The following is a 105923-nucleotide window of genomic DNA, read 5'->3' as shown; positions in this document are numbered from 1 at the left end:
AAAAAGTCTGAAGGGGCGTGCTATCCACACATCCCTTTTTACTTTTTCCACACCCCTTGTTAATTTTTGTCCTTTGATATTCTTCAATTCATCTGATCTAATGGCCGAAAATTAAAAGGGTGTGAGAGACGTAAAAGGGGGTGTGTGGATATCACTAGGCCTGTCATTTTGGACCCAACCCGTTAACCCGACCCGACCCAACCTATTAATATTTGTATTTGGGTGGATGCTTAACGGGTCGGGTCATTAACGGGTGAACCCGTTAACAACCCGTTAAATAACGGGTCACTTTGGATCAACCCGTTAGACCCGTTAGGACCCGTTAACACCCGTTAGGACCCGTTAACGGGTCGGGTCATTAACGGGTGAACCCGTTAACAACCCGTTAAATAACGGGTCACTTTGGATCAACCCGTTAGACCCGTTAGGACCCGTTAACACCCGTTAGCATCCATTAGTTAAGGATATTTTAGAAATTTTAGTAAAGTCTTAATAACAAAAAATAAACTTTATGCAAAAATAATAATAATAATAATTGTTAACGGGTGTTAACGGGTGAAACGGGTGACCCGTTAGCTTAACGGGTTGGGTTCGGATGACCCGTTAACTTAATGGGTCGGGTTGAACCCGACCCAAACCCAATAAACCCGATCCATTTACAGGTCTAGATATCACATCCCAAGTCTGAACTCTTAATATAGAGACGACCGTTGAGTTTCTTTGAACACAAGTGGGCACAATGTGAGCCGACCTCTGAGTTTCAATTACCGATGTGGATCTCTACGTGTGAACCATTAAATGAGATTACATGTGAGAGGGAGTGTTAAAGTCCCACATCGGTGAGTTCAAAGAAATCCAATGGGTTTAAATAAGATTACCCTACTCTAACTAATACTGAGGTCTTTTGTGATAAAACCCCACATCTGATGGATTAGGCATGTTGTAAAGTTGGGAACAATATCAGTGTCGTTAGAGTGAGGCGAGCCCGGTGATCCAAAAATCCAACAAGCTTTGCTACATGAATGTGAATAAAAGAAAGTACAGTGTTTGGGAGTTTTATCAAGCAGTGGTTTGTTGGAGAAGTTGGTTAACAACTTCTTTTGTGGGCAGTGCAGGAATAACTCCTTCTTTTTAGCACTGTGAGAGCACCACAGCCATTGGCAAACAAGAGAGCTTCTCTCAGCTTTTGTTCATCTTGGTTAGGTAAAAGAATTCAAACTTTCAGTTCCATATAAGGTGACATGTGTTCAAAAATTGAATGAAAAAGGATTGGGCTCGTTTGAATACGGCATAGCTCAACAAGTTTATAGAGAGTCCGGTACAACTTTTGATTACAAAATGGGCTATCGTGTCATGGTAAGCATGACACTGAAGCCCAATTTGTTGTGCCAGCTCGCTCAGCCCATCTATATTGTTTAGGGGTAAAAAAAAAGGAAAACTAATAAAAAAAGCTTGAAAACTTTGAGTTTTAATGATAAGGACAAAATAAAGGGTAAAGTGAATAGTACCAGGTTTAACTTTTTAGTGTAAAAATGTGGTTTTTCGTTAAAGTCAACAGTACCGTGGACTTTTCGTTAAAACTCCCTAAAGAAAAACTTGCAAATGCATACTTTGTACAGATTGATTTCTGAACCCAAGCTGTTGAGCATATAGCAGCAACAAAAGAATCACCAGCACCACTATCAACAACATCGGCTTTGATACCTGCAACCTTACCCTTAAATTCCTGCACTCCACAGTAAAAAGAGGGATCAACAAAACCAAATTAACTGCAGATAAAAATCCAATCTGCTATTTACATCAAGATGGATGTTAACCTTTGTGTAGTATCTACAGCCTGCTGACCCTTCAGTTACAAGCAGAAGCTTCAAATTCGGATGGTAAAGTGATAAGGGAATTTTATATTATATATTTAACCTTATTTTTAGTATATTTTGGTTCATATGTTGGAAGAATTTTGATACTTTGAATTGTATTTTCAATATAGGACTTTCGACTTCTTCTGGAGCAAAACGTGGTCAAATGGACGAATTTTGGAGTAATTCTAGTTGGAAGACGTTCGTGAGTCACTTAGCTTGATCATATCAAATTTTGGGATTTTTCCACTAAGTGGTTATTTTCTGGCGATAAAATAAAGGAGGGTTGCACGGTGCTGGAAAATGACGTTTCTGGACTTAAATTGCGTTTTCAGAGCCCAAGATGACATCGGATGGTTTCGTGGCCTTCTGGATATGTGTTCGGAACGTCCTGATCTTAAAAACAATCTATCTTGGGCCAGATTTGGAGGAGATCTGAGACTAAAACGTGGCTGGACAAGTACTTGGTAGATTCTCCTAGTTTAATTAGGGTTTTATTTTCTAAGATATTTTATTATTTTTCTTAGTTTCCTAATTGGAATAAGAGACCTATGTTTTAGGGTTTGTGATGGCTTAGCAAATATATTGCTTTGCCGTCTACAGTTTTTCGGGGGACGCTTATTATTATTCAACTTCAGAGACAAAGAACTTGGCTAGGGTTCTTGGGGATTTTCTGCTTTAAGGTGCCTTCATTCCTTTTATTTTCAATAATATTTTCTATGATTTCAACTATGAATATGCATAACTAATTCTTGTTGCTAGGGTGAAGCCTTGAGTCTTAGCATGAAAATGTAATTTTTATTTAATTGCTTATGATTGATTGCATGCACACTTTGAATTATTGATCACTGTTTCAAACTATCTAATTATCTTGATGACTGGCCACCATTAGGATGTTTAGACAAGTAATTGGATGCAATTTGGTCGGAATATCACCGGAGAATTGAGTATTGCTTCTTGTGATTGATGATTGTAATTTCATCTAAGGCGAATATCACGCTCTTAGGGGTTGCATGGTTCTTCAAAAGGTTTTCATAGAACTTAATAAATCTTGCATGTTCATATTTGATCTGAATATCACAGACGAATTGCATGTTAGATATATGTTCTTGCTTGAATATCACGAGGAGAATATATATTAGGAAAACCTAACATTCAAAGTGGCATGTGTAAGTCATGAGTAATTGGTAGAAATTCGTAGGATTGCTAGGTGATGGTGGAACCCTAGTGCTATTATAAATTGGTATTTAAAACTATTTTCTTTTGTCATATTAGTTTTTAATTAAAATTCGTTTTTAATATTACCCAATTTAAGAATCTCTTTTCTCAAGTTTTAATTCTAAGTAGTTGATTAGGAATTGTTTCTACGTAAATTATTAAAATAGTCCTTGAGGAGAACGACCTTGCATGAACATCTGTACTACAACATCCTCATATTCTTGCAAGTATTTCATGTGATTTTGCACCTGTTTGCATAGATAGTAAAAATCTTATCATAAAGCTTTTTCAAGACCACCCCATCATCATAAGGATCATCACCTCTGGTCAAGAATTCAATTTTGTCCTCGCTTATCTGCAATTTTGTGAATACATTATAACACGTGAATTGGTAACACCAGGTAACTCTGTATGGCCGTTATACCAAACAGCATAATGCAACTTAATAATGTCAGCTTGGTTCCATATAATAATAATACCTTTTTCGAGCAGCCTCTGTAGATGGCCATAGTGGCAATCTTAGATTCGGGTCGTATGATAGGATACAACAAGCGTCCATTGCGGCAAGATGAGCTGATCTGCATGGTTCCTCAATCAAACTAATTGATCCATAGTGAAATATGCCAACCTGCATCAGTAAAAATTGTCACGAACTGAAGGAAAAAAATGACTATTTCAGGTTTATAGTGTTAATGTTTCACCTTTTTGATTAAATTTACATCAAGTTATTTTTCATGAGGAAGCATATCAGCACTAGGGGTGTGATAGAACATGAATTCGCACTCCCTGTCACTTCTGAGTGTAACAAACGCCAGTGCAGTCCTTGCATGCGGATCAAAGCGCACGCCAGAATTGTCCACATTGTTTTCTTTCAGAATGTCAGCCAATATGTATCCAAATTCATCCTTACCAACCTGGGATGCAATTGCTAGACTTTACACTCTGTTTGGATACGGTAAAATAAAACAAATTTCATTTTAAAATACAAAATTTGGGATGGGAAAGCAGTTTTCCCTCGTTTGGGAACTTGTAGCGTGAGAATAGCCAATTTCTATGGGAAAAAAAGGGCGAAATTGGGGATGAAAATTACCGAGTTTAATTTCTGTGTAAATAGGAGGAATTTCAACCAGGAGAATCCTAAATCCATCGGCTGGAAATCATGCACCCGCCAAATTTCATGATTAGGGCGCCAAACGGGGATGATTAGCGCCAAAGTTCACAATAAAAAGGGCTTCACTCAGTTAGCTCTCCAATCTTTGAAGAGATTCTCGCGCTTCATCTTCTTCCTTCGTTCTAGGTCAGCCTCTTCTCTCTTCTTTTTTGAATTATTTTAAGCTTTTTTGGTATACTCTTTATATCAATTGTGAATTTTGTTGATAGTCATATGCTTGGTGTGCTTATTAATTTTTTTTTTATCCGATTGAATTGTGTTGTCTGTAACCTCATCTGGGAAACAATTCAAATTAAGAATCAGAGTATAATTGTCTTTTTAATTAGTGAACGCTAATTCAATCAAATTTATCCAATTGAATTGTGATATCAAACGATAAGGAATCAACTCACAATGGGCATCATATAATCGTCTTGACGGTTAACATCTAACTAATCGAGAAAATCTGATTAGCAGACCAAAGTTCTTTAATTATGATGTATGACAAGCAGAAGCAGCGACAAGAAAAAACGCTAATTTCTTTAAAGTAAGTAATCAAAGGAACAATTAGCAGGTAGCTCGTAACACTCTTTTTGGGTCTGTAACCTTGTATGGGAAAAATGGAAGGTTTTTGGTGGTGGTGGGTAGGGGGGATACATACTATTGGCTCTTCCCTTGAATTGTTTCCTTCACTGGAAGAAAAGAAAACTTAGATTAGCAGTCCTCCATTTTTAGTTTTTGATTGGCTTTGGTGTTAGTTTAGAAAGTTCCTTTTTACAGATGTTCTTTTGAAGGTTAACAATAGCTAAGATTGAAAATGATAATTTTGTTAAGCCACTAGAGCAGTAATTGAAAGAAGGAATTACTCTCATGATACTAATGCTAGATTGTTCTATCTTTACGAATCCACTGTTGATTTGAATGTGACTTGTATGGCTACTCATTTTTTTTTGGTTCACTTTTGCCTCATTTGTTTTTTGGTTGCATAGCCTCACTCTTAATTTCTTGTCTCAAAAACCTTATGCATCTACTACATGTATATCTACAACTTTTGGTTAAAACAAAAAGTTGCATATCCCATAACTGTTGTTGTATGTCACAATATATCTTTGTTCATATATTCAAATAGGTATGGAAAATACTGACGTTGTAGACATGCTAACGAGGTTAAAGCGAAAGTGTGCTATAAATGAAGAGGAAAATAGGAAAAAGTGGAAAATTATTGTCGGTACAATTATATATGTTATTGTCATTGTCATGCATTTGTATAATAAAAGTGTTCTTCTCAAAGAACCTTCAAATGATTGGGATCAAGAAAGACAATCTTTCCTCGGTCGATTGTTTAATGGAAAAGATTCAACTTGCATTGAACAATTACGAGTTAGCAAGAGTGCATTTAAACGGTTATGTGAAATTTTACAACGGATTGGTGGATTAGTTCGCACTAGACATGTGTCCATTGAAGAATCTGTTACAATTTTTTTTGTATATACTTGCCCACAAATTGAAGTTTAGAGTCATCGGTTTACACTATTATCATTCCAAGGAAACAATTAGTCGGCAATTTCACAATGTATTGCATGCAATGATGAAAATAAGTCAAGAATATGTGAAATATCAACCATGCGTTATTAGTAATTTTGAAAGAGAGAAGTGGCGGTGGTTTGAGGTAATCAATCAACACCTAAACCAAAAAAATTATGTATTTGTTTGATATCTTCACTAGCTTTTTAGACTTTAATCTTTTTTTTTCATTGCATGACATTTTTATTTAGAATTGTCTTGGAGCACTTGATGGAACTCTCATTCTAGTAACAATAACGACTGAGGAAAGACCAAGATATCGAGATAGAAAGGGTGATATATCCACTAATATGTTAGGAGTTTGTGGTCCAGATTTAAGATTTTTTTATGTGTTACCTGGATGGGAAGGTTCTGCATCTGATGCTTGTGTTTTGCATGATGCTTTACAAATGAGTAACCGGTTTCATGTTCCAAATGGTAATGTGTGATACCAATAAGTTTTATGTTAGAAAAACAAAACTTTAAAATATATCTAAATTTGTTCTCTAAATTTTTATTGTAGATAAGTATTATCTTGTGGACGTTGGCTATACTAATGGACCGGGATTTTTAGCACCTTACCATGGAACTAGATATCACTTGAAAGAGTGGGTTGGAAACTGTCGACCTGAACACTACAAAGAATTATATAATTTGCTTCATTCAAGGGCAAGGAATGTTATTGAGAGGGCATTTGGATTGTTAAAAAAACGATGGAGCATATTACGCACACCATCCTTTTTTGATATTAAAATGCAAGTAAGGATTATAAATGCATGTTGTATCTTGCTTAATTTTATTAGAATTGAGCAAGCAGGTGATCCAGTTTTAGAAGCTCAAGATTTATAATTTTTAGTATCTGTGGACTCAGAGTTGTTAAATTATTAGGAAAATGAAAATAACTCTGATAGGATTACATCTGTTCAAGCTATTGCCGAATGGACAACGTTTCGTGATACATTGGCATTGCAAATGTTCCATGATTACCAAGCTCAGAGAGCAGCCAATACTTCTTAATCTAAAATTAGTTGTTTTTCTTAGCATGTTATCTTTAACGTCCTAGTTAATAATTTTGTCAATGACATTATTGATACGAAATGCATTAGTTTTTAAATTTTATGGAATGCCCTGGTTTTCAGATTTTAGTTTGATTATGTTGTTTTAGTGAATGCTAATACTCTGATTCTTGATATTCATGCTATGAAATGCATTAGTTTTTATATTTTATGGAATGCCCTGGTTTTTAGATTTTATTTTAATTGTGTTGTCTTAGTGAATAATGATACTTTGATTCTTGATATGCATGCTATGAAATGCATTAGTTTTTATATTTTATGGAATGCCTTGGTTTTCAGATTTTAGTTTGATTATATTGTCTTAGTGAATGCTAATACTCTAATTCTTGATATGCGTGCTATGTGTTGAAGTTTCTTTCGAGTGCAAATATAAGGATAGTATAGTGGCACAAGTACGGGTGTAAAACCATAGGGACTAAGAAACAACTTAGTAAAACCTTTGACTCTTACAAATTAGCATTAGTTAAAGACTCCTATGACTTAAAATGGGGGGTTCGAGTAATTTTGGAAAAGAAATAAAGACAGAAAGAAAAGGGAAAAATTAGAACTATCTAAAAACAAACCTAAGACATTGAATAGGTTAGAAACGTTTTTAGGACATAAATCTGATTTCAAATAAACAAAGGCCTTCCCTAAACATTCATGAATTAGTGATATGATCTTTTCACTTATCCCTTTCAAATGCATAGCTAAGATGTTCACATATCTAGCATGGCATATAACTAGATTGTATGAATCCTCTCTTACTTTGCATGTTAGATGCATGGCATATACATAACACTTATGTTTGTAGGTGCAACCTAGCATGGCATATACTTAGATTTAGCACCTAGAAACTCATTAAGAATGAAGAGGATTATGAACATCACATGAACCCTAGAACATGGCATTTATCCTAGAACTTCATGGAATCAATTTACATGATTAGTTAACCTAACCACATGTTGCTAATGAATGAAAGAAGTTATGGCAGTCATCCTTATCATTCTCAACAGAATGCAAACATAAACAAGGTAGCTAAGCTTGAAAATATGTGCTTGAAATGATTGAAACAAAAAACTGATTCTAGCTTGTAAATGAAATTGATAAACTAAAACTGCATCATAACATTAATTCAATCATGTCTAGGGCTTCAAAGCAGCCCTAAGTATCCATAAAAAAAAAAAATACATAAAAAAGTCAGGAAAGCTAGAACCTAGAAACTACTTAAGGCCGAAGAATCTTGCTCTCTCTCCAGATTCTCTTCCTTCTGTTGAGTATTTGTCTCGTATTGAAAGGCTTAGGACTTAACTAACATCTGACACATTTACATCCTTAAATTGACTCTCATTTATAACTCATAACAACCAGCTTTTAGTATTGGAGTAACTGAAAACTAGCTGTTATCAGAATTTGTAACCGAACAGCTCTTCTTTATTCTGTCATAACTTCTTGTCGAAACCTCCAAATCATAAGCTGTAAAGACCATCAGAAAGAAGAGTTCCATGCTTTCCAACCATATATGGCCCATTTTCTAATTCATTCTGAGCACTTCAGGGCAAAGCTTGTAAGTTGGCTGTTCTGCAAGGGCCTCTTTTGGCGGATCTTGGGCCACTTGTTACAATATTCAAAATAAGATGATTTCTTCAAGTCCTTACTTTTATCTTGAAATACAATACAAACAACAAAATACCTTGTGATGCATGGAGATTTTAAGTCAAAAAGCTAAGAAAAAGAGGGCGTAAAAGTATAACTTTATGCACTCAACACTATGAAATGCATTAGTTTTTATATTTTATGGAATGCCCTGGTTTTTAGATTTTATTTTGATTGTGTTGTCTTAGTGAATAATGATACTCTGATTCTTGATATGCATGTGTTTACGAATGACTTAAAATTTCAATTAATATTTGTTTAATGTTAGGAGCAATGGAAGGATCTGATATAAAACCAGTATGCAAACAAAAACCAAGGAGAAAGAAAGAGAACCAAGAAATTGAAAATGAAAGATGAAAATAATTATTTTAGATGGAATGTAGATATGAAACGTGCTTTGGCTGATATACTTCACGAAGAACGAAGATTGGGTAACAAAGGAGATGGTGGTTGGAAGATAGCTGCTTATAATTTTGCTGCATTTATATTATCTGCTCAATTTGATATTCATGTAACTGCCGTTAGCATTCGAAATCATGTGAAGTTTTGGAAAAAGTTCTATGCCATAGTGAGTGATATACTAAGTCAAAGTGGATTTAGTTGGGATGCAACCAAAAAGATGATAAGTGTAGATGAAGATCATGTCTGGCAAGAGTACGTGAAAGTATGGTAAATTCATTAATTTTCTTTTGTGTGTGTGATATTCTTTTAACTCTTGTTATACTTACGGTTTGCTTTTTGATTTTTATGTTTTGATTGGTAGTCACATAGTGGTGCTAAAAGTTTTCGTTGGAAGGTCATTCCAATTTGGGATAATGTACTGGATTTGTGTGGCAAAGATAGAGCTACGAGTGAGGGTGCTGAAACAGGTGTGGAAGCTGTTGAGATTATGACTCCTCCATATAATGAAATTATTAATGATATTTCACCTACTTCAGCCAATGGTTAGAAGACTCAAGGCAAGAGAAAGCTAAAAATTTTTGTTGATGTGCCTCATACAAAGAAAAAACCAACCACCCTTAAAGATATGATTGCAGATTCACTTGCCAAGATGGCTATATCCTTTCAAGACTATATTTGTACGGACACAAAGAAGCTTGATCCAATAGAGGTATATGATGAAGTAAATGCAATACCAGATCTCAGTGAAGAAGAACAAATCAAAGCATGTGCTTGGTTGATCGAAAATGACAAGCAATTTCTCATGTTGAAGACACTCCCAGTTGAGAAGAAAAAGAATATGGTATTATTGTTTACTTCATGAGGCACATAGGATTATTTTCATTATATTACCCATTTTAGTGTTTTTCAGTAAGATTTTAGTTAGGATAAAAGCCTTGCATGTCATGAAAGTTCATTGATATTTGCAAGTGTGCTTTACTGGGATTTTTCTACTTCAATCAATTTTATCATATTATTGCAGACTCATCACATTGTCACAGCTATTAATTGTTGGAAAATTTACTCTGATTTTAACTAATGTCTTGCTGATGTATCATTTTGACGCAAACTGATGAAATGCCTGAGAGGGATGTTGTTTCTTGGATTGAGTTGATTGTTGCTTATACCAAGGCTGGGGATATGGAATCAGCCCGGGAGTTTTTTGAGGGGTTGCCTGCAAAAGATATGGTGGCATGGACTGCAATGATTAATGGTTATGCTCAGAATGCCCATCCAAGAGTGGCATTGGATTGCTTTGAGAGAATGCATTGTGTTGGTGTAGGGACTGATGAGATTATGTTGGTTGGTCTCATTTTGGCTTGTGCATAATTAGATGTGTCTAAGTATGTTAATTGGGTTCGAGACATTGCTGAGAAATCCAGTTTTGGGCTTACTGAAAATGTTCTTGTGGGTTCTGAATTGATAGATATGTACTCTAAGTGTGGAAGTTTGGATAATGCATTCAAGGTTTTTCAGGGAATGAAGGAAAGAAACATATTTTCTTATAGCTCAATGATTTTGGGGTTTGCAATGCACGATGCAAGTGCAGCGATAGAATTATTTCATGAGATGTTGATGACTGAGATAAGACCTAACAAGGTTACTTTTATAGGAGTGCTGACAGCTTGCAGCCATGCCGATATTGTTGATTATTGAAACCGGTTTGTATAAGATCGCAAGGGATGGGTTTTATGTATGGGTTGTCATCCTCACCTTACCTTTCTTTTGTCAACCTTTCTTAGTTGCTTGTAAAACTTTTTTCCTTGTAATTTGGTTTTGGCTTTTCCACTTGTTAGGGCAGATTTTAAGGATTGTGTTGGGGTAGTTAGCCTATAATCTCTTGTAGCTTTCTTTTTGGCTCTCTATAAGAGTTGCCTTCACTCTTTTGTAATCTTCATAATGAAATATACAACAAATATTAAAACCAAAACTCAACATGGTATTAGAGCAGGAACCATAGGGTCTTGACTTTGTTCATTTTTTTTTTATTTCTTCATTTGCTCATCATCGATAGAGATGGCAGAAGAAAATGCGTCTAGTGTCGATAGTGCCTCATATTCCTCCCCAAACTTAACCTAAGGGGGTGAGAACAATCTAAATCAATGACTCTACTCGGTGCTACTGAACGAGTTCAACTACCTTTCTTGGTCAAGAGCTGTGTCACTTGTTATAGGAGGAAGATCGAAGCTAGGGTTTATCAATGGAAGCTCTTGGCCCCTAGAATCCACTTCACCAACCTATGATGCATGGCACACTACTAATCAGCTGGTCATATCCTGGATACTTAACTCTATGGAGCTAAAACTTTCTAAGCTTTTCAGTTATTCAAAGTTTTCCCTTCTTCTCTGGGAGTCTGTCAAAGACATGTATGGCAGCCAAAACAACTCAATTCGCATCTTTCAACTGAAAAAGAGTGTGGCTAGTTTAAAGTAAGGTGATCACTCATTTGTTTAACACCTTGGAAGTATGAAATCCATGTGGAATGAACTCGATATGCATCGTCCGCACACCACTGATTCCGTTGTGCTACTGAAGAGGGCTGATGAAGACAAGGTGTTTCAACTCTTAGCAAGCTTGGGAGCTGAGTATGAAGACCTGCGTAGGCATTTGTTAATGACTCAAGAGCTGCCCTCATTTACCAGTGTGTGTCATGCAGTCCAGAGAGAGGAAACTCGACGAAGAATGATGAACATTCATCCCAAATCCAACTCTGAGGCTAGGGTTTTCACAATAAATCATAAAGCAACTGGTGATAGGGTGCTAGGGAAGAAAGCAGACTAGAAATGTTCTTATTGCAACATGAAGGGACATTTAAGAGAAAAATGTTGGATTCTTCATCCGGAGTTAAAGCATAAGTTTGATAGGGAAGGCGAGATGATCAAAGATGGGAAGGAAGGAGTCACTCCAAAAGCATTTCACTCAGCTTGTTCCTCAACTGATGGAATGGCCAATTTCTCAACAGATCATGTGTCCTTGATCAACGAGTTTGCTGATATTCTTCAAAAGAAGCAAGGAAGCATTGAGCCTGATGAAATGACGCTTGAAAACCTTACTGCAATGCTAGGGAAATTTGTTATATTCTTGGCTGACTCAGAGAACACATTGAAAAGCAATATTCCAGGTATTATCAATGCCATTTCCACTACTCTTATTGTAAATGTTACACATGATTTTTAGATTATTGACTTTGGTGCCACTGATCATATAACTAATAAACCCTCTAGTCTCCACGAATTTCAAAGAACTATTGATCCAATTCATTTATCTGTTGCAAATGGGAAAGGGGAACCTATTCTAGGGAAAGGAAAGGTTAGATTGCTAAGTGAGCATACTGATTCCACTGCTTTTTATGTACCTTCTTTTCCTTTTCATCTCTTGTCAATAGGAAAAATCACAAAAACCTTAGATTGTCTTGACATATTTTCCCCTCACAATGTTGTGTTTTAGGATCGAGTTACTCAGAAGAAGATTGCTGAAGGGTTTTTCTTGAACGAACTTTACTATCTCTTAAAGGAGTCCAATTTGTCAAGAAGCTCAATGTCAACTTATGTCAAGTTTAGGAACACCAACTCTGGCATCAATACCTTACTTATCGCTCAGAACTTGTGATGACCAAGTTGTTTCCTATTTTTTGTAGAAACACACTTGAGTGTGAAACTTGTCAAATATCAAAAGCCACTAGACCTCCCTTTGTTTACTCTAATTGTAGAACTAGTAAACTTTTTGAGCTTGTTCACTCAGATATCTGGGGTCCTTCCTGTGTAGAATCCTTTGATGGGTATAGATATTATGTTACATTTGTTGATGACTATTCTAGAGTGACCTGGTTGTATCTTTTAAAACTTAAAAGTGATTTGGTTGATGCTTTTAAGGACTTTCACAACCTAATCACCAATCAATTTTCATCTAAGTTATATACGTTAAGATAAGATAATGACACCGAGTACACTTCCAATAACATGAGTAATTACTTAAGCAATCATGACATTTTGCATCAAACTAGCTGTGTTGGTACACCACAACAACATGGTGTGGCAGAGAGGAAGAATCGAGACTTATTGGAGAAGACTTGATCGCTTTTGATTCAAATGAATTTTCCTAAGAAATTTTGGTCTCAAGCCCTACTCACTGCCACTTACATCATTAATAGATTGCCAACTCGGGTGTTGAATGTTAAATCTCTTTTTAAAGTTATAAAGGGCAGGCCTATAAACTTGTCTCACCTCATGGCCTTTGGTTGTACTTATTATATGCACATTCAAGCTCTCCATCTTGACAAACTCGACCCTCGAGCTGTCAAATGTGTGTTTATGGGATATGCCAGTTCTCAAAAGGGTTACAAAGTGTACAACCCTAACACGGGGAAGCTGGTAGCTCTAGAGATGTGCGATTTGATGAATATTCACCTTATTTCCACAAAAGGTTGGAGACTAATGCTAATATGGAAGATCTTATGGACCTATTTCCACTACCTATTTCAGCAGAAATTCATGAAGTCATTCTTGCTCATATCAGCACTGATAGTTCTCAACTCACTGAGAGTGTAATTGATGCAGTGCCAAGCTCCTCTAGACCATCAGAAGCTCAACCAAATCAGCAAGCTATAAGTGCACCAAGAAGAAATCCTACACAAGATGGACATCCACCAGTGAGGTTACAAGAGTACGTTACTTACATTGCAAGGCATCCTATCTTTGTAGCCATTTCTTATCACAGATTCTCATATTCTCATGCTTCTTTCCTTAACAAATTGTCCCACACTTTCGAAACAAGGAATTTTCATGAAGCCACATGCATGCCTGAGTGGCAAGATGCTATGACTAAAGAGCTTCAAGCTCTGAATGACAAATAGACATGGAGTGTGTTAAACCTTCCAAATGGCAAGAAGGTAGTGGGAATTAGGTGGATATATAACACCAAATTCAACTCCAATGGAAGCATTGAGAGACGCAAGGCACAATTAGTAGCTCAAGGCTTTACTCGAACCTATGGCATTGACTACAAGGAGACTTTTGCTCCTGTTGCCAAAATGAACATAGTGAGGGTATTGTTGTTTATGGCAGTCAATAATGCATGGCCCTTATTCCAAATGGATGTGAAGAATGCATTTCTTCATGGGGATTTTGAAGAAGAAGTGTACATGAAGTTGCCTCCTGGTCATCTAAGAGAAAATGTTAGTTCAGTCCTTGAAGCTGCAGGGTTCAAAAGGAGTCATCCTTACTCTTCTTTGTTTGTTAGAAATGGTATTGCTGGAAAATTGATTGTGCTTATATATGTTGACTACCTAATTATTGAAGGAAATTTTGTGCAAAACATGTTCATTTAAGCAACATCTATAGCATGCAATTAACAATTAAAAGGCGGAATCATGCTTGTATGCACTTAAAAACAAAACATTAACCATGAAATTCAAAGCCTAGTAGATTGGTGAACCTTGACTCAACTTAAAACAACATTTGTTAGTTGAGAAATTATACCTTTGTAGATTCCTCTTTGCATAAGCAAAGGCTAATCACCCAAAGAGAGGGCCTTCATTCCTTGCATCTTAGATCTATGGATTTGGATGGATGAAATGGTTCTCCAAGTTCCCAAAATTGAGAACCTCTAAGTCTCTTCACCAAGGTTAGATTGGAGAAGAAATGAGTGACCTTGGAGTAGTAAGATTGCTAGCTAAACCCTCCAAGGAGGCCGGCCACTTTAGAGAGAAATGAGAGCTTATGTTCTCATCCTTTCCCAAAAAGAAAACCCTAAATGAATTTTGGCTATAAAGTCATAATTATACCTTAATTCATTGGAGTGGCAAACTTGTAAATAAGTCCAAAACTCACTCCATCTCTAAATGGCCGGCCTTAGGGTATTATTGGGCTAATTGGGCCTTTGTGAATCATTATTCATTAAGTTGTCATACAACTTAATTCAATGGGCTTGACGTTCAAAGCCCATTGGGCCTTAAGGTCCAAAACTATCCCGAGGTCTTTAACGAACTTATTCGTTTGATTAATTAACATATTAATTAATCCTTGCCATAAATAATTAAACCATTTAATTATTCTTACTCATTTCCATTGTTTCTTCAATCTCCACCGAACACGGTGTACGATCCATTAGGTTCCTTTTAGCGAGGCAGTGGGCGATTAAAACCATTTCAAATCGATTGTGAATTGAAACTTACTTTCAATTCTCCCTTTAGTGATTATACACGTTTAGGGCTTCCACAAACCATGAGTGACACCTAGCAGTATATCATGGTTACCCAAGCTAATCAGAAGAGGTGGAGAACCTATTCAGTTTAGGATTACAAATGCAATACGGTCTTTCTCTAATACAATACTCTTGACCACATTGTTTGGTTTGATAGTTTATTCATGTCTACTATCCAATGTGATTCGTGTGCTTATATGATTACCTTGAATGTGATTTGGAACGACTTCCTAAATCTCATTCATACTCTGGCCAGAGATTCTTAATCATATCATAGAGTATTCTCCCCCAAACGGTTTGAAGGTTAAAGATCCCTTGTTGCGCATTCACTTGCCTCCATGGCTAAGTGGCTTAACCCTGACAATGCCGTGGACACCCTTCTGATGGAGTGACTTTGACATAATCAAGGATCAAGGACTTAACCACAAGACAACTATGATGCCTCAGGTCAAAGGACTACTTTGCATTATCCCAACCATGAGTTCTCATGTGACATGAGTATGAGAACTCCTCGTTGATCGTGTTCAGTGGACTTATTCATTATTGAGCACCTACATGCTTGTCTTGATGTCACACACACCAATGACTCGAGACTAGTCACTCTCCCTGAGAGAAGACACAGCACGTACTGATCTTAACGGACTGTCAATGCCCAATTGGCAATCCTATGATCAGGAACGTTTAGGATGTGTCTACGAAAGAATGGTCTCATGAATCTAACTTCTTTAGATCGCATTCTCCCATTCACATATTCCTTGGACTTATCGTTTAAGCGTATAACATTTATATGAGACGGCTCAAACAATAATCTTTGCCCTTGATATTAAACTAGATTAGTTTAACATGTGAAATGTCCGTAAAGTATCATCATATGATTGGTTTTAGGGCACATTTCCAACAATCTCCCACTTGCACTAGAGCCAATCAGCTTGGTCATCAGTGATGATACCTCTTCTGTAGTCATTTCATAAATGGCTGAGTAGTAGGCCTAGACAATGGATATCTATATGTTATCCATAGAAGCAACCTTGAGAATAACGACGTCACCATTATACATGATTCTTAATCATGTGGTTTTGTCTCTCATTTGAGTTCGGATCTTGATGAGACCTTGATTCCCTGGCTTGAGCTATCGCCCCATTAGTGTCAGACACTTTCTGGTTGGAACCAAATAAAGAGTTCATAAATGAACTTTCCCATCCAAACAACATTGTTGTAAACTTCTATATGGCAATATATTTTGCATTCATAATGGAACACACTAAAGTCATTACTTTAATGTTTCCATCCAAATATCTCTTTAGTCATAATAAAGAGATATCTGTTTATCTCTTCATTCATAATGAAGAAACATCCAATGATGGATTAGATTCATAATCTAATACATTTACGCTTCCATTACGTTACTCTAATTCCTCCTCGATCTTTAAGGAATTTATCCTTTAGTATTTCTTAAATACTTAAGGACTCACTTGACAGTTGCCATGGTTCTGATCCTGGGCTTGCACTGATATCGTCTTGTACCGTTCTAGGTACAACTCATATCAATGTTTTTCATACAATATGAAATACATAAATCACCTTTCTGCGTATGCATAAAGGATTCTATTTACGCATTATTTCTTTGGGAGTCAAAGAGTACGTTCTCTTTGAGAAGAGCAACTTCTTAGTCTCACTAGAGTTGTCCTTTTGATTGAAGTTCATCATCATATGAGAAACTTCCTATCATCTTTTGTCTATATTTAGGGCTTGATATAATCCAATTATATCCTAAAATCTATCAATATAGATTTCCATCCCATGTATATAGACTATGTCTCCCATATACGTTCTATCTTCATATAATGTTTTAAAGTCATAACTTTAACGAAGAAGTATTTTTTTCATTTCCAAAATTAATATATCATATATATTTAGATTTTAGGAACATGATTAACTCCCACTAATCTTTTGTAAACCTAGTAAACAAAAAATTCATTTACATCTTTATGAGAAATCAAACGATTTGATCTTTCTCTCATAAGACGCTTATAGCTCCCACTAGCTTGCTAAGATCCATGATGGATGGATCTCTACAACTTACATGTCTTGTGATTCATAGTTTTAGACATATATAATCAAGACTATCTTAATAATGTTTTCGGAAACCCATATTATGTCCAAACATTGAATCACCATTTAGTTGTAGCTAGCAATCTTCGAATTAATTGAAACCAAGACTACGTCAAAGATGGTTTCTTCCAAGTCAACCAATCTCTTTAATTGTAGTCACCTTAAGCTACCAATTAGCTATGGAGGTTTCATTATTTCGGGCCAAATGGTACTTTACCATTTCCTTGAGTATTTATCGTATATACACTCAATGTAGTCATAAGGATTTTCATTCTTTATTTCTTTCGAATTAAGAGGTGTAACTCTATGACATAGTCATAAAGTTCAAACCATTCAACTGAGACGGTTTATAAATCCTTCTCGACTACCTTGGAGCTTGTGGTATAGGAACTAGGTTGTTATATTTGTTGATCACTATCTTGTTTCTCAAAGAACCCATTCTTTGAGTTCTATCCCTCGTTCATTTGCCCTATCTTAGGCAAATCCTAGTGTAGGATTACAATGAACTACCCAACAAACAACATTTGTTAGTTGGTTTATAGAAGTGATATCCAAATGTTAATTTAAGGATATCCACAAGATAATTCTCAAACAAATATTGCTTATTAGCACACAACCCCAAATCTTAACATGATTAAGATTTGTCTTTCTTTCCAACTACATCTTATGGAGTCATGAAAATTTTGGAAGATCTTCTAATTGACAATCATATTGTCTTAGAAGCATATATCCTATATATGGGTAATTGATAACATCCAACGAACTAAATCTTTATTCAAGTTCGTTCTTCTCTTAATGGAGAAATCCATTATCTTTTGATACTTCTTTCCTTGATATTTTTCAAGGAAACTGTTCTAAAGTGTTATCTTTCCTTGGATCAAATCTAAGGAGGCAAATACTTTAGACGTCTTACTCATCATCTTACATTTCTTGAATTCTTTGAAACCTTTTGCAAAGTATTCGGACTTATGTTTATTCAAAATAAACTATAGTCCAACCAAGAGTGATCTTCGGTGAATGTCATACAACATGAGTAGTATTATGTTGTGGACAAGTGCCACTAACATCTAAGTGAATTAACCTCAACAACTTTGTGATTCTTTCTTCTTTCCAAAAGAATAAAGATTTGAACATTTCGCCTCTATACAATTTTAATAAGAAGGTATTGGATCCGGATCTAACGATCCAAAGCATCCATCTATGACCAACTCGTAATTTATATTTTAGAGGTATCACAACTCAGTTGGGATTAGTTACTACCTTGCAACCTTTTGGGTTTTAAGCATCATTATATTCAAAACAGTTAACACTACCATATCATCTCTACTATAGAGACAATCAATTAGATTACTATAATCCAATCATTGACTAATAAAGAACAATGTTTTGTCAAACAAAACATTCATCCATCTCTACTATAGTGACGGAATTAAGTTCCTTAAAATTGGAATGTAAAGACAATCTTTGGTTTTTCAATTTCTTTGGTAGTTCATATGAGGAAGTAAGTACTATCTGCTTTCGCAGAGATCTTTATTTATTCACGTTCCGAATGTGAAGCACCTTTTTCTTCTCTCATATATCTTCTACTTCTTATTAGTCACACTTTTACAACGATTGTAAAACATAGTTACTAATACGGAATCAAGCATTCAAGTAGAAGAACCAACTGTTTTGAACTATTCAAGAATAATTTACATCACCTTCGAAAGGTGTGTTCTTGACACTTGCAAGACTTTTCTTGCAAATACCCCTTCCAATGTCCATCATTTCATAAAAAAAGTTTGTTCCCTTGGAGTTATTTCACTTTCTTCATTTGACTTCTCTTTTGACTACAATAGTCATGGTCCCTAAACTCCCACTATCTCTCTTGAAACTTATTTCAATTGTGTTATACACATCAAACGATTTGGAGAGTGTGTGGTTATTGTTCACTTTATAGTTTACAATAAACTTAGTGAACCATTTGGATAGGGACATAAAGGTGAAGTCCTAGCCTAGTTTCCGTCTCGTTAAGTGGTTTATCACTTCAACACTCAATGATTCAAAATCGTCAGAAGTCCATGTTAATGGACTATTTTTGTCAAACAACCATTATGTTCTAAACATAATTACAAACTTTCAAGAGTTGTTCAAGGCAACTCTCATTTCTTCATACAACAATTTGTAAGTGAAGAATCATGGCACATAAAGTGTCCATGCCCTTGTGCTTACTTCTAAAGTTCCTTGTTCATGTAACAAAGAAATAAGCACTGATGTTTGCATTGACTAAGGGTTGTTCAAAGCAACTCTTATTTCTTCATACAACGATTTGTAAGTGAAGAATTATGACATTAAAAGTGTTGTCCTCCTTATGATAGACTTATCTAACATTTTCTTCCAATGGTACATTATCAATAGGAAGATTGTGAGGATGAGACTACTTAGGTACATATACAATCCATTTAAGACAATCTTTGGGATTGTTGTACCAAGTCCGGAAACTAAAGCATTCGGCTTTTCTTTGTCAAGTTTTGGATAGCGTTTGTAAATATATTGGTAAACAAATACATAACGAATATAAATTGATTGATTTTAAGCCATTTGATCCGGGTCTTTAAATCAAATAGCACCACCCACTATTTTTGGCAAATTCCATATCCCTCATTGGAATTCGAGAGTTTTGGAGGTAACTCTTAGTAGGGTATGGGAGACTCACTATTACCAAGCCCACCTTACAATGATATGATGTTGGCTAGCATTAATAATAATGAGAGAGTATGCTTACTCATTTGCATCTCTTGCAAGTACCCATCTTATTTGGCCTCTAGAGAATGTAGCCTCACAATGATATGATGTTGGCTCCATTGCACTTAGTTAAGTCATTCCCACTATGCAAGTTCGGGTAGGGGTTCAAGAACAACCTCACAATGATATGATGTTGGCTATTCTCGTTGCCTACCTTTCACAACATCAAGTATGCATATAGACTCCTCCTGAGTGTAAGCATGCACTTTGTACTCCCCCATGATAGGGTGAAGCCGATGTACGAGTCACAAACGAATGGAGCCTACCACGGTGGAAGGCCACGAAAGGGTGTTCAAAGCACTCTCACGCTTCTCAACTTAATAATGGTTTGGTTGAGGGTTTTTAGGTCTCATCACATATAAATATTCATTTTAATCTGTATTAAAACAATTTTGGTCCTATTACACCTATTGGTCCATTTGATTGAATTTAGTTGTATATAATACTCCCACTATGGTTATAAAACGGTTTTTAAAGCAAGAGTATATGATACTACTAAATCAAATTACAACCAAAATCTAATCTACACATTTCCATGGTTCAAACAAATTTGAAACGGCCTTTCACATAGCTCAATTATCATAGGCTTAGGTTCATAATCACCCTTTAATTAATTAACACTTTAACTAATTAAATTGAATGCAACATTTTCATTTGGTTTTTGTATCCATAGAATTGATTTAAATGGAGCTAAATGAAATGAAAATCCAATTCTCATTTAAAGAGACAAAACCATTTTGTTCTCAACCTAATTTGGGCCAAAATGCAATAACCTCAACTTTTTGGGCTATGTTGCAAAACTTAAACTTTTGAGCTCATTTTGTAAAAACACAAAAGTCCACTACTTCATGTAATTACAACTAGAACCCAAAAATTTCAACAAATTCAAAAACTTCATTAAAGGAACAAAACAATTTGTCCTTTAATGATTTTGGGCCTTTACGTAAATACGTAAACTTTTGGGTCAAACTACAAATTACAAAAAGTACCAAAATTTTATGTAATTGCATAAAAGCCTCAAAAACACCGCACTTGTAGGGTGGCCGATTTTGGAGAGAAGGGAGTGATGTGTGTGTTGATTTGTAGTTTTAGACATAAAGTCATGCAAGTGGTGCATGACATAAATGTCATGCAAGTGGTGTGTGTGAAAGGGAATTAATCCTTACACACCCACTAATATTTCTTACACCTTTCTAAATAAATATCTAACACATTTAAACATTTGAAAAACATAAAACAAAAAACTTTATGAAATAAATCAAAACTTTGAATCAAAACACCAAACTTTATGTTCTTGGCTAAAACTCCAAGAACAATGAAGAACATTCATGAAAAACTCAAAAAATCTCCATGAACATTTTTCACCCAAAGACATCCCAAAACCACTCAAACTTAAGGGAAATAACATATAACCAAACTAGGGTACATAGAGGTTCCAAAAGTCACTTGAAAACACTTTTAACAAGTACAACATGAACCCAAAAAACCACCCTCTGGATTTGGCCGAAAATTCCCAAAAACATGGCACCAAATTTTAGCTCCAATATTCATGCTCATATGAACTACATCTACAACATTTGAGATGGCAAATTTTCTAACAAAATTTACATTCAAAGAAGCAAGAATAAAGCTTGTAACATATTACAACATTTAAATCAAAGACTATGAACTACAAAACCCAAAAGGATTCACCAACTACTAGACCTAGGCTCTGATACCACTTAAAGGAAATTTTGTGAAAAACATGTCCATTTAAGCAACATCTATAGCATGCAATTAAAAATTAAAAGGCAGAATCATGCTTGTATGCACTTAAAAACAAAACATTAACCATGAAATTCAAAGCCTAGTAGATTGGTGAACCTTGACTCAACTTAAAACAACATTTGTTAGTTGAGAAATTATACCTTTGTAGATTCCTCTTTGCATAAGCAAAGGCTAATCACCAAAGAGAGGGCCTTCATTCCTTGCATCTTAGATCTATGGATTTGGATGGATGAAATGGTTCTCCAAGTTCCCAAAATTGAGAACCTCTAAGTCTATTCACCAAGGTTAGATTGGAGAAGAAATGAGTGACCTTGGAGTAGTAGGATTGCTAGCTAAACCCTCCAAGGAGGCCGGCCACTTTAGAGAGAAAGGAGAACTTATGTTCTCATCCTTTCCCAAAAAGAAAACCCTAAATGAATTTTGGCTATAAAGTCATAATTATACCTTAATTCATTGGAGTGGCAAACTTGTAAATAAGTCCAAAACTCACTCCATCTCTAAATGGCCGGCCTTAGGGTATTATTGGGCTAATTGGGCCTTTGTGAATCATTATTCATTAAGTTGTCATACAACTTAATTCAATGGGCTTGACGTTCGAAGCCCATTGGGCCTTAAGGTCCAAAACTATCCCGAGGTCTTTAACGAACTTATTCGTTTGATTAATTAACATATTAATTAATCATTGCCATAAATAATTAAACCATTTAATTATTCTTACTCATCTCCATTGTTTCTTCAATCTCCACCTTACACGGTGTACGATCCATTAGGTTCCTTTTAGCGAGGCAGTGGGCGATTAAAACCATTTCAAATTGATTGTGAATTGAAACTTACTTTCAATTCTCCCTTTAGTGATTATACACGTTTAGGGCTTCCACAAACCATGAGTGACACCTAGCAGCATATCATGGTTACCCAAGCTAATCAGAAGAGGTGGAGAACCTATTCAGTTTAGGATTACAAATGCAATACGGTCTTTCTCTAATACAATACTCTTGACCACATTGTTTGGTTTGATAGTTTATTCATGTCTACTATCCATTGTGATTCGTGTGCTTATATGATTAGCTTGAATGTGATTTGGAACAACTTCCTAAATCTCATTCATACTCTGGCCAGAGATTCTTAATCATATCATAGAGTATTCTCCATAAAACGGTTTGAAGGTTAGAGATCCCTTGTTGCGCATTCACTTGCCTCCATGGCTAAGCGGCTTAACCCCGACGATGCCGTGGACACCCTCATGATGGAGTGACTTTGACATAATCAAGGATCAAGGACTTAACCACAAGACAACTATGATGCCTCAGGTCAAAGGACTACTTTGCAATATCCCAACCATGAGTTCTCATGTGACATGAGTATGAGAACTCCTCGTTGATCGTGTTCAGTGGACTCATTCATTATTGAGCACCTACATGCTTGTCTTGATGTCACACACACCAATGACACGAGACTAGTCACTCTCCCTGAGAGAAGACACATCACGTACTGATCTTAACAGACTGTCAATGCCCAATTGGCAATCCTATGATCAAGAACGTTTAGGATGTGTCTACGAAAGAATGGTATCATGAATCTAACTTCTTTAGATCGCATTCTCCCAATCACATATTCCTTGGACTTATCGTTTAAGCGTATAACATTTATATGAGACGGCTCAAACAATAATCTTTGCCCTTGATATCAAACTAGATTAGTTTAACATGTGAAATGTCCGTAAAGTATCATCATATGATTGGTTTTAGGGCACATTTCCAACAATTATTACATGTGACAATATGAGTGAAATCAAGGCGCTTAAGCAGTCACTTCACCAAAAATTTTCCATTAAAGACTTGGGACCCTTAAAATACTTTCTTGGAATTGAGGTGGCTACCTTTCTAAAAGTTCTTGAATGAAAGAAAGTATGTTCTCGATTTTCTAGATAAAGCTAGCATGATGGAATGTAAACCAGCTCAGACACCCCTAGCTAGCAAGCTTCAGTGGCATGAAAAAGGTGAACTTCTCTCGAACCCTAGTGTTTATCAGTGAATGGTTGGGAAACTTATTTATCTCACCATTACTAGGCCTAATACCTCATATTCAGTTAGCCTAGCCAGTCAGTTCATGCACTCTCCTACCCTAGTTCATTGGGAAATCGTCAAGAGAATACTTCGATATCTCAAGGGCTCAGTAGGAAGAGGGATAATTATGAAGAACAATGGATCAAATCACATTTTGGCCTACATAGATGCTGATTGGGTTGGAAATGCCCTTGATTGAAAATCCACAACAAGTTTTTGCACATTTGTTGGAGCGAATCTTGTCACTTGGAAGAGCAAGAAACAAACTATTATTGCTCGATCTAGTGCCGAAGCTGAGTATAGAGCCATTGCAACAACAACCTGTGAACTCATATGGTTGAAAGGTATTCTTTCTGAGCTTGGATTCACAAGCATGACACCTATGTCCTTGTATTGTGATAACCAAGCTGCCATGAACATTGCCTCCAATCCAGTATTCCATGAAAGAACCAAACATATTGAAGTTGACTTCCATTATATTCATGCTCAAGTTCAATCCAAGGTGATAAACACCGTGTTCACACGTAGCCATGATCAACTTGCTAATATATTCACAAAAGCACTAGACTCTACTCAGTTTCAACGTTTGTTGTGCAAGCTTGGATCAATCAATCCCCTTGATCCAGCTTGAGGGGGTGTATTAAAACCGGTTTGTATAAGATCTCAAGGGATGGGTTGTATGTATGGGTTGTCATCCTCACTTTAGCTAAGTCATAGGCTAAAGTGGTGGTCTTAACCCTACTTTCATGACTTCCCATAACTTGTCATTCACCTTACCCTTCTTTTGTCAACCTTTCTAAGTTGCTTGTAAACGCTTCTTTCCTTGTACTTTGGTTTTGGCCTTTCCACTTGTTAGGGCAGATTTTAGGGATTGTGTTGGGGGTAGTTAACCTATAATCTCTTGTAGCTTTCTTTTTGGCTCTCTATAAGAGTTGCCTTCACTCTCTTGTAATCTTTATAATGAAATATACAACAAATATTGAAACCAAAACTCAATATTGATGAAGGTCGGTAGTTATTTGCAACCATGGAGAAGTACTATGATGTTGTTCCAACAACTGATCATTACACTTGCATGGTAGACCTACTTGGTCGAGCTGGGCGCTTGGAATATAACTAATGTCTCATTTTTGTTTGATGACTTTAACCTTGATGATTTATAACCAGTTTAACGTTTTTATTCAAATTTGTATTCCTCTATATAATACAAATTCTAGAAAATATCCAAACATTGAAAATTGGAATTCTTGTCATTTTGTATTTTCTATGTATCTAACATCCAAACGATGAAATTTCAATTAACGGGAATTTAATTACTGTCAATTGTAATTCTCGTCATTTAAAATCTGTAATAATTTAGAAATTCTCCATCCAAACATAGTGTTAGTTTATCAAAAACGGGAATGACTCAATAGAAAAATCTGAAACAAATGAGACCTAAAGACAGATCTTAATGCTATGTACAATACGCTTAAAAAAGTGCAGTCAAATTTGTGCACGCCATATTGACAACCACATTAGTTGCATATGGACAATTGTAAAGTTGAAGTATCAACAATATCAATAGAATTAATGACATATCCACGTTTCAAAAAAGTTGAGTTAGTGCACGTTTAAAAAATTCTACGGATAATGTGACCAAAGCGAAATAACAGAATCTTGATAAAACTGGTGGTAATACAATGAAGCAGAAAAGTTAAAAGTGATTTTGGATGGCTAGAAAAAGCACCTTGCCCATAAAAGCTGCAAAGCCTCCAAATCTTGAAATTCCAACTGCAACATTTGCAGGAGCTCCACCAGCAGCTTTCTTGAAACCATCTGCATCTGTAAGAGAAACTCCGGCACTAGTCGCAACGAAGTCGATCAACATCTCACCAAAGCAAACAATCAACTCTGAGTTCTTCTATTGGATACTACTCTTTTTCTTTAAGGATAATGTTTTAGATGAACCTACAAAGAACCAATTGGTTAAGAACTTGAGATCAGTTCAGAAAGCCAAGGAAATTATGACTCTAACATTCTTGTTATTAAACAAAATTTCAACATAAAGAAAATGACGTGATACATTAAAGTAAAAGTCCTAGATATTACATAACCAATAATTTATTAATTAGGATCGTATTTTGTAGCTTTGGGAAAATGTTCTTGATCAAATTTTGCCAACAACTATTCTCGATATCGTTAAACAATCAATATGCTCTCAAAGCTTAAGTTGTCAAGAAATAAGTCAACGGTGGATATCGAACTAACTCTCTTTCACGTGCAACTCCATCTGCACATGAAACATGATCACGAAAATCTTAGTTTTCAAGAAAATCGACCAACAATGTATATCTAGTTGACAAGTATCCTATCATTTACCTCGAGAATCCAATTGGGTACAAATAAAATCCAAGATTTACAACAGTAAAACACAGTTTTACTGAAGAATCAAAAAGGGACATCAACGAACTTAAAGAAAGTGGAAATTATTACCAGAAAGAGAGGAAGAATTCCTATCAAACTTGAAGCTGCCCTTTTTGGATCGCTCAAGTGTGACGGGGAAGCAGCTGCATCCTGTTCGTCCATTATTATAATTAAATTAATCAAGAGTGTTGTTAATTATGCTTGAAACCTAACATTGACTAAAAAGTTGAAAAATTGAAACGCAAATCAACGCTGGTTTTTTTTATTTTTTATTTTTTTTACAAGAATTAAGATTAATTAATTAATCGAGAGTTTATATATCTCCAACTGAATTCTAATTTAAAGTAAAAAAAACACTGAATTCTGTTGTAGGCATAATTTACTGATCAATTATGGAAGTCATAGAGAGAGGGTGCAGCAATAGTAGAGAGAAGAGAGAGATATGTAATTTTGAGGTGTGTTGTTATTCCACCCCATTGTGTCTTTATTTATAGTAGTAGGGAAGATTAATTCCTTACCCTTTTAGGATTACAACTCTAATAGGATATTAACTACTAAAGGGAATATTCAAAGATATCCCTAGATACATTAGGATTTACACAATCACATTCCTAATCTAATAGGACTGCAACACCCCCCTTTGAGTGTGTAAATACTCAAGTAAATGGCGCATCAGGTCTTCAGCGATGAAGTAAGTACAGTTAATGAAGTTGTCGGCATAATGTGCGAATGCGAGTCTTAATCTCCTGATGCTTTGATGATGTGATGTAGACGCAATATGTCTTGGCGTTGACTTTGTTGATGTATCATGTCTTGGTCGGGTGGATACATGCGACATAGTCTTCATGGATCGTCATTGTGACTCAACGATGAATGAAGGCAGCAAGTACTTCAAATATGCTCAACAAGAACTCCTAGCCATGTCTCACTTGTGGCGTAGTGAAGCGAGGTGAGTCTTGGAATGATTCGAAGATTTCGCAACTAAGGTCATATCATGGACCTCCAAGATATTGCGATGTCCCTAATGGTAAAGACATAACCATTCGGGGATGTGCCTTGTGCGGGTTTGATAAGTAACTTGCGCCAGCATAACAAACAAGGCAAGCATCATTCCGAGGATCAGGGGGTCGAATCCACTCGAGATGCATTAGGACTTGCCCAAATCCGTAGTGCCTTCAGGGCAGGCGAAAACGTCTTTAATACCAATTCAGTGGTTGTGTGTAGGCACGGTGCTGCATCTTTACCAATAGATCAATAGCAAAGGAGATGTCCTTTCTAATTGCAACGAACTAAGTACAACAAAGCGCAAAGTTGAACTCATATATGGAACTTCGGATTCCATAACCTCTTCAAGGGTCTCGTTTGCATATAATGTATGGACGATCATAGGTATACTCTAAGATAACACATTCGAGGTGTAGTTCGACTGGTAGACCAAAGTACCGTCAAAACAATGCTTCAACTTCAGGTCAAGGCATAAATGAGTTTTACCAAGATCCTTCATCTAAAATTCCATCTTCAGGTGCGAGGTAGTTTTCTCAAGCTCTTCTAGAGTCTTAGTGGGATTCATGTTAACGACATAAATTGTAACTTTAGCAATTCGGAATAAGACTTCATAGTTTAACACGCAAGGACATTCATTCATATCTTTGACTGATCAAATAATCACTTAGACAGGTATACCTCATTGGCCAGATTGCTTCATTTCGTAAGTGAACGCCTCAAACAAGTTGAGAGGGTGTTCCGTGGTTTAGAACTATTTGAGCCAATCCATGTAATTCTTTGGGAACTTATATGTAAATCTCCGTATCTATATCCCCATGGAGAAAACACTAACCACATTTCATAATGCTGCTATCAATCACATGATGTTTGAGAGAAACCTTGCGCCGTAAGGCATGCATCATATCGCATTATTTCATTCATCTTATAACGCTTCCTTTCCCATTTGTAACATAACAGGGTTACCTTGGGCAGTGTAGGAACGATAGTCCAAAACACACTTTGTGAGGAATTTAACCTGGATTGTAATTTCTGTTTGTCCAATCAGTTCTACATTATCACTTAATCAACGGAACACAGTTCAATATCATCGTTTTTCATTTATGTTGGTAACTACCATATAAATGAAAACATCATCGATGGTAATCTCATTTCAATTCCATTTTCTTATCCAAACTAGTATACTGGACCAAGAACTTCAAGTGTCGGGAGTACTCCAGATTAATCTCATGAGATGGAAATTATTTGGGACAACAATCATGTATATACTCATTTTGTGCCATGTTTTCCACTTCTAGGGAAGTGAATCCTATGAACTAAGTGATTTGTCGTGCTCCAGGCCAAGATAAAGTGATTGGCTATCCGTCGGTGTACCGGACCTTTTAACAGGGACGACACACCCTTTGGGGATGTCTTGACATCCGTTAAGTATGTCTATCTTTGCAGGCATGTTTGCAGCTGGTATATAATCTCTTCACTTTAGCTAGATCAGGGGAATGTGTCTGGTGCAACATTCTGAATGCTAGAATTCATCGTACTTGCTTATCACACTTGTGCGGTATGGGGATCGAGGTGAGACATAGTGGGTAACGTCCATGCAAATTCGTGCTGTTCTACAGGAACGTTGATGTTCTTATCTCCCCCTAACGACGGGAATACTATCTTATTAAATTGACTACTCATAAATGAGCGGTAAAAAGATCGTATGCAAGGGCTCTAAGAGAGTGAAGGTAAAGGAGAATCATAAACGATAAAGATGTTGGAAATATGCCCTGAAAGTCAATCTTTGGAAGAAATCTTTCAGGACAAATGAATCGATGTATGGATGATTCTTATACATCAAATGGCAAAGATAATAATTAGGACTATCTCAATAAACGATATATGTCCTGAATAGTGAATCCATGGACAATGGATCGATTGAAGAAGTAATCTAATGATGTTAGACTACATAGACCTTCTTCACATAACCATTATGTCCAAAAGGTTCCTGGTCATTGGATTGTCGGAGGGATACTGACAATGCTTAGACCAGTACATGCTGTGTCCGCTTCAATTGGAAGGATGGAAAGTCTCAACCCATTCGTGTTGTGACACTAAGACAAGTATGTAGGTGCTCATTAAGGGAATGAGTTCACTGAATACAATCGAATAAGAGTACTTGCATGGAGGTCTACTCACATGTCAAGCAAGTCACTCAAATGGTTGGAATAATGTAAGTAATCCTTTGACCTGAGGCATCGTCGTTGTCTTGTGGTTAAGTACTTAATCTTTGATTATGTCAAAGTCACTCTATCAGAATGTCAACGACATAGTTGGGGTTAAGCCACTTAGTCATGAAGGCAAGTGTATGCGCAACAAGGAATCTCTAATCCTCGATAAGAGAGGAAGAATACTCTAAGGTATGATTCGGGAATCTTCGGCCGAAGTATCGAGCGTAATAAAGGAAAGCGTTCCTATACGACTCAATTGGATCATATAAGAAGGAATAATCACATTAGGGGTTTGACATGATATATCCATACCCTAATGATGTGATTGAGAGTATTGTATTAGAGAATGATTGAATTACATTGTAATTCCAACTGACTAGGTTCTCCGAATAAACTTCTACATTAGCTTGGGTAGCTATGACATATGGTTAGATGTCACTCATAGCTTGTGAGTTCTTCTAGATGATTAAATGTAGTCGTCAAAGAAGAAAGGTGAATTAAAATGAAGTTTTAATTCACTAAGTGATTGAATTAAATATGAGCAATTGGATTGATGCCAATCACCTCACTGCCTTGCTAATTAGAACCTAAAAGGTTGTTCACCAATACACTATTGTAGTGAGTAACTAATGGATGATGGAAACAATTAATTGGATTAATTATGTGTTGTGATTAATTTAGAAAAGTCTAAAGAAATCATAAAAGCGATAAAGATCATTTTTGGGCTTAAAGAAACGTTCGGGTTTAATTAGGCCCATTGGGCCTAAACCCATTGGGCTTTTATTCAAGCATTGGATGACTTGAAATAATAAAAGCCCAAAGCCCAAAAACAACACAAAGGGGCCGGCCACTTTAGGTGAGGAAAGGTGAGATATTTAGTCAAGTTGATTGACTAGGTTTCTTTTGTCTATATAAAGAACATTATAGAGATAAAGTTCATTAGGGTTTTTGTGAGTTTTGAACAACAAAAGAGGCAAAAGAAAATAGCTCTCTTGAACCACAAAGGCCGGCCACCATAAGGGGGTTTTTACTAACATCTCTTACACCCCTTTGGTTATTCCTTCATCCTTCTCACTACACTAGTGGGTGAGGATCTTTAGAGGTTTCCTACTTTGGGAACTTGAAGAGAACCTAGGAGCACTCATTGTAACAAAGTGGAGGAGGCAAGGAGGGAAGCTAGGCTCAAGGATTTCATGGAGCAAAGGGCTTGGAGGTGGTCCATCCTTGGTCTCAAGTCTAGATCAAGAGGTATAAGACTAACCTTCACTTTGTTCTTGATTCTAAAAATTGTTTTGATGCATTATATATAAACCTATGAACCTTGAAGGGGATTTGCATGACTATAGCTTTGATAATATGTTATAAATGCTTCCGCTGCTTTCGTATATTAAATTTGATTTGTATATGCATGATAGTCATTATGAAATCCCATTCTAGAATCTCATATTTTTCCCTTCAAAAGATTCACATCATTCTTTGAGGGTACATTGCGGCGGTGCAACTTGGCACATGGAATGCACACCCAAATGCGTAAATACGAAAGATGTCAGGTTCGTACCCAGTAACCAATTGTAATGTTAAATAGGTTGGGTGGCAATAGGCCTTAAGGTAGACCAACATAGCTGCGTACAAGATTGCATAGCCTTCGGCAGAAATCGAAAACTTGGTACGTTCACCAAGGTCCGGGCGATCAATTAAATTGTGCTTTATGATCGCTACACGAGGTTGTTTTGGGGTGAATATGGGAATTCGATGTCCAATTATAAACCCAATAGACATGTAATACTTTATCGAAAACCATCGATATAAACTCTTCGGCATTATCCAGTCTCCCAGACTTTAAGGGATAAGTAAGGTGGTGAACCCTTAATCGGCCAGGGGATTTAGCAGTAATGTTTGTGGACAAACATGTGACCAGTTTGTCGATTCATCAACCAAAACCATAAGTATTTATATGGTCCTCATTTTGGTTGGATTAGTCCACATATATTCCCTTGAATTCATTGTGAAAAATGGTGATTTCATATCTTTGTGAGGGATGATTTAGAAAATCAATTTCCCTAATGAGCAGCTTTAGCAAAGTGTGCTTGTAGGCACAAGGTCCTTACTTCGGGTAAGGAGATGCGTAGTAGCCTCATTGTTCGACCTAAGTGTCCTAAATGGTTATGCCAAAGCAAGTAAACTGCTCAATCACCAGGCTCCAGGCTGGCCACATGTGGTGCATTCCCAGTTGAGAGATAGCCCATTGGCCCCAAATCAAAGCCAATGCTTTTAATCAGGTTGGATAGACCTGAACTCATTGCTAGAGATGTGATTTACGTGTAAAGTTAGTGTGCGTAGTATCGCATTCATCCAGACAACTAACTTTCCGACATTCCTACCTAATCAAGTGTTTAATTGAATTCAATCGCATGTATACAAGAAACATGATTCAATTAACTCATGTTCGAGGACAATATCAATAAGATTATCCATAACTAAAACATACACCAAACTTGAATCCAAGAACATGGAAAAGTGTTCACAAAATAAATGGTTTACTAAGGGGATTCGGCCAACAAGGCCACCCATGTCAAAATTTTTCTCTTCCAATGATGTTTGGTGAAGCAAAATTAGTCTCACATATTGACTACGAGAATAGTATTCCTTAACGACATTGGTAGGGGCACAAACAGGTACATAACCCTCTATTCCATCAAAACAGAAGTGGATTCTGCAGGTTAAGGTTTGAAAATATTATCCCTTATTCTTGAAGTTTTAGGTCTTAGGAGTGAAGGATCACACCTTGGGCATGATGCCACACCTTGGTAGGCCCTGATTATACCATATGTTGTAAAAACAAACTCGAAATTAGATCATGAGAGAGATAGACCCAAACTTGGGTTCAGTATTGGGCAAGTTGCCACTCGTTGTTCAATACCCTAACTATAGTAAGTAGCTTTCAACAAGGACACCGAAAAAACCTAATTCAGCTCCACGTAAGATGGCTCCAGTCGAAGCTGGAGGGGTTTGTTTAGTAGGCCTTTGCCGAAGTAGAGCAATTTCGTTTGGTGCATCCTTGCCGAAGGAGGGCACCATTGTTCAACCGAATTGGGTTAAGTCATTCAGTAGACTCCAGTCAAACTGAATCTATACCGTTCGGTAAACTTCAGCCGAAGCTGGGTCTATACCTTTCTCTCACATTTGTGGTAGTAATCAGAACCAAGAATTTGGTAAACTTCTGCTCTTTACACTGCTGCTTTAGGAGCAAGTTAGAAACATGGAAGGACGAGAAAAGTATTCTCCAGTCAAAATTCGATTGAATTTATAAACTTCAGAATCATACTTATTCATGGACATAATCATGGTGTGCTTCAGGCAATGTTTTTCATAATTAAACGGTCCATAGAAGCGAGTCAAAGAGCCATGAAATCCTTGATCGGGAGGTATTTCCGTTTGTAATGCTTCAGGCATAAGTCTTCGAGTGAAGATCATAGCAGATGCTTATTCAGCTCTTCCATGCCATTGTTAGCTACAATGATTTCTCAGCTTCTTGATAGTCAAGTGGAGATTCACGTCTTGTACCCATTTAAAGTGGTTTATATTAGAAACGTCCAAATAAGGGAAATCGAACTTGTGACGGTTTTACAATCCACTGAATTGGAGGGAACAAGATTGTGATTGGTGGTATGGGCATAAATCATCATAAGCATCAAAGTTAGAACATTCGAATTCTAAGACATGATTTTCATGAAAAACGTCGGGTTTTCATAGGTCTATTGTTTTAAGAAAACTTTGGGTTTCAAAGACACTAAATTCGAAACTACAGGTTCAAGTTTAGTTATAAACTTCTGGTTCTTAAAAAGGAAGTACCTATAAGCATACATAATACAATATACAACTAAGTATAGTGGGTTGCTTCAGAAACTCGAGTGTGAATACTTCAGGACTACTAAAGTGAGTCAACTGTTTAAAGAAACGAATAATTTATTGAATCGTTAATGTCCAAAAGTGAGCTTCAGGCCAATAATTTTGGATTAATTGTCAGATTAATGGACTGCTGGTCACTTTAATTAATTTAATAGATCGGACCATACAGGGTCGATTGTAGAAGAAAAAAATAATAATAACATTTGGGTTAAAATTATAGAGAATGCTAAAAATAACATTAGATTCGAACAACCACAACCCAATATCTGTAGGCTTGGGTGCTGTGTAAAGGGCATGGCCCTAAAAGGATTATTGGGCCATGGGCCTGTTGGAAATGTGCCCTAAAACCAATCATATGATGATACTTTATGGACATTTCACATGTTAAACTAATCTAGTTTAATATCATGGGCAAAGATTATTGTTTGAGCCGTCTCATATAAATGTTATACGCTTAAACGATAAGTCCAAGGAATATGTGATTGGGAGAATGTGATCTAAAGAAGTTAGATTCATGAGACCATTCTTTCGTAGACACATCCTAAACGTTCCTGATCATAGGATTGCCAATTGGGCATTGACAGTCCATTAAGATCAGTACGTGCTATGTCTTCTCTCAGTGAGAGTGACTAGTCTCGAGTCATTGGTGTATGTGACATCAAGACAAGTACGTAGGTGCTCAATAGAGAATGAGTTCACTGAACACGATCAACGAAGAGTTCTCATATTCATGTCACATGAGAACTCATCGTTGGGATAATGCAAAGTAGTCCTTTGACCTGAGGCATCATAGTTGTCTTGTGGTTAGGTACTTGATCTTTGATTATGTCAAAGTCACCCCATCCGCGAGTGTCCACGGCATTGTCGGGGTTAAGCCATTTAGCCATGGAGGCAAGTGAATGCGCAACAAGGGATCTCTAACCTTCAAACCGTTTGGGGGAGAATACTCTATGATATGATTAAGAATCTCTGATCAGAGTATGAATGAGATTTAGAAAGTCGTTCCAAATCACATTCAAGGTAATCATATAAGCACACGAATCACATTGGATAGTAGACATGAATAAACTATCAAACCAAACAATGTGGTCAAGAGTATTGTATTAGAGAAAGACCGTATTGCATTTGTAATCCTAAACTGAATAGGTTCTCCACCTCTTCTGATTAGCTTAGGTAACCATGATATGCTGCTAGGTGTCACTCATGATTTGTGGAAGCCCTAAACGTGTATAATCACTAAAGGGAGAATTGAAAGTAAGTTTCAATTCATAATCGATTTGAAATGGTTTTAATCGCCCACTGCCTCGCTAAAAGGAACCTAATGGATCATACACCGTGTAAGGTGGAGATTGAAGAAACAATGGAGATGAGTAAGAATAATTAAATGGTTTAATTATTTATGGCAAGGATTAATTAATATGTTAATTAATCGAACGAATAAGTTTGTTAAAGACCTCGGGATAATTTTGGACCTTAAGACCCAATGGGCTTTGAACGTCAAACCCATTGACTTAAGTTGTATGACAACTTAATGAATAATGATTCACAAAGGCCCAATTAGCCCAATAATACCCTAAGGCCGGCCATTTAGAGATGGAGTGAGTTTTGGACTTATTTACAAGTTTGCCACTCCAATGAATTAAGGTATAAATATGACTTTATAGCCAAAATTCATTTAGGGTTTTCTTTTGGGGAAAGGATGGGAACATAAGCTCTCCTTTCTCTCTAAAGTGGCCGGCCTCCTTGGAGGGTTTAGCTAGCAATCCTACTACTCCAAGGTCACTCATTTCTTCTCCAATCTAACCTTGGTGAAGAGACTTAGAGGTTCTCAATTTTGGGAACTTGGAGAACCATTTCATTCATCCAAATCTATAGATCTAAGATGCAAGGAATGAAGGCCCTCTCTTTGGGTGATTAGCCTTTGCTTATGCAAAGAGGAATCTACAAAGGTATAATTTCTCAACTAACAAATGTTGTTTTAAGTTGAGTCAAGGTTCACCAATCTACTAGGCTTTGAATTTCATGGGTAATGTTTTGTTTTTGAGTGCATACAAGCATGATTCCGCCTTTTAATTGTTAATTGCATGCTATAGATGTTATTCAAATGAACATGTTTTCACAAAATAATCCTTCAAGTGGTATCAGAGCCTAGGTCTAGTAGTTGGTGAATCCTTTTGGGTTTTGTAGTTAATAGTCTTTGATTTAAATGTTGTAATATGTTACAAGCTTTATTCTTGTTTCTTTGAATGTAAATTTTGTTAGAAAATTTGCCATCTCAAATGTTGTAGATGTAGTTCATATGAGCATGAATATTGGAGCTAAAATTTGGTGCCATGTTTTTGGGAAAATTCGGCCAAATCTAAAGGCTGGATTTTTGGGTTCATGTTTGTCTTGTTAAAAATGTTTTCAAGTGACTTTTGGAACCCCTATGTACCCTAGTTTGGTTATATGTTATTTCCCTTAAGTTTGAATGGTTTTGGGATGTTTTTGGGTGAAAAATGTTCATGGAAATTTTTTGAGTTTTTCATGAGTGTTCTTCATTGTTCTTGACATTTTTGCCATGAACAAAAAGTTTGGTGTTTTGATTCAAAGTTTTGATTTATTTCATAAAGTTTATGTTTTATGTTTTTCATATGTTTAAATGTATTAGATATTTGTTTAGAAAGGTGATGGAATTATTGGTGGGTGTGTAAGGATTAATTCCCTTTCACACACACCACTTGCACCACTTGCATGCTTTATGTCAAACTTACCAATCAACACACACATCACTCCTTTCACCTCTCTAAAACCGGCCACTCCCTCAATGGGAGTACTTTTGGGACTTTTATGCAATTACATAAAGTTTGGATACTTTTGTGTATTTTCACTTTGGCCCAAAAGTTTACGTTTTTACGTTTAGGTCCAAAAACGCTAAAGGACAAATTGTTTTGCTCCTTTAATGAAGTTTTTGCATTTGTTGAAATTTTTGGGTTCTAGTTGTAATTACATGAAGTAGTGGACTTTTGTGTTTTTACAAAGTGACCCCAAAAGTTTATGTTTTTGCAATATAGCCCAAAAGTTGAGGTTATTGCATTGTGGCCCAAATTAAGTTGAGAACAAAATTGTTTTGTCTCTTTAAATGAGAATTGGATTTTCATTTCATTTAGCTCCATTTAAATCAATTTTATGGATACAAAAACCAAATGAAAATGTTGCATTCAATTTAATTAGTTAAAGTGTTAATTAAATAAAGGGTGATTATGAACCTATGCCTACGATAATTGAGCTATGTGAAAGGCCGTTTCAAATTTGTTTGAACCATGAGAATGTGTAGATTAGATTTTGGTTGTAATTTGATTTGATCAAATGTTGTAAAAGAGCATAAGCTCTTCTTTACTTTAAAGTAATTTGTTTTATTCAAATGTTGTAAAGAGCATAAGCTCATCTTTACTTTGAAGTACTCCTTTCTTGTATTATTTGATATGCATGAAAATGGAGTAGAGGGTCCAACGCCCCTAAGGCAACACGCCTTAATGTGATTAAACACGTAACTAAAATCAATCACCATCCCTAGATCGAGATTCAACACTAGGCTCGTGTTGAATCTAAACAAAGGTTCATAGTCATCCTAAGGCCCTAAGGCAACTATATAGTCCATCAAATGAATGCAAAGTTTATGTTAGTAGTATCATATACTCTTGCTTTAAAAACCGTTTTATAAGCATAGTGGGAGTATTATATACAACAAAATTCAATCAAATGGACCAATAGTTGTAATAGGACCAAAATTGTTTTAATAAAGATTAAAATGAATATTTATATGTGATAAGACCTAAAAACCCTCAACCAAACCATTATTAAGTTGAGAAGCGTGAGAGTGCTTTGAACACTCTTTCGTGGCCTTCCACCGTGGTACGCTCCGATCGTTTGTGACTCATACACCGGTTTCACCCTATCATGGGGGAGTACAAAGTGCGTGCTTACACTCAGGAGGAGTCTATATGCATACTTGATGTTGTGAAAGGTAGGCAACGAGAATAGCCAACATCATATCATTGTGAGGTTGTTCTTTAACCCCTACCTGAACTTGCATGGTGTGAATGACTTAACTAAGTGCAATGGAGCCAACATCATATCATTGTGAGGCTACATTCTCTAGAGGCCAAATAAGATAGGTACTTGCAAGAGATGCAAATGAGTAAGCGTACTCTCTCATTATTATTAATGCTAGCCAACATTATATCATTGTGAGGTGGGCTTGGTAATAGTGAGTCTCCCATACCCTACTAAGAGTTACCTCCAAAACTCTCGAATTCCAATGAGGGATATGGAATTTGCCAAAAATAGTGGGTGGTGCTATTTGATTTAAAGACCCGAATCAAATGGCTTAAAATCAATCAATTTATATTCATTATGTATTTGTTTACCAATATATTTGCAAATGCTATCCAAAACTTGACAAAGAAAAGCCGAATGCTTTAGTTTCCGGACTTGGTACAACAATCCCAAAGATTGTCTTAAATGGATTTTATATGTACCTAAGTAGTCTCATCCTCACAATCTTCCTATTGATAATGTACCATTGGAAGAACATGTTAGATAAGTCTATCATAAAGAGGACAACACTTTTAAAGTCATAATTCTTCAATTACAAATCGTTGTATGAAGAAATAAGAGTTGCTTTGAACAACCCTTAACTAACGCAAACATTAGTGCTTGTTTCTTTGTTACATGAACAAGGAACTTAAGAAGAAAGCACAAAGGCATGGACACTTTATGTGCCATAATTCTTCACTTACAAATTGTTGTATGAAGAAATGAGAGTTGCCTTGAACAACTCTTGAAAGTTTGTAATTATGTTTAGAACATAATGGTTGGTTGACAAAAATAGTCCATCAACATGGACTTATGATGATTTTGAATCATTGAGTGTTGAAGTGTTACACCACTTCTAGAGACGGAAACTAAGCAAGGACTTCACCTTTGTGTCCCTATCCAAATGGTTCACTAAGTTTATTGTAAACTATATAGTGAACAATAACCACACGCTCTCCAAATCGTTTGATGTGTATAACACAATTGAAATAAGTTTCAAGGGAGACAATGGGAGTTTAGGGACCATGACTATTGTAGACAAAGGAGAAGTCAAATGAAGAAAGCGAAATAAACTCCAAGGGAACAAACTTTCTTTATGAAATGATGGACATTAGAAGGGGTATTTGCAAGAAATGTCTTGCAAATGTCAAGAACACACCTTTCGAAGGTGTTGTAAATTATTCTTGAAAAGTTCAAAACAGTTGGCTCTTCTACTTAAATACTTGATTCCGTATTAGTAACTATGTTTTACAATCGTTGTAAAAGTGTGGCTAATAAGAAGTAGAAGATTAATGAGAGAAGAGAAAGTACTTCACATTCGGAACGTGAATCAAATGTAGATCTCTGCGAAAGCAGATGGTACTTACTTCCTCATATGAACTATCAAAGAAATTGGAAAAACCAAAGGTTGTCTTTACATTCCAATCTTAAGGAACTTAATTCCATCACTATAAAGGATGGATGAATGTTTTGTTTGACAAAACATTGTTCTTTATTAATGAATGATTAGATTATTGTAATATAATTAATTATCTCTATAGTATAGATGATATGGTAGAGTTAACTGTTTAGAATATAACGATGCTTAAAACCCAAAAGGTTGCAAGGTAGTGACTAATCCCAACTGAGTTGTGATACCTCAAAAACATAAAATACGAGTTGGTCATAGATGGACGCTTTGGATCGTTAGATCCGGATCCAACACCTTCTTATTAAAATTGAATAGAGGCGAAATGTTCGAATCTTTATTCTTTTGGAAAGAAGAAAGAATCACAAAGTTGTTGAGGTTAATTCACTTAGATGTTAGTGGCACTTGTCCACAACATAATACTACTCATGTTGTATGACATTCACCGAAGATCACTCTCGGTTGGACTATAGTTTATTTTGAATAAACACAAGTCCGAATACTTTGCAAAAGGTTTCAAAGAATTCAAGAAATGTAAATTGATGAGTAAGACGTCTAAAGTATTTGCCTCCTTAGATTTGATCCAAGGAAAGATAACACTTTAGAACAGTTTCCTTGAAAATATCAAGGGAAGAAGCATCAAAAGATAATGGATTTCTCCATTAGGAGAAGAACGAACTTGAATAAGATTTATTTCGTTGGATGTTATCAATTACCCATATATAGGATATATGCTTCTAAGACAATATGATTGTTAATTAGAAGATCTTCCAAAATTTTCATGACTCCATAAGATGTAGTTGGAAAGAAAGACAAATCTTAATCATGTTAAGATTTGGGGTTGTGTTCTAATAAGCAATATTTGTTTGAGAATTATCTTGTGGGTATCCTTAAATTAACATTTGGATATCACTTCTATACACCAACTAACAAATGTTGTTTGTTGGGTAGTTCATTGTAATCCTACACCAGGATTTGCCTAAGATAGAGCAAATGAACGAGAGATAGAACTCAAAGAATAGGTTCTTTGAGAGACAAGATAGTAATCAACAAATATAACAACCTAGTTCCTATACCACAAGCTCCAAGGTAGTCGAGAAGGATTTATAAACCGTCTCAGTTGAATGGTTTGAACTTTATGACTATGTCATAGAGTTGCACCTCTTAATTCGAAAGAAATAAGAATGAAAATCCTTATGACTACATTGAGTGTATATACGATATATACTCAAGGAAATGGTAAAGTACCATTTGACCCAAAATAATGAAACCTCCATAGCTAATTGGTAGCTTAAGGTGACTACAATTAAAGAAATTGGTTGACTTGGAAGAAATCATCTTTAACGTAGTCTTGGTTTCAATTAATTCGAAGATTGCTAGCTACAACTAAATGGTGATTCAATGTTTGGACATAATATGGGTTTCCGAAAACATTATTAAGATAGTCTTGATTATATATGTCTAAAACTATGAATCACAAGACATGTAAGTTGTAGAGATCCATCCATCATGGATCTTAGCAAGCTAGTGGGAGCTATAAGCGTCTTATGAGAGAAAGATCAAATCGTTTGATTTCTCATAAAGATGTAAATGAATCTTTTGTTTACTAGGTTTACAAAAGATTAGTGGGAGTTAATCATGTTCCTAAAATCTAAATATATATGATATATTAATTTTGGAAATGAAAAAAATACTTCTTCGTTAAAGTTATGACTTTAAAACATTATATGAAGATAGAACGTATATGGGAGACATAGTCTATATACATGGGATGGAAATCTATATTGATAGATTTTAGGATATAATTGGATTATATCAAGCCCTAAATATAGACAAAAGATGATAGGAAGTTTCTCATATGATGATGAACTTCAATCAAAAGGACAACTCTAGTGAGACTAAGAAGTTGCTCTTCTCAAAGAGAACGTACTCTTTGACTCCCAAAGAAATAATGCGTAAATAGAATCCTTTATGCATACGCAGAAAGGTGATTTATGTATTTCATATTGTATGAAAAACATTGATATGAGTTGTACCTAGAACGGTACAAGACGATATCAGTGCAAGCCCAGGATCAGAACCATGGCAACTGTCAAGTGAGTCCTTAAGTATTTAAGAAATACTAAAGGATAAATTCCTTAAAGATCGAGGAGGAATTAGAGTAACGTAATGGAAGCGTAAATGTATTAGATTATGAATCTAATCCATCATTGGATGTTTCTTCATTATGAATGAAGAGATAAACAGATATCTCTTTATTATGACTAAAGAGATATTTGGATGGAAACATTAAAGTAATGACTTTAGTGTGTTCCATTATGAATGCAAAATATATTGCCATATAGAAGTTTACAACAATGTTGTTTGGATGGGAAAGTTCATTTATGAACTCTTTATTTGGTTCCAACCAGAAAGTGTCTGACACTAATGGGGCGATAGCTCAAGCCAGGGAATCAAGGTCTCATCACGATCCGAACTCAAATGAGAGACTGAACCACATGATTAAGAATCATGTATAATGGTGACGTCGTTATTCTCAAGGTTGCTTCTATAGATAACATATAGATATCCATTGTCTAGGCCTACTACTCAGGCATTTATGAAATGACTACAGAAGAGGTATCATCACTGATGACCAAGCTGATTGGCTCTAGTGCAAGTGGGAGATTGTTGGAAATGTGCCCTAAAACCAATCATATGATGATACTTTACGGACATTTCACATGTTAAACTAATCTAGTTTAATATCAAGGGCAAAGATTATTGTTTGAGCCGTCTCATATAAATGTTATACGCTTAAATGATAAGTCCAAGGAATATGTGATTGGGAGAATGCGATCTAAAGAAGTTAGATTCATGAGACCATTCTTTTGTAGACACATCTTAAACGTTCCTGATCATAGGATTGCCAATTGGGCATTGACAGTCCGTTAAGATCAGTACGTGCTGTGTCTTCTCTCAATGAGAGTGACTAGTCTCGAGTCATTGGTGTGTGTGACATTAAGACAAGTACGTAGGTGCTCAATAGAGAATGATTTCATTGAACACGATCAACGAAGAGTTCTCATATTCATGTCACATGAGAATTCATGTCACATGAGAACTCATGGTTGGGATAATGCAAAGTAGTCCTTTGACCTGAGGCATCATAGTTGTCTTGTGGTTAGGTACTTGATCTTTGATTATGTCAAAGTCACCCCATCCGCGGGTGTCCACGGCATCGTCGGGGTTAAGCCATTTAGCCATGGAGGCAAGTGAATGCGCAACAAGGGATCTCTAACCTTCAAACTGTTTGGGGGAGAATACTCTATGATATGATTAAGAATCTCTGATCAGAGTATGAATGAGATTTAGGAAGTCGTTCCAAATCACATTCAAGGTAATCATATAAGCACACGAATCACATTGGATAGTAGACATGAATAAACTATCAAACCAAACAATGTGGTCAAGAGTATTGTATTAGAGAAAGACCGTATTGCATTTGTAATCCTAAACTGAATAGGTTCTCCACCTCTTCTGATTAGCTTGGGTAACCATGATATGTTGCTAGGTGTCACTCATGGTTTGTGGAAGCCCTAAACGTGTATAATCACTAAAGGGATAATTGAAAGTAAGTTTCAATTCACAATCGATTTGAAATGGTTTTAATCGCCCACTGCCTCGCTAAAAGGAACCTAATGGATCATACACCGTGTAAGGTGGAGATTGAAGAAACAATGGAGATAAGTAAGAATAATTAAATGATTTAATTATTTATGACAAGGATTAATTAATATGTTAATTAATCAAACGAATAAGTTTGTTAAAGACCTCGGGATAGTTTTGGACCTTAAGGCCCAATGGGCTTCGAACGTCAAGCCCATTGACTTAAGTTGTATGACAACTTAATGAATAATGATTCACAAAGGCCCAATTAGCCCAATAATACCTTAAGGCCGGCCATTTAGAGATGGAGTGAGTTTTGGACTTATTTACAAGTTTGCCACTCCAATGAATTAAGGTATAAATATGACTTTATAGCTAAAATTCATTTAGGGTTTTCTTTTGGGGAAAGGATGAGAACATAAGCTCTTCTTTCTCTCTAAAGTGGCCGGCCTCCTTGGAGGGTTTAGCTAGCAATCCTACTACTCCAAGGTCACTCATTTCTTCTCCAATCTAACCTTGGTGAAGAGACTTAGAGGTTCTCAATTTTGGGAACTTGGAGAACCATTTCATCTATCCAAATCCATAGATCTAAGATGCAAGGAATGAAGGCCCTCTCTTTGGGTGATTAGCCTTTGCTTATGCAAAGAGGAATCTACAAAGGTATTATTTCTCAACTAACAAATGTTGTTTTAAGTTGAGTCAAGGTTCACCAATCTACTAGGCTTTGAATTTCATGGGTAATGTTTTGTTTTTGAGTGCATACAAGCATGAGTCCGCCTTTTAATTGTTAATTGCATGCTATAGATATTATTCAAATGAACATTTTTTCACAAAATAATCCTTCAGGGCCGAGGTTTTTGGGATAGGCCCAGCAACCCAAGCTACTGGTTGTGGGCCAAATTTGGTGCGGGGGATACAGGCCCAGCATGGAAGCTGGCCTAGATGTTACGTGAGAAGCCCAGCCGCGGGCTAGCTTCGATTTAGGGAGTGGGGAAATAAGGTTGGCTATCTGGGCTGGCTTTGGTAATCGTGGGTTATGATAGGTGTTGAACCCAACAAACAAAACTTGCTGCAAGCGGGTTGGATTGTGCGAGCGAAGCCCAGTAAGGCTTTTAGGGCTTGTTGGTGGACTCAAGGCTTTAGTCCTGTATGGAGACAAACCCAATTCGAGGCCTGGTGCTGTGCAGTGGTTTCGAAACAATGATGTCTTAGAGATGGCGTGGTTGCAAGCTAGCCATGTTAGCTCGATGGCGCAGCGACTCAGTTGCAAGAAATCCCAGATTTTTTGTTTTTTTGTTTTCTTTCAAATTCTAGCATTAAAAACCCTAATTGCTTCTAAATGAATTTCGATGCTTTTGTAAACATGAAATTTTTGTAACGAATGAAACGAGAACACGTGTACAAAGTAGATTTGTATTGATGAATTTATAGGGTTACAATCTTTGTTTACAATTTCCTCTAATTCAGTCTTCAAATTTGATGTAGATGTGTAAGTTGTTGATCCAAGGGTCGTGATGACTTGATCTCGAATGAACGATTGAACGATTGCTTCAAGTTTTGAGCTTGAAACAATGTGTTGATAGTCTTCACCTCTAGGTTTGTGTATGGCTTGCAACAAAGGTGATGTTGATATGGGATTTTGTTGATTCAAGGGTCTTGGCGACTTGATCTTAAATTGAGCGTCGTTACAAGTTTTAAGCTTGCAACAAAGTCTTGAAGGAATTGGCACAAGGATTCTTCAAGGGAATGCTTCGGCTTTGGTCGAAAGAAAGCTTCGGCTTTGGTGTATGTTATTTGAAGAGAGCTTTGGCAGCATATTAGTCTTCAAAGATTTGGCAAAGGTTCTTCTCAATGTGAGAATTTTGACCCTTCAATGTAGAAATTGTCAACCAGTTATGCTTGCCTTATGATCTTGCATTTATAGACTTCCAAAGCCATGCCTTTGATTTGGCTTTGATTTGTGCCTTGATTCATCCATGGGAGAATTTAGGCATGTTTTGTGTCTTGTCTTCAGCCACTTTCCCTTGCTTGGCCGAAATCTATAGGGCATGTTGCCTATTTTGTGAACAATATTCAATTCTTGCTTGTTTTGTGAAGATGCTTTAGGTTTCTTTCAAATATTGGGAGCAATTTGGGCTCCTTGCCGATTTTAAGGAGATTTCTTCCCCTTTGCCAAATTTTAGGAATGCTTTTGAGTTTCCTTTGCTTGATTTGTGTCACATGTCATTGACGACTTGTCCATTTGTGATGAGTCATATGCCATGTGGAGCTTTGTGATGCATCATTTGTATGCAATGAAATTTACATGTCTACAAATGCCCCCACTTCAAGGTGCGTTGTAGGCATGTGCTTGTCACATGTAGGAAACATATTTTGAAGTCCTGCAATGTGAATGTTCTAACTCAAGGGTCGTTGAGACTTGAACTTGAATTAGTTTGCTTCTTCAAGGGTCGTAGAGGCATATTTCTTGAATGCAAATGATAAATTTCATCAAGGGCCATTGAGGTGTATTTCTTGAATGAAACATTTCTTTAAGGGCAGTTGAGGCTTGATCTTCAATGAAATGAAAATTTTCTTCAAGGGTAGTAGACGCTTAATCTTGAATGAAAATTTTGAAAATGGATAAATCGGCACATACTTATTTTGCGTATTGATTTTCCATAATTTTTTGACAAAATACTTTTGGTATATTTTGGGACTTGAAATTTTTCCTTGTGGGTATGGGAAAAAAAATGCTTTTCCTTCCTTAGGTAGGAATCTCCTTCAATTTTGGGAATGAGGGTGATTTCCTTCAAGATGTTGGAAAGCTTTAGTGATTTCCTTTAAGGTTTTGGAAAGATTTAATGTTTGTCCTTGGGTAAGTAGGATTTGCATTTTTTTTCCTTTTCCTTTCCATTTTTTCGGCCAAAGGGGTGTTTTCCCTTTTGGTTTGGGAAACTTGAAGACTTGTCCTTGCCTTGGAGGGGTTCCTGATGAGTAGATTTTATATCATATATTTTACCCTAATCTTAGTATATTTTGGTTAATATATTGGAAGAATTTTGATACTTTGAATTGTATTTTCAATATAGGACTTTCGACTTCCTCTGGAGCAAAACAGGACCAAATGGACGAATTTTGGAGTAATTCCAGTTGGAGGACGTTCGTGAGTCACTTAGCTTGATCGTATCAAAATTTGGGAGTTTTCCACCAAGCGGTTATTTTCTGGCGATGAAATAAAGAAGCAGTGCGCAGTGCTGGAAAATGACGTTTTTGGGCTTAAATTGCGTTTTTGGAGCCCAAGATGACCTCGGATGGGTTCGTGGCCTTCTGAAAAAGTGTTCAGAATATTTCAAATATCAAATCCAGCTATATTGGGCCAGTTTTGGAGCAGCTTTTGGGCCAAAACGTGGCTGTTTAGATTTTAGACGAATTTTACTATTTTTATTTAGGGTTTTTATTAATTTTAGTTTGCTAGGGTTTGTGTGGTGGCTTAGCAAATATATTGCTTAGCCGTCTACAGTTTCAGAGTACGCTTTATTTTATGCAATATTGGAGACAGAGAGAAGTGCTAGGGTTTTGAAGATTTTCTACTTGAAGGTGTTTTCAATCCTTTTCTTAAGAGATATTTCTATGATTTCAATTATGAATATGTGGAACTAATTTCTATTGCTAGGGCGAAGCCTTGAGCCTTAGCATGAATATGTGATTTTTATTTAATTTCTTATGATTGATTGCATGCGTACTTTGAATTGTTAATCACCGGGATAAAAACTATCTAATTGTTTTAATGCCTGATCACCATTAGGATTTTTAGAAAAGTAATTTGATGCAATTTTGGTCAGAAGGTTCCCTGAAATTGACGCTGGCTTCTTGTGATTAATAATTGTAATTTCACTTAGGATGAATATCACGTCTTAAGGATTGCATGGTTTTTCAAAGGATTTTCATAAAGTATAATGAGTCTTTCATGTTCAGATTTGATCCGAACGTCCGGACGGGTTGCATGTTAGATATACGTTCTATGTTGGAGGTTCCAAGTAGAATATGAATTAGGAAAATCTAACCTTCAAAGTAGCATGTATAGATCATAAGTACAGGGTAAAAATTCATAGGATTGCTAGGTGATGGTGGAACCCTAGTGCTTTCTTAATTTGATTTTCTCAAAACTGTTTTCTTCTCTCTAGTCCTAATATTGCAGATTGTTTATTTTAATTCATTAAATTTGTTTTTATTTTAATTAGGTTATAAAATCAATCACTTCAATTTCTACTTTACAATAATTAAATGGAATCTGATTAGTTCGAATTATTTAATAATCCCTGTGGAGATGACCTTGCGAAATCCGTTTATACTACAATAACCTTGTGATTCTTGCAAGTAAAATAGGAGATTTAAGCCCGTTAACATAAGTAGTAAAAATCCCTATCAGTTCCCTTTTGTATGTTGGCAAGGAAAGATACTTTCCTTTGATGCTTTAGAAATTTTAAAGCCCCTTCCTTATTTCTTTGTTTCCTTTTCTTCTCTTTCCTGATTTTGTTGCAAAAATAACATGTTTTTATTTTATTTTATTTTATTTTTATTTGTGCTGAAATCAGCTTGCCCTTTTTTTGCTTGGAATTTGCTTCCTTCTTGCAGCTAGAATGTGTTTCCTTCTTTTGACTTTCCTTTTTCTATTTGGTATGTATTCTCCCTATAACATTAAGAAGCAATTGACCCTTATTTATAGGACACTTGGGTGTGTGTTTTTATCACAACAACTCCTTGCCGTGTGCACTATTCTTGCTACTGCTGTGAGTTGTAGTTGCTTGAAGCTTGTTGCAGTGCGTCACTTTTTACTGTGTGGTGTTGTGCAAAAGACTAGAACGGTGTTACGTCGTGTAGTGCCTTTTGGTCACAGTTTGTCCTCAGTGGTGACATTGCCGTGCAGTGAAAGAAACTACTTGTGTAATTGTTGCGGGGTTGCGTAGTGCGATTGCGTATCATTTTGATTTTCTTTGCTACTGTAGCGTGCTTTGAATGACTGTCTTGTAGCTGCTCTCTTTGCCTTTCTGCTCAAGCTTTGTGGCTGGTTTCTTTTCATCGTTGTGACTTTGTCATTGTCATTCTTCAACACTCACGAGGTTTGTCTCACATGTCTTTTGCTTTAGTGAAGCAATCTTTTTTTTCTTTTCTTTTTTTCTTGTAGTCCCACCTTGTACTTATGTTGTTTTTTTTTCTCGTTGCAGCCATGGTATTTTTCAAGTGGTTTAAGAGTAATACCATCACTATTCTTACGAAAGAAGGTGACTCGCAAGATAGGGGAATGATATTGAAACTTTGTGCGTCGTTGACTAGCCCTAAGGCACTTGTTATTCCTACAAAAGACAACTCGATGCATATCAAGTTGTGATCTTCTGAAGTATCTTGGGAGGTAACAGATTTTGGTCGACCAAATATGAAGAATAAGGCATGTACGTTGAGGATTCCTATCTTGAATCCTTCGCACCATGTTCGTTACCATTTTTTGTTTTGGGTGTATCACAAGCTTTCCCAGGAGCCTTAGGGTAAGTCAGGCATTAAGATATCTTCATGGATCCAATTTTGGTATTGGGGTGCCATGAAGTATAAGAAGCCTTTAAAGAAAAGTGGCTGCAACAAGACAACTAAACCAAAGGGAGACTTATATCCGTCAGGTGCCATTAGTTCAGCTGAGCATCATGCTCCTACTGAGTTGAAAATGTTTGCATTTTTTTTTGTTGGTGATGTGACTGTACTTAAAGTTTTGAAGTTTCAAGTTGCCTACGTACCCTCAATTGAGGAGGGATAAAGTCATAATGTAGTTCAAAGGAAATGATGGATTGTTTTTTTTTATGGTTTTGATGGTTTTAATGCTGATTTTGATGGTGATTTTACCGTACACAGTTTATGCTCTTGCGGGCCAGGAGCGTTGAGTGTCACCTTTTAATCTCATGCGTACAAGAAGCATTGAGTGTCGCCTTTTAAGCTCATGCAAACAAGGAGCATTGTGCCATCCAGTTTAGACTCATGCATGTGAGGAGCTTTGTGCTGTGTGCAGTTTAGGCTCATTCAGGTGAGGAGCATCGTTTGTTTGGTTTAGGGGTAGTAATGCTTCAATAATCTGCCATTGATAGGGCCGGTCTTTAAGCCATCTTTCACCATGATTATGTAGGCGCCGTTTGTGTAGACCTTTTGTATTACGTAAGGTCCATGATATTTTGATGTGAACTTGCTTTTGTCTTGTGAGTTGTGATGATAGGCATTCGTAATGCCAAGACAAGATCTCCAGTTTGGTAAGACCTTGGGCGGACTTTCTTGTTGAATGCCTTAGATAGTCGTGCTTGGTAACATTCCAAGTGTTGTTGAGCTTCGATCATCCTTTCATCGAGTGCTTCCCACTCTTGAAGTCGTAGCTTTGCATTTTCCTCTTCAGTCAAGCCTTCTTGTATAGCCATCCTTAGTGAAGGGATTTGACTTTCGAGTGGCAAAACAACTTCCATGCCATATACGAGAGAATAAAGCGTAGCTTGGGTAAAAGTTCTACGTGTTGTCCTATATGCCCAAAGTGCTTCACTTATTCTTTCGTGCCAGTCTCTTTGTGTTCGGCCGATCACCTTCTTCAGGAGGTTGCACATCGTTTTGTTAAATGCTTTCGCAAGACCGTTAGCCGGAGCATGATACATGGAAGGCTTGTGCTGCTTGAACTTGTATTTCTCATAGAGCTCGTCCATGAGTTGGTGGGAGAACCATTTTTCGTTGTCAGTGATGATGTAGTGAGGCACACCATATCGGTGGATGATATGCTCTTTGATGAAATGGACGACAATTTTTTTTTTTTACTTCCCTTAAGGGTATGGCTTCAGCCCACTTGGAAAAGTAATCCATTGCGGCTAGGATGTAGGCTTCTCCTGCAGATGACTTTGGTGTGATTGGTTCTACGACGTCCAATCCCCATGCCTCAAACGGCTAAGAAGCAACTATAGGGTGTGATGGTTTAGGCGGTTGATGTATGAAGTTGGCGTGGAATTCGCAGGCTTGTCATCTTTTGGCGTACTCCAGGCAATCCTTCACTATGCTTGGCTAATAGTAACCCATTATGCTGGAAATGTAGCTTTGGTCTAGACTGATGTGCCTCACATACACCTGAGTGTGCTTCTTCCATGGGTTGATTGGCTTCTTCCTCACCTAGGCATCTCAAAAGAATTCCTTCAAAAGAGCGTCGGTAGAGTGTTCTTTTGTAGTAGAGGAAGTGAGGTGCTCGTCGACGTATTTTAGAGTAATGTCTAGGATCGTTTGGAAGCTTTCTATGATCAAAGTAGTCGATCAGTGGCTGTCTCCACTCTCCAGTGCCGACTGGAAGTACTGAGATGACGTTTGTATCATCGAGTAGCATTTTAGTGACTAGTAGGATCAACCAGCTTTGGCAAATTGGCATGTCCACAACTTCGTCTTCTCTTAGCTCCATACTTGAGGCTAGGTTAGCGAGAGCGTCCACCATTTGATTTTCTTTTCTTGGCACATGTTTTAGCGTCACGGCCTTGAATTTTTGTAGCAGTTGAGTTGCTAGCTGAAAGTATGGGACTAGATCATCTTTCCTCACTTTATATTCAGTCAAGAGTTGATTGATTATAAGCTTGGAGTCGCCATACACTTCTAGATTTGTGATTTCCATGTTGATCACCATTTAGAGTCCAATGATCAGCGCTTGGTACTCAGCGATATTGTTGGAGCATAGCTCGCTTAGTCGGAAGGAATAAGGTAGTACTTGTCTTTGTGACGACATGAATACTACTCCTGCCCTTGCTTTGTCATTTCATGCGGATCCGTCGAAGAACATTGTCCATGTCGGGAAGATGTCGATTTAGAACACCTCCTCGTCAGGCAAGTCGTCTGAGATTTTCCAATCAGCTGAGATTGGATGATCGGCAAGCATGTCTGCTAGTGCTTGTCCCCCGACAGCTTTAGCTGGGACGTAGATGATCTCGTATTGATTGAGAAGCAAAGCCTATTTAGCTAGTCGCCCTATTAGAACAGGTTTGGATGTAACGAACTTGATGGGGTCGGCTTTAGTAACCAAGTGGATGGTGTAAGCATGCATGTAGTGTCTTAGCTTTTGGATAGCAAAAACTAGAGCAAGACACATCTTCTCGATCGATGAGTAGTTAAGCTCGGCACCAGTGAGAGTTCTACTTAAGTAGTAGAGTGCTTTTTCTTTTGGTCTTCATTTTCTTGTGCCAAGAGTGCTCTAATGGAACCCTCTTGTGTGGCAATGTATAGGATGAGCAGCTTTCCAGGCACAGGAGCACCTAAGACATGTGGGCTTGCCATGTACCTTTTTATGCTCTCAAAGGCATTATGACAGGCATTATCCCATATGAACGGAGCATCCTTCTTCATGAGTCGACTAAAGGGTTGACAACATCTAGTAAGGTTGGTGATGAAGCGTTTGATGAAGGCTAGCCGCCCTTGTAGACTTTTCACCTTGTGTAAGTTCCTTGGTTCGGGCATGTTTTGGATGGCCTTGATCTCCGATTGGTCTATTTCAATGCCACGATGCTTGACAATGAAGCCGAGGAACTTCCCAGAAGTGACACCAAATGCACACTTCAACATGTTTATTTTGAGGTTGTAGTGCCGTTGTTTGTTGAACACCATTTGTAAATCCTTCAAGTGATTAGATATCTTTTTAGTCTTAACAACTATGTCATCCACATAACATTCTACGTTTTTTTGTAAAATGTTGTTGAAAATCTTCTGAATTGTGCTTTGATATGTAGCTTCAGCATTCTTCAAGCCAAAGGGTATTACCTTGTAGCAATAGATACCTTTTGGAGGGCTGAAGGTTGTTAGTTCCTTGTCTTCGAGAGGCATGTAGATTTGATTATATCCAGAGGAGCCGTCCAAGAATGATAATGCCTCATGGCTAGTGGTTACATCCACCATGATTTTGATGATTGGCAAGGGAAAGTCATCCTTTGGGAAAACATCGTTGAGGTCGTGGAAATCTACGCTAACAAATATTTGTCCAAAATTCTTAAGGACAATGATGATGTTGGAGATCCATTTAGGGTATTGTACCTCTCGAATGAAGCCCACTTTGATTAGCTTGTCAATCTCAACCTCAATTTGTGGGATGAGGTTGGATCGATAGCACCTTTAAGTTTGCTTTATTGGTCGCGTTTTGACTGCAAGATGATGCATGATGATGGTAGGGTCAAGGCCAGGCATTTATTTGTAGGTCTAAGCAAAGACGTCTTCGTACTCCATTAGCAGTTGGTAGTACTCCTTGATCTCGTCCGAACTTAGTAGTGCACTTATAAAGATAGGCTTCGATTCCTCGCTTATGCCTAAGTTGAGCTCCTTGAGATCATCAACAGTGGTTTGCCCCCAATCCTCGAGTTATGGTGGTGCAGCAACGACGTCGTATTTGGGGATTTCATTTGCGTTGTCTTCTTGGATCGGATAATCAGGGTGGTGAACCTTGAGCTTGACAACATGAGCCAATAGTTTGGAGAATGCAGCGTTCCTTATGGACAACAAGCACACGTGTGACTAACGTGTGAAAGCGTAAACCAAAACCATAAAATATCTAAATGGTCTACATGGAGGGTGAATAGATCCACAAATATCCCCCTGAATCCATTGTAGAAAAATGGGAGGATTTGAACGAATCTTGTCATAAGAAGGCTGAGTAATAAGCTTTCTTATAAAACATGTTTGACATGCAATTCCTTGAATCGAACCTAAACTTCGGGTTAGTGGATACTTGTATGATGATTTGAGGATACGGTGCAACGCTATTCATCCAGGATGTCCCAAACAATTATACCAAAGTGTAATTTCGTGAGCGATCCCAGAGGTAGAGCTTGCCACATAGTGGCATTCTATGGGGCATATGGTCGTAGTATACAGATCACTCATGATACGCTCAATCTTCTCTAGAATACGCTTCTGGCCATATTCGTAGGAAGTTATGCATAGAAATTCAACTTTGTTTTCTACGTGGGTTTCAACGTGGTAATTGTTATCTCTAATGCCCTTAAAGCTCAACAATGTTCTTATGTAATGTGAAGAATAAAGAGCCTCATCAATGGTTAAGATTGTACCATTGGACAACATTATATGTGTCTTATTGTATCATTCGATCAGGTTGGATGGGCCTGAGAGGGTTGTCAGAGGTGCATTCTTAGGTACGAAGTTAGTGAAATAGATAGGTTCAGGTAAAACGATGTGCATGGTTGCACTATCTACCAGACAACTAACTTCCCCACCGGTCATACCTAGAATGAAAAATTAATTTGAATCGGTCACATGCATAAAAGTTTGAAAAAAAAATATCCATTCAAAATAATTTTAAGTATTCAAGGACGGAAATTAATTAAAAAACTTAATATCCAAAAAACAAATCACCAACAAATAATCTAAACATAAAGGAAACTTGTTCAAAATTTTAACCAAAAACAAAGAGGGGTTCGGCCGCTGCTGTGGAATTCGGCCCCATGGTCTTATTCCAACTAAAAAAAAAGTCTATGTCTAAGATTCTAATCTTTTATAGGTGTGATAGCCTCTTGAAAGTCAGAAACCTCCATCTTTGGACTTTTTGGATCGTCCACTTGCACAAAATTTGATTCAAACTTCTTACAACAATAGTGATATTCAACTACAACCTTTAGGGGAGCTCGGCAAACATGGGACCATTGGTCCCTTGAACCACAATGATAACACATGTCCACATCCATGGTTTCAGGTGTTTTGCCTTTAATATTGAAGTTTGGGGCCTTGGGAGCGAGGTTTGGGCGATTCTGGGTTTTTTTTCCTTACTTGGATGGGCCTTGACTTTGTTGACCTTGGTGGGATGGCTTCTGGCCACCTCTATCATGCCTCTTTTGGCATTTTGGGAGTTGGTTTGTGCTATAGTGTGCTTCAGGCACAACAGTTGTCCCAATAGGTTGAGCTTGATGATTCTTCATCAATAGTTGGTTCAGTTTTTTAGTGAGAAGTAAAACAGAGATCAAATCCGAGAACTTGGTGAACTTTTGAGCTCTATATTGTTGCTGCATGACAATATTAGTAGCTTAAAAGGTCGAATAGGTCTTCTCCAAGAGATCCTCTTCAGTTAAAGTTTCATTACAAAACTTGAGAAGTGATCAGATTCGGCACACTTCATAAATATATTCATTCACAAACTTAAAGTCCTGGAAGTGCAAATAGTGCCAGTCATGTCTTGCTTCAGGCAAGAAGATGTCCTTTTGGTGATCAAAACGATCAACCAAAGCAACCCATAGTGCCTGTGGATCCTCCTTAGCAAGATATTCAGTTTGCAAGGCATTGTGGATATGTCTTTAGATGAAGATCATAGCGGTGGCTTTCTTAGCTTCGCCAACAGGGTTGCCCTTCTCATTTTCAATGGCGGGACGCAAATTCTTTGCAGTGAGGTGGAACTTCACATCTTGGACCTACTTGAGGTAGTTCATTCCAGAGACCTCCAAAGCGGTGAAGTCGAGTTTATTCAAATTCAACATGTTCCTATCACAAAATAAAGGAGAATGTGTGATTAGTGCAATGGAGTAAAACAAAAATCAATCCATTCACATAGGAGTAGAACATTCATATTCTAATAGAAATGTATTGGTTAATATTCGCATGAAAAAGCTTCCGGTTTTCATGGGTGATGTTTTTAAGTGAAAAACTTCATGTTTTCAAACAAGAAATGTTTATCGAAACTTTAGGTTTCAAAATAATTATGAACTTCAGGTGCATATGTTCCTACAGACAAATGCAAATATATACAAAGAAATATGCAACAAGAAAATATGCAAATAGAACTTCAGGTTTACAATTATAATTGAATTAATTATTTGGACTTCGGGCCAAATTTAAAGTGTGGGTGAAAAAATATAAAACCCATTGGGCATAAAAATAATTAGGCAATTAAACTTGGGGCCCAAAATAAGGCCTAAGCCCACAGGTGGGTTGAGTGGTGTGAAATATGCGGCTCAAGCCCAAAAATTGGGCTTGAGTGGGCATGGGCTGATCAGGCCCGAATATTCATAGTGGGCAGCAGGCCCAATATAGTAAACCGGCTGTACAAAAGGAGCTGGGCCTAAAAAGATGGCCCAAACAGGGGCCGGATCATGCGTGACACAACATAGGGGAACACAGATACGTCAGCGGGGCTGTGATTTGGTGCGGCACAACATTGCCGGGACACCATGGCTCTTCAGGCCGGTGTTGGGTTAAGCTAAGTATGGGGCGGTATCTGCATGCCCGTTCTAGAAGAAAAAAAAATTTCTGCTTTCTCTGCGGGTCGAGAAGGCCAACCCAAATATTGGGCTTAGGGTTTCAACCAAGAATACCCGAGCTGGAGTTGGGTGTAGTCACCAGGGACGAAGGCTGGTGCTGCCGCTGCAGGCAGCCGTGTTTTGGAAGAAATTTCTCGGTGAAAGGTTATGGGTTCGATGGCGAGCAATTTCCTAGGGATGGAGGGAGTACCTCGACAGCGGGGGAAAAAGGAAACCTAAGAAATTCAAACTGGAATTTCAAGCAAATTCGATGCAATTCTTCAGGAATTTCCATTATATTGGATCAAAAATCATGAGACTATGTCAGATTTAGGTAGAAAATTACATGGCAAGTCCCTGATCTCGCTTCATAGCGTATTCAATTTAATAATATAATGAATGTACATATATTTGATGCAATTCATGGCAAATATCAAATTCTTATAATTCAACAATTATGAATATAATGCATACACAATTTATGTAGAATCTAAAATTCGAAAAATGTAAAGTTGGGTCATGCATTATGGTGAATGTTCATGCTATCAGGGCTACAAAAATATCGAGATAAAAACCATTGTTTTGGAAGAATCTGATTGCGTGATGATATGGATGAACTGGTTTGATGCAAAAAAATCTTCAACGTCAGATTCTTAAGAGTAGCGGTATGAGCGTGCTAATAACGTGTTATAGCCTATTTTATCTGATAAGGAGAAGGGGGCCGGCAACAAAGGTAGCATGAGAAGAGAGATGTGTTTGTAGAATCGTAGGGGAATTATGTATTGAGGATATGTTATCCTCCCTACGTACTGCCTTTATTTATAGTAGTAAAAGGAGAGAAGAAATCCTTTATCCCCGAGGAATACAAGTCCATATAGGAAAGAATAACTAGAATCAATTCTAATCTAGAATTTACACAATCACACTTAAACTAGGAAAGTTCACAACATGTTGTAGCCTGTTTTATCTAATAAGGAGAAAGGGGCCGATGGCTAGGGTGGAGAGAAATGAGAGATGTGTTTGTTGAATTGTAGTGGAATTATGTATTGAGGATATGTTGTCCCTCCTACGTAGTGCCTTTATTTGAAGGGAAATATTGAGATTTAATTGGGATTTCTAGTGACTAGCATGCATATACAATTCTAAATTTATATACATAAGCAACGGAAGCATATTATAACATATTGTCAAAGCTTTAGTCATGCAAATCCCCTTCAAGAAGCATAGGTTCATATATGATACATCAAACAAAATATTGAAGAACAAAGTGAAGGTTGAGTTTTATACCTCTTGATCTAGACTTTAGACCAAGGATGGATGTTGTGTTCCTTTCAAGTGCAAATATAAGGATAGTATAATGGCACAAGTAAGGGTGTTGAACCACATGGACTGATTAAACCTCTACAAATTACTAGCTTGATGTGAACCCTAACTAAACAATGAAACTAACAAATTGAGTTTGGATTTTGAATTGAAAAGTAAAGTAACTTAAAATGCAAGATAATGTAAGTATGAATAATAGCATTATTAAAAAACGATGGGAATGGAACTAGGGATACCGATTTCACCATTACAAGCCAATTCCAGAAAATTAAGTCAAAACTCATTCACCTCTCCAATCTGCAACTAGGGTTCGTTTTACTCATTTATGATCATCCATTTGATGTGTGGTTGTGATCAAGTACTCCTAATCTGCAACCTAGTTGTGATGTTCAATTTAGATTACCAAATAAGAATCCATTAAGAATAAGAAAACTTCAAAGAACTAAAGAAATCACATGGTAGGATGTATGCATAGCAGTTTCTTCAATCATATATGTCTACCAAGATTAAGCATGATGTGTACTATAACCTTGATTAAAGAATTCATGAGCAACCTTAATGGTGATCAAACATTAAGATTATCAAACAAATTAAACTATAAAACTAGTGAATGAAACAAGAACACAGATTGGTAGTTTGAATACTTTAACTTAATAACATAGAGTAGTTTTGGAAGGCTACATCGAAATCCCCAGCTATGAACTTAATTGCACAACGTGATTATATAATATACAAATATCAAGAACAACATGAGTGAAATTAAAGTTCAGAGAAGAAACCCCGTTGAAGCAATTCTAATGTGGAAATCCTTCAAGAACAGCATGACTGTGTGGTTTCTTTGGTGGCAACGGATGGCTAATAGAAATAGGGTTTTGTTTCTGGATCAAAGGCCAAAGAAAGAGAAGAGAGAGAGAGCTCTGGGTGACCCCAAGGGGGGCTTGTGTAAAAGTGATCTGAAACCCTAGTATTTATATGTTAAATCGGGCTGCAAGATATTCCAAAGTAATCCTAACAACTTAGCCTTTATTTTGCACGTTTTTGCTTTATTTGGCACCTCTAAATCAGGCTAGATATCCTAATTCCTTTCCCATTATATTCCTAGTCTTCAAATAAGCCAGATTCATCTTGGATTCTTTATTTGGGCTTTAAAACAGGTCACTAAACTTCTTTCCACATTTGAATAAGGGTCAACCCCAAAAAAAATGGCATGTTTTTAGTTTTTTTGCCTTCAAATTGATCCTAAAGTTCATGTAACTGCGCACTTACACAAAATAAGGTAAAATGCAACCAATTTAACTCAAAAACATCACAAAGAGACTAGAAATGGATGGTATAAATGCATGAAATATATGAGTTATCAATGGACCACCTCCAAGCTCTTTGTTCTTGGAACTTCTTGAGTCTAGCCTCCTTCCTTGTTTCCTCCACCTTGATAGATTTGTAACTCCTTTGATTCTCCTCTAGTTTCCGAAGTAGAAGAACTCTAAAGATCCACACCCACTAGTGTAGGGAGATGGATGTTGGAATAACCAAAAAGAGAATAAATGATTAGCTATTTCCCCTTTTGGCGGCCGGCTATATGTGTGTAGAGAGAGAGAGAGAAAGAGCGAGAGAGACGGAGAGAGAGAGAGAGAGACTTATTTTTCTCTTGTTGAAAAGAACACACAAAAGCCCTAATGAAACTTTTTCATTTAACTATTTTTATAAAGGTAAAAGAAGTAAATCAACTAATTGACTCTTTCTCTCTCTTCTTTCCTCATCTTTGGCCAGCCCCTTAATGTAGGTTTGGACTTTGGGTTATTATCATTTCAAGTCATCCTATGCTTAAATAAAAAGCCCAATAGGTTTGGGCCCGATGGGTTCGAATGAACCCGAACTTTTCTTTAAGACCGAAATGATCTTTCATCATTTATGTGATTTCTTTAGACTTTCTAATTAATCATAGCACTTAATTAATCCAATTAATTAATTCCATCATCCTTTAGTTGTCTCACCACAAGAGTGTATCGGTGTACAGTCGTTTTAGGTTCTAATTAGCGAGGCAGTGAGGTGGTTAGTACCAAACCAATTGATTAGTATTTATCCAATCACTCAGTGAATTAAAACTTACTTTTAATTCTTCTTCTTCTTTGATGACTACTTATTTAATCATCTAGAAGAACCCACGAGCCATGAGTGACATCTAACCATATATCATGGCTACCCAAGCTAATGTAGAATTTGGTTGAAGGACCTATTTAGTTGGAATTACAATGTAATTCAATCTTTCTCTATTACAATACTCACAATCACATTACTAGGGTATGGATACTTAATGTCAAACCCCTAATGTGATTATACCAAGTTATATGATTCAATTGAGTTATATAGGAACGCCTTCTATCCTTACGCTCGATACTTCAACCGAAGATTTCTGAATCATATCTAAGAGTATTCTTCCTCTCATAATGAAGATTAGAGATCCCTTTTTGATCATTCACATGTCTTTAAGAATAAATCACTGACCCTAACAATGCATAGAACATATCCAAGATGAGATATGGTCATGTCTCATTATCAAATGATCAGCAACATATCCCCAAGACAACTATGATGTCTCAGGTTAAAAGATTACTTACATTATTCCAACCAGTAGAGTTACTTGCTTGACATGTGAGTAGACCTACATGTAAGTACTCTCGTTTGATTGTGTTCAGTGAACTTATTCTCTTAATGAGCACCTACATACTTGTCTTAGTGTCACTACATGAATGGCTTGAGACTTTCCATCATTCCCATTTAAAAGGGACATAGTATGTACTGATCCATGTATTGTCAGTGTCCCTCTGACAATCCTATGACCAGGAACCTTTTTGGACATTATGGTTATGTGAAGAAGGTCTCTGCAGTCTAACATCACTAAATTACTTCTTCCATCGATCTATTGTCCATGGATTCACTATTTTGGACGTATATCTTCTATGGAGATAGTCCTAATGAGTGACTTTACCCATTTGCTGTATTAGAGTTATCTATACACACATACATTGTTCTGAAAGGTTTCCTCCAAAGATTGACTTTCAAGGCATATCTCCTACATTATTTATAGTAGTAAAAGGAGAGAAGAAATCCTTCATCATAGGAGTACAAGTCCATATTGGAAAGAATAACTAGAATCAAATCTAATCTAGTTACACAATCACAGTTAAACTAGGATAGTTCACGACACTCCTCCTTAAGTGTGTAAATACTCAAGGTAGATTCAACATCATGCAGAAATTGAGGAAGTCGACTCGTCAATACTAATTCTAAGGAACAAATTCAACATCATGCAAAAGTTAAGGAAGTCGACTCGTCGGCACTGATTCTAAGGAACAACGCTTATTCTCAATAAGGTAGGAACTTGCATAAAGTAGTAAGTCTCACTAAAAAACCCTAAGGCTATGGCAAAAACCTGAGCAGGGACAAAATCCATAGTCTAAGGAAAAATGCGTGAGCAATGCAAAGTTAAAAGAAACGTCTACGAGACGTCATTAGGGATATGACTAGCCCAAGGTGGGTGCGTCTTTAAAATCTAGTTAGGTAGCAAAAAACTAGTGGGAAAAATGCTTATAATCGTAGGGAAAAAGAGTACATTAAGATTAAGCACGTAATTTTTAGGATACTCCCCCTGAGTTTGACACAATTCCAAAGAGAAATAGCAATGTTACAACTCAGAAAGTTTACGCATACCAATTCCTTGAACAAGCTTCTGAAACATTGCCTTCAGCAGTGATTTGGTGAAGAGGTTAGCCATATTGTCTTGTGAACGGATTTGTGTGACTTCAATCTTCTGATGCTCTTATTGTTGATGTGAGAAAAAGAACTTCGGCACAATGTTCTTAGTGTTGTCTCATTTGATGTAACCCTTCTTGAGTTGTTCGATGGATGTTGTGTTGTCTTCATAGATCGTCGTCGGGACATCAACGACGGGGTAAAGATCGTGGGAGCTTCGAATATGGCCCATTACTGATCTCAACCAAAAGCATTCCCGAGTTGCTTCATGTAAGGCGAGAATTTCAGCATGGTTAGACGAAATGGAAACTAAGGTGTGTTTAGTTGACCTTGAAGAGATAGTGGTGCCTCTAACAGTAAAGACATAACCTATTTGAGAATGCACCTTATGTAGATCAGATAAGTATCCTACGTCGACATAACCAACAAGGCGAGAATCGACTCGAGAACTAGAGAGTGCGGCATCACTTGAGGATCCATAGGGCACAAGCCCAAATCCATAGTATCCTTAAGGTAACGAAAGATGACTTTCACGCCAGCCCAATGTCTGCGTGTTGGTGCATTACTGTATCTTGCCAAAAGATTAACAGTGAAAAAGATGTCGAGTCTAATGCATGGAGCTAAGTACAATAAGGCACTTATCGCACTTAGATAAGGAACTTCAGGCTCCAAAATCTTTTCATCATCTTCCTTCGGATGGAAGGGATCTCGTTTTGCATCTAGCGATCGAACGACCTTAGATGTACTCGAAGGCTTCGCTTTATCCTCATTAAAACGATGCAACACCTTCTGGGTGTAGTTCAATTTGATGTACTAAGATTCCATCCGAACGGTGCTCTATCTTGAGATTGAGACAGTATCGAGTCTTACCTAGATCTTTCATCTCAAATTTTGACTTTAGGTGCACGGCAGTTCTCGCGAGCTTTTTAGGAGTTCCGATAAGGTTCATGTCATCGACATATACTCCAACTATCGCAAAACCAAAATGTGACTTCTTAATGAACACACAAGGGCATAGTTCATTGTTCACATATCCTTGACTAGTCAAATACTCACTAAGACGGTTATACCACATTCTTCCGGATTGCTTCAAACAGTAAAGTGAACGCCTCAGCCGAATTGCGAGCTTGTTCTGGGGTTTGGAAATATTTGATCCAGTCCATGTAAGTCATTCGGGAACTTTCATATAGATTTCCATAATAAGATCCCCATAAAGATACGTAGTTACTACGTCCATCAGCGGCATACTAAGTTTTTTGGAAACTACCAAACTGATAAGGTAGCAAAAAGTAATCACATCCATAACGGGTGAATAAGTTTCGTCATAGTTAGTCCCGAGGTGTTATGAGAAGCCTTGTGTAACAAGATGAGCTTTGTAATGCACAATTTCATTCTTCTCATTATGCTTCAGAACGAAAACCCACTTGTAGCCAACGGGCTTGACATGTGGAGAAGTAAGAGCTACAGGTCCAAGATGTGGTAAAAACTAGCACTCAATGATTGTAGTATATGAAAGTAGGGATCGTTTTAGGCCGGGGATTAGAAGGGCTGCTAATCTACACAAATTAAACTACAAAACACTTAACTAGGCTTGAAAACACTATAAACTAGATTCTTATGACTCAAAACTGACTCAAACTACTTAAAACAGGACAAAACAAGCAAACTGACTCCAAACTAACACTAAGGATGACTTTGGACGAATTCTAAACTAAAATGACTCAAAACAATGAAAAGACACCAATTGGACAGATTCTAACCTAGAAAACACGAAATAAAAAAGGGGTTGGTTTTTGGACGAATTTTAACTTAAACTAAGTAGGTTTAAAGACTCTAAATACTTTGGGCGAAATTTGTGATTTTAAAGGTGAATGGCTAGTTAGAGAGTCTTTCTCCACACATGACACATACGCATACGAATCGATTTCCAATTACTCTTCCTATAAACCATGAATGACAACGCCCTAGATTAATCGTGAACAACACTAATTAACCCTCAGATTTTCCTAAGTTCATTGAATTGGACATCGCATCGCAACCAAATTATTCTCATTAAGTTCCCTACACGAACAACATGATAGAGATACATATCAAAGATCATTAAGTTCTACGAAAATCATAAGCATTGACAAGGCATTTGTAACTATGAACAGCATGATACTCTTGCCAGGAATTCACTTAACACGATCATGACCAGTGACCTCCACTACTTATAAATATAAGTTCATAACTATTAGGTGAAACTCTCTTATATTTTAGCATCAAATTCATGCATGCAAACTAAGTATGCATCTTTAATCAACATACAAGAATAAATTCTGAATCAAACAGTTAAGCAAATTGCATTCATGATTCATGGAATAATAACTGAAAGTAATCAATTCATATGCAATATATGTTCATGGCTTTGAATTCTCCTCTAACTATAATGAAATTAGTTCCTCATGTTCGTAATTACACAAAGATAATTAAATTTAAACATTGAAAACAAAGATAGAATACACCTAGAAACACTCTAACAATCCAACGTCTTGAATGGCAAGCACGGCTCCTATCCTTTCTCCTTGCAAAGCTGCGGGACTAGAGGGATGTATGTATATGAGTGTGTATGGTGCGAAATTATGGTAAATGGTGGGTGTTTTTTGAATGCTGCGGCACTTTATATTTATAAGGAGAATGTAAGGCATGACTAGGGTGAGTAGGAGGAGAATTAGGACTCAAAATCATCAAGGAATAAGGACTATTCAATTTCAGATTCTAGGGAGGAAAATGATTGTTCTTTGCAGTAGGAAATATGATTTCTAGAAGGCTAGGTACAGCACATTCTTAGGATAAGTGATAGGGCTTCTAGAAACATGATTTGTAGGTATCCTAATCTAAAAATAAGTCCCCATTGTAGCTGGAATTAAGGGAGGATAAAATTAGGATAGGATAAGATAAGATAAGGTTAGTTTGGATAAGATAAGATTGGATAAGGTTTTGGATAATGTTCATTCTTTTTAGCTGATTCCTTATCTTCTTTGTCTTGAATTTATTTTCTTCATCTCTTCAGCATATTCCTAACATCTTGAACTTCAAAAAAGTCCATCCACCTTGCTCCATTCACATACTATCCATTCTTGGCCCAAACTGCACCAAAATGCTCCAAATTGCACTTTCTTACCAACTTTGTCATTTGGACCTACAAACACACGAAAATAACTTAAATCACTATAATAAGCAGAAACTAACTATGAAAATGCAAGAAAACAAGCTAACTAAGTCACATAAATATGCTCCTATCAGTCCAAAAACCTTACGTTTCGCAAGCGAATTGAGTTCGATTTGGATTACTTGTTTCTAGTTTGACCAATTGGTTCAATGTCGACATTCATCAACGGAACAAGGTTCAATGTCATCGCTCAACATTATTTCAGTAACTACTACATATGCTAATGCATCGTCGATGATCATCTCATTTCTACACCACGCATCATCTAAGCTAGCATGATAGACCGAAATCTCACGATTCTTAGGATGAGGATTCGTCTCTTCAAGGAATCTTTCGTAATCTAGAATTTCCTTATGAGTTGGATAGAATGAGTAAGTGATAGTTGGAGTCACGGTAGGCTCTTCAGAAGCCTATGCTGTGGGTTTCCTCTTCCGGGGGTGTAAATCCTTTAAACCAAGAGATCTGATGTACATTTCATCCATCTTTGCAGGCACATTTGCAGTCAGAATATGTGATCTTGTCACGTGCGCTAGATCGATGAAAGCATTTGGCATGCTCAGAGCTATGCTCTGAAGATCTAATATGCGCTGCACTTTAGTTTCAAATTGAGCGGTGTGGGGATCTAAGCGAGACAAAGTGGGAGTTGACCATGATAATTTGTGTCGTTCTTCTCTGATCTCCTTATAAGAGCATATTTATGCGACTTAGTTAGCTTGTTTTCTGGCATTTTCGTAGTTAGTTTGTGTTTATTTTAGTGTTTTAAGCTATTTTCGTGTGTTTGTAGGTCCAAATGACAAAGTTGGCAATAAAGTGCATTTTGGAGCAGTTTTGGGCACTAAATGGATAGCACACATATAGGCCAAGATGGATGGACAAATTTGAAGTTCAAAAGACTAGGAATCTGATAAGAAGATGAAGAAATTAAATTCAAGACAAAGAAGATAAGGAATCAGCTCAAAAGAGGAAACATTATCCAAAACCTTATTCAACCTTATCTTATCCAAACTAACCTTATCTTATCTTATCATATCCTAATCTTATCATACCTTAAATCTAGCTGCAATGGGACTTAAATATCTATTTCTACAAGCTATTTCTAGAAGAATTCCCTTTTAGAAGTCCCAAATCAGCCACAAAACACATTGTTTCTAGAAACCCTATAAAAGTGGCGCCTTTTCCCTTCTAAAAGGCTTTTGCCTTGCCTTGCAAGCCACTCCTTGTCTCTGCAAATCAGTGCCGCACCCTTCCTCATCCAATTCCCCTTGGATTCTGATTTTGTTACCCTTATTCCTTGTGGACTTGGGTTATACAAATCCTTTTCTGAAATTAATTGGGCCAAACCCTGTCCTTAGTGTATTTAATTAATTGTGCCGAACCTTAGGGCTCTAATCCTTAAAATCTTCTAAGTTGTGACCCTAATCTGATTAACCCTAGGGTTGGCCGAACCTATATATACATATTTTCAGCCACAATTTTGTCACCACCCTTCATACCATTCAGAAACACACCACCCTATACACCATTCTACACCAACATACATCTTTGCTGCACCCTTTGGAGAAGAAGAAGATCCTTGCCGTGCATTCCTTTGATGAAGGAGAACCTTGTGCACAAGCCATCTGCATCCTTGGAAGTTCTAAAAGTTCTTTCTTCCCTTGTTTTAGTTTCAATGTTTATTTCAATTTGCTTTTCAATTGCTATGAACATATGTAACTAAGTTTTTATTAGTTAGTGGTGAATTCAAAGCCATGGACATATGTTTAATATGAATTGATTCCCTTCAGTTATTGTTTCGTAAAACATGAATGCGATTTACTTATCTATTTGATTGATAACTTATTCCTGTGTGTTGATTAAGGAGGCCTACTTAGTTTGCATGCATGAATCTGATGCTAAATTATAAGGGACTTTCACCTAATCGTTAGGAACTTATAATTACAAGTAGTGAAGACTGTTAGTCACAATCGTGTTAAGTAGATTCTTGGCAAGAGTATCATGCAGTTCATAGTTATAATTGCCTTGTCAATGCTTATGATTTCCATGGAACTTAATGATCGTTGAATGTATCTTTATCATGCTGTTCATATAGGGAACTTGATGAGAATAATTTGGTTGCGATGCGTTGTCCATTCAATTAAATGAACTTAGAGAAATCTGAGAGTTAATTTGTGCATTCATGATTAATTTGGGGCATTGTCATTCATGGTTTAAAGAAACAATACTGGAAATTGATTTATGTTTCATATGTTCATGTGTGGAGAAGGAACCTCTAACTAGCCTTTCACCCTTGAATTCATCTCAAATTCGTTTTAACTTACTTTGTTTTGCAATTTGTTTAGTTTTATTTCAATTTCGTCAAAAACCAAACCCTTTTTCTATTTTGTGTTCTTAGGTCAGAATCTGTCCTAATTAGGTTCTTCAGAGTGTTTCGAGTTAATATAGGTTAGAGTTAGTCCATAAACGTTGTTTGAGTCTAAATTTAGTCTTAAATTCATTCAATTTACTCCCTAGAGTCTGTTTCGAGTCTAATTGTTAGTACTGTGCTGTTTTAAGTCTTTTAAGTGTGTTTTGGGTTAGTTCAGTCATAATATATTTTCCTTTAGTCTTTTGAGTCAAAGTAAGTTTTAATTTCGTCCAAATCACTTGTTAGGTTTAGAATTGAGTCTTTTAAACTTAGTTTTGCATATTTGAGTGTCTTAGGTTAGTTTAGAGTCTATAGAGTCTATTCTTGTGTTTTTAAGTCTAGTTTAGCGTTTTAGAGTTTAATTTGAGTAGATTAGAAGCCCTAGTTAATCCCCGGTTTAGAACGATCCTTACTTACATCTTTTCTACAATTGTCATCAATAGGGTTTAATTTGTGTGTCAAGTAATTTTCACATCATCTCCCCAAAACGATAGGAAGACTATCTTATAGAAGTGACAATCTGCGAAATGAACGGTAAACAAATCGTCTATCAAAAGCTCTAAGTAACGAATAATCGAAAGAAAATCATATCCGACATAGATTCCTATCCTTCGCTGAGGCCCCATTTTTGTACGTAAGGGCCGTGAAATCGGCACATATACCGCACAACAAAAAATGCACAGATGCGATATATCGGGTTCGTATCTGGTAACCAATTGAAGGGCGCTATATGGTTAGGTCGTAACAGGCCTAAGGCTGACCAACATGGCTGCGTGCAATATTGCATGGCCTCAAGTAGTGATTGGGAGCTTGGTACATATAACCAACTATCGAGCAATCATTTGTAAGTGCTTAATGAATGCCTTTGCCAGGACGTTCTGGGTGTGAACATGGGGTACTGGATGTTCAACTTTAACCCCAATTGACATGCATTAGTCATCAAAAATTTTAGATGTGAATTTGTTGGAAGTATGCCAACAAAGCCACTCATTTGATGTAATAGCTTTTTGGAATACTTAATGTATTAAACTTTTATATGTTTAATGAAGGGCAAAGCTTATTGTTAATCACTATTTATTGTATCATGTGTTTAAGCAATAAGGGAATCCTAGGGATGTATTTGATCTAAGAGACAAGTGATCTAAGTGAGTTAGATTATCAAGACCATTCTCTTATGTTCATTCCTAAAACGTTCCTAGTCATATGATTGCCAATTGGGCATTGACAATCCGCTAAGGTTAGTATGTGTTATGTTGACTCAAGCGTGAGTATGACTAGTCTCAAGTCGTTTGGTGTTGGACACTAAGACAAACACATAGGTGCTCGAAAGAGTAATCGAGTACATTGAACAACGATCAAAAGAGAGTTCGAACATACATGTCATGTAAGAACTCGAAAGTTGCAATATGCAAAGTAGTCCTTTGACCTGAGGCATCATAGATGTCTAATGGTTAAGTCCTTGATCTTTGATCATGTCAACGGCATTCCATCGGAGTGTCCACGGCATTGTTGGGGTCAAGCTATCTAGTCATGTAGGCATATGAATGCACAACAAGGGATCTCTAACCTTCCATGGTGGAAGGAGAATACTCTAAGATATGATTCTAAAGTCTTTGGCCAAAGCATATGAATATGACTTAGGAAGTTTGTTCCAAATCATATTCAAGGGAATCATATAGATATGTATCACATTGGATAGTAGACATAAAACAAACTATCACTTAAACAATGTGATTAAGAGTATTGTATTAGAGAAGGACCGTATTGCATTGTAGTTGTAACTGGATAGGTTCTCCAACCACTTCTACTTAGCTTGGGTAACCATGACATACTGCTAGGTGTCACTCATGGTTTGTGGAAGCCCTAAATGATTAGCAAACACTAATCATTAAGGGAGAATTGAAATGTGGTTTCAATTCACAATCGATCGTTAAGAGTAACAATCGCCCACTACCTTGCTAATTGGAACCTAATGGATCGTACACTGAGTAAGGGCGATAGTGAAGAAATTAAATGAAATGGATATGCAATTAAATGGTTTAATTGAAGAATGGTCAAGATTAATTAATTAGTTAATTAATTATACAAAAGGTTCGTATTGGGCTTTTAATTTGGTTTTGGGTTTCGGGGCCCAAAAGTGTTTTGGTCCATAAGGCCCATTATGTTTAAGTTGTATGACAACTAAAACAAAATGGGCAATGAGCCCAATCACAACATATAGGCCGGCCATGGTGAGGAGATGGTTAAAGTTTGCTTAATTGCAAGTTTGCCACTCACCAAAGAAAAGTGTTATAAAAGCAACTTTATAGCCATTTTCTAATTAGGGTTTTCTTTGAGGCAAAGAGGTGAAACATTTTCTCTCTTTCTCTCTACAAAGAGGCCAGCCACTTAGGGAGATTAATCTAGCAATCTCTTCTTCCCTAAGTCATCCATTTCATTTTCACACTTAACCCTTGGTGTGGAGACTTAGAGACACCAAACTTTTGGTGTTTTGGAGATCCTTTCCTTACATCCACAAAGTCCAAAGGAGCACAAAAGGGGAAGGAAATCACAAGCAATATCCAAGGAACTAGGAGGTGACTTGAAGGCCCTCCACTTGGGTGAATCCCTTGTGTAAACAAGGATGAGCTTTAAGGGTAAAGAAACTCTAAATCTTTACTTCTCTTTAATGTTGTTAAAGAGTTTATTGGTTCACCATATACTAGGCTTTGAAAGTCATGGGTTGTATGAATTGTTTTTGAATGCATGCCTACTTTAAAGTGTTAATAGTTTGCATATGTATTCAAATGTTCTTACTTGTTCTTAGCTAGGACAAAATTTTTCCTTCAGAATTCTCCAGCATTATCCAATCGAATAGATTTGATTGGATAATCAGAGTGGTGAGCCCTGAGCTTGATAACCTAAGCCAACAGTTTAGAGAATACAACATTCCTTGTGGACAACAAGCACACGTGTGACCAACGTGTCGAAGATTCAATCAAAATAATAAAATATCTAAATGGTCTGTATGAAGAGTGAATAAGTCCATAAATGTCCCCTTGAATCTGTTGTAGAAAAATGGGAGGATTCGAACAAATCTTGTCATAAGAAGGTTGAGTAATAAGCTTTCCTATAGAACATGTTTGACATGCGATTCCTTGAATTAAACTTAAACTTCGGGTTAGTGGATGCCCATGTAATGATTTGATAATATGGTGCATCACTATTCATCTAGGATGTCCCAAATGATCATCCCGAAGTGTAATTTTGTGCATGGTCCCAAAGGTAGGGCCAGCCTCATAGTGGCATTCTATGTGGCATATGGTCGTAGTATACAAACCACTCGGAATACGCTCTATCTTCTCTAGAATATGATGTGAAAATTAACTCGACACACAAATTAAACCCTATTGTTGACAATTGTAGTAAAGATGTAAGTAGGGATCATTCTAGACCGGGGATTAACTAGGGCTCCTAATCAATGCAAATAAGACTCAAAAACACTAAACTAGACTCTATAGACTCAAAACTGACTTAAAATACTCAAAAAAACAACAAACAATAAAAAAGACTCAATTCTAGACCTAACAAGTGATTTGGACGAAAATAAAACTTAACTTGACTCGTTTTGACTCTAAAAACAAGACTTAAGAAAAAGGGATTTTGTTTTGATGAAATTAAAACTTAAAAACAGAAACTTGTAAAACAAACTTTAAAAACTCAAAATTGAATGAAATAGAATGGGTGAAAGGCTAGTTAGAGGGTTCCTTCTCCACACATAAAACATATGCATACGAATCGATTTCCGGTTATTCTTTCGATAAACCATGAATGACAATGCCTTGAATGAATTAGATAGCAACAATTGATGCTCAAATTTCCCTAGATTCATTGAATTGAATGGATAATGCATCACAACCAAATTATTTTTATCAAGTCCCCTAACTATGGAATACGCATGATAGAGACACATATCAAAGATCATTAAGTTCAATGGAAACCATAAGCATTGATGAGGCATTCATAACTATGAAAAACATGTTACTCTTGCCTAGGATTTACTTAACATAATCGTGACTAGCGACTTTTACTAATCATGAATATAAGTTCATAACGATTAGATGAAATTCCCTTATACTCTAGCATCAAATTCATGAATGCAAACTAAGTATGCATCCCTAATCAACACACAAGAACAAGTTCTTAATAAAACAGATAAGTAAACCACATCCACGATTCATGAAACAATAACTGGAGAAATCAATTCATATAAAACATATAAAGAGATTAGTTCCTCATGTCTTTAAAAACATAAAACCAAATTAAAAGCAACATTGAAACAAATCTAAGGATAGAAAGAACCAAGAACGCCTCAGCAATTCCAATGGCAGATTTCGAACTCTCCTTGGATTGCAAGCCACGACACAAGTTTCTTGTTCTCCTTCCTCGACGCAATTGCACCTTTTGAACTCTCTGAAATCTCTCAATTATATCTAAATGTATGAGGGCGTGGGTGGTTTGATTTATGCAGCAGGGATGTGTATTTATAGGCTGAAATACAAGGCACAATCCTTAAGGATTTGGATTGCACAATCCTTAAGGAATAGAACTAGGGTTTGGCAAAAATCCAAAAGGAAAAGGATTAAGGTTTCCAATAGATTCTAAGGCTTCTAGAACATAAGGGGGCGCCAGATTTGTAGGGCATTCTAGAGGGAATAATGCGGCACAAGTTTAGGGGTTCTAGAAGAGCAAGGGTGCGACATAAATGTAGGGAAAGAATAGGCCATCTAGAAATTAGGTTTTTAGGTCCCCTTGCAGCTAGATTTAAGGCACAAACTGATCTAGATAAGATAAGATAAGATAAGGCTAGATTAGGCAAGGATAAGATAAGATAAGGTTGAATAAGGTTTTAGATAATGTTCCTTCTTTTGAGCTGATTCCTTATCTTCTTTGTCTTGGATTTATTTCCTTCATCTTTTCAGCACATTCCTAGCCTTTTGAACTTCAAATTCGTACATCCATCTTACTCCATTCATAAGCTATCCATTTGATGCCCAAAACTGCCTTAAAATGCTCCAAATTGCACTTTCTTGCCAACTTTGTCATTTAGACCTACAAACACACGAAAATAGCTTAAACACTATAATAAACAGAAATAAACTATGAAAATGCAAGAAAACAAGCTAACTAAGTCGCATAAATATGCTCCTATCAAATTCCCCCACACTTAGCTTTTGCTAGTCCTCGAGCAAAACGAAACAAACAAAATAAAACAAAGTAAACAAAACACACTATAATCCTTCCAACATTTGCCTCAGGGATTTCCAACGCATATGACACGTTAAAAATCATCATTCCCACATAATTGAGTCATCTTCACACTTGAGCACATACTTAATCATAGTCACCACTTACTAGTTCACATTTAACCAATTAAAACGATGTTTTGAATGTAATAACATGCCTCAGAGAATTTGCTCAATTCCTTACAAGATACTCTCTATTTTCACACACATTTTCTGATTACACACCCAACACTAGTTATATGTGAGAGGATTGAGGTAAACATGTAGACGAACACTCACATATATGTATAACAAAGAAAGTATTTTTTGGAGTTATTTAACATGCTTAGATATGATCTCATGAATGGAATGCTACTACTTAGACGCGAGAACCAGTGACACCATATGCTCATACCAATATTCAAACCCCACAAATTGAAACACACAACACTTAATATTGAAGTCAAGGGTTGTAATGGGGCTAGGGTATTGGCGAACAAAGAAAGATAAAGGAAAACAAAAGTTCTTAAAGACATAGTAAGCAAAGTAATGAAATTGACACTTAGAATTCACTTTTGCATGCAAAAATGAACTTTTAAACACAAGGGAAGATTCATGCAACATGTAAGCTCTTTTTCATATATTTTTCAACTCTTCTTCATTCTTTCCACAACTTTTCTTTTTTCTTTCTATTTTCCACGAATTTTTCTTTTCTTTTTCTTTTCTACCATTGCATCTCTTAAGACTTTGGCACACATACACAAAAATTACTTCCCCCACACTTGTTTTTCTGTAAAATGTTAATAAAAAAGAATTCCCTCTAAGTCATGCTTCACTATCCTTTAAGAACAAGGGTATGGGTGGTCCTAATCTAGGCTAGGTAAGGATAATGTGGCTAACAAAGAAAATAGGCTAAATAAGGCTCAAATGGGTTAAACCTACGAAACAAATGCATGGGGTGAAGGCTTTTTGGCTCTGGTGGTAACTACTAAACAACTTCATCTTGTTATATGTTATGCACTCAATTTTCAAGCTTTGAATGAAATGGGCATGAGTTCTAGTATTTGGAACTAAAGTAATGAAACACATTCTAAGTAGCAACCAAGCAAAGAATAATGAGATCATGCAATGACTTTAGAAAACAAGAAAGAACATATTAATACTCTCCAAATAAAGTTTAGGCTCAAGTCTCTCAGGGTTGTAGAGTTAGTTTGAGTTCCTTCCTTCAAGCATGTTACAAAAACTGATTTTTTCCTTTGTGATTACATGTGAATTCGTTAATGACAACTATAACCAAACATTAACCAAAGAGCATATCAAACTTCTATCCATGTTTGTAACGTTCTTTAATAGTCATGGAATTAAAAACCAAAGACACAAGCACAAAAAAACGACTCTTTTTGGGTTTTTCAAAACTTTTTCTATTTTTTTTTTCAAATTTTCGTATTTTCTGTCTAAGACACACTAAAACACTCCAAAACACTTAAAAACAATGAAAAACAACTCTAGTTATGCTAGGTGATAAAACCCACGAAATTTTCAATAAAAACACTTGTTTACCAAACATTGTCCTCAATGTTTCAAAGATAGACTCACACATAAGCTAGGAAACAACACAACTAACAAACATGACAAGCATGGCAAAGTAAATGCAATAAAGCGTAGAGTTTAGGAACACAAATCTGGTTGTGATGCAGGAGCTTTCTAGGTCTTCTTTATTTGCGTGGGTTGCCTCTCAAGAAGCGTTTGCTCTAATGTCTTCCAGCCGGACAATACCTCCTTTTAAGCTGCAATAGGGCCAACGGCATGGAGGGGTACATTCTCCACGACATGGTCCTCAAAAGCTGCGTAATATAGCTTCAAACGATGTCCATTTACTTTGAATTCTTGTTGCGTCTTTGAATTTGAACTGCACATTAGTAACAACAAAAGGACCAATCCACTTGGAACGCAACTTACCCGGAAACAACGAATGCGGGAATTGAAGATGAGCACTTCCTGCCTTATAGAGAACGTCTTGCTATGAATCATCTTGTCATGGAATGCCTTCGTCTTCTCTTTGTAAATGTGAGCGTTTTCGTAAACTTCATTCCTAATTTCCTCAAGCTCATTCAATTGAAGCTTTCTATGAAGACTTGCGGCATCAATGTCCATATTGAATGTTTTGATGGCCCAATGTGCACGATGCTCTAACTCAATGGGAAGATGACATGGTTTCTCATAGATGAGCCGAAATGGAGACATCCCAATTATTGTTTTGTAGGCAGTACGATACACCCATAATGCATCATTCAAACACAAGCTCCAATCTTTACGAGTTGGCCCAACGGTCTTCTCCAAAATTTGCTTGATTTCCCTATTTGAAACCTCGGCTTCCCCACTCATTTGAGGATGATAAGGTGTTGAAACCTTATGCGTGACATTATACTTCTTGAGCAGCACCTCAATGGTTTGATTGCAAAAATGGGAGCCCATCACTTATAAGTACCCGTGGCATTCCAAACCTTGCAAATATGTTAGTCTTAACAAAATCTACAACCACTTGAGAATCATTAGTACGAGTGGCTTTTGCTTCCACCCATTTCGAAACATGATCAACCGCAAGTAAAATATAATTGAAACCATGAGATGAAGGAAAAGGACTCATCAAATCAATTCCCCAAACATAAAAAATTTTGACACAAAAGATGGGGGTCTGTGGCATTTGATCTTTTGAACCTATATTGCCCATTCTTTGACATCTATCACAAGGCATACAAAACGTTCTAGCATCTTTAAAGATCGTAGGCCAATAAAAACCACATTCTAACACCTTAAGTGCTGTTCTTTGAGTGTCAAAGTGTCCCCCACATGAATAAGTGTGACAAAAGGTTAAAATTGAATTGAACTCAGAATGATGCACACACTTACGTAGAATCTGATCAGGGCAATATTTCCACAAAAAAGGGTCATCCCAAACATAAAAACATGCATCTTTATTCAATTTATCACCTTCTTGCTTGTTTAGGGTGCTTGGAACGTGTTTAGTGACCAAAGAGTTAACTAAATCGGTATATCATGGCACACTTACCTCAATGGACAACAACTGCTCATCAGGGAATGTTTTTGGGATAGGCACGGCATCTTCATCATCTACCAAACGGCTCAAGTGGTCAGCCACCACGTTTTCACTTCCCTTCTTGTCTTGGATTTCGATATCGAACTCTTGGAGAAGAAGCATCCAGCGAATAAGCTTTGGTTTGGCCCCCTTCTTTGTAAGCAAGTACTTCAACGCTGCATGGTCAGTGTAAATAATAACTTTAGTACCAAGTAAATACAAACGAAACTTATCTAAAGCAAACATAACAGCAAGAAGTTCTTTTTCAGTGGTAGAGTAGTTTAATTGAGCATCATTCAAGGTCCGAGATGCATAATAGAAGACATGTGGCTGTTTGTCCTTTCTTTGTCCCAAAACAGCGCCTAATGCATAATCGGAAGCATCGCACATAAGCTCGAAAGGAATTGCCACAACCCGTCCTAGAGATGGGTACTATTTTATTCTTAATGATGTGAAATGACAGAACTGCCCTTGGACGTTAAAAGTTTGTGGTGTGTGATTTGTTTTGAATGGGACTAATTAAGTTTTCCTAAGTTTTGGAACCACTTAGGAATTAAGAAACTTTGGGTTGTTGACTAGGTTTGCACCACACACATCACTCCTCCATTCCCTCTCTCATCTCCCATACTCTCCCTCTCGGTTCTCTCTCTCGCTCTCTTCGAACTGGTACAGACACACACAAACAACCCTAAGATCTACACGGATCGAAGGTTCTGAGGTCTTTAGTGGGTTCCTAGGGTCCTTACGAGTCGAGTGGTACCCATTTTCAGCAAGGAAACCTTTGAGAAACCCTAGTTTGAAAGGGAGCTCTGGGTGTACAGTACACCAAACCATTTCAAGGCTTGTAAAGGTATCTCTTCTTCCTCCTAAGTGTTTTGGATGAGTTTTGACCAAGTTTGAACGTAAGGAAACCATGGAAATCGAACCTCCGAGGGTGGCACTATTCACCAACTTTTAAACCCTTAAGTTTTTGTAAATTTTAGGACCACGGTGAGCTTAAGGAGGTCGTCACAATGCTCGGAGTACATCATTGGTAGGATTTGGGTCGCGAGAAGCTCAAAAACGGAGTTTGAGGACTTCTCCGACGTGATTTAACGTGATTTGAGGTGTGAAAGAGGTATAACGCAATTCTTTATCTCCTAAGCTTCATTTTGGTACAAATTGCATGAAAAATGGTGAAGAAATGAGTGAGATTAAGGAGTTTGAAATATTGCCCAGTTTCTGGCACCAGCGACGGTCGCCGGAGTTTGGAGGTTGAAGACAATGCACGTAGGCCACGAGTGAGGCCGTGCCCTCCCCGGCGCGTGGGGGCACGTGAGCCATAGGAATTTTTTTCTAAAAATATCACGATGTTCGTGAGGTTGTGTAGATCACTGTGGTATATTCATATACCTATTCTGAGCAATGTATGAGAAGTTATTAGCTAGTTTTGTCTATGTGCTTTAAAATAACATTTTTTATAGTTAATTCGCATATAGGTGAGACTTATCCGGAGGACGAGCGTATCCACGGGCGACTCGGGGGTTACGACCCGTCGACATATAAGTGAGTGGGCTTTTGTTTTTAGTACATAGTTATATACTTGTTATATTTCCCAGAAATGTGTTTTAAATGAAAATATGCTTTGAAATAATATGCCAAATGCCTTTATATTTTGGTTATGCATTTCATAGTTGCATATATATATATATATATATATATATATATATATATATAAATGTGGTGCTGTGGAGGCACAAGTAAGTTCAGGTAAGTTATGTTTGATTACGTGAACTACGAATGACTTGATCCATATTCAGGGTACGTAGGCAGTCTAACGATACATTAGATGTAGTCATACAATAGTTGAGACAAAGGTCTTAGTTGTGAATAGAATGATTATAAATGCATTGATGAACATTGAGCTCATAGCCTGCACCAAGGTGATTGTGATTTAGCCACAGAGAGAGCTGGCACAGGCCTGTATATTATGTCACCTCCCGCACCATATGCTCACATTGGATCCAATTACGTGCACAGTCTTGTTCTACAGACCACTATAGGTAGTTCCGACTCGTAGGTGACTAACGTATTATCGCACAGCTAGCATTGAGAGAGTAAAATTAAGCATAATTATATTACACCCAATATTGTCGTACAGACCCCTTTTTAGTGGTTCCAACTTATGTGCAGAATATTGCCGTATAGGTCATAGTAGTGACTCTGGCTAGATTGAGTTTGAGCTATGAATTCAGCCATATAGACTACCATAGGAGTTCTGACTAACATATCTTATTTCCATGAAATCATTCTTACCTAAACTGTTTACTTTGTTATATTTTGGCATGGCATACATATGAATATGATTATGTGAAGCATGAATTGACTCGATATGATTTCAGATATATTTTTATATATGCTTATATCTTGGTTCTGGGAAAATCTTATATGTTTTACAGCGAGGGGTTAGTATGTTGATAGATGAAATGATTTTGTAAAACATTTGTTTTTGCCCACTCACGTTTTCTGTTTTGCGCCCTTCCAAGTTTTAAGTAAGCTTGCTGTTGGTGGCTAGAAGACATCCACAGTTCTGACTTACCATATAATAGCAGGACATTCCTAGTACTATATAACTAGTACTTGTCCTACTGGACTGCACCTAGACTTATTATGCTCTGATTAAGAGAGTTTATGGTTGTAACTAACTCCTATTACTCCCTGCTAGTAGTGCACTCTATTAATATGGTTTTTAATTATTCGTATGTTTGCTATCTTTATCGCTTCTGCACTGTGCACATGGCTACGTCACTCTCGTGTACAAGATATATTTTCGATATATCAACCTCAATTCCCCTTTCAAAAATGATATGCCCTAAAACTATGCCTTGTTTTACCATAAAGTGACATTTTCCCCAATTTAAAACAAGGTTAGTTTCAACGCATCGTTTTAAGATTAATGTGAGATTTTCCAAACAACCATCAAACGAATCACCAAAGACACTATGAATACCTCAATTATCTTCTCAACAAAATCTGAAAAGATACATACCATGCATCTTTGAAAAGTGGCAGGTGCATTGCATAAACCGAATGGCATGCGACGATAAGCAAAAGTACCAAAGGGGCACATGAAAGTGGTCTTTTCTTAGTCATCCGGAGCTATGAGAATCTGATTATATCCTGAATAACCATCAAGAAAACAAAAAAAAGAATGATCGGCTAACCTTTCAAGCATTTGATCAATGAACGGCAAGGGAAAGTGGTCATTCCTTGTTGTGTTGTTGAGCTTCTTATAATCGATGCACACTCTCCAACCTGTTTGGATACGGGTTGGCACAAGCTCATTCTCGGCATTCTTTACCACAGTGACTCCAGACTTCTTTGGAACAACTTGAATCGGTGAAACCCAACGGTTATCCTAAATTGGATAAATCACTCCACAATCGAGAAGCTTGATAATCTCTTTCTTCATAACTTCCATCATTGGAGGGTTGAGTCGGCATTGAGCCTCTTGAGTTGGTTTAGCCCCCTCCTTTAGAAGTATGCTATGCATGCATATGTTGTAGGGCTAATCCCCTTAATATCGGCCAAGGTCCATCCAATGACTGTTTTGTGCTCTTTCAACACTCGAATCAACTTCTCCTCCTCTATTGCCATGAGTGATGAAAGGACAATGACGGGCAACGTCTCTTCATCTCCCAAAAAGGCATACTTTAAATGATCTGGCAATGGTTTAAGTTCAAGAACGGGGGCCTGAATCACTGAAGGTAACAACGTATTAGTAGAAACAGGAATTGGAATTGAGTTTGGCGGCTTACCATGATGTTGTGGCAGTGAGTTAAAAGCAGCCACAATCTCTGCATGTGCTACATTAGGTACGGTCAGATTGGGCTTCAATCCAATTCCTTGTGCAATTGTTGTTTCAAGAGGATCATCTTCCAACAAGTCAAGATAATCCTGCGCCAATTCATCAAATACATCAATAGAAAAACAAGAATGATCATCTTTATGAAATTTAATAGCTTCAGAAATGTGAAAATCAATAATCTCCCCATCAAATTCCATTGTTAACGTCCCCTTGAACACATCTATCTTGGTGCGTGCTGTTTTCATGAAGGGCCTCCCAAGTAGGATCGGTAATGGGGTAACATTGGGTGAATCCTCCATCTCTAAAACATAGAAATCTGCCAGGAATATCAAGTTATCTACCTGCACCAAAACATCTTCCAAAGTCTAACATAGTTTCTAAGCTCTCCTTGATTGAATTATGACACCATCGTTTCTAAGCTCTCCTAAGTTCATAGATGCATAAATTGAGTATGGCATGACATTAATTGAAGCTCCTAAGTCTAACATAGCATGTTCAAACTTAGTATTGCCAATAACACAAGGAATTGTAAAACTACCCAGATCTTTGCATTTAGGGGGTAATTTCCTTTGCAAAACAGCGGAAACATTCTCACTTACCTGGACAACCTTTTTGTTTGAAATTCTCCTCCTTGTTGTACAAAGCTATTTCGAAAACTTAGCATACCTAGGAACTTGCTTTATTGCATCAAGGAGAGGTATATTGACTTGCAATTTCCTAAACGTCTCCATAATGTCTTTCTCGTTCTCTTCCTTCTTTGTTTGCCTAAACCTGATAGGAAAGGGCGCATTTAGTGGAATAGAACTAGAAAAATTTGAATTAGGACTTACCTTGGTCGAATTGGATGGTTTGGAATTGGAAGATGGCTGCGACAAGGGTTACTCCACCCTTGTCGTGGGTTTGGTTTGTTCCTCCTCCTTAATCAGCAACTTTTCATCCTCTTTTTGACTTGATTTGGATGGTTGTGGATCAGTTCCAACTTGCTTGCCACTCCTTAACATGATCGCTTTGGCAGTTTCAAATCCTCTATTCGGATTCACAATGGTTAAACTACGCAGTTTGCCTTGTTCTTGAAACTGTCCCATGAACTCCGCCATCTGCCCCATTTGTTTCTTTAAATCATTCACCTCTTTAGCTTGATTTATCATTGCTTCGTTTTGAATTTCTTGTCCCTGAGATAAAGAGGTGAGCAATTTAATAACCGTATCATTATCAAAAGACATACCTGAATTTGTTGGGGCAGATTGTGTTTGCGATTGACTTGGTGCGAATGGCCTTTGATAAAAGCCCGGAGGTTGCTACCTAAATCCACTTTGTTGTTGAGGTTGTTGAGGCTTTCTCCACTTGAAGTGTGGGTGATCTTTCCAGCCCGGATTGTAAGTGTTGGAGTATGGATCGTTGCGTGGTTGATTTTGGCTCCCAAAACCCACGACATTGGCAGATTCCCATCCTCCATTCTCAATCAATTGAGGGCATTGGTCATTGAGATGTCCTTGCTTATAACACATGCCACAAACACTTGGTCCTTATATATTCATCCCATCGGCCATCTGAGATACAATAGAAGTGAGGTTAGTTAATTGTGATTGAATGTTGGACATAGAACTTACCTCATTGACTTGCTACCATGGGGGGTCTCTTTGTCCAAGTCCTTCGTATTGTTGTGCATTTAACGCTCGGTTGGCAATTAGGGTCTTTACAGCCATTGGTGTTTTGTCAACCAATTCATCTCCTGCTGAAGCATCTAGCATTTGTCGCTCAATTGGAAGAAGTCCTTCTTAAAAGTATTGAAGTAGAAGTTCTTCTTTCATTTGATGTTGAGAACATGAGGCGATAAGAGCCTTAAAACGCTCATAGTATGCTGGAAAGGGAATCCTGATGGATTCTCTAACTGTCGTTAGGAATATTCCATTAAAACCCAACGATAACCGTTAACCCTAATAAACAGCGTTAGCATATTCTGTCAAAACTAACATAATATTCTCCTTTCTTCTCCGGTGAGTTACCGGTTTCTGGTAAAAATTTAAAACCATTATTTGAAGGAATTATTTTGAAAAACATGTTCATTTGAGCAACATCATATAGCATGCAATTAACAATTAAAGGCGGAATCATGCTTGCATGCACTCAAAAACAAAACATTACCATGAAATTCAAAGCCTAGTAGATTGGTGAACCAATAATCAACTCAAAACAAAGTGAGTTGAAATTATTACCTTTGTAGATTCCTCTTTGCATAAGCAAAGGCTAATCACCCAAAGAGATAGGGCCTTCATTCCTTGCTTCTTAGATCCATGGATTTGGATGGAAAAATAGGTTTCTCCAAGTTCCCAAAATAGGGAACCTCTAAGTCTCTTCACCAAGGTTTGATTGTAGAAGAAATGAGTGACCTTGGAGTAGTAGGATTGCTAGATGTACCCTCCAAGGTGTTGGCCTCTTTAGAGAGAAAATGGAGAGACAATTCTCACCAATTTTCCCCCAAAATAAACCCTTAATTTTTCCTTAATGAATTTTGGCTATAAAGTCATTTATATAGTCACTTCTTTAAGTAACCTAAACAACCAAAACCCTAATTCATCTAATATGGCCAGCCATTTAGGGATGTTTGGGCTTTTGGGCTTTAATGAATCTTTATTCATTAAATTGTCATACAATTTAAGTTAATGGGCTTGACGTTCGAAGCCCATTGGGCCTTAAGGTCCAAAACTATCCCGAAGTCTTTAACGAACTTATTCGTTTGATTAATTAACATATTAATTAATCCTTGCCATAATTAAATGATTAAACCATTTAATCATTCTTACTCATTTCCGTTTAATCTCCAATCTCTACCTTTTACGGTGTGCGATCCATTAGGTTCCTTTTAGCGAGGTAGTGGGCGATTAAAACCATTTTACATCGATTGTGAATTGAAACTATTTTCAATTCTCCCTTTAGTGATTACACACGTTTAGGGCTTCCACAAACCATGAGTGACACCTAGCAGCATATCATGGTTACCCAAGCTAATCAGAAGAGGTGGAGAACCTATTCAGTTCGGGATTACAAATGCAATACGGTCATTCTCTAATCTAATACTCTTGACCACATTGTTTGGTATGATAGTTTATTTACTCATGTCTACTATTCAATGTGAATCGTTTGCTTATATGATTTCCTTGAATGTGATTTGGAACGCATTCCCCAATCTCATTCATACTCTGGCCAGAGATTCCAAATCATATCATAGAGTATTCTCCCTCAACTGTTTGAAGGTTAGAGATCCCTTGTTGCGCATTCACTTGTCTCCATAGCTAAGTGGTTTAACCCCAACGATGCCGTGACACCCCGAGGGGGTGAATTAGACATAATCAAAGATTAAGGACTTAACCACAAGACAACTGTGATGCCTCAGGTCAAAGGACTACTTTGCATTATCCCAACCATGAGTTCTCATGTGACATGGAATATAAGAACTCTTCGTTGATCACGTTCAGTGAACTCATTCTCTTATTGAGCACCTACGTACTTGTCTTGATGTCACACACACCAATGACTCGAGACTAGTCACTCTCCCTGAGAGAAGACACAGTACGTACTGATCTTAACGGACTGTCAATGCCCAATTGGTAATCCTATGATCAGGAACATTTAGGATGTGTCTACGAAAGAATGGTCTCATTAATCTAACTTCATTAGATTGCATTCTCCCAATCACATATTCCTTGGACTTTATCGTTTAAGCATATAACATTTATATGAGACGGCTCAAACAATAATCTTTGCCCTTTATATGTTAAACTAGATTAGTTTAACATTTGAAATGTCCGTAAAGTATCATCATATGATTGGTTTTAGGGCACATTTCCAACAATCTCCCACTTGCACTAGAGTCAATCAGCATTGGTCATCAGTGATGATACCTCTTCTGTAGTCATTTCATAAATGGCTGAAAAGTAGGCCTAGACAATGGATATCTATATGTGTTATCCACAGAAGCAACCTTGAGAATAACGACGTCACCATTATACATGATTCTCAATCATGTGGTTCAGTCTCTCATTTGTGTTCGGATCTTGATGAGACCTTGATTCCCAGGCTTGAGCTATCGCCCCATTAGTGTCATACACTTTCTGGTTGGAATCGAATAGAGAGTTCATAAATGAACTTTCCCATCCAAACAACATTGTTGTAAACTTCTATATGGCAATATATCTTGCATTCATAATGGAACACACTAAAGTCATTACTTTAATGTTTCCATCCAAATATCTCTTTAGTCATAATAAAGAGATATTTGTTTATCTCTTCATTCATAATGAAGAAACATCCAATGATGGATTAGATTCATAATCTAATACATTTACGCTTCCATTACGTTACTCTAATTCTTCCTCATTCTTTGAGGAATCTATCCTTTAGTATTTCTTAAATACTTAAGGACTCACTTGACAGTTGCCACGGTTCTGATCCTGGGCTTGCACTGATATCGTCTTGTACCGTTCTAGGTACAACTCATATCAATGTTTTTCATACAATATGAAATACATAAATCACCTTTCTGCTTATGCATAAAGGATTCAATTTACGCATTATTTCTATGGGAGTCAAAGGGTACGTTCCCTTTGAGAAGGGCAACTTGCTAGTCTCACTAGAATCGTCCTTCTTATTGAAGTTTATCATCATATGAGAAACTTCCTAGCATCCATTGTCTATTATTAGGGATTGATATAATCCAATTATATCATGAAATATATCATTATAGATTTCCATCCCATGTATATAGACTATATCTCCCATATACATTCTATCTTCATATAATGTATTAAAGTCATAACTTTAACGAAGAAGTATTCTTTTCATTTCCAAAATTAATATATCATATATACTTAAATTTTAGGAACATGATTAACTCCCACTAATCTTTTGTAAAACTCGTAAACAAAAGATTCATTTACATCTTGATGAAAAATCAAACGATTTGATCCTTTTTTCCTCATAAAATGCAAATAGCTCCCACTAACTTGCTAAGATCCATGATGGATGGATCTCTACAACTTACATGTCTTGTGATTTATAGTTTTGGACATATATTATCAAGACTATCTTAATAATGGTTTCGGAAAACCATATTATGTCAAAACATTGAATCACCATTTTAGTTGTAGCTAGCAATCTTCGAATTAATTGAAACCAAGCCTATCTCAAAGATGGTTTCTTCAAAGTCAACCATTCTCTTTGATTGTAGTTACCTTAAGCTACCAATTAGCTATGAAGGTTTCATTATTTCGAGTCAAATGGTACTTTACCATTTCCTTGAGTATATATCGTATATGCACTCAATGTAGTCATAAGGATTTTCATTCTTATCGACTACCTTGGAGCTTGTGGTATAGGAACTAGGTTGTTATATTTGTTGATTACTATCTTGTCTCTCAAAGAACCCCTTCTTTGAGTTCTATCTCTCGTTCATTTGCTTTTAGGCAAATCACATTGTAGAATTACAATGAACTACCCAACAAAACAACATTTGTTAGTTGGTTTATAGAAGCGATATCCAAAAGTTATTTTAAGGATATCCTACAAGATTGTTATCAAACAAATATTGCTTATTAGCACACAACCCCAAATCTTTAACATGCTTAAGATTTGTCTTTCTTTTCCAACTACATCTTATGGAGTCATGAAAATATTGGAAGATCTTCTCATTGACAATCATATTGTTTTAGAAGTATATATCCTATATATGGGTAATAGATAACATTTAACGAACTAAATCTTATTCGAGTTCGTTCTTCTCCTAATGGAGAAATACATTATCTTATGATGCTATTTTCCTTGATATCTTTCAAGGAAACTCATCTAAAGTGTTACCTTATCTTGGATCAAATCTAAGGAGGTAAATACTTTAGACGTCTTACTCATCAACTTACATTTCTTGAATTCTTTGAAACATTTTGCAAAGTATTCGGACTTGTGTTTATTCAAAATAAACTATAGTCCAACCGAGAGTGATCTTCGGTGAATGTTATTCAACATGAGTAATATTATGTTTGTGGACAAGTGCCACTAACATTTAAGTGAATTGACCTCAACAACTTTGTGATTCTTTCTTCTTTCCAAAAGAATAAAGATTCGAACATTTCGCCTCTATACAATTTTAACAAGAAGGTATTGGATCCGGATCTAACAATCCAAAGCATCCATTTATTACCAACTCGTAATTTATGTTTGAGAGGTATCACAACTTTTGTTGGGATTAGTCACTACCTTGCAACCTTTTGGGTTTTAAGCATCATTATATTCTAAACAGTTAACACTACCATATCATCTCTACTATAGAGACAATCAATTAGATTACTATAATCCAATTTCTTTGGTAGTTCATATGAGGAAGTAAGTACTATCTGCTTTCGCAGAGATCTATATCTTATTCACGTTCCGTATGTGAAGCACCTTTTCTTCTCTCATATATCTTCTACTTCTTATTAGTCACACTTTTACAACGATTTGTAAAACATAGTTACTAATACGGAATCATACATTCAAGTAGAAGAACCAACTGTTTTGAACTATTCAAGAACAATTTACAACACCTTCGAAAGGTGTGTTCTTGACACTTGCAAGACATTTCTTGCAAATACCCCTTCCAATGTCCATCCTTTCATAAAGAAAGTTTGTTCCCTTGGAGTTATTTATCTTCTTTATTTGACTTTCACCTTTGACTACATTAGTCATGGTCCCTAAACTCCCACTATCTCTCTTGAAACCTTTTTCAATTGTGTTATACACATCAAACAATTTTGGAGAGCATGTGGTTTATTGTTCACTACATAGTTTACAATAAACTTAGTGAACGATTAGGATAGGGAAACAAAGGTGAAGTCCTTGCCTAGTTTCCGTCTCGTTAAGTGGTTTATCACTTCAACATTCAATGATTCAAAATCATCATAAGTCCATGTTAATGGACTATTTTTGTCAACCAACCATTATGTTCTAAACATAATTACAAACCTTCAAGAGTTGTACAAGGCAACTCTCATTTCTTCATACAACAATTTGCAAGTGAAGAATTATGGCACATAAAGTGTCCATGCCTTTGTGCTTTCTTCTCAAGTTCTTTGTTCATTTAACAAAGAAACAAGCACTAAGGTTTGCATTGACTAAGGGTTGTTCAAAGCAACTCCTATTTCTTCATACAACAATTTGTAATTGAAGAATTATGACATTAAAAGTGTTGTCCTCTTTATGATAGACCTTTTCTAACATATTCTTCTAATGATACATTATCAATAGGAAGATTGTGAGGATGAGACTACTTAGGTACATATGCAATCCTTTTTAAGACATTCTTTGGGATTGTGGTACCAAGTCCGGAAACTAAAACATTCGGTTTTATTTGTCAAGTGTTGGATAGCGTATGCAAATATATTGGTAAACAAATACATAACGAATATAAATTGATTGATTTTAAGCCATTTGATTCGGGTCTTTAAATCAAATAGCATCACCCACTATTTTTGGCAAATTCCATATCCCTCATTGGAATTCGAGAGTTTTGGATGAAACTCTTAGTAGGTTATGGGAGGCTCACTATTACCAAGCCCACCTCAGAAGAACTCCATATTGGCTAGCAACAATAATAATGAGAGAGTACGCTTACTCATTTGCAACCTATGCAAGTACCCATCTCGTTTGGCCTCTAGAGAATGATGCCTCAGAAGAACTCCATATTGGCACCATTGCACTTAGTTAAGTCATTCCCACCATGCTAGTTCAAGTAGGGGTTCAAGAATGGCCTCAGAAGAACTCCATATTGGCCACACTCGTTGCCTACCTTTCACTTCATCATATGTTTATAGGCTTCTCCTGAATGTAAGCACATACTTTGCAACCCCAGAACTGGACGAATACGGTGTATGAGTCACAAACGATTGAAGCCTACCACGGTGGAAGGCCACGAAAGAGTGTTCAAAGCACTCTCCGCTTATCAACTTAATAATGGTTTGGTTGAGGGTTTTAGGTCTCATCACATATCAATATACATTTTAATCTCTATTAAAACAATTTTGGTCCTATTACAACTATTGGTCCATATGATTGTTTTAGTTGTACATAATACTCCCACTATGCTTTTAAAACGGTTTTTAAAGCAAGAGTATATGTTACTACTAACATAAGGTTTGCATTCATTTGATGGACTATATAGTTGCCTTAGGGCCTTAGGATGACTATGAACCTTTGTTTAGATTCAACACGAGCCTTGTGTTGAATCTCGGTCTAGGGATGGAGATTGATTTTAGTTACGCGTTTAATCACATTAAGGCGTGTTGTCTTAGGGGCGTTGGACCCAATTACTTCATTTTCATGCATATCATATAAAGCAAGAAAGAAATACTTCAAAGTAAAGGATGAGCTTATGCTCATTACAACATTTGCATAAAACAAATTACCTTAAAGTAAAGAAGGACTTATGCCCTTTTACAACATTTGATCAAATCAAATTACAACCAAAATCTAATCTACACATTCCCATGGTTCAAACAAATTTGAAACGCCTTTCACATAGCTCAATTATATTAGGCTTAGGTTCATAATCTTCCTTTAATTAATTAACGCTTTAACTAATTAATTGAATGCAACATTTTCATTTGGTTTTTGTATCCATAAAATTGATTTAAGTGGAGCTAAACAAAATGAAAATCCAATTCTCATTTAAAGAGACAAAACAATTTTGTTCTCATCCTATTTGGGCCATCATGCAATAACCACAACTTTTTGGGCCATATTGCGAAAACATAAACTTTTGGGGTCACTTTGTAAAAACACAAAAGTCACTACTTCATGTAAATACAACTAGAACCCAAAATTTAAATAAATTCAAAACTTCATTAAAGGAGCAAAACAATTTGTCCTTTAGCGTTTTTAGGCCTTAACGTCAAAACGTAAACTTTCGGGTCAAAGTACAAATACACAAAAGTATCAAAACTTTATGTAATTGCATAAAAGCCCCAAAAATACCCTATTTTATTAGGGTGGCCGGTTTTTAGGGATAAAAAGGAGTGGTGGGTGTTTTGATTTATTAGTTTTGTCAAAAACAATCAAGTAGTGCTTTCACCTTTCATAAAAATAATATATGTTTTGATGATTGATATTTCCATCATCATTTATACAAATATTTAACACTTTAAATACTTTCATAAAATTAATATATGTTTTGATGATTGATGTTTCCATCATCATTTATACAAATATTTAACACTTTAAATACTTTCATAAAATTAATATATGTTTTGATGATTGATGTTTCCATCATCATTTATACAAATATTTAACACTTTAAATACATGATAAATCATTTGAAAAACATATATCATAAACTTTATGAAATAAATCAAAACTTTGAATCAAAACACAAACCTTTGTGTTCTTGGCAAGAACATCAAGAACATATGAAGAACATCCATGAAAACCCATAAGAGCTCCATGAATGTTTTCATGCAATAAAACTCAAATTTTTATCATTCAAAATGAGGCTAACATCCTAGGGTACTTGGGGTTCCAAAAGTCACCTTAAAACCATTTTAACAAGACAAACATGAACCCAAAAAATCACCCTTTGGATTTGGCCGAAAATCCCTAAAATCATGGCACCAAATTTTAGCTCCAATATTCATCCTCATATGAACTACATCTACAACATTTGAGATGGCAAATTTTCAAACAAAATTTACATTCAAAGAAGCAAGAATAAAGCTTGTAACAATTACAACTTTTAAATCATAAACTTATGAACTACAAAACCCAAAAGGATTCACCAACTACTAGACCTAGGCTCTGATACCACTTGAAGGAATTATTTTGAAAAACATGTTCATTTGAGCAACATCATATAGCATGCAATTAACAATTAAAGGCGGAATCATGCTTGCATGCACTCAAAAACAAAACATTACCATGAAATTCAAAGCCTAGTAGATTGGTGAACCAATAATCAACTCAAAACAAAGTGAGTTGAAATTATTACCTTTGTAGATTCCTCTTTGCATAAGCAAAGGCTAATCACCCAAAGAGATAGGGCCTTCATTCCTTGCTTCTTAGATCCATGGATTTGGATGGAAAAATAGGTTTCTCCAAGTTCCCAAAATAGGGAACCTCTAAGTCTCTTCACCAAGGTTTGATTGTAGAAGAAATGAGTGACCTTGGAGTAGTAGGATTGCTAGATGTACCCTCCAAGGTGTTGGCCTCTTTAGAGAGAAAATGGAGAGACAATTCTCACCAATTTTCCCCCAAAATAAACCCTTAATTTTTCCTTAATGAATTTTGGCTATAAAGTCATTTATATAGTCACTTCTTTAAGTAACCTAAACAACCAAAACCCTAATTCATCTAATATGGCCGGCCATTTAGGGATGTTTGGGCTTTTGGGCTTTAATGAATCTTTATTCATTAAATTGTCATACAATTTAAGTTAATGGGCTTGACGTTCGAAGCCCATTGGGCCTTAAGGTCCAAAACTATCCCGAAGTCTTTAACGAACTTATTCGTTTGATTAATTAACATATTAATTAATCCTTGCCATAATTAAATGATTAAACCATTTAATCATTCTTACTCATTTCCGTTTAATCTCCAATCTCTACCTTTTACGGTGTGCGATCCATTAGGTTCCTTTTAGCGAGGTAGTGGGCGATTAAAACCATTTTACATCGATTGTGAATTGAAACTATTTTCAATTCTCCCTTTAGTGATTACACACGTTTAGGGCTTCCACAAACCATGAGTGACACCTAGCAGCATATCATGGTTACCCAAGCTAATCAGAAGAGGTGGAGAACCTATTCAGTTCGGGATTACAAATGCAATACGGTCCTTCTCTAATCTAATACTCTTGACCACATTGTTTGGTATGATAGTTTATTTACTCATGTCTACTATTCAATGTGAATCGTTTGCTTATATGATTTCCTTGAATGTGATTTGGAACGCATTCCCCAATCTCATTCATACTTTGGCCAGAGATTCCAAATCATATCATAGAGTATTCTCCCTCAACTGTTTGAAGGTTAGAGATCCCTTGTTGCGCATTCACTTGTCTCCATAGCTAAGTGGTTTAACCCCAACGATGCCGTGACACCCCGAGGGGGTGAATTAGACATAATCAAAGATTAAGGACTTAACCACAAGACAACTGTGATGCCTCAGGTCAAAGGACTACTTTGCATTATCCCAACCATGAGTTCTCATGTGACATGGAATATAAGAACTCTTCGTTGATCACGTTCAGTGAACTCATTCTCTTATTGAGCACCTACGTACTTGTCTTGATGTCACACACACCAATGACTCGAGACTAGTCACTCTCCCTGAGAGAAGACACAGTACGTACTGATCTTAACGGACTGTCAATGCCCAATTGGTAATCCTATGATCAGGAACATTTAGGATGTGTCTACGAAAGAATGGTCTCATTAATTTAACTTCATTAGATTGCATTCTCCCAATCACATATTCCTTGGACTTTATCGTTTAAGCATATAACATTTATATGAGACGGCTCAAACAATAATCTTTGCCCTTTATATGTTAAACTAGATTAGTTTAACATTTGAAATGTCCGTAAAGTATCATCATATGATTGGTTTTAGGGCACATTTCCAACATTATTCTCCTTCTTTTCTTCACCATTTTTCATGAAATTGGTACCAAAATGAAGCTAATAACATGTAGAATCACATTATACAAGTTTCAAGGCTTAAAATCTACTAAGTTTTCCCTGAGAAAGCTCGATAGTTCAGCTTACCTAGATATACGTAGATCTTAGCCCTCCGACGTCCAAATCCTTCCAATGAAGTGCCCTGAGACTCGTGAGGACCTCCTTAAGCTTCATATATCCTTAGAATTCCTTGAAACACAAGGTTTTATGTGTGCATGAACAATGCACAAAATCGGGATTAGGTTTTCTCGGGTTTTTCACGGTTTCAAGTCCTAAGAATGGTATGGATGTACTCAGGGGCTTGCAAGGAACAAGAATCTCACCTTTAGAATGTCAATCCATGCATGAGTGTGAGCTTTGATGCTTGTCTGTACGTGAGGGAAAGAGAGAGTCTGATAGAAAGAGAGAACACGGGAAGGAAGAGAGAGGATGAGTGTTGTGTGTGTGTGAGTTCCATGTGGTCACCGACTAACCAAGGAATTAACCTCTAAGTCTCATAATAAGTCACACACACACTACAATCTCAACATCTAAGGATAAAACCATCCTTTCACATCCTCGAGAAATAAATAATACACATCTCCGGGACGGGCTGTGATAGTTTTCTATGTGGGTTTGAGCGTGGTAATTGTTTTCTCTAATGTCCTTAAAGCTCAACAACGTTCTTTCGGAACATGGAGAATAAAAAGCCTCATCAATGGTCAAGATTATACCATTGGACAACATTATACGTGCCTTACCGCATCTTTTAATTAGGTTGGATGGGCCTGAGAGGGTTGTCAGAGGTGCATTCTTAGGTACAAAGTTAGTGGAATAGATGCGTTCATGCAAAATGGTGTGCGTGGTTGCACTATTTGCTAAACAACTAACTTCCCCACTAGTCATACCTAGAATGAAAAATTAATTTGAATTTGTCACATGCATAAAAGTTCTAAAAAAAAAATATCCATTCAAAATAATTTTAAGTATTCAAGGATGGAAATTAATTAAAAACTTAAAGGAAAATTGTTCAAAAATTTAACAAAAATAAAGGGGGGTGGTGACACACCCCGACCCAAATCGAGATGTGTTGGTCGTCATGTGAGGGTGACGTAGCCATGTGCGTAGTGCGGAAGTGATAGTGATATGAAAATGTGAGTTAATAAAAACCAAACTAACTAAATTACACTATACTAATATATAAGTACGAGTGAAGATATTTAAGTATAGTTACACTTATTCAGAGCGTAGGTAACCTAAGTGCAGTCCTGCAGGTCAAATACTAATTACACAATACCAAAGATGATCCTACATTATTTATAGTTTATCAGAATCGCCGCTAACTCCTCATAAGCCAACAACAAGAACTCCTACCTAGAACCTGAAGAGGTGCAAAACAGAAAGTGTGAGCGGGCAAAAACAAAGTTTTTCAAAACCCTTTCTCTTTCCAAAAGTAATAACCCTTCGTCGTAAAACCTGTATAATTTCCCAGAGACTAACATACGTACATATACAGAAACCATACTCGAAAATAGTGAAATCCCGACATATGCCATGTCAAATATCTCAGCATAATAAATAATTAAGCCAGGTGAAGTAAATCAATGAAAAGTAATATGCCAACTAGATCCACATAGTATGGCCTGTACGGTTGAACCTATAGCTCATCAAGTATGCCTACACATGAGCCGGAACCACCTAGTGTGGTCTGTATGACAGGGCTAGGTGTAATAAGTACACTCAAGTGCTACGATCACGTGAAGACTATGCGATAAATTGCAGGTCACCTACGAGTCAGAACCACTTATTGTGGTATGTACGACAGGGCTGTGCACCAAACTTAGATCCAAGGTAAGCATTCGGTGCAGGAGGTGAACATCACATGAAGGACTATGCCCTAGCCAAGGGCGAGAGCACTAACACTGAGGTGTAGGTTGATGAGCATTAACACCAGGGATTAGAAAGGATGCTAATATACACAATTTAAACTTTAAAACACTAAACTAGACTCTTATGACTCAAAATTGACCAAATTGACTCAAAACAGCAAAACTAAGTTAAAAAGACTCAAAACAACTGCTAAAGAGAGATTTGGACGAATTCTAAACTAAATTGACTCAAAATACTAAATGGGGACAGATTTGAACGAAATTAACTAAACTAAGAACCAAATAAGAACTGAGGGGGTTTTGGACGAATTTGACAAAACTAAGTAAATTGCAGCAAACAAAGTAAGTTAAAATGAATTAAGGTGAATTCAAGGGTGAAAAGCTAGTTAAAGGGTCCATCTCCACACATGGAACATATGCACACAAATTGATTTCCAGTATTGTTTCTTCAAACCATGAATGACAATGCCCCAAATTAACCGTGAATGCACAAATTAACTCTCAGATTTCCCTAAATTCATTGAATTGAATGGACAATGCATCGCAACCAAATTATTCTTCTCAAGTTCCCTATATAAATAGCATGATAGAAATACATTCAAATATCATTAAGTTCCATGAAAATCATAAGAATTGATGAGGTTATCGTAACTATGAACTGCATGATACTCTAGCCAAGAATTTACTTAACACGATTGTGACTAGCAACCTTCACTACTTGTCAATATAAGCTTGTAACTATTAGGTGAAACTCCCTTATAGTTTAGCATCAAATTCATGCACGCAAACTAAGTATGCATCCTTAATCAACACACAAGAATAAGTTATCAATCAAACAGATAAGTAAATCACATTCATGTTTTACGAAACAATAACTGAAGGTAATGAATTCATATTAAACATATGTCCATGGCTTCGAATTCACCTCTACCTAAGAAAAACTTAGTTACACATGTTCATAACAATTGAAAAGCAAATTGAAATAAGCATTGAAACTAAAACGAGGGAAGAAAGAACTCTTAGAACTCCAATGGTTGTAGGTGGCTTGCGGCACAAGCTCCTCCTTCTCCAATGGAAGGTACGGCAAATGTTTCTTCTTCTCCAAAGGTTGCGGCAAAGGGTGTAGAATGGTGTAAATATGCGGCTGAATGTGGTGTAGAATGATATGGGGTGGTGTCGAAATTATGGCTGAAAACATATAATTATTGGCTAGGGTTTGGCCAAATTTATGGAGGAAAAGGCTTAGGGTTTGCGACACAAGGCTTGGCCCAATCTAGAGGGGAAAATAACTAGGGTTTCTGGCAGATTTTAGGGTTTCTAGAAAGGGAATAACGCCACTCTTTTAGGCTTCTAGAAAGAAAATGTTTTGTGGCAGATTTTGGGATTTCTAGAAGGGTTTGGGGTGGCATATGTATAGGAGAAGGACTAGACCTTCTAGAATGGATTTAGGCCCCCTTGCATCTGATTACTCATCTTCGAAGTCTTGAATTAATTTCTCCATCTCTTTAGCAACTTCCTCACCTCATTTTATCTTAAAAAAACGTGCATTCCTTGTGCTCCACATGCATGCAATCCATTCCAGCCCAAAATTTCTCTAAAATGCTCCAAAATGCACTTTCTTGACAACTTTGCCAATTAGACCTACAAACACATGAAAATAGCTTAAAACACTATAATAAACACAAAGTAACTATGAAAATGAAAGAAAACAAGCTAACCAAGTCACATAAATATGCTCCTGTCAAATTCCCCCACACTTAGCTTTTGCTAGTCCTCGAGCAAAACAAAGGAAAGAAAATAAACAAAACATAACCTAAACATTCTAACATTCGCCTCAGGGATTTCCAATGAAACATGACATATTAAAAATCACTACTCACATAGATTTTAGCTGTCCTTACTCTCGAGCTCATACTTAGTCACAATCACCATTCACTAGCTCGCATTTAATCAATTCAAAACAATGTTTCGAATGCAGTAACATGCCTTAGAGAATCCTGATATGAGCATATTTATGCGACTTAGTTAGCTTGTTCTTGTGCATTTGTGTTGTTATTTCTTAGTTAATTATGTATTTTAAGCTATTTTCGTGTGTTTATAGGTCATACTAAGAAAGTTGGCAAGAAAGTGCATTTTGGAGCATTTTAGAGCATTTTAGAGCCAAGATTGGATAGTGCAAGCATGGAGACATGAGGATGGACGTTTTTGAAGATTTGAGGGCTAGAAATCAACATGTGCGTGTTCAAGTGTGTTGACCTACAACTCCAAACATCCATCCACTACACCCATTACATCCACTCATTACCAAACATCCACCCACTACACCCATTACATCCACTCATTACCAAACACTCATCCACTACACCCATTACATCCACTCATTACCAAACATCCACCCACTACACCCATTACATCCACTCATTACCACAACACTCACCCACTACACCCATTACATCCACTCATTACAAACATTCATCCACTACACCCATTACATCCACTCATTACCACAACACTCACCCACTACACCCATTACATCCACTCATTACAACTCCATACACTCATCTCCCTAGCCTATAAATACATCCACCCTTCACCATAATTTGGGGGCCATCATCCAAGGACACCACATCATCTACACAACTCTCCACCCTTCACCATAACTCACCTATATCCATCCACCACCACAAGAGACCATCCATTCACCACTCACACCTTGGTGCCGCATATTTGCAAGGAAGGAGGATTGCTTGGAGTTGTGCTAGTCATTCAAATTGGATTGCTGGACCATTCTAGGTGTATTCTACTTTTGTTTTCAATGTTTAATTTCAATTGTTTCTGTTTAATTGCAAGTATGAGAAACTAAACCTCTTTTGGCTAGAGGAGAATTCGAAACTATGAATATATTTGCAATATGAATTGATTTCTTCCAATTGTGACTTGATAAGTTGTGATTGCAATTCAATTATCTATTTTATTCATAACGGATTTGTGTATGTTTATTAAGGATGCATACTTAGTTTTCATGCATGAATTTGAGGCTAGGATATAAATAAGTTTCACCTAATCGTTACAAGTTTATATTCATGAGTAGTGAAGGTTGCTTGTCACAATCACATTAATTGAATTCTTGGCAAACGTATCATGCATTCATAGTTACAATTGCCTCGTCAACGCTTATGATTTTCGTGGAACTTAATGATCTTTAATTGTATCTCTATTATGCATTCATATAGGGGACTTTTAGAGAATGATTTGGGTTGTCGCATGCATTCATCCAATTCAATGAGTAAAGGAAAATCTGAGGGTTAATTTGTGCATCACGGTTAATCTGGGGTGTTGAGCATCATAGTTTATTGAAAAGCAATTGGAGATTGATTTGTATGCAAGTGTGTCATGTGTGGAGAAAGACTTTCTAGCTAGCCCATCATCCATCCAAAACAACCAATTTCGTGCAAATCTGTTTAGTTCTAGTTTCTGTTTTGTTTTACTTTATTTTCGTCCAAAACCCAATCCCCCTTTACTTTAGTGTGTATAATTAGTTAGAATCTGTTTTAGTTTGTGTTTTTAAGTGTTTTGAGTCTATAGAGTCTAGTTAAGTGTTTTTAAGTTTCTTTTGTAAGTCAGTTTAGTTTAGATTAGCAATCCCTCCTAATCCCCGGTCCAGAACGATCCCTACTTATACATATACTACAATTGTCAAAAGAGGGTTTAATTTGAGTGTTTAACTTTCATCGCATCAAATTTTGGCGCCGTTGCCGGGGATTAGCAATTTTGCTAATCCCTTGTTATTTCTTTTTGTTTATTTTCATGTTTTTTGTTTTAGTTACTGACTTTGTTTCTATTTGTGTCTCTTATTTTTACTTATGATATTTGATTTAGTTTTGTTTCCTTGATTTCAAGTACTAGAGAAGTAAGACATGGATTTTGCTACCATTCACGCTCAATTGGCGAAACTTACTTCTCAATTGTCACAATATGCCGAAAGGACCACAATGCAAAGTGTCCCTACAGATGGTGTGTCCTATGGGCAAGGATATCCAACTCATCAATGTTCTCAATTCGCTGCAAATGAAGATGCTTGGGGTTATCAAGGCCATAGCCAATCAGGGGACAACATGTTTTCCAACGCTTACAATTCGGATTGGAGAGATTATTCAAATTACATGTGTGGAGAACCGCAACAATTCCAACAAGATGGATATTGGCAGCAAGAAGAGGAGTTTTATCACTGGCCATATGAACCATCACAGCCACCACAACAATCTGCCCAATTCAATTCAGGTACATCTTTGAATAATGATATGTTTAATAAGTTACTCACCTCTTTGAACAAGGATGTAGAAAACCGAAACAAAGAGGTGCAAAATCAAGCCAAGAAGACGGGCGAATTGGAAAAGCAATTTGGGCAAATTATGGAGTTCACAGTGTTGGAAATATGCCCTGAAAGTCAATCTTTGGAAGAAACCTTTCAGGACAATGAATGGATGTATAGATGATTCTTGTACATCAAATGGCAAAGTTACTAATTAGGACTATCTCAACACATGATATATGTCCTAAATAGTGAATCCATGGACAATGGATTGATGGAAGACGTAATCTAATGATGTTAGACTACAGATACCTTCTTCACATAACCATCGTGTCCAAAAGGTTCCTGGTCAGACGATATCCATACCCTAGTAATGTGATTGAGAGTATTGTTTTAGAGAAGGATCGAATTACATTGTAATTCCAACTGAATAGGTTCTCCAAACAAATTCTACATTAACTTGGGTAGCCATGATATATGGTTAGATGTCACTCATGACTTGTGAGTTCTTCTAGATGATTAAATGTAGTCGTCAAAGAAGAAGGTGAATTAAAAGTAAGTTTTAATTCACTAAGTGATTGGATTAAAAATAATCAATTGGATTGGTGCCAATCACCTCATTGCCTTGCTAATTAGAACCTAAAATGATTGTTCACCAATACACTCTTGTAGTGAGTAACTAATGGATGATGGAAATAATTAATTGGATTAATTAAGTGTTGTGATTAATTAGAATGTCTAAAGAAATCATAAAAGCGATAAAAGATCGTTTTGGGCTTAAAGAAAAGTTCGGGTCTAATTGGGCCCATTGGGCCTAAACCCATTGGGCTTTTATTCAAGCATAGGATGACTTAAAATAATAAAAGCCCAAAGCCCAAACAACACTAAAGGGGCCGGCCAAAGGAGGGAGAGAGAGAGTCAAATGTTGACTTGTTTCTTTTTGGTTATAAAAGGAACTTTATAGCACAAAGTTTCAATAAGGGTTTTTTGAAGTGTTAAAACAACAAAAGAGAAAAAGAAAATATCTCTCTCAACACTCAAAGGGCCGGCCACCAAAGGGGGGGTTTAGCTAATCATCTTCTCACCCTTTTGGTTATTCCTTCATCCTTCTCACTACTCTAGTGGGTGAGGATCTTTAGAGGTCTTCAACTTTGGAGACTTAAGGAGAACCAAAGAGCACTCATTCTAACAAAGTGGAGGAGGCAAGGAGGGAGGCTAGGCTCAAGGAGTTCCAACAACAAAGGGCATGGAGGTGGTCCATCCTTGGTCTAAAGTCTAGATCAAGAGGTATAAAACTACTCCTACACTTTGTTCTTCAATAAATTGTTTTTGATGCATCGTACATAAACCTATGCATCTTGAAGGGGATTTGCATGACTATAGCTTTGATATTATTTGATAACATGCTTCCGTTGCTTTCGTATATAAATTTTGAATTGTATATGCATGCTAGTCACTAGAAATCCCACATGAAATCTCATTATTTCCCTTCATGTGGTATCAGAGCCAAAGGTTTATGTTTGATGTGTCCTTTTGGATTTTATGCATATGGGTTTTAATTTTATGTATGACATGTTATTGCTTCATTCAAAGTATGTTTATCTTTTGTTTTTCAAATGTTGAAAAATATGAATCAATAGTTGAAAAGATATGTATGCAAAAGTGTTTTGGATGCATGAATGAAGATTGAGTTTAGAACAAAATTTTGGGGTTTTGTTCCAAAAGGGGGCACGGAAAAGGGGGTTTTTTGGCTAAGTGTTTGTGTTTTATTTTGAATCACACACACACACTTTGAAGCTAGAAAGAATAGATCTTGTCACTTTTGTTTTTGGGTTTGAAAAAATCACCAAGAAAGTACAAATCTTGAAATTGTTTTCATGGTTTTGTTCTTGGTGTTCATGGTTTGGTTTTTGGTGAAAATGGTTTCATTTGTTTTTTCATACATTGTTTTGTGGTTTTGGATGGTAAACTTACCATCCATAGCTTTCCCAAAATTTAATTCAATCCTAGACTTGTCTAGATGAATTTCCATCACCTTTTACTAAAGTCCTTAAAGCAAAACCAAGTGACAAGTAAAATTTAATTTTTCTACTTTATGTTGAATTATTGCATGATGGGTGGGACTTCCCATCCCCTCTTAATGTGGCCGGCCACCCTAGTGGATTTCCCACTTGTGGGGCTATTTTGTAATTTGAAAAAGTTGTTTTACTTTTGAGTATTTACAGTTTGACCCCTAACTTTTTCATATTTGCATTTAGGCCCCTACTATTTGAAAAGTTAAAATATTTGATTTTAATTTTATTGGTTGTTTAAACTCATAATATTAATATTATTATGCCCATATGCACTAAATCTAATTGTTTATGTTGCATTCCAATTGATTATTTAATGTGATTAAGTAGTTAGAAAAATGGTTGACTATGGACTTATGCCTTAAACGATAATTGAGCTATGAGAAATGGTGCTAAACTCAAATTGTTTGAACCTTGGGAATGTGTTTTAATTACTGTTTCAATTGGACCTTGTCATGATGGACTTTAATCATTCTCTCCCTCTTAGTATGTGTAATTTGTAGGAATTTGTACAAATCGGTTTGTAATTCTTATTACTTCTTAATCTCTTTCAATTAGTTGATTCCCTCTAGTACTAGACTATAGTTTCTTTAACTATTGATAAGGAGACATAATTAAAAGAGGGTTTTGACATGAGATTAAAGATTAAATGGGTCCAACGCCTTAATTAGCAATGAATGATTGTCTTTCATTTCTAATGGCTCAATGAAAAATTGTTTTAATTGGATTGAAAAACACGTAATTAAAATGACACAACCTCCCCGAGTTCTTATCAACAATGTTGGCTCGTTGTTGCAATAACCCAATAAGTCCATGGTTATCCAAGAGCCTAAGATAACTATAAAGTCCAATTTAAAAGGAATGTAAAAACCGTAGTAGTAGTAGTTACTTCCAATATTTGAAAAAATTCGTTTTTGATATTGATTTGTTTTTCTCAAAACAAATAGTGGGAGTATCATATGCTACTAAACTATAATGAATATAATTAGTAGTTATATATATCTCCAATATTTTGAAAAATGTTTTGATATTGATTTGTTTTATGAAAACAAATAGTGGGGATATCATATGCTACTAATTTCATTAACTTTGGACTAGTAGTTATAATAGGACACAATTTATTTGAATGTGATTAAATAAATAAAAAATGATGAGACCTTAAAATACCTCAACCAACAAACAATTTTAAAGTTGAAAGCGGAGAGGTGATATTGAACACTTCTTCGTGGCCTTCCACCATGGTAGGCTCCAATCGTTTATGACTTTTACACCGCCTTCACCCTATCATGGGGAGTGCAAAGTGCGTGCTTATACTCAGGAGGAGTCTATTTAAACATTTGATGTGGTTAAGGTAGGCAACGAGTGTTGCCAACATCGTATCATCATGAGGTCATACTTGGACCGCTATCTAAACCGGCATGGTAGGACAAAACTTAACTAAGAGAAATGGTGCCAACATCATATCATTGTGAGGCATTGTTCTCTAGAGGCCAAATAGATGGGTAATCACAAGAGGTTGTTGTGAATGGGTAAGTGTACCCTCTCATTATTATTTTTGCTAGCCGACATCGTATCATCGTGAGGTGGGCTTGGTAATAGTGAGCCTCCCATAACCCGCTAGGAGCTTTCATTGAAATCTCCCGGATTCCATCTTGAGGGATATGGAATTTGCCAAAAATGATGGGTGGTGTCATTCGGTTTAAAGACCCGAATCGTTTGACTTAATCGACAATCAAACTAATTTATTTTATTGTTTACGTATTTAGATATGGTTGGAAGCACACTCGCGAAAATACTCGACAAACATTGCCTAGAGGGGCACAATTTCCCATCATGGTATCATAATGTCAAGATTCTCCTAACATTGGATAAGATTGTTTACGTGCTAGACAAGGCTCCACCTCACATACCTCTCGGCCCTGAGGCCACTGAGGATGAACGTGCTAAGTATGACAAGCACGTTGAGGATGACACACAAGCCAAGTGCTATCTGTTGGCTTCCATGAATGAGGAGCTACAGAGACAGCACGAGGTCATGGACAGTGCAGCTTCCATCGTACTCCATCTTACGGAGTTATATGGTGAAGGGACGCGCAACCGTTGCTTTAGCACTGTTAGTGAACTTGTGAAGACCAAGATGGTCAAAGGGGCTCCAGTGCATCAACATGTACTAAAGATGATAGGACTCATTGAACAATTGGAGAACCTAGGTACTCCACTTGACGGGGAATTGGCCCAGGACTTCATTTTGGCTTCTCTTTCTGATTCATTCTCGCAGTTCGTTATGAACTACAATATGAATAAGATGGATAGTACTCTTTCTGAGTTACTAAACATGTTAGTAACTGCCGAGAAGACTATGAAGAAAGAGAACGTTGTAGGGACTTTTGCAGTAGCCTACAACAAGCCATCATCTTCCAAGGCTAAGCCGCAAGGCAAAGGCAAAGGGAAGGAGAAGAAGTCTCCCACTCTTAAGCCGCAAGGAGGAGTGAGGAAAAAGAAGGCAAAGGAGCCCAAAGGGACTTACCACCATTGTGGAAAGGAGGGGCATTGGAAGAGGAATTGCAGGTTATACCTTGCTACTCTTAAGGACAAGCCACAAGGTATGGTTTGTGTTCTTATCTTCAATTCTAATTGTTAGATCTTCTAAAAATTTATATTTGATATAAAGGGCTAATCACTTGTATAATTGTATATAGGTGGAGGAGCCAAGTAGAAGAGGAACAAGCAAAGAAAAGTGTGGAGAAGGGTTCGGCCACCATGTTTTTTGCTTACTACTTAGGAAGTTTGTTAGGCATTTAAAGAAGATCACATTATAATGATATAAGTAATAAGAAAAACGTTTCTTATATGGTTATCACTTAAAACACAATAATCAAGATCACTCTTGATTCAATTAGTAGTTTTGAACAACTAATTAGGCATTCTTAAAATTGGTTTTAAAATGTCAATTGTGTTAGTGATTAAACCAAGAAAGAAGTTGAAGGAAATTTTGTGAAAAACATGTTCATTTAAGCAACATCTATAGCATGCAATTAACAATTAAAAGGCGGAATCATGCTTGTATGCACTTAAAAACAAAACATTAACCAAGAAATTCAAAGCCTAGTAGATTGGTGAACCTTGACTCAACTTAAAACAACATTTGTTAGTTGAGAAATTATACCTTTGTAGATTCCTCTTTGCATAAGCAAAGGCTAATCACCCAAAGAGAGGGCCTTCATTCCTTGCATCTTAGATCTATGGATTTGGATGGATGAAATGGTTCTCCAAGTTCCCAAAATTGAGAACCTCTAAGTCTCTTCACCAAGGTTAGATTGGAGAAGAAATGAGTGACCTTGGAGTAGTAGGATTGCTAGCTAAACCCTCCAAGGAGGCCGGCCACTTTAGAGAGAAAGGAGAGCCTATGTTCTCATCCTTTCCCCAAAAGAAAACCCTAAATGAATTTTGGCTATAAAGTCATATTTATACCTTAATTCATTGCAGTGGCAAACTTGTAAATAAGTCCAAAACTCACTCCATCTCTAAATGGCCGGCCTTAGGGTATTATTGGGCTAATTGGGCCTTTGTGAATCATTATTCATTAAGTTGTCATACAACTTAATTCAATGGGCTTGACGTTCGAAGCCCATTGGGCCTTAAGGTCCAAAACTATCCCGAGGTCTTTAACGAACTTATTCGTTTGATTAATTAACATATTAATTAATCCTTGCCATAAATAATTAAACCATTTAATTATTCTTACTCATCTCCATTGTTTCTTCAATCTCCACCTTACACGGTGTACGATCCATTAGGTTCCTTTTAGCGAGGTAGTGGGCGATTAAAACCATTTCAATCGATTGTGAATTGAAACTTACTTTCAATTCTCCCTTTAGTGATTATACACGTTTAGGGCTTCCACAAACCATGAGTGACACCTAGCAGCATATCATGGTTACCCAAGCTAATTAAAAGAGGTGGAGAACCTATTCAGTTTAGGATTACAAATGCAATACGGTTTTTCTTTAATACAATACTCTTGACCACATTGTTTGGTTTGATAGTTTATTCATGTCTACTATCCAATGTGATTTGTGTGCTTATATGATTACCTTGAATGTGATTTGGAACGACTTCCTAAATCTCATTCATACTCTGGCCAGAGATTCTTAATCATATCATAGAGTATTCTCCCCCAAATGGTTTGAAGGTTAGAGATCCCTTGTTGCGCATTCACTTGCCTCCATGGCTAAGTGGCTTAACCCCGACGATGCCGTGGACACCCTCCTGATGGAGTGACTTTGACATAATCAAAGATCAAGGACTTAACCACAAGACAACTATGATGCCTCATGTCAAAGGACTACTTTGCATTATCCCAACCATGAGTTCTCATGTGACATGAGTATGAGAACTCCTCGTTGATCGTGTTCAGTGGACTCATTCATTATTGAGCACCTACATGCTTGTCTTGATGTCACACACACCAATGACTCGAGACTAGTCACTCTCCCTGAGAAAAGACACAGCATGTACTGATCTTAACGGAATGTCAATGCCCAATTGGCAATCCTATGATCAGGAACGTTTAGGATGTGTCTACGAAAGAATGGTCTCATGAATCTAACTTCTTTAGATCGCATTCTCCCAATCACATATTCCTTTGACTTATCATTTAAGCGTATAACATTTATATGAGACGGCTCAAACAATAATCTTTGCCCTTGATATTAAACTAGATTAGTTTAACATGTGAAATGTCCGTAAAGTATCATCATATGATTGGTTTTAGGGCACATTTCCAACAATCTCCCACTTGCACTAGAGCCAATCAGCTTGGTCATCAGTGATGATATCTCTTCTGTAGTCATTTCATAAATGCCTAAGTAGTAGGCCTAGACAATGGATATCTATATGTTATCCATAGAAGCAACCTTGAGAATAACGATGTCACCATTATACATGATTCTTAATCATGTGGTTTAGTCTCTCATTTGAGTTCGGATCTTGATGAGACCTTGATTCCCTGGCTTGAGCTATCGCCCTATTAGTGTCCTAATGTCAGTACACTAGAGACACTTTCTGGTTGGAACTGAATAGAGAGTTCATAAATGAACTTTCCCATCCAAACAACATTGTTGTAAACTTCTATAAAGCAATATATTTTGCATTCATAATGGAACACACTAAAGTCATTACTTGTAATGTTTCCATCCAAATATCTCTTTAGTCATAATAAAGAGATATCTGATTATCTCTTCATTCATAATGAAGAAACATCCAATGATGCATTAGATTCATAATCTAATACATTTACCCTTCCTTTACGTTACTCTAATTCTTCCTCATTCTTTGAGGATTCTATCCTTTAGTATTTCTTAAATACTTAAGGACTCACTTGACAGTTGCCATGGTTCTAATCCTGGGCTTGCATTGATATTGTCTTGTACCGATCTAGGTACAATTCATATCAATGTTTTTCATACAATATGAAATACGTAAATCACCTTTCTGCGTATGCATAAAGGATTCTATTTATGCATTATGTTTCTTTAGGAGTCAAAAGGGTACGTTCCCTTTGAGAAGAACAACTTCCTAGTCTCACTAGAGTTGTCCTTTTGATTTGAAGTTTGTCATCATATGAGAAACTTCCTAGCATCTCTTGTCTATCATTAGGGCTTGATATAATCCAATTATATCTTGAAATCTATCATTATAGATTTCCATCCCATGTTTATAGACTATGTCTCTCATATACATTCTATCTTTATAGAATGTTTATAGTCATAACTTTAACGAAGAAGTATTCTTTTCATTTCCAAAATTAATATATCATATATGTGTATATATATATATATATTTAAATTTAGGAACATGATTAACTCCCACTAATCTTTTGTAAACCTAGTAAACAAAAGATTCATTTACATCTTTATGAGAAATCAATTGATTTGATCTTTCTCTCATAAGACGCTTATGGCTCCCACTTGCTTGCTAAGATTCATGATGGATGGATCTCTACAACTTACATGTCTTGTGATTTATAGTTTTAGACATATATTATCAAGACTATCTTAATAATGGTTTTGGAAACTCATATTATGTCCAAACATTGAATCACCATTTAGTTGTAGCTAGCCATCTTCGAATTAATTGAAACCAAGCTACCAATTAGCTATGGAGGTTTCATTATTTCGGGCCAAATGGTACTTTACCATTTCCTTGAGTATATATCGTATATACACTCAATGTAGTCATAAGGATTTTCATTCTTTATTTCTTTCGAATTAAGAGGTGTAACTCTATGACATAGTCATAAAGTTCAAACCATTCAACTGAGACGGTTTATAAATCCTTCTCGACTACCTTGGAGCTTGTGGTATAGTGATAGACGCATATTTATGCGACTTAGTTAACTAGTTTTCTTGCATTTACGTTATTAGTTCTTAGTTATTTTAGTACTTTAAGCCATTTTCGTGTGTTTGTAGGTCCAAAGGGCTAAGGTAGCAAGAAAGTGCATTTTGGTGCATTTTGGAGCAGTTTTGAGCTTGAATGGATTACATATGATATGAGCAAGATGGATGGACGAATTTGAAGACAAAAGAGGCTAGGAACATGCTAAAAATCTGGTGAAACAAATACAAGTTGCAAGAAGGGATAAATTTCTAGAAGGATTGGCCAAAACTTCACTCAAAACCATGCATACCCCATAAAATTCATCAATGCCGTGGCCTTCCCTTTGTTTTACTTCCACCAGATTTTTTAGTGATGATGCAATGCCTATCTCACTATGACATTTGAGTGGATGATGTAATGCTTAACTCACCATGACATTTGAGTGGATGATGCAATGCTTAACTCACCATGACATGTGAGTGGATGACTCAAAACCTACCCTCACCAACAATTCTCCACCTTGCCATGCCTTACCTACTTCATTCCACCAGATTTTTGCATTAAACATGTCCATCCTCTTCCTATAAATACCATGGCAGCAACCTCATTCAAATGATCCAGAAATTAACCATTCTCCAAGCCTTTCCTTGCCTCTCCTACATATCTAAACCCCTTCCCATCCATTCCTCCAAATAACCAACCCTTCAACATCATTCCAACCTTGTTGTGGCGGCAAGGAGAAGGAGAAAAGTCCTTGGACGCGCTTGCTATCCAACATGGATCGTTGGAACGTTTAGGTGATTTCTTCCCTTTGTTTTTCAATGGTTAAATTTGTTTATCTTTGTTTTGTAATAATGAGGAACTAAACCCCCCTTGGCTAGGGGGGGATTCAAAACCATGTTTATGCTTGCTATATGATTTGATTACTTCCAATTGCGTTTCTTGAATTGTGAATTCAATTTACTTATCCGTTCGTATAAAAACTAATTTGTGTATGTTGGTTGAGAGTGCACGCTTAATTTTCATGCATGAATTTGACGCTAGAATATAAGAGAGTTTCACCTAATCGTTATGAACTTATATTCACAAGTAGTGAAGGTTGCTAGTCACAATCACGTTAAGTAAATTCTTGGCATAAGTTTCATGCAAATCATAGTAACGAGTGCCTCGTCAATGCTTATGTTTTTCATAGAACTTAATGATTCTTGCTTGTATCTCTATTATGCAATTCATGTAGGGAACTTGTAGGGAATGTTTTGGGTTGTCGTATGCAATCATCCAATCTAATAACTTGTTGAAAAACTGAGAGTTAATTAGTGCAATTCACGGTAATTTGGGGCGTTGAGTATTCATAACTTATCGAAGAGCAATTGGAAATCATTTTGTATGCAAGCAAGACATGTGTGGAGAAGAACCCCTTAGCTAGCCTTCCGTTATCCATTCAACCCAAATTTGTTTAAAATCTATTTAAGTTTTTAGTTTATTCGTTTTTACTTTCAACTTCACCAAACTCAAATCCCCCTTTTACTTTCTTGTTTTAAAATCTTTTGTTTACATTTTTAACTTTGTTTCTTTTTGTTTTTGAGTTAGTTTAGAGGTTTTAGCAAGCCCTCCTAATCCCCGGTTTAGAACGATCCCTACTTACATACTTTGCTACAATTGTCAAAAAGAGGGTTTAATTTGTGTGTCAAGTAATTCTCGCATCAAATTTTGGCGCCGTTGCCGGGGATTAGCAACTTTGCTAAATCCCCATTGTTTCTTTCTATTTCTTTTTTGTGTGTTTTAATTTTAGTTTTAATTTTATTTTGTTTATTTCAGGTACTAGTTTATGACTCGTAGTTCTCAACCAGTTCGTGCACATATATCGGAGTTTGACGACAATTTTGAACGAACTTTGAGAAGGAAAA

General features: G+C 36.7%; 1 pseudogene; it reads right to left on the bottom strand.

Moving 5' to 3' along the window:
• Nucleotides 1-1059: 1059 nt before the first annotated feature.
• LOC114825856 (probable fructokinase-7) lies at nt 1060-74234 on the bottom strand (annotated as a pseudogene).
• Between the last annotated feature and the right edge of the window lie 31689 nt (nt 74235-105923).

This window comes from Malus domestica, chromosome 07 (genome assembly GCF_042453785.1).
Source record: "Malus domestica chromosome 07, GDT2T_hap1".
NCBI lineage: Eukaryota > Viridiplantae > Streptophyta > Magnoliopsida > Rosales > Rosaceae > Malus > Malus domestica.
This window is presented reverse-complemented; position numbering and strand designations above follow the sequence as displayed.